At 46.9% G+C, this 123,819-nt stretch overlaps 1 protein-coding gene across 1 annotated transcript; it reads right to left on the bottom strand.

Moving 5' to 3' along the window:
* Nucleotides 1-2,229: 2,229 nt before the first annotated feature.
* WNT3A (Wnt family member 3A) lies at nucleotides 2,230-102,931 on the bottom strand. The gene is made up of 4 exons (XM_030943479.1): nucleotides 102,721-102,931; nucleotides 46,455-46,696; nucleotides 8,021-8,286; nucleotides 2,230-4,812 (listed from the first exon to the last, which is right to left on the bottom strand). Exons 1-4 carry the CDS (start codon nucleotides 102,789-102,791, stop codon nucleotides 4,333-4,335), a joined length of 1,059 nt encoding a protein of 352 aa, XP_030799339.1. The 5' UTR covers nucleotides 102,792-102,931; the 3' UTR covers nucleotides 2,230-4,332.
* Nucleotides 102,932-123,819: the final 20,888 nt, after the last annotated feature.

Here is a 123,819-nt window from a genome sequence, read left to right as displayed (position 1 = left end):
GAAAAGAGATGAGGCCAAATTCACCCCTCACAGGTAACGCCACTGTCTTTAATATCTTGCATGTGGAACTGATGGGGCCCATCTGACCCTTCTGTTCAGCTAAAGGAGAGGTTGGGTAGCAGCATGGCAGAGGATGGAGTTATGGTCCTTTTTCACTTTTATTTTTCACATCTGTTCCTTTGTTGGGTGACACCTTGTCCCTTTTCCCCCGTCCTGCCAGACACACCCCTGGTACAAACCATCTGCCTGAGGACAAACCTCACCAGGGAAGGACACCAGGGAGCACAGAGGTGAAGATGGCCAGTCCCATCTGTGGGAAATGGATGATGTTTTCCTTTTGATTATAAACTGGAGCATTACACCAAGGTGGGGGAGAAGGTCTGACAGAAAACCACGTCCAGAGAAGTGCCCAATTCAATTGCCTACACAAAGACAATCTTGGGTCATTTTGGACACCCAGTGGTCTCTTATGATCTGTGTGGGTCTTAGGCCATTGAAACAACATCTGGACCCAACAGGACACTGTAGGGCATCTGTAGAATGTCACCAGATGTTTATATTATTGAGTGAAATGCCAAGACCCTTCCATAAGTAAGGTCCTACTGTTTCCTCAGGAGAACCTGAGGCAGAAGGCAGCTCTGGGTGGTATTCAGGCCATCTCCTGTAGGGAAGGATGGCACCTCACTCATCACTGGCTAAATTTTTCTCACTGGTGCAGTGGAAACCCTGACTCGAGACACCCAGTGCAGGCAGTGGAGAGGGATCTCAGTTTTCCAGACACCTCCAAATTCACATGTAGCAGTGAGCAATGGCCCAAGCCCCCTCTCCAAAACCACGGGCCCAGCTCCCAGACCCCTGGCAGGCTCTTTTCCCCCCTTAGGGATGGGCAGAGTCACACCCAGGACTGGAACCCCCTGGGTATGCTCAGGGTGATGAACAGAATTCACTCAGGCATTTTTCATTGACTTTAGTAGCAGCTGCTCAGCCCCTTACATTGGATCATCCCAGAGATGATTAATTACATAACAAACCCAGACAAGCACCCACAGGCCTCGTTAAAATCCCCTCGAATGGGGAGGAGGAGTCCCCAGCCACTGAGCTGGTTCAAGCCTGACCCCAGCTTGGAGGGAAGGAGCACAGCCAGCCCATCTCAGATGATGATCAGGTTGTAGCTTCACCTCCTTGACTCATGGTGGATTTCACATCATCAGTCTGGACCCACGGAAGAGCTCATCATCAGCTCTGAGCTCAGCAGCTGAAGTCAGAGATACACCCAGAGGGCACTTCACCAAACATAACTTAGGTACCATCCTAAATACCATGAATCACCTTCTGGGTTTGTTTCTTGCCATTGATCCCAGCAGAAAATTAGATAAATAGCTTAGACCGGATGAAATAAATCCCACTGTTGCAGTCAAAATTTGTTCACCTCTAGAGGCAATTGCTCAGCAAATGCCCAGTTTCAATTTTTTTTTTCCCCCTGCTTCCCAAAAATCTTCACCTGCTGGTGACGCTGGGCTTGTTCTGGTGCAAAAGCAGAAATGGTGGATGTGAACATGCTGTGGATGGGCTGGGGCCAGATTCCAGCTCCCACACATGGAAGCCAAATCCTCCAACCCATTTCTTCACTGGTGTGGTACAAAAGGAGGAGTTTGAAACCACCTGGCTGAAAAATCTTAGGGTAGAACCAGTTGTGGGTGTGACCCCGCTGAAGTCAATGGATTGAAGGGACTGTGGCCTGCAGTGATTTGAATTTTCACTGTTGTGTCACCATTTATTGACAGAAGTTCCTTGTAGGACGTGTCTGACATCCCTCACTGTGGCTGCTTGCACTGCATCACATTAAGTAAATCAGATGTATCTTCCCTTATCCCATCCTCTCCAATTTATCAATGTCTTCCACCCCTTATGTGGCTTTCTGGAGCATTTGCTTTCCTGACAGATTGTGTTTGAATGCTGGTTATAGGTGCAATCTCCCCCTGCAGTGGCTTCCTTCTCTATTTCCCATGATTAAGTTTTCCTTTTCTCCACGACTGCACTATGAAAATCAGTCATGCATCCATTAATTGATCTTCATTTAAGACCTACTGCCTTCTCCACGTGGTGTGTGGCCATTGATGGGGTGCAGTGTTTACATGGACAGGTGTCACAGATTGATTTTTCTCCCCATATTTTTCTTTGCTTCTCTTGATCTCCTCTCTCCTCTCTCTTCTGCTCTCATTTCGCTGCTTTTTTTTTTTTTTTTTTTGCAAAGCACTGATAGAAGTGCCTCCATCAATAAGCAAATCTTGCTTGTGCCCTTGGGCACAGCCCTGAGACAAATGGGTGATGCATAAACTGCACCAGCCTAGGAGTAGTCCCAGGAGACGCTGTGAGTCAGAGCCAGCCCTTGGAGGCATCATTTCCTCCTGTTTTCTCTCTGATGGGATTAAGCTCTGTTTGTTCCCTTCTTCTTCTGCATACTCCCTCCTTTGGTTCCTGGGAAAAGGCTGACACACAGAGAGGAGCACTCTGATTTCTCTACAAAGATTTCCAGGAGTGAACCAGCCAAGGGCCATGATTACATTGCCATGAAATGGGAATTAACTCTTGCCCTGTTTCCCTTTCTGTGCTGAAGAGGCAGAATAAACACCCATCCATTGTCCTTTTTCCAGGATAGGAACCCAAAAGCAGGGGTGAGGCAGAGAGGACACAGGGCAAGTGCATCTGGGGCTAAAACAGGCTGTGACTGTGCTTGGTTCACCCCTCTTTTATCCCAGTATTGACCAGGAATAGCCCAAGCAGGGTTCCAGTGCTGTAAATACCAAGGTGGTGGGCTGAGCCCATGGAGGAGGTGAGACCTGTTTCTGTAAACTGTGATCCTGATCTGGAATTGGAAGCAGAGCAACACGCAAAGATGGGCAGTCAGGGGCGAGCAGCAGAGATGGGCCAGCACTGCAAAGCTGGGATTTGGCTCTGTGTCCAAACTTACCCAAACTCTGGGCTGGCTCAGACTCTGGGTTTTGTCCATTTTAATCTGTGCCACTTTTACAGGTGGGGATGGCTGTAGGAATTAGCTGTGGGACAAGGTTTGGCTTGAGTCTGAGACTGCTCCAGCTTGTGGGGTGTGGTGGTGGTGGTGGGTTTGCTCACCCTCATGTCAATTAATGGGTGACAACGAGTCCTTCAGATCCATGTTCCCAACAGACCTGTGGGCTCAGGCTGCTGCCAAGTGCCTGGGAAGCCTGCATCACGTGCAGAGAGTGGAAGAACTAAGTGCACTTTCCACTGCTGGTGACAGACCTCCCCAAGCAGGAGGGAAGGGTGAACACTTTCCCTTGCCATCCTTTCCCTGGGGTGCTGAGGAGATGGATGCCCTGTGCTCAGGAGTGAGTGTCCAGCCCCAGAGACTCACTGCACCACGTGTTTCCAAGGAAGACTCACTGGCTGAGCCATGTGCCAGGCTGGAGAGCTGGAGCAGCATTCCCAGCTGTGGGACTGTGTCCTTCTCAATGCACACAGAGTCCTCTTCACTTCACACACAAGACACTGAACTTTTCCATACTGTGCACATCACCTGTGTGCCAACAGGGAGTTTACAGGAAGTCATCAGCAGTTTTCTCTCTTTCTCTCCCTCCTCTTCTCCCTCCTTCCTTTTCTAAAGATGTCACAGGGTCCTATGTTCAATCTGGCAGAAGCTACTACGCTAAAAAGTTCACATCAAGAGCTTGCCCGCTCTCCAGCTCTGTTAAATATTTGTAGACTTCTCTGGTTCCAAGGCAAAAGCAAAGAAGTAGTCATGTTCTTTATTTCAAAAATCTGTAATTTATCTGCTTTTATTTCTTTTGCTGTTGTTGCTCATATTACACAGTCTGGCCATTCGGGTTTGCAGAGAGATCTCTCAGAAAGCTCAGTGCTGCTGTTCAGCACAGCCTCTGCCTGGCTGAGGGAAAAGGAGATGCTTAGGAAGATGCAAGTCTTTCAAAGGACACTTAATCGCACGAGTCACTTCAGGCGGGTGGGAGCAGAGCAAATCCATGCTTTTGCTAATGCTATTCCTTCCAGCTGGGTGTTGAGGGCTGGTGGAAAAAGCTGCTCTCCTTCCGGAGGCATCGGCGTCGGCGCAGAACTTGTGCGACTGCCAGATGTACCTCGGGATAGCCCAGAAGTCATTAGACCTATTCTATCCAACCAGTTTTAGCCTTTTTATTTTTTAAATTTTTTTGTCCAGTTTTTATTCTTTTTTAATATCAAAAAAAGTAGACTTCTCTCACGTCTGCAACCTCAGAGGAAGTAGGCTCAACAATCCATTTCTCCACTCGGAGCCCGGCCAAGGGGGGTTTTATGCCTGATTTATTTGCACGTGTGGACGTCGTAGACTCGTATGCACTCCTGGCAGCGGACGTAGCAGCACCAGTGGAAGATACAGTGACACTTCTCTTTCCTTTTCTCAGTCCTCGTGTTGTGCCCGCGGCCGCAGCACAGAAGGTCACAACCGTCGATCCCGTGGGAGGTGACGTTGCAGATCCTGTCGCGGGTCCCAAAGGAGCCTGTCTCGGGGTTGGGCTCGCAAAAGTTTGGCGAGTTCTCGTAGTAAACCAGGTCCTTCTCAGTGGGGGCCTTGAAGAAGTTGTATTTGGGCCGCAGGGTCTCCACCCAGCCGCGGGATTCCCGGTGTTTCTCCACCACCATTTCGGACGCACTGTCGTACTTGTCCTTGAGGTAGTCACCGATGACCCTGAAGTCTGGCTGGGACCACCAGCAGGTCTTCACTTCACAGCTGCCCGAGAGCCCGTGGCACTTGCACTTGAGGTGCATGAGCTCAATGATGGCCTGCAAAAGAGAAGAAAGGCAAAGGAGAAGGAAGACATTAACCTGTAATTAAAACTCTTTATGACATTCTGCCACTTGGCCATGATTTTCCAAGGAATTATGGATGTTTTCATAGATATATTTATACTCTTGTGAACAAAAATCCTCTTATCCTCCCCTCACTGCTGGGTCTAAGCCATAAAACTTCTGTACTTTATGGTTTTCAGTGACTGGTTCTGACTCCCAGCTCAAATTTAAGGATTTACCGAAAACTTTCACCAAGGAGATTTATTAACTTCTGTCTTATCAGTGTTCGTGTGGGAATATTACAGTGCTGTCACACAGGAAAAGAATTCAAACACATCTGGGCAGAGAAGCAAAGAACACACAAAGCTACTCAAACAATATCTTCACAAATGGAAAATGCAGCTTTTCTGTTAAAAATAAGAGGAAGATGAAATGTCCTAACTATCTAGAACAGAACTCCATCCTTTACATATGTTAAGCAAACAAGGTTCAAGCCTTGCTATGGCTACTTTCAGAAACTGAAAAGGGATTTGTTTTTATTTTAAAGCCAGGGTTATGATTTTTCTAAAATCACTTCAAAGGAAAAAAAAAAAGAGCCCTACTTTTGATTTTAAAGGCTCAGGCTTCAACACAAAACACTTTCCTGGGATAAATGGGAGGGTGATTATTGATCCCAGAAGCTTGCTACTTGTTTTTACCTCTTATATAATGAGTTTAAATAAACAGAGGTGTTGCCCTCCAGTACTCTGGGGTGGGAGACAACCTTATGCAACAGCTTGATAATCTGCATTTCCAGAGTGATCAGCAAATTTCTGGGTACGTGAACAGGCGAGTGCCAGCCTGAGTCCATGAGATTTGCCATGAATCAGCACCTTGGTGCTCACCAGGTGTTTTCCTGTGTTATTTACGGAGTATCAGCCGCCACAAAGCTGTCTGCAATTAGTGAGGAGAGAGAACCGCAGAAGGTTTGGTTGGTATAATCACACTGAGCTTAATCAAAACTCCTGGTGGAGCGGTAGGGTTGGAGTTCCTGTGGGAACTGATATGAAACGTTGCCCACGGCTCAGGTTTAGCTGGGAACGCTCAGGTATGGAGGCCTGGAAGAGCTGTCCCATAGGTACTGGAATGGTGAGGATGGAAAACATCAGTGCTTTCTAAAATACTGGGATTTCAGGTTGTGGTGTGACATCTGCTCTCGAACCTCTGACACCTGTAAAATGTCCTAGAAGAACTCAGAGTAAAGGAACAAGACTTAGGGTAAAAAGACCTCTGCAGGCCTGTGATCACAGGGATGTTTGTGTCTCAGACATGTTTTATGAAAAATCCTTCTGCCAGGATTTTTTCTCCTGAGAAGCTGAGAGGCCTCAGAAACGAAATGTAAACAATAATTATCTGCTGCTGTGGAATGCAACAGGTGCATCTTTGATTGGTCTCATGTGAATTGTTTCTACTTGACGACCAATCACAGGTCAAGCTGTGTCGGGACTCTCGTCAGTCACAAGATTTTATTATTCATTCCTTTCAAGCCTTCTGATGTCTCCTTTCTCTTCCTTTGGTGTAGTTTTAATAGATAATTTTCTTTTAATATAATATATACCATAAAATAATAAATCAGCTTCTGAAACATGGAGTCAAGATTCTCATCTCTTCCCTCATTCTGGGGACCCTCAAACACCACCACATGTTTGTTTTTTTCCAAGGATTCTCAGTTTAAAACAAATTCTCACTTTAAAGGAAATCTCTCCTTTCCAGAGCTTCTCCCCAGCCCTCTTTTCCCCACTACATACCCCAGTAACAGCCACCAGCACTGCCCCATCCCTGGGGGTACCTGGGATAATTTAGGCCAGAGATGGAGGAAACCACATTACTGCTTGTGGTCGTCTCCATTGCAGACAATTTTGGTTTCTGGTGGTATTTCCCTCTCAGAGGTTGTATTCCAACAGCTCTGCTGTGGTGTGAGGTGGGATAACACCACTGGGAATTCACAGTATCCACTTCAGGAGCTCTCAGGAAACCCCAGCCTGGCAGCTGTGGTGGCTTTGGTACAGCTCAGTGCACAAATGTCCTCCTGGATATGTGCAAGACCTTCTGCTCTGGGGACCAGACCACATTAACCTGTTCTCTCCTATCTCAGAGAAGCTGTGGCATAATCTCTGTTAGACAGGGCTTTGTGGTTCAGTTCTACAAATTATTTCCCACAAATTGCATTCTTCTGGATTTATGGGCTATTCTTGAGATGAAAAAAAAAAAAGGAATATTCCCCTTTTGGGATTACTCCACCTAGGGAAAAGATTGGGTATAAGGGAGATTTTGTGCTTTCTTTTCCCCTACACGTTTTGTTCCAGGATTGTTTGAAGTAAAAACAGCTTCAGGGCATGATCCAAGTTTAATCAGGAGGCACCAGAGTTATATTGCCTCTAATTCTGTTTAAATATTTCCTGGGAAATAGAACAGGGTTGAGAAGATGGGCTGTGGGAAAAGCTCTCCTGGCTCTTCTCCTCCCTCAAGGCTGCAGAGAAGGGGAATGAACAATTGCACTCAAACTTCAGGTGCCCCACAGTCAGTGGAAGGGAACAGGCACAATTAGGACATTATTAATAACTCTAATAGTGGAATAAGGGTTAATAACTCTAATAGTGGAATCACAGGATGATTTGGGTTGGACGGGACCTTAAAAATCGCTCTGTTCCAACCACCCTGGCATGGGCAGGGACACCTTCTGCTAGCCTTGTCCAACCTGGCCTTGGACACTTCCAGGAATGGGAACTTCTGGGGGTAGATATTCTCCTAAATTGGGTTGAAATCCCATCTTCTGGGGGTAGATATTCTCCTAAATTGGGTTGAAATCCCATCTTCTGGGGGTAGATACTCTCTTAAGATGAGTTGAAATCCCATCTTCTGGGAGCAGATATCCTCATAGGATGGGATGAAATCCCATTCTACACCTGCCTTGATCCATGCTCTATAAAAGAGGTCTGGCCAGCTGACTCCAAGGCAGGCATTTACATCTCTGTGGGTGAATTTTTGTGGAGCTCTCACGGACCAGGCACGTCCATCTAGAGCTATCATAGACAGGTACTACCATTTTGTGACACAAATTTGCCCAGATCTAGGCCTTTTGACCCCCTTTAGTCCCCTCCCACCATTTATCCTCTCAGGCAAGAAAACACCAACAGGAAAGGAGGAAATGAAACGTCCTTACTGTCCTTCCAGCCTCGTTGTTGTGCCTGTTCATGGCCGAGCGGGCGTCGGGCCGGTTCTCCCGCGCGTCCGCGAACTCCCGGGACACCATGCTCCCGAACTCCACGTCCTCACTGCAGCCTCCCCACTTCCAGCCCTCGCCAGGAGAGCCCTTGTGGCGCGTGTCACACCCGCAGATGGTGGCCGAGCCCTCGGCACAGAACCTGGTGACGGCGAAAGCCACCCCGGCGGAGGCGATGGCGTGGACGAAGGCCGACTCTCTGGTAGCTGCGAGAGAGAGGAAGCATCACTGGGATATTTTATGGAAAATCCCTCCGCCAGGATTTCTTCTCCTGGCAAGATGAGGAGCCTCAGCTTCTCCATGTTTTGCTCCTCTGGAATGTGATTTGAGAATTGTTTACCCAGCATGTGAATTGTTTTTACTTGATAACCAATCCCAATCCAGCTGTGTCAGGACTCTGATCAGTCATGGTTTTTTATTATTCATTCTTTTCTATCCTTTCTCTTTCTTTAGTATAGTTTTAGTATATAATTTTCTTTATAATATAATATAATATAATATAATATAATATAATATAATATAATATAATATAATATAATATAATATAATATAATATAATATAATATAATATAATATAATATAATATAATATAATATAATATAATATAATATAATATAATATAATATCATAATATAATAAATCAGCCTTCTGAGAACTTAATAGTCAATTCTCATCTCTCACCTCATCCTGGGGACCCTGACAACACCACAACAAGGAAGGGCCAGTGAAGGATGGGTTTGGTCAGCCCTGTGAACATCTTCTCTGGAGGCTATGGCAGAAGGCCAGGGAATCCTCCTCTTCCCTGTGGTCTGGCCTGGACCTACTCCAAAAGATGGTTTTTTTTGCTAGGAAATGAGTTCCTGCACAGACAGGACCAGGCTTGATTCAAGGCCACTGAGGTCAGCCAAAAAGTTCTGACTGGGGTCATCCTCAGGTCTTTGGAGAGGGCCATGGCACCACAGACAGCTGTGCAAACCTGAATTTCAGGGGAATATTCTATCTGGTACTGTGCAGCCAATGCACCACACAGCCAGACCCTGAGCCACGGGCTTTGCTTCAGAATTTGGGTATGTTCCCAAAAAAATTAAAAATGCAGGTTTACTTTTAAAACAGCCTCGTGATTTACCTGGTGGTGGGACCAGCACCAGGTAAAGCTCCTCTTCCTTGACAGGGAGAGGTGCTGGTGGCTGGAAGGTAGGAAAATGCCAGGATGGTCACATCCTCAATCCTCAGGATGTGAACCAAACCTTGTCCCCTCCCTCCATCTCTTTTCCCCAAGGCTGAATGTTTCACTCAATGACACACTCAAAATGCACCTGCCCCAAGTTTTCCTCCCTTGCCTGATCAAGGTCCCTTCCAAGGGGACTGGAAATGAGGGAAATGAGCTTTCCTTAGCGCCCACAGCCTCAGGCTGGAGGGTGGGATCAGCCAGAAGATGTCATGGCTAAGGACTGAGGAGTTTTAGTCTTTGTGGAGAACTTCCCTTACAGCCTTCCATCCCAGGGAGAGCTGGGCAGGGAAGGGGAGCAGGGAAGGCTTTCCCGGATGCCAGAGCTTTTTCCACACTGTGCCAAAATGAAAACCAAACTTTTCAAACTGCTTTGCAAGTGGGGAGCACCCCAAGATATCAAATTTATTTCCCTTTCTCCTCACAGTTTTGATTTCTTCACTCACAAGAAATGACCCCAGAGCTCAACACCACACCTCAGAAAACACCAGTAGGGGTAAAAATTGGACTTTTACCATGAACAGGGCTGTTCTCAAACCTTTGGGGCAATTCTAAGCAAGCACAATGATTCTGATAACTGGCCTCCCTTAACCTCCTGCATTATTCCCCACTCACCTTGTGCTTATAGACCAGTTATCCTAGAAATTGTGTTCTTCCTGACACTTTTTAGATTATTCCACTGAGACACTGAAATATTAATGGATCCATAAAGCCACAAGGTCGCATTTTCAGTTGATGCAACTTCACCAAAGCTTCTACTGAGCTTTGTATCACCTGACTTCTCAAAAACCACTCAAACCTTCCCGGCACCATATTTTGCTGATCTGAGCTTTCCCTGGGCATTTTGGCTTAATCTTTGCCTTCCAGATGCTCCCAGGCTTTGCTAATGTGAAGAGAGTTTAATGCACCAAGCCAAAGAGCTCAATATGTTTTCGGGGAGCAATCCTGGCTGGATTTTAGGCTTAAGCAAGAACCCAAGCTTTGCTTTGGGAAGGCTACCAAACACAACAATATGCAAATCCCATAACGTGCATGACCTTACAGGCTGAAGGGATGAGCAATGTCCTGGAACATGTTTGCCCGGGCACTTGGGGAGGTTATTAAGTCACTGAGGGCTACAACCAAAAAAAAGAAAAGGAAAATGCAGGAACCCTCAGGTCCCCAGTGTGATTTTGAAAAACCCTTGTTCAGCATCTGGCCAGCCTGGAGGATCCCAGCATCGTGCAAATGATGACCATGCAGTTCTTGATTGTGAAAGCTCAGCTTGGAGCATGGGCAGGAGAGTCCCGTTCACACAGGAATGGGGACTCTGCATCTTGCGCTTGCCTAAGTCCAGCTGGGATCCAGAAACCAAATTTTGGGGGTGCAGCGCTTCATATGAGGTCTCCAAGAGCATTTGTGACCAGCTTTGGAGTCTCTGAAGAATGAAAGGCTCCTCACAAAAGCCAGTGAGGTGAGGTGAGGGGTGGATGCCAGTATAATCTGCTAGGGAGGTGGAAGGGTCAGTGTCTGGCCAGGGAAAGGCTGACACACCTCCCACCTCCTCCCAGTGTGGCCCAACTGATCCTAAAACCTTTCCATAACATCACAGAATGGTTGGATTGGAAGGTCCTTAAAGGTCATGTGGTTGCAGCATTCCCAGTTTTCCCACTCAGGGCTGCTTCACCCCATTCCCCACCCAGCCTGTGTTTGAGATTGGGATTGGCCTGACCCTTGGGCAGGACTGTGAGGAATGGATTTGTGAAGGGTTCTCAAAACCTGACTGAAATCTCACACAGCCTTGCACATCTGTGTGCAAACTCTGAGACAAGGTGTGCTGGCTTGGGAAGCCCATGGAATAGAGATGCCATTGCTGAGAGAGAGACTGAACCAGAAACAAATTTCAAAAGATGGCCTTGCAAAAAGACCAGATATTTTGGAGAATTAGAACTGTGAAAGATGCATTGTAGCAGGACCACATGGGGTAAAATAATAGGTAATTACAGGTGATTAAAATAATAGGTGATTGGTGTTAGAAGTATTAGCAGCATTGCCTGGCAAAAGCTAATAGGCAGAAAAACATTTATAAGGTATTGTAACCAGGAAATAGGTTGGCTTCTGATGGAATGGCATTGAGTTTTACATCTCTTATGTCTCACCCTCCATCAAGACTGATAATAGAACAAACTCTTTTAAAACATCTCTCAGTTGCCCTGTCTCTGTAGGGCTGGGATTTTCCAACACTGGACTTGCACTTGGCCTCGAGCTTCATGAGATTTGCACAGAGCCACATCTCCATCCGTTTCCTCCAGCATCTGAACCACTCGGCCTGGTGTCACCAGCAAAGCTCCTGAGGGTGCCCTGGATCCCACTGTCCTTGTCACCAACAAGCAGTGCCAGCCCCAGCCCCCAAGCAACACCACTGCAGTGCCACCATCCAGATAGTTCCTGACCCACCACGTGGTCCATCCATCACATCCAGGTATCTCCAATTCAGACACAAGGATGATGTCCTTTCCTAAAGTTCCTTGGTCAGGCCAGCTCTCATCTCTTGGGAATCACCCTTTCCTCTGCCCAGGAGAGATCTGATCCAGGCCTGGGAAGGAGCTGAGGTACTGAACTGATGTTTGCAAACCTCGGGGAGACCCCCTGTGCCTTGCCAAGCTTGGACCAAAAAAGAAAAAATGTCTACAGCCGTGGTGTTTGTGCAGGAAAACTTCTCCTGTGTGGGGCTGAGAGGGGTGGCCTTGGCTGGGGAGTCCATGGCTTGGATTCAGCAGGAGCCACCAGCACAGTGGTGTTTCCCTGAGCATTCCCCTCACTACAAGAAAGACCTGGAGGGGCTGGAGTGTGTCCAGGCAAGGGTCTGGAGCCCCAGGAGAGGCTGAGGGAGCTGGGAAGGGGCTCAGCCTGGAGCAAAGGAGGCTCAGGGGGGACCTTGTGGCTCTGCAGAGCTCCTGACAGGAGGGGACAGCCAGGGGGATTTGGGCTCTGCTCCCAGGGAACAGGGACAGGAGCAGAGGGAACGGCCTCAGGCTGTGTCAAGAAGGAAAATTTGGGAAATTTTAGGGAAAAGTGGATAATTGGGTTGGATATAAGGGAAAATTTCTTCGCTGAAAGGCTTGTCAGGCCCAGGGCAGTGGTGGAGTCACCTGGAGGGATTTAAAGGATATGGCACTTGGGAACGTGGGATTCTGCGGCAGTGCTGGGTTCATGTCTGGGCTCAGTGACCTTGCTGGTCTTTTCCCAACCTTAAGGATTCTACAATCCAATGATTCTGTCCAGGTGCAGAGCCCAAACCTCAGGGAACTTCAGGCAGCACAGCCTGGAGAATTCCCACGTTTTCCAGGACTTGGCCACAGCCGAACAAGCAGTTCCAGCAGTTCTTTAGCTTTAGACACCAAACCCTAAATCTCAGGTCCATCGCCTAAACTCTCCACAGTTTTTAGCCCCCATTGAAAGCCAGGAGGGTATTGATGGGATTTACCTTAAGCTGCAGCAATTACATCGAGCTCTGCTCTTCCCAGAAAGCGCCCGGTGCCTTTTACAGCCTGGGATAGGACTCAATCACTCCCCTGCTTTTGAAATGCAGCCACCACTTAAGAGCACACAACAGGAAGCAAATCGCCTTGTATCTGATCGTAACTACCTGGGGAATGCAGGCAGGCAGGGCCAAGGAGCTCAGCTCTGGCCCCGGGGCACCGAGGTGAGGAGTTTGTCTCTTGAGAAAGTCGCAGCCGGGTCTCTTAATGACTCCACGAAATTAGGGCACTGGCTTTAACATCTCCTACCCCCCTAAGTTAAGGCAGCGGGTTCAGTATTGACGCAGATGGAGCCGTGCCACGGTGTGAGTCACGTCCTGCCACCTCCCCAAAAGCCATGGGACATGTCCTGCCTTCCTCCGAGCATCCCCGAGCATCCCAAAAACATCCCCGGGTTGTAGCTGGGGGCGGTGCGGCTGCAGGAATGGAGCAGGAGCAGCACGGAGATGGAGATAAGGAGAAGGAAAGCATGCACTTGTGATGGAAATGAGGGGTTATTAAGGTGCCATATAAAAATGCAAGAGATTTGGCCAAGATAGCAGGAAAGTGCCGTGTGTTTGTCAGGTCGCCTTGTCCCTCTCTGGGTGGTTCCGGTGGCAGGAGGTGGTTGGGGCTTGCAGAGAGCTTCTGGAAAGTCACCTGGCAGGAGGAGGGTAGCAGGGACCAATTCCTCACGGGGATGTTGACTTGAGAGCATTTTAAGTGCTTTATTTTGGTCACCAAAGCTCTGCCTTCAGCTCGTTTGATTCCCTGAGTTTCCCTGCAGGGCGCAGAGACTTGGGTATCTGCTGCTTCTCCAAAATTCCCTCTCCATTCTGGGAGGACTGAATAGCAGTGGAAAAGTGACTTACAGAGGGCCTTAGGGGTGTCCCCTAAAGCAGAGGTCTCCAAGACACTGGGAAGGGTTTCTAAGCCCAGACTGAAATCTGAGAAATTGAACGTCCCCTGAATATCCTGTGCAGAACCTCTCTGATCACTTGTCCCAGCACCAAACCCACCTCAGATGCAAAAACACTTGGCTGAGTAGTTTAGTTTGACAATCCAGAGGCCTGAGGATGATGTGACCCAAGATTTGCTTTCCTGCTGTGACAGGGCTGTTTTATGTGACTTTGGGCAAAACCTTCAGTCGCTCTGTGCTTCTCCTCCTTCCTTATCTGTACACCCGAGGACAATCCTGCTTATCTCCCCAGGAGCCTGCAATGCTAAATTCAAGTGATGTCTTCAGAATTGTAGGGAGAAGGGTTCTCAGATTGTGGGATGAGGAAGGCAAATGAATAACTGCATAAATATCTCAGCTGTCTGATATGTGGAAAATGCTCTCGTGTGTTCTTCTGCCCAGACAGTGACTTATTTTCCCTGAGTCTTTCCCTGAATGATGAAATTATTAACCCCAGGTCAGGTAGGTGTCCCAGGTATGTGGCAACATGGACTGTGGTGATGCAGCAGGATGAATAGAATGGTTTATTTTGCTCTGAAAATCCCTTTTTACCACATCTATATAGCAACACTGAGCCAGTCCCCATTCCTGAAACCCTAAATTCTTTCCTTTTTGAAACAGAGTCCTCGGAGTGAAGCACTGACTTAGTGCCTTTTGGGGCTGGATGATGTATAAACAACGTGGAAAAGAACAGAAATGTCCCAGACAATGGAGGAAAGACTTCCCAGCCATGTCTGCTCTTGAGGAGAGGCTCCTGCTCCTGTTCCATGATTGGAAAGACATTGGAAACGTGTGGCTGTGAGCCCTAAATTTCTGACACCACAGACCTCTGGAGTGCCCTTGGGAGAGGCTTTTGCTAAAAATGGAGTGGAATAAAGGAAATGGTTTATCTGTTTAGCAGGACTGTGGGGAGGAGCCATGCTGGCTCCTCTGAGCTTTGTTTCCCAAAGCTAAAAGTCTGCAGAGAGGTACCTCTAGCTCCAGCTTCTTGAGACACCCATCTTTGAGGGGTGGAAGGTGCCAAGGCTTCCCAACATCCTTCTGGTAGGGCAGACTCCCTAGGTACACCAGGGAGTGTGAGAAAGGGTTTCAATTCCCTCCTTGGCTCCAGGGGATATAAACCCACAGCTGTCAGTTAAGATCTGCACAACAGTTGACACTACACTGACTCTGGATTAAAAGGGGAAAAAACCAATCAAATAAATGAAATAAACCCTAAGAATTCAGAAACTGGAAATAAAACTGGGAACAACCTGGTGTTTGTGGTATTTGGAGCAGCACAACCCAGCCTTTTACACTGGGGGCCCATCCCAGCTCAGTTTTCCCTGGTTCCTGTGGTCCCCCGGCACCTTTGGCATCCCAGGCATTGGAAGGTGCTGCCCAATGGAAAAAGGTGGTGAGGAATTTGTGAGGAGCTTTGAAAGCCCAGCCTTAGACTGAGGTGGGGTGAAGCACAAACCCTGTGAGGAACCCCTGAGGGAGCTGGGGGGCTCAGCCTGGAGAAAAGGAGACTCAGGGCTGCCCCCATCACTCTGTGCAGCTCCTGAAAGGCGCCTGTGCTCAGCTGGGGCTGGGCTCTTTCTCCAGCAGCACTGACACAGCCAGAGCACACAGCCTCAAGCTGCACCAAAGGAAATACAGGTTGGATAGCAGGAAAAAGTTTTTCACAGAAAGAGTGATAAAGTTCTGGAATGGCTGCCCGGGGAGGTGGTGCAGTCCCCATCCCTGGGTGTGTTTAACAAAGCCTGGATGTGGCACTGGGTGCCAGGGTTGAGTTGAGCTGTTGGGGCTGGGCTGGACTCAATGATCTTGAAGGTCTCTCCCAACCTGGTCATTCTGGGAATTCTGGGAATTCTGGGAATTCTGTGCATTTGGGTTTTGACTGCAGTACAAAGATCACCACCCAGCTGCTCTCAGCACGCTGTGCTCTCTTTGAATCCACCCAGAAACATCTCCATGAAGATAAACCAGAAGGCTTTGAATGAAAGCTCACACTGCATGACTTTGGATGAAAAAGAAGAATCCCAGAAAAGATTAATGCAGAACGAGCCTGCTGGGTTGTTGAAGAGCTGGTGGCCCCTGGGAGAAGGAATTTCTTTAGGCTCTGAGAGCCCTGCAGGCACTGCTGCTTTCTGAACAGCAGGAGTGAAATCCAGAGGGACTGGTGAGTCAGAGCTCCCAGGATTTGCAAAAGCACATGGAGGCATCACTGCTGGCTTATACCAACACAAATGGCATCGCCCGCTGGCCCTGAGATCCACGTGCAGGAGGAGCAGTGCAGCCCAGCCTGTCCCAGATTCCAGCAGAGGATACCCCAGTCCCTCCGCACAGCTGGGCTCTGCTGAACTTGCAGCAGATCAGGGGATCCATGAAATCCAAAAACTGAGAGTTCAGGATATGGGGATGGTGTCCCCCACCTCATGATGCTCTTTGGGAGCTTGGAAGAAAGCTGGGGAGAAACTTCTCAGTAGGGACTGCTGAACTAAAACAGGGGCAATGGTTTTAAACTAAAAAGATGTGGATCCAGACATAAGGGAGTCACTTTTTATGAGGACTGGAGCAGGCTGTCCAAAGAGGTGGTGGATGTGCCATCCCTGGAAGCAGCCAGGGTGAAATTAGGTGGGGCTTGGAGCAAGCTGATCTGTTGGAAAGGTGTCCCTGCTCACTGCAGGGAGTTGGGCTAGATGAGCTTTAAAGGTCTCTTCCAACCTAAACCATACTAAGAAATGAAAGTTCACATTTTCACAGGACATATTTCTCCTCAGGGAAAGGAGGGAAGGTGGGGAAAAAGGAAAATAAATGCTAAAAGCTTTTTTTTTTTTTTTTTTGAATGATCACCAAGCAGGAAATCATTTGCCAATCAGAACTATTAAATATTGGCCCAGCACCAGGGGAAGGCAGAGAACAGGGAACTCCTTGGCACAGGCTGGCTGACAGATCCATCCACAGGCTGTGCCCAACTGCTGGAGGGCAACAAGCTCTGTTCCCATCACAGGGGAGGAGGAGGAGGAGGAGGATCACAGGGGTGTCACCGCTGCTGGGACCCTGACAGTGCTCAAGGGGAAAACACTGGGAACGTTGGAAACCAAATATTGGCTCAGCTCGGAGGCAGCTGAGCTTCAGCTTCCCCACATTCCTCTGGATTGGAGCAAGAGAGGATCCCATCTCAGATAAAGCAACCAAAAGGTTTCACACAAGTCTGGCTCAGCCTCCAGCTCCCCTCAGCTTCCCTCTGGAGAGGCCCCTGTTTCCAGAGTTCCCATTTCCCTTGACCCATCCTCACCATCTGCAGCACCTCAGACCTCCTCCATGACCCCTTTACTCCTTAAGAAGGGGCTCCTTGTCCCACATGTGCTGTTTGCTTTCCACCCATTAGGATGGAAGGTTTCCACCCTTGGATGTGCTCAGCACGAGGACTCTAAAAGGAGTCAGGATTCCTGGTGGGAGGGAGACTCATTCCACAGAGCACATCCCCAAATTCTGCAGCCTGAGCAGTGTTCATTTCATCCTGGTTGTGTTGGAAAACACTTCCCTAAGTGAGAGCTTAAGGAAAAGATCCTGAGATTCTGAGATCTTTAAAGTTTTTGTTTCTTTCCTTGGTGTCACTCCCAGCCTAAGCCACCAAGTGCCCTGATCCTGATTTTCTGTTTGACCACAGCAGCACCCACCAGGGAGCCCTTGTGGAGCCCTGAGGAGCCTCCAGAGGCTTTGGGAAGATCAGAGCCTGCTGACTGCACCAAGGGCCTCTCTGGAGGTGGGTGACTCCAAAATTCTGCCTCAGTTTCCCCATCTGAAAAGCAATGGGCAGGAAGCTCATCTTACCCTCTCCAGCCTGAGCTTTGGGCACGATTTCAGCCTGCAGCATTCCACGGGGAGGGGAAAAGGGCAGGAAGGTTCTCCTCAGCCAGTGCTGCATGATGCCTTAGCACCCCATGAGTGATGCTGGGATCGCTGTTTATCCATGGAGCCTTCCAGAAGAACCTCAGCACCTGGAGCTGCCTCTGGGCTGAGTTGTGGTCACCTCATTGCAAAGGGGTGGGACTAGGGGACCTTTAAATGTCCCTTCCAGCCCAAACTATTCCGTTATTCTTTGACATGGAGACTTTCTAACCAGCACCCCATCTGGTTACAGGTCTTGGCAGCAGCTCAGGATGCTCCAGAGCAGCTCTGCATTGCACTAAGGTGTGCCCAGGGTTATTTAACCCCATCAATCTTGTCCTGAGAACCTTGGGAACCTTTGAACAGGAGCAGAGCCTAAATGGCTGCCTGGGATCCCTTGGATGCAGAAGGATCACTAATTGCATTCCTCAAAGACCTCTTTGTGAGACTGCAATCAGAGAATTATAGAATCAGAATGGTTTGGATGGGAAGGGACCTCAAGATTGTCTCGTTCCAACCCCCTAGTGGACACCTTCCACTAGCCCAGGTTACTCAGAGCCCCATCCAGCCCAGCCCTGACCATTTCCAGGGATGGGAATCCACAGCTCCAGTCTCCCTGCAGCTCCACAGACTAGCCTGAAAGATCTGGAGTCATTCCCCAAGCTCCTGCTGCCATTGCCTTGTGTCACATCCCCTCCTCTTCAGCAGCATTCCCACATGGGATTATCTCCAAACCAAGGGAAGCCCACTCCACCAGAACAGCAGTCCTTGGGGGCTGCAGGTAACCGAGGCCTTTCCCTGGAATGGGATGGGGTGGCTCCAAGAGCACCCACAGCACAGCAGGTGATGCCAACCAGGAGCTGTCCCACAGCCCTGTGTGACACCACGGCCTGTCCCCTTCCTCGCAGAGAGCCCTGCCAGCTCCGTGCCCAGCTGGCTCTGCACAGTTTCTCATCAAAATCCAGCTCCAGGCTTTGCCTGGCTTTTTTAACCACTTAAAAATCAGGCCCCTAAATGCAAAGGCTTATGCAAATGCGTAATAACAAGAAGTTAACCGCACTTTTGCATATCTGAAAGGAAAGGTTAGGTTTGGGTCCCACATGTGTTTTGAATGGAGTTCTGATTGAGTTCTTGTTTCCTCTGAACCAGCTGTGCTAGTGTCAACACATCCCTGGGAAGATGAAAGGCCCTAAAAAGACATTTGATCAGATTAGCTGTGATTCAGCTCATTGGAGGGAAATTATTAAATGGGCAATTCCTGCCAGGGAACATGAAGGCGATCCAGATAAGAGGCAATGCTGGATTGAAGGAGGCTGGATTAGCGCAGCTTGTAAAGTCCTGAAGGCCAAGTTTCCCCAAAACATCTGAGTGATGGGGGTCTTCTCTCATTCTTTTTCTTTTCACTTTCTCATTCTTTTTCTTTTCACCTTCTCCCTGTTGGTTGCTCATGGTTCTTGTTGCACAACAAGAACTGCAACCTCTAGCGCGGTGCTCAAGCCTCCAAACTTTTCTTGCACGTCCAAACTTTTCTTGCCCGTCCAAACTTTTCTCGCACGTCCAAACCTTTCTTGCACTTCCTAACATTTTTTGCACCTCCAAATTTTTCAGGCTGTACCTGGAATGGGCAGAACCAGCTTGCCTAACACCAGGGCAGCCTGTAAGCCTTGTGTTCTGGAAGCAGGGCCAGCGCTCCCTGCTGCCCTTGGTGTGAGCCCAGGGTGGCCCAGAGGCTGGAATGCTCTCCTTAATTAGCCACTGTCAAAACAACCCCAGGTGATCTCGCAGGTAACCAGACCCCCGAGATAGGCAAATCAGCAGGACGGTCTGGTATCAGTAACCCGAGTCTGATACCTGCAAAGCAAACACTCCCTTATCTCTCTCCCTATCGCCCTATCTCTCTGCTGATCTAATCATTGCCGTGTATGTCTCCCTGCCTACCCCGCTTAGTGCTTTATCTGTCTTTCTGTTGGCTTGGTCATGTGTGAAACGCTCTGATCCCCCCCTCCCTCCATCCCTGAATGCCTTCTCCTGAATATTCCATCGTCCTGGAGCAGCACGGTCCTCTCGATCCGCCCCGAATTGCCCCTGGTCTCCCCAACATCCCTGGGAGGCTGCGGACAAAAGGAAGCTGTGCGTGCCAATCGGGGGTGATTAGCAGAGATACAGGGCGCTCACTGTGCCAGGACAGGGTCTTTAATGGAAGGGGAAGAAGGAAAAGGAGCAGGGAAGGACTGGGGTGAAATTCTCCAGGTTAAAGAATCACTGGGGTCCCTCCTGGCTTTGGCTTTGGAAAAAAAATAAATAAGGCAAGAAAAAGAAGGCAAGCCCCAAAAACCACTATGAAAAACGGCCCCAACGGTCAGTAGGATACAGGGGAAGCAAAAAAAAAAAAAAGAAAAATATAATTGTATTCTGTTATCAGAAGCAACATGGTCGAACAAAAGGATCTCCTTCGCCCACCTGAGAATGGAATGCGAGGCTCCATTTCGCTGCTCTGATCGCATTTGACAGCCCCCCTCGAGACTGCCTGGTTGGTATGGCAAATCGTCCTTATTACCTGCTGGGGGGAATGAATCCCCCTTTGTGCTGCCACTGTCACGCCGCATTAGGTTGACAATGGGCCGAGATATTTTATATGAAATTTGCCCTCACTTGTGATTAGCCAGCACCAACTAAGTCATAGCAACCTAGAACTATGCATTGGCCGGGCCCCGTTGTCGGCCGAAAGGGAAATCCCTATTCAAATGGTTTAATAAAACAATCTAAAGGGCGTGTGAATCGTGAAAAGCATTTTCACTTTTCTCTTTAGCTTAATCTCATGGTCGCTGGGATATTGTGCTCCGAGCAGACCCCAGCAGGGTGTGGGCTAAGGTCCCCCATCAACTTCTTTTACAGCCTCCTTTTCTGCAAGTTAATGATATACCGGTGTGATTGCCTCCCGCAGCAAGAAGAAACACGCATTTGATGAAAAGGATGGACCTCCTAACACATCCTAAATGGCAACAATTTCTCATCCAAAGGTCACAGGTCATAACCTGGATTTTGAATCACCACCCAGATCTTTTTCAAAGCCCTGCTAAAGCCGGGGGGTTCGGCGAGGCCGTTTTGCACACACACACACACACACACAGACACGGCGTTATCTCCAGAGGTTCCTGCTCTGCTTGAGACCTGAGCTTAGAGCTTGGAAACAATTGGATTTTCCCCTGGTTTGGGGGCTACAGTTTGCTGCTTTTCACATCCTCTCAGCCCTGGGGAGAGGTGGGCAACGCAGAGATGTGCAGCCCCTGAGGGTCGCCCAGAGCTCAGCAGCACATGAGGTACAAGCAACGCCCTTGCTTGAACCAGCAGCTTCTCAGCATGGCCTGCTGAACTAAAACAGGGACGATGGTTTTAAACTAAAAAGATGTGGATCCAGACCTAAGGAAGTAATTTTTTATGATGAGGGTGGTGAAGGACTGGAGCACGTTGTACAGAGAGGTGGTGGATGCCCCATCCCTGGAAGCAGACAAGATGAAATTAGGTGGGGCCCATTCACCCCAAACCTGTCCCACTCCCAGCCCCAAACATCACCTCCAGCAAGGCTCTGAGGTCTCAAAACACTCCCCAGCTGCTTGAAGGTGTGGAAAAGCTCCCCCAGTGCTGATCCCTTGATAGATGTGATCTCCCACGATGGGTGAGGTGCAGCCACAGAGGTTTGGAGTGGGGTGGTGTCACAGACATATTTTATGAAAAATCCTTTCTTTAGGATTTTTCCTCCTGAGAAGCTGAGAGGCCTCAGGAACAAAATGTAAACAATGGTTATCTGCTGCTGTGGAATGCAACAGGTGCATCTGTGATTGGTCTCATAGAGTTGTTTCCAATTAATGGCCAATCACAGTCAGCTGGCTCAGACTCTGTCCGAGACAGAAGCCTTTGTTATCATTCTTTGCTATTCTATTCTTAGCGAGCCTTCTGATGAAACCTTTTCTTCTATTCTTTTAGTATAGTTTTAATGTAATATATATCATAAAATAATAAATCAAACCTTCTGAAACCTGGAGTCAGATCCTCGTCTCTTCCCTCATCCTGGGACCCCTGTGAACACCACCACAGGGTGGGGTGGGAGGAAGGAGAAGGAGACACACAGGGCTCCCCTTCTGCATTTCTCCTCCACTTCCTCACTGGGGCTGGGAGGAAGCAGGGTCCCTGCAAGGCTGGATCTCAGCATTTACCTACAGCAAAGCTCTGCCTCTGCAAGACAGGGCTGGAAATCCCCAGGACAACAAGCTCCCTCATGAACCTCCTGCAGCCCAGTCCCCGAGCACAAAGCAAAGGTGAAGGGGAAAGCAGCACAGGAACCTGTTCCGTTTTCCCCACTTTTCTCCCCTCTTGATTCCCCTCACAAAGCCTTAAGCCAGGTGGGGAGTTCATCTCCTGCTTGAACATCAAGATTCTCCTTTGAGGTTTTCCCACTGGAGCCCAGCAGGAAGAATGGGGCTGTACAGGTTCTCCTGAGGGACCCTCTTGGCTTCCAAAATCCACATTAACCTCTCCTAAAAGGTGCTCACATGAGCTGTGGTGCGTTTCCACTGCAGCTCCCCACATAATTGCAGGCTATCTGGGGCAAGGAATGGCTCTGTTATTAAGTGCTTGTACACTATTTAGCACAATGGGGCCCTGATCTCTGCTTGGGGCCTCAGAGTCTACTGTAATACAAATAATTAACCATAATGGAGCTGGGAAAATATCTTAATAAAACCATGGAATCAATTTGAGGCAATTAAGCAATTTTTCGGCTTGCAGAAATTTTTGCTTTACAGGCTCCATTTGGAGAAGGGAGGGGGTCTGGGTGCTGGAGGAACTGCTCACCTCCCTGCAGCAGGCCTGGGCAATCTGGTTTTTTGGGGCTTTTTGGGGTGTTTTTTTGTTGGTTTTTATTTCTGCGGGTTTCAGTTTCACCAAATTGGGGAAGCAGAAAAATTTGATGTAGCTCCCACAGCATAGAAGCCACTTTTTATAAATAGCTCGTGAGAGGAAGCATGGTTTGGAGGCTGGATCTGTGGTCCCTAAGGGAGAAGGGGCTCAGTCCTACAAAACACAACTTTCAAACAGCTCCTCTGCCCCAGCTGCCCACCTGTGAGATGGAGAGCCACCATTATCTTCCCACTTTCTAATCCCAAACACTCAAGGACAATGCTGGGGAATTTCAGAGCTATTTAGACACCGAGGAATAAGGAAATTGCAAAGCCCCAGACAAAGGCTGGATGATTTACAAGCAATTTTAAGCCAGCAGATAAGCTGGGGATGACAGATATTCTGATTATAGTTGGAGCCCTTGTATAAACCTCAAGCAGAAAAGGGAGCTAAATATATATTGAACACTTGTCTGAAATGTCTCCATCGCTGGGGGAGTGCATGTGAGGACACTGCTGAAGGAGCTCAGCTCCTAAAGATGGGAAAACCAAAAAATCCCCTGCCTCACCCAACCAAAGCAGGAACCCCAAAAACTGAGCTGCAGCTCCCTTTCCAGCAGCCCCACCTGCCACGAACACATCTGCTGGCCAGGCGGATAAAGACTCAGAACTTTGCTGTGCAGAGATTTTTATGGCCCTTGGCAGGAACCTTTATCACAGAACCACGGAACCACAGAGGGGTTTGGGTTGGAAGGGACCTCAAAGTCAGGTTTCAACTCTTCTGCCATGGCAGGGACACCTTCCACTGTCCCAGGTTGCTCCAAATCCCATCCAACCCAACCTCGGGCACTTCCAGGGATCCAGGGGCAGCCACAACTTCTCTGGGAAACCTGTGCCAGGGCCTCTCCATCCTCCTAGCCAAGAATTCCTTCCCAAAATCCCACCTAACCATTCCCTCTCCACCTTAAAACCATCTCCCCTGTCCTATCATAATTTGCTCTTTCACCCTGACCAACAGCTGTGTGCTGAGACATTCCCTTAAATCTTGCAATACTAATTAGACACAATCAAAATAATCAGAACAGAAAAAGTGGGAAAAACCAAATTTCCTCCTTATGTTGTGCATTTCCAGCATGGCTGAGAAAAGTCTACGAGCTGGTGATCAGCCTCATCAGCCTGATATGCAGAAATGAGTCCTAGAGGTTAAAAATGGAAGAAAATTATCCTGACCACAATCACAAAGTAGACTTCACCCTCTATTGCATCATGTCCTAATAATGTTTAATTTCAGCCACCCAGAGGAGCCAGCTGCCATCGTGTTGGGCTGAAAATGTCACTGGTTGGGTTTGGGAAGCTGAGCAAAGCACAGAAAGTGAATACATGGCATGGGGACCTCCCAGGAATTTGTCACACCCTGAATAAGATACATTCATAAAGACCTTGTGCTCTTGGTGAGTATAAGACCACAGAAATGTGATTTGTGGATGTTCTCCATTGGCTTCACTGTCAAATCAGAGACAGAGGTTAAATAATAATGATAATTATAATGATAAAAATGATAATAATGATAATAATGATGATAATGATGATGATAATAATAATAATATCAACAGCACTAAAACAGTCAGAACTTGTATCTGCTTGTGATTTAAAACAGCGAAGCTCTCACCTTGCCCTCACCAATATAAATGGGCTATTTGACCTCAAGAAAACCCCAAAAAATCAAATAACCTGCTGTGGAAGCAGAGGATCCCAAACACCTCTGAATCTGTCACACCCTGAATAAGACATACTCATAAGACCTTGTGCTCTTGGTGAATATAAGACCACAGAAATGTGATTTGTGGTTGCTCTTCATTGGCTTCACTGTCAAATCACAGACAGATGTTAAATAATAATATTAATAATAATAACAGCACTAAAATAGCCAGAGCTTGTATCTGCTTGTGATTTGAACCAGTGAAGCTCTCACCTTGCCCTCACCAATATAAATGGGCTATCTGACCTCAAAAAAAACCCCAGGAAATCAAATAACCTCTTGTAGGAGCAGAGGATACCAAACACATCCAGGTAATTTTCCTAATCAGTCATCATTTGCATTCACAAGACAAACCAGTTTCATTCACCTGATGCTTCCCTTGTTTTACCCAGGTTTCTTAAGCTCAAATAATGACCACCTCTAATTAGAGAGATGCCTTGTGCCATGCACTGGTCAGCCCTCAAGTCCAGGAATCCTCTCTCCTCTGGAGATGATCTCTTCCAGCCTGACCTGTACATGGATTTTGCCCTCCCAGGCAAGGAAAGCACTGGGGACCAGACTGGGAATAATCTCTGGGCTGGGATTGGGGTCTCTCTGAAGGGACCAGGGCTGTGGGAGGATGGGAAGAGCAGGGAGATGCTCTGGGGTTTGATTCACGTTCAATCCCTGTCTCTGGGCTCACCCATTTTAAGCCAAATGATAACAGATCCCTTGATGAACCCTTCCCTTGCTCAGGCTATGTGTCATTTCAGTAGATTTTCTTCTTTTCTTTCACATTCTGAGGGTTTTCCAGAGCTTTGCCAAGCTGACTGCAAGAAAAATCACAATTCCAGCTTTGGCTTCTCATTCTTGCTGCTGTCAATTCACCAAATGCCTGCTTGCTCTTACATCAACCCTGCCTTCATATCTGAGGACTGGGCATGATTTTATTCCTGATTTGACTGGGTTTATTCCTATTTGAGGACCGGACATGATTTTACTCCTGATTTGACTGATTTTATTCCTATCTGAGGACTGGACATGATTTTATTCCTGATTTGACTGATTTTATTCCTGTTTGAGGAACGGACATGATTTTATTCCTGATTTGACTGGGTTTATCCCTATTTGAGGACTGAACATGATTTTATTCCTGATTTGACTGATTTTATTCCTGATCTGACTGATTTTATTCCCGATTTGACATCTGATGTTCTGTTTCAGGTTCTTGAGGAGCATCCACACCCCCCAGCTCTGGGTGTGTGCTCTCCAGAGTTGGTGGGAACAACTCATGGCTCCTTATCCATGATATTAACTTGGAGGTGAGGTGATGACCTGTTCTGATTTTGGTGGCTTTCGCGGGAGGGAAAGGCACTTATCAAGCTGCTGGAGGAACCCAGCACCTTGAGGATTTCCTGCCAGTGCACATTGCTTTCATCCCTGCCTATCTTGGAGCAACAAAATCAAAGCTCCGCATCCTGCGGTCCCTTGGGATGGGAATTGCTGAAGATTCCTCTCTTGCTGTTAAATGTGAGCTCCCTTGGTGGCAACACTGATGCTGCCCTGTGAAATGAGTGGGGGGGAGATGAGATGTGAAGTGCAAAAAAACTGGGAAAAAAAAAAAAGAAAAAAAAAAAGAACCGAACAGCCTTTGGAAATGTCTATGCAAATCAGTTAGTGAATAAATCGAGTCAAGTAAAAATATATATTTTGGCCATCAGCAGAAAAACACGCGGCCTGATTCTCCTCTTGGCCCGGTGTAATGCAGATCTAATTCAGTGGAAGTGGCAGAAAAGTTAAGCCAGTGTAATTAGGATGCATCTTGGTATTAAAATACTCTTTTTTTTTCCCTAGAAAAACTTACTTTGTTTATGATACACTTTTGACTTTGCACTGGACAGACTGGCAGGCTCAGCCCATGCTTGTAGGAACCCAGGACATTGCTCTGGCTGCCCTGGAGGACTCGAGACCCTGCCAGGGGGCTCAGAGACCTTGGCATGAAGACAAAGACCCCTGTGCCTTGATTCTAACCCATGGAGAAAATTACCAACTTTATGTGAAGATTTATAGGCCACAAGAGTTTAAGCAAAATGATAGTTAGTTTCTCACAAAGTAGAAAAATAGAATTTTGGGGTTTTTAGAATGGGGGTTCAGGAGCCAAGATGGAGGGATTTGGGTGTGTCCTGTCCTTCTTCTTTCTTCTTCTTGCCCTCCATCTTCTGCTGTGATGGTGGCACTTCTGGATTGGTTTAGAGACAGACTGTCTAACACAGGTGATAGGTATTGGAAAATTATTGTAAATAATGCACACGTAGTTTTTAGTATAAAAAGCCAACACCACCCCAAGGGCGGTCAGTGTGCCATGAGCCAACCTGCCAGACAGACCTCAGCAGGTCAGAGAAAGAATGTCATAGATAACAGAGAATAAAAACCCTGAAAACCACAGCCTAAGAATCCTGACTCCTTCTTCCATCTTGGGGCTGGAAAAAAGTGACTTTCCAACACCTCGGGGTCATCCTGACCACAGAGACCCTGAGATGTGCTCCAGAAGCACCTAAAATCCCAGATCCCAGACTTGGACCTCTCACCCTGCTGCCCAAAGGCAGTGTGCCTGAGCCGTGATGACAGATGCTGGTCTGACCTGTTCTCCAAAACCTCCCAGGCTGGGGCTCCCACCCTGTCGGAACTCAGCACATCCCTCTGGGTGTCCAGAGTTGCCAAGGACCCCGTTGGGGGTCTCAGAGACCCTGGCACGCTGCCCAGAACACCTGGGGATTTGATTTTGACCCTTGGAACAAGTTACCAACTTTGTATGAGGACATGAAAGTCACAGAGGTTTGAACAGTGTAATAACAAAATGATCACAGGGTGAAAATGTAGATTTTAGGATTTTTGGTACGGGGGTTATGGGGACAAGATAGAAGAATCTGGGCGTGTTTAGCCTTCCTTCTTCCTTCTTCTTGTTCTCCATTTTCTGCAGTGATGTTGGCACTTTAAGATTAGTTTAGAGTTGAAGTGCACTGTCTAACACAGGTGATAGGTTTTGGGAATTATGTAAATATGATATATGTAGTTTGTAGTATAAAAAGGACAACAGAGTGCTTGTGGCTGCCCTGCTGAGCAGACCTCGGCTGGGCAGAAAGAAAATTTTATAGATAAGAATTAATAAACAACCTCAAAACCGAAAAGTGAAGAGTCCTGACTCGTTCTTCAGTTGTGCGGGCTGAAGCAGAGACATTCCTGCACATCTCAGGGCAGCAATTATCAACAGCAACCCGAGACCACCCCATCTCTGCTCACGCCTCGCTGCCCTCTCCGTTACTCTGCCCTTCCCAAACTCTGCTCCACCACAGGCTGGATGTGGAGGAGAACTTGTCCAATTCACCTGGAGGGGGTGGGAGTGCAGGGAAGGGGAGGATGGAGCTGTGGGGTTGTGTAACAGAGCTCAGCTCCCTGGGCTCTGCGAGTTATTCCTGCGTAAGCAAGGGAGCCCTTAATTTGTAACTCCACTGGGAACCTCGCCTTTCTCCTGGCCTTTTTTTGAATTTGTTCCCGCTCCACGCTCCTGATGCTAATTTCCCTTCCCTCTCAGCATCTCTCACATGTGCCCTGGGAGGGAGAGGCTGCTGTAACACGAGCAGTCCCTGCCTGAATCATCCCTTTGCTGCTGCATGACTAACACCCCTGCTATTTGTCTAACTATTTCCACTGATGTACGTTTAATATGTAAAAAGTTAATTAAAGCCTTATTCATAAAAAAATATCTGGGCCAATTTAATATTTTTTTATAAATACCTCAAGGTAATATTTCAATTAGGGACTAAATACCAGAAAACACTGTCAGATTCACCCTCCCCCCCATCACCACCACCAGCACCTCCCCATCTCTAATCAAAGCATCAGGTTTTGATATTATAAAGGAGAAGCCACCAAAACCACAACAATATTTAGAGGAATTCACTCTGCAGGTGCAGAGATCAATCCTGAGAGAAGCTGAGAATATCCAGCTCTCATGGAAGTCACTCTAAGGAAAACCCAGTTCCATGCCCAGAGCTCCTTCCCAAGTGGATCTGTGCTCACATTGGGCTTGGAGAACCTTTCTGATCAGTTTGGTCCAGCAACCTTTAATCACGGAAACGGTTCAAGTCTTCTCTGCAGCTCCAGACTTGCCAGCTAAAGTTTTGTAGGACTGAAACTGGGATTTGTCCTGGCACAACAAAGCTGCTGATGGTTCCCGACTGGAAAATGCATCCCAACAAGCAGATGCTTCTCCCTGCTCAGCTGGGAGGAGTGGAAATTCTGGAGACTGTTGGAATCACATGTTCCAAACAGGTCAGTGGGCAATATCATCCTGGAGCTCAGTGGATGTCTTGCTGCTTGGTGGAATCCCAGAATGATGGAATGGTTTGGGCTGGAGAGGAACTGGAAGATCATCCAGTCCCACCCCTGCCATGGCAGGGACACCTTCCACAATCCAAGACTGTTCCAAGCCCCATCCACCCTGGCCTTGGACACTTCCAGGGATCCAGGGGCAGCCACAGCTTCTCTGGGCACCCTATGCCAGGGCACAGGGAACAATTTTTTCCCCAAAATCCCACCTAACCCTCATCCCCTTCAGCTTAAAGCCATTGTTGTTCAACCTGTGAGTGTCTCACCCCCTATAGGTGACCCTAGAACAGATGGCAAAGCCATGTACAGGATGTGAATTCTGCCAGTGTGAGGAAAAAGTTCTTTACCCAGAGGGTGGTAAGGCCCTGGCACAAATTGCCCAGGAGAATTTGGGGAGGCCCCATCCCTGGAAGTGCCCAAGGCCAGGTTGGACAGGGCTTGGAGCACCCTGGGATAGTGGAAAGTGTCCCTGCCCATGGCAGGAAGTTGGAATTGGACGATCTTTGAGGTCCCTTCCAACCCAAACCACTCCAGGAGTTTGATTCTGGGAAATCTCAAAATCTGCCACACCAAAACCAAGCCCAATGAAAATGCCATGAGCCATGTGGAAGGAGCAGTCCCCAAACCCTCCAGCAAAGGCTGAGCTACGAGATTCATTCTCAAGAAGATCTCCAGGCCCTTTTAACCCAAGTCTCCATTTCAGGAATTTTTATGGTGTCATCCCAAAAGCTCCTCCATCTGTGCCTTCAGTGGGGTTCCTGGAGGAGTTGCTGGTAGGTGATTTCCCTCCATGGAGCCTCGCAGGGCACACCCAGGAGCTGTCAGAAATGCTAATATGGGAGCACAGGCCTCAACTGGAAACCTTAAAGAGGGGATTAGAACAGATGAGTCCTTACTGAGCTCTCCAGAACAACAGCAGAGATAAATCTGGCTGCTCCTTTGGAGGGTGTTAAAGGAGGATTTCCTGGGAGGTGGATCCCCTCAGTGGGGTGTTATTGTGCGGGCTGTGGGCAGGGAAGGAATGGATTAAACCACTGGCAATGGGATGTGGGGCCTTTTCCTGTGCTGACAATGGATCTGAGCTGGGCAGGGTGGAAGGAAAGCTGTCTGTGGGTGGAAGAAATCAGGGGTGGCTCCTGGCGTTTTCCTGGAGGCCACACTGCTGCTCTGGAGCTCAGAATTACTGCTCAGATGTTCAGCCATGGCTCTGCTGGGCTTCCTGGTGTGGAGAGGCAGAAGTTGGGTCACCCACACACTGCCCAGTCCTGTCCTGCAGTAGAACAATGCCAATGCTGATAAGAAATGTTATAAATGTATATCCTGCCCATAAATCACTCCTAGGTCCCACCATCCTCTTGACTTTCTTGAAGATGCACAAAAGAAATGTTATAAATGTTATATCCTGCCCATAAATCACTCCTAGGTCCCACCATCCTCTTGACTTTCTTCAATATGGACAATTTTTTGTGCTGTTTCTTGGCTACAGTGGGAATTCTGGGATGTTTTCCTTCCAATCTCCATGTTTGTTCTGTTGTGGATAATAGTGATTTGGGCACCACCACCAGCCTTGGTGCTAATTTTGGGGATTGGTGGAAACCCACACAGAGTTCAGGAACTGAGAGGTCAGCTGAGTAAAGCAGAGAGAGATTTTGGTGAGGAACTGCAGGGATTCTTTGAATTTCAGTAATTCACTATTTGATTATTTTTATTGATTTTAATTAATTAATTAATTTTAATTTCAGTGTTTGCTCTTATTTTAATGCTGAGCGCAACACGCAGCCTGTGAGGCTCAGAACCCTCTTGAATAAATACATTTTTTTAACCCAAGACATAAAATTGTCACCATCTGCAGATCCCCACAGTCTCACAGAGCTGCTTAGGGGTCAAGCACTGAGATGAAGAGCTCCCATGTGGTGAGTTTTACACAAGGAAGACAAATCCTTCACCCAAGCTGGTTAACCTCAGTTGGGTTCAATCAGTTTTTACAGCAGGGCAGTTTGTGCACTTGCCTGGGTGAGGTTCAAGGCAGGTTTGGGTTTTATCTTGGGCGAGGAGCTGAATTCATCTGTGAGGGCTGGAATGACTCCCTAGCAGCAGCTCCTGGATCACTTGTGGCTCTGCAATGTTTTGTGGATGGTTTCTGGCCTGGCTGTGGCCTGTGGGCAGCAGGGCAGTGCCCAGCAGGCTGAGTCCCTCTGGGATGTGGTTTTCCTGCTCAGATCAGCTCCAGAGGAGCCACCACCACCCTCTGAGGGAGCCCTGGTACACCACCAGCCTGATGTGCATCACCTGTGGTGACAGCAGGACAAGGAGCTACCATCCCACTCTGAGGCTCATGCCAAGCTGCCTGATCCCAATCAGGACCAAGCTTATCTCCTCTGCCATTTTAAGCCAGGCTAACTTCCCCCAGCCTGAGCTACGAGCACCCTCCTTATTCTGGCGGCGTCGATGGAACCAAATAAAAGCCTGAAGCACCACGAGTCAGTCACAAACCTCACAAAAGAAGGTGCAGCCCTGCATTTAAAAAACCAACTCCAAGCCTCTTAAATATCAGAAGACCCATCCCTACCAAGAAAAGCCCAATATACTTCCAGCTTTTAGCCAACCACAGTAGTGGTCAACCCCATAAAATGGGTAGATGCATGTGGTGAATTGTGCTTGATGCAGTGACCTCACTGAGTTGCAGCACCAGTGATTACAGGCTCTTTTCCAGCTGGAATGCTGATCCATATGGTTTGAAATTGCATCTACCCCACTCTCCAGACTTGGAATAACTAATATTTTGTAGTCAGCACCAGTGTAGGAGGCTTGTCCAACAACTGGTGGGTGTTGGAGCAAAGTGTACGTGAAAATTCAGGTTAAAAATGGAAATATTTTTGGAATCCTTAAAAAAAAATCAACTCATGAAACAAACACTTTTTGCACCTCACTGTTTTGTTTGTTTTTTTTTAAAAGACTTCATGGCTTTATGTCATGTTGGTGTGAGGATTTCAGGGATGTCAAAGTGGCTTTAACATGTGCTGGAAACATCCAAGGTGAGGTTGGATGGGGATCTGAGCAATCTGACCCAGTCCAGGATGTCCTTACTCATGGCAGGGCTTGGACTAGGTGACCTTTAAAGATCCCTTCCAAAAATCACCTCCATCTTCCTCATTTTTTCCCCAATCTTTTCCTTCAGATCTTGACCCTTTTCCTGCTGAAGTGGGAAGAGGGAAAAGCAGGAAAAGGGAAGAGCAGGAAAAAAAGAAAGGGCAGGAAAGAGGGAAGATCAGGAAATTGCTCCCACTAAAAACCACTGTCATCACCCCCATTTTCCTCCCTTTTCCCCAAACTTTTTATTTTTCACCCCAATCCTTCCTGACCCTTTTCCAGCTGGCCCAGCTGGCTCAGAAGCAGGAAGAGGGAAAAGCTGGGAAAAAGAGAAAAGCAGGAAAAAGAAAGAGCAGAAAAAGGGAAGGGCAGGAAAGAGCAAAGATCAGGAAATCATTCCCACTAAAAAACTGCTGACATCATCCCCATTTTCCTCCTTTTTTCTCCAACTTTTTATTTTTCATCCCAATCCTTCCTGACCCTTTTCCAGCTGGCCCAGGTGGCTCTGGAGTGGGAAGAGGGAAAGCAGGAAAAGGAAAAGCAGGAAAAAAGAAGGGCAGGAAAGAGGAAAGATCAGGAAATTGCTCCCATTAAAAAAAAACTGTCATCACCCCCATTTTCCTCCTTTTTTCCCAAACGTTTTATTATTACTCTTGATAATTCCTGACCCTTTTCCAGCCAGAAGCAGGAAGAGGCAAAAGTTGGGAAAAGAGAAAAGCAGGAAAAAGAAACATCAGGAAAAAAGAAGGGCAGGAAAGAGGAAAGATCAGGAAATTGCTCCCACTAAAATACCAATGTCATCACCTCCATTTTCCTCCTTTTTTTCCTATCCTATCCTATGGTTTTCCCAAACTATCCTATAAATGAACAAAAGTATTAATGACTGATGGGGCAGGAGTGTTCTGGAGGTCAGTGGTTGGCATTGCTTGAAGTGAGGAGATTTTAGGGAGAGTTTTTAACTTTAAATTTGTTGTATTGCAGTTGGAAATAGATCATCTTTAAGGCCCCTTCCAACCTAACCCATTCTATGGTTCTCTGACTTGATTCTTCTCACATATTGGTTATTGATTATTTGATCATATTATTTTAAATTATTTTTAAATGATATTTATTTTAAATTATAGTTTTAAATTTTATTTTAAAATTATATTTATTTTAAAAATTATTTATTTGTTTTAAATTATATAAAATTCAAAATTTAATTTTAAAATTATTTTATATTATTTTAGTTACTGAAAACACTGGAAACACAGACCTGAGAGCTGAGGTAGTGATTTTCTGCTGGTTGGGAAGTTCAGGAGTTCTGTCCTCTTGAGAACCACCACCAGCAGACAAAATCCATTGTCTGGAATGGAATTCCATTCCCAATGGAAAAGCAACGAGATAGAGAATTTGATGAGAAAACATTTGTATCCTCCTCAATCTTTACTGATCCATGGAGACCAATGGTATCACGGTGTGTTTGGGCCAGAGTTAGAATTAATAAAGCCATAAACAGAACTCCACAGAAGTTAATATTTGCCTTCAGAGTCACCAAATCATGCCTGAAGTGTCCAGGTGCAAGTGATGGATCTTGAAGGAAAAGACCCCTTGCTCAAAGGAGCAAAATGCAAAGAATATTCTTAATTTTAGGCACTGGGCAAGGATTATAACTCAAATATAAATCTCACCAGAGCACCACAGAATGCTTTCCATAAAAACTGGGCTCCTCAGAGCTCAAATCTACCCCTCTCAGGATTCATTTACATCTTCAAATTCACCTCTCAAGGAATCTCTATCTGAAATCCTATCAGAAAAGCAGACTGGAAATCTTGCATGAACAGAAACAAATTTCTCCACCAAACCCAGCTGCATTGAAATGAATTTTCAGCCTTTATTTTTCTCTAAGAAAGATCTGTGCAATTTCCTGGGGGAGAATCTTCATGTCAGGACTCAGCAGCGGCAACCTGAGATTAAACCACAGATTTGGGTCTTATCTCCTACAGCTATCATTCTATAGAGCTGTGAGGCTCTATAAATGAATTTACAGGGGTGTTTAGGTGACCACTGCTCAATTTTAATTCTGGATTTAGGCAGAATGAAGGAGTTTGGAGTTCAGACCACGACTTAGGTTAGTAACAAGGGTAAAAAAAAAAAACTTAGTATATTCTAGAAAATTGTCTTCCTTTATTTTTAAGAGTTGAAAATCGGATGGACCGACCATGTAAGAGTCTGAATTTTTGGGCTGATTAAGTGTTTTATCTTGCTAATGTCAGATTTTTTTTTGAGAAGATAAAATCATTCTTTGAGAAGATAAAATCATTCGGCCTCGATAATACAAAAACCACTTCTATATCCTATAAAATACTAAAGCTGTGAGTCTACAATGGTTTAATGATTTTCTATTTTAGAATAAGATCGAATTTCAATCAAAAAGAAATAAAATGCCTCATTTTCAAGAATTCAAATGAAACTAGCTGAAATGTGAAAAAAAAAAAGGTCAGGAAAAAAACCAAAATTGTGAATTTTTTGTTTTCCTCGAAATTAAGGAAAACATGCAAAACATCTCTAGTTTGATACAGCTTCTTATTCTGCTGGAAAACTGGCTCAGAAGAATAAATAAACACATTTTTGACAAGATGCAAGATCTCCTAGGCTGAATCTGGCGTGCTTAGCCTAAGGGGTCTCCAACTTTTTCATGGCCTGGGGTGAGCAGAAACATCTCCTGGTGCCCTCCCCACCCATTCGCACTCCCACAACATCCCTGTGGCAACAGCTTCCCTGGGAAAGCAGCGTGATTAGGAAAGGATAAACCATAATTATTAGCTATCATTGGATGTGATTTAGCACCTGGAAATAACGGGGAGGAAATGGTGCCAGGTGCTGAGTCAGCAAACTGCAGCCTTACCAGGGAAGTGTTGCTGCCCTGACCATGAAACTGCAAGGGAAACGCTCGTGGAGGCCAATAAAAGTTCCTAAGTTGTGTTTCAGGAGCTGCAGGGCCCTGGTTGTGACCTGCTTTGGAATATCCAGCTGGTTCTGAGGTGGCTCCATGGGAAATGGAGAGGCAGGGGAAGGAGGATCTGCTCTGCTGGATCCAGAACCAGAACCAGAACCAGAACCAGAACCTCTCCTCTCTGCCTTGCTCCCCACCACTGCTCCTGGCTGGGTCGTGAGTGCTTTGTAAGCTGCTTTTCTTCTCTGGGAAGGGTGAGATGAGTCAAATTGAAACAAAAAGTGAAAGACACTTTCTGTTTCTCCAGCCAGGACCTGCTCCCAGGGCTTGAGGACAGCTCTGCATTTCCCAGGGTCTGGTGGCTTCCTGCATTTCTCTTTTGTGTTTTCACAGCAGCATACAAATATTTGGGTTGGAAAGGACCTCAAAGATCATCCAGTGCTAACCCTGCCATGGCAGGGACACCTTTCACTGTCCCAGGCTGCTCCAAGCCCCATCCAACCTGGCTTTGGGCACTTCCAGGGATCCAGGGGCAGCCACAGCTTCCATGGAAAATCTGTGCCAAGGCCTCAGCACCCTCGGAGTAAAGAGCCTCCAAACATCTCTAGAATTCACATTCTGTAGATGGCTTTGCCATCAGATTTTAGGGTCACCTCCAGCCAAAGCTCCAGAACTTCCCTGAGGTTCACCACCCCACCTTCCACCTCCTTAAAAAGCCTGCCCAAACCAAAACCGGCCCACAAGAGCTTCCTTCAAGCCCTTCCCTGGAGCATTTCCAGACTGTGACTTATCCACATCCCTCTCTTGTGGGCCCTCCTGGCAGCGGCCTCTCCAGGAGCATCTCTGTGAGCCCTGGCAGCACAGGAGGTGGGCAGGAGACAGCACCACACCCTGCAGGGCTTCATGGCTTGGGGTCAGCTTCACACACAGCCCTCAGCTGCTTCACCCATCTCATGCTGCTTTCCAAAAAATGCCACTTCTGTGCACCTCCTTTGCACAGGGAAACTCCCCACCTGCATCAGGTGGAGCTCCCCAACCCCTCTGCATCCTCCAAGATTTTGGAGCCCCCCAAAACCTGCTTTCCTCCTTTGTCCTCACTGCTCAGCCTCGAGTCAGCTGTGCCCTCATCACTCCCAGGAGCACATCATTCACCTGCACAGCAGAAATCCAGAGCCACGCCAACCCTCCTGAGCCATTCCTGGTGACTGATCCCTGCCTCTCTCTAAACCCTGTGAATCTTCTCAGATGGGCAAGTCCTCACTTTGAAGGAGATGCTCCCAGAAAGATGAGGCTGAGGAAACAAGGAGTGGGAAAGGCTGAACCATCCAGGCACAGGCTTCTCCCTGCACCAGAGCTCAGCAGGGAATGTGTTAAACAAAATCCTGCTGGGAAACTCCATGGTGCTCTTCAGCATTCCCCTGCCAAGCAAGTCCATCACAGGAAAAACCAGGCAGGGCATCTTTATCCACCCTGGCTTTCCTTTATCTCCTCGAGGATGGAGAGGAGAAAATCATTCCTGAAAATCATTCCTGTCAGGGGTTATTTGGGCAAGTCAAAAGTTTAGTGTGGTTAGGAGGATGCTTAGGGTCAGTGATAGGGCTAGTATGAACAGGATTATGTTTATTACTCTTCTCTGGATTTAATACAGATTCTAAGGATTGGAAGTCGATTGTAATTACTATACTAGAAGAGTAAGATCCTCATCAGTAGATAGAAATATAGAGGAATAATCATACGACGTCTACGAAGTCCAGCTGATGCCTCAGGTTTGAGCTTTTATATTTTCAGATTCTGTGCTGCTTTAGTGTGTGGGTCTGAGCTTCACATCAGGGCATGGTGAGCTCTGTGCACAGAGCAGGGAGACAAAACAATTCCTGCTCCAGCTGGGCACCAAGGACAAATGATCCAAATCTCAGCCCCAGAGCACAAACCCCGTGGGCTGGAGAGAGAAAAACAAGCAGGGTGGGACTGCAGGGGCTAAAGCTGGAATGGGACAATGAACTGCAAGGTGCAAATGGAGCAGAACTGATCCCAGGGAGAGACCCCGGGAGCGCTCGTGCATTTTGGGGCCATTTTGGTTCATCTTGGGTGCAGCCCTGGCTGGGCTCTGGTGCTGCCCAAGGTGCATCCATTGATTAGGATTAATAAATCCCTGCTTTATTCTTTAGCTCTGTCTATTCTCTGTTCTAGATCAGCCTTCTCAAGGCATCACACCCAGATGATCCCACAGCCCCTTCTGCCCTCAGATTCCCCTCCTCCATTCAGCACCGCCAGCTCCCAACGCATCTCCCGGGGAAGAAAAGCCACATTCACAAGCTTGGATCCCTCTTTGTCAGGAGGAAATAGAAGACACATTTTCCACTCCTTTTGGCTCTTTGGGACGTAGCAGACACATTTATGTCCTCAACCAGCCAAACCCACCCAGGGCTGGTTGGTTCTGGAGCCATCCCAAGGCAGCCCCCAGCTCATCCCCCTTCCCCCCAGCATCCGGGTGAAGGCGACCAAGGCTTTGCTGTGGCTGTTTCCCTGCTTGGCTCCCATCCATGAGTGTGTGTGTGTGTGTGTTTGTGCCTCCCGTGGCGCGCCAAGGGCCCGTTTGGGGCCGGGATTCTCCCGGGACAAAGGGATGCTAATTCAGCTCCCTCTGCTGTTCCCTTTTGTCTAGGGCCAGCTCCCACGCCTGGACTTGGCACTCTGGGGATGCGGCAGAGGGAGCTCCTTGTTGCGACCAACCTGAGCCCTCTTTGGGGAATGTACCCAGCAGGGAAAGGGGGAAGGAGGGCAAGGCGGGGGGGATGGAGATAAATCCGTAATTCCGCGCATTGTGAGCGCAGCCCCAGGCTGGAGGTTCCAGCGACTCCCGCCGCCGGGAGAGACGGCACTGGTTTTGTAGCCGCGGGCTGTCCTGGTGCTTTTCCCCTCTCCCGATCCCCTGTCTAATGGTTAAGGAGCCAGGAACAAAAAAAACCAAAATAACAAAAAAAAACAAAAAACCAAAAAAAACCCAAAAAACCCCCAACAACCAAAAAACAACAACAAAAAAAAAACCACCAAAAAAACCTCCCAACAGAAAACAAAACAAGAAAAAAAAACAAAAAACACCCAAAACAACAAAAAAAGCCAAAAAAGCAAAAAACCACAAAAACCAAACCAAACAAACAAAAAAACCCAAAATCCCCCAAACAAAAAACAAACAAAAAAAAACCCAAACAAGAAAAAACAAAAAACCAAAAAAACCCCCCCCAAAAAAACAAAAAAATAAACCACCCCTCAAAAAAAAAAAACCCCAAAACAACAAAAAAAAAAAAAAAAAAAAAAAACAGAAAAAAAAGCCAAAGAAACACCACCAAAAACCAATACAAAACAACAAAAAAGAAAAAAACCAACCAACCCCCCCAAAAACACCAAAAAAACCCCAAAACCCCTAAAATAATCCACAAAAAAAACCCCACAAAAAAATCAAAAAAACACCAAAAAACAAACAAACAAACAAAAAACAAAAACGAAAACCCAAGCCAAACCAAGAAGCCCCTGCGTGTCAGGGTTGACAGATGAGTGGGAGGTGGAGGGAGCACAGAGAGCAAACGGGATCAGCTCCTGGAATTGCTGCCATTTCCTTTTCCCCATCTCTCCTCTCAGGGTTTGCAGCCTGCGCAGGCTGTTGGCTCTTTACAGCTGTTTCCAGCTGTTTCCATGGGCTGTCTCCTCTCCAGATGCACGGGAGCCAGATCTTTATCCCAGGCTCACTTTATCACAGGGAGCTGATGAGGTCAGAGCCTCTCAGAAACCCAAAAACCCGAGGGCACTGGGGATGGAGAGGCAGACACAGCCAGGTGTGATGTTATCCACAGTCTCCTGGTGCCATCCCTGCCCAGGGCTTGTCCTTGGACACCTCAGAAGTCACCAGAGGATGAAGTGACCCCTCTGATGGTCCCACCTGGCTCCAGCAGCTAGAGGAGGAGCTCCTCCCCACCTCAGCACACTCCTGCTCCCAAAAGCTGAGGGATAACACCTTGGCACCTTCCCTCAGCGTCTCTGTTTGCTGCCCTTGCAACCTGCCACGGCTCGGGGGAAGCTGCAGATCCCCCAGGACTCTGTGGGATGCAGCCACAGCTGCTCCAGACCTCGCCAAAACTGCTTGTCCAGCGTGCTGCAGCTCCAACACGCTGCCTTGCACCGAGTTAGCCACCCAAACCCCAGGTCAGGAATGCTGAATTTGGGAATTTGGGCTGGAATGGGCTCAGCAGTGCAGTATTCCCTCATCCCATGCAGCAATCCCCACTCCAAGCTCAATTTCCACGGGCTGGAATGGGCTCAGCAGTGCAGCATCCCCTCATCCCATGCAGTATTCCCCACTCCAAGCACAATTTCCACTAAATCCAACTGGAGCTCCTGTCTGGAGTAGCCCCAGTTGGATTTAGTGGAAGCTCAATTTCCACGGGCTGGAATCTCCAAGCTCAATTTTCACGGGCTGGAATGGGCTCAGCAGTGCAGCAATCCCCACTCCAAGCTCAATTTCCACAGACTGGAATGGGCTCAGCAGTGCAGCAATTCCCACTCCAAACTCAATTTCCACGGACTGGAATGGGCTCAGCAGTGCAGCAATTCCCACTCCAAACTCAATTTCCATGGGCTGGAATGGGCTCAGCAGTGCAGCATCCCCTCACCCCATGCAATATTCCCCACTCCAAGCTCCCGTTGGGTTTAGATGTCCTGCCTCTGGATTTCTGCAGGCAAACCTCTGGATTTCTGCATCCTGCTGGCTGAGAGGAGCTTGCACAGTCACATTTTCAAGCCTGATCCTTCCAGTTTCCTTCCCCATAGTTACAGGGCAGAGTTTGTAGATCTCCGTTGTTGATACCAGGGCAGCTGCCCAAATTGCCATCAGCGGGGAGGGAGACGGGGTGGGGCTGGAAATCAGATCCTCTTGGGAAGAGTTTCATGAGAGAGAGAGGAGAGAGAGTACCTCCTACATGTAACAAACCTCCTGGATGGATCAGTATCTTGTGGCTTTCTGCTCATGCCTTACTTTATTGCAGAAGTGGAGAAGGCTGATCCAGAGCAGGGAAAAGGAGGCGGGGGGGAAGTCTCCAAACTCTGTTTGGCTCGGAGACAACTGAGATGCCAGAATGCCATCAGGAAAATAGGATGAGATCTGCTAAATGTATTAATTTTTAAATGGTTATGAGATGTTGTTATGCCTTGAATAGCAAGGGGCTGGCTGCATTCAGTGGTCCAGGAGATCCTTCCCACGTGCCATGTGGTTCCATTATTAAAATAATGGAACCCCCTCTCCAGCTGTGGCTGGATGTCAGGATTGCTTTCCAACAGGAGAAACATGAGGGGTGGGAACAATCTGCCCCCAAAATGGGCCTCCAAGAAGCACCCATGGAAGTCTGAGGCTGTAGCCCTAGGCTCCCTCTATAGTCAATGGAGAGAAATAAACATCTTGCTATGATTCATGTTATCCTGAGATAGGTGTCTGAGATAGGTCAGATGAATTGCTCCCCGGAGATGCCGACTGCTCTCCACAGACTGCAAAGGGAGCCTGGGGTGACTGCTCAGACTCTGACAGCTAACTCTGGGAGATGAGATCAGGCCCATCAGGGAGCCCAGGCAGCGATGCTGTTATGACACAGCAAGAAAAAAAAATATGGAGGAGACTTGTGACTCCAAGGGATGATAACTGAAATTTAAAAGTCTGGTTCCATTCTCGCCTGATCTGGGGAAAAACTCGCATGGATTTCACCAGGCATGAGATGAGCTTCCTCATCCACAATGGTGAAGAGTCAACCCTTGAACACAGCTTTGTTTGGGCTTTCTTGAGAGAAAGAACGCATGGGGCTTATCCCCAGAAGGACTCTAGACCAAAATAAACCAAACTTCACAAATGAGCCGAGCCCAAAGTCAGCCTGGCAGCAAAGGTGACAGTGCCCAGCATTCCACAGGAAACTGGACGTGATTTGAATCCCACCTCTCTCAGGAGCTAGACAGATGCCTTCTCTGCCCTTCATGCAGTCCCTGGGAGCACGAGTCTTCTCATCCAGAGCCGGTCTCCCTGGATTCCCTCAGTGATTGATGGAGAGACGTAGAAACGTCAGGGTGTGAATAATTTAATCCAAACTGTCTGGAATACCTCAGATGAATCATGCCCTGGAGGACCCCAGCAACAACTGGAACTACCTCGACCTGTCTCGCTGTCTGGCGTCAAGGACCCAAAGTTTTGCTGACCTGCAGGCCCCAGTTTTAACTTTTTAGGAAGTCTAAGTAGCAAAGAAAATAGTCAGTGCTAGAAGAGAATACAAAGGGGCTGGTTGTCAACACCAGAGCAGTGGAGGAGATTTGTAAAGAGGAGGCTGTCTATCTCTTGGTGATATGTCAAGGCAAAATGTCCTTTGGGAAGAGATGTTGCAGTCAAATTCAGATTTTGGTTTCGTTCCAGAAGTCTCGAGGGGAAATTCTCCAGTCTGGATCACGCAAGAAGCCTGCCTGGATAATGACAGTCACGTCAGGCCACGAGCAGGCATTGTGTGCTCTGCTGTGGGAAGGAATGAGGCCCTGGAGATCCAGGGATTCCAGATCCTGTTAGGATGCTGCCCCTCTCCACTGCCAGGGGACCTTCAAAGGGGTTATTTGGTGTCACTTCCTGAAGGACACTGTAGGACAGTGTCATCTGCAGGAACGTGGTGAGGGAAGACAATAGGGAACGTCCGGGCTTTGTGGTCATTCTGGGTAGGTAACAGGGAGATCCCATCCCATCCCACCTTGATTTGAGATGGAAGTTCTGGAAGGCAAGACGACCCCCAGTTTAATAGCAAAGCAATGCAGTGGTCTGAAATACTTCATATTTCATCCCATGCTCAGCCTGGTGGATGCGCAAACAGAAACTGCACCAGAAAGGAGACTCATGAGAAAAGGAGACTCAGGGCTGCCCCCATCACTCTGTGCAGCTCCTGAAAGGTGCCTGTGCCCAGCTGGGGCTGGGCTCTTTCTCCAGCAGCACTGACACAGCCAGAGCACACAGCCTCAAGCTGCACCAAGGGAAATACAGGTTGGATAGCAGGAAAAAGTTTTTCACAGAAAGAGTGATAAAGTTCTGGAATGGCTGCCCGGGGAGGTGGTGCAGTCCCCATCCCTGGGTGTGTTTAACAAAGCCTGGATGTGGCACTGGGTGCCAGGGTTGAGTTGAGCTGTTGGGGCTGGGTTGGACTGGATGACCTTGAAGGTCTCTTCCAACCTGGTGATTCTGGGAATTCTGTGAATTCCATGAGTTCCATGAACTCCGTGAATTCCGTGCATTCCGTGAATTCAGTGAAAGGACAGGGCTTTGCTGGCCACAGACAGGATTAACCCCGGGGGACACGAGCAGAGGGTCACTCCACCGCTGCTGTGACTCTCGACATTTGCCTCGGAGCAGGCTCAGCAGCCAACCATCATTTCCGGAATGAATTTACGCCCCTGGGCCTTGGTCACCCATCGGGTTCTCGTTTGTCCGCTGGGGAATTTGCTGCACATCCTCCCAGGGCTCATCCCATGGGTGCAGAGCCACGGGACACCCCTGCCCTGGCTCCTTCCCACCTCCCTGTGCACACAGAAAGGGCAGGAGTGGCTTCCCAAGGCTGCACACGAGTGTTAAAGTCTAATAAACAAGCCCTGCCGGCCGGGGCTGAAAGAACCCGAGCCCTCTCCAACAAAGCATTTAATCCAGTTTGGCGTAACCTTTGACATTATTAGGGATCTCAGTGACCCTAATCCAATCAGATTGATTAACTAAAGAGGAGACCCCATCAGCAGACCCCCCTGTGGCCTCTGCTATTTAGCCCTGACCAAACAGTGGGAGAGACGTGCCGTATTTACACCACAATGGGTCGGCGCTGAGAACCTGTTTCATTACAGAGAGACTTAAACTCCCATTACTCCATCAATGTATCATTCTTCAATAGTTCATTAAAAGCTGCTCCTCCACAATAACTATTAACCATTTCTCAGCCCAGCTGGCAGGTTTAAAGCCCTGGCCAGTCTTTAGCAGAAGGAGGTGGGAGTGAGTGAAAGAAATAAGATAGACAAGGGCTCCCTTTTTAAATTTAAACGAACAGTGGGCTTAAATAGTTGGAGGTAATTTACTTTTATTGAATGGCGGGGGGAGGAGAGAGAGGAAACTTTTATTTTGACTTAATTATGTGCCAAAGTCCTTTAAAGAGACAGGGCCATGATAAGCTTTAATTGTATTACTTCTCTTGAGATTGGTTCATATTTCTACCCAGAGGAGTTTCAAAGAGAGCTCACGCGGCACCGAGAGACTCTAAACTCACAGCTTAAGCATGAACAGCCTCTTCAGGCCACAAAAGCTAAAATAAAGGCAAAAGGCACAATTCCCAATGCAAGGCACTTTGGCTGGAGATGGAAAATGCCTGCCAGGCTGCACTGCTCACTTTCTGCTGTCAGTGATGGGGTGTGCTTCTCCTACATCCCCCAGAGTTTTATCCTGCCTCTTTTTAGAGGCAACTCAAAAATCTCCCCTTCTCCTTGGTGAACTGAAAGATGCAATAACTGCATTAAAAACTGCCAGGCCTCTCAGGCAAGGGGCTGAGCATGAGCTGTGGCTCAGGTGGTCACTTCAGGTCATGTGGCCATTGCCATGTTCTTCTTCACTTCATAAAATACAGGTGGAGAAAAAAATAACAGTATTTTTCCTTTCAATATTAAAGTATTTTTCCTTTCGATTATTTTGTTGCAAAAAGTCAAGTGGGAGGTTCTTTCTACTGTCCAGCAGTTGAGATTTGAGCTTCTGGCAGACCAGAAATGAGTTGTAACGTCTTTATATTAGAAATTATAAGCAGATTAAGTTCAGGTAGAGAGAAGGAGATCAGACTCAATTATTTCCCCATACAGGAAAACAGGAATCCTGTTTTTTGCATTCCAAGTAGTCCAAACTGACCAAAACTCCCATTTCCTGGGGATCTGCAAGGAATACCCAACAGTGGCACCTGTCTGAATGCTTCTCCATGAAGCTGCACTCCTGCCCATACACTCCCAAGGCCACAGAGGAGGAGAAAAACCCCATCCCACAGCCCTGACCCTAAAGCTCATCTCATTACACCCCTGCCATGGGCAGGGACACATCCCACAGGCAGGGACACCTTCCACCTTCCCAGGCTGCTCCAAGCCCATCCAACCTGGCCTTGGACACTGCCAGGGATAGAAAGTCCACATCTCTCTGGATAATTGAATAAATAGGGTGGGATGGGGGAATTCTGCTCTTCCTCTGCCCTGGGTGACATACAAAGAGCAAGAGAGATTTAGGGTCAAGTGTGTCCTTCAACAGCAGCAGGTCAGGATCCCCTGCACAGCACCATTCCCTGGTAGCTGAGCTCATCAGTGCCATTCCTGTTTAATGTGTGATTCACCCCAAAATCCCAGAATTGTTAGGGTTCCAGGGACCTCTGGCGATTAGGCCTGGCTAAAAGAAAATTGTACATAAATATAGACTTAGCTAAAACATGTGGGATCTTTCTCCATAAAAAGGCAGATGGGGGAAAAGAGTCTGGTTTTAGAGGAGATATCAGAACATGGCTCTTAACGGGACCAGAGTCTGGTGACAGTTTGGCACTGCTGAATCACAGCTCAAGCCCAGTCCTGAATGAGCAATGAGCTCCCACAGCAGCAAGGGCAGCCCAGACAGTGAGACTTGGGCCTGGAAAGGATTTCCTGGAGGCATTAAAGTTGATCCTTTTTAGTGAAAGGAGTGCAGATAGTGTGTGAGGCAAAGGGGAGATGCTGTAGGAGCTGCTGAGGGAGGATGGGGTTCCCCACTGACTCCCAGGAGAGCTGCACTCAGATCCTGGGCGCCTTAAAATCCAAGCTGCAAAACAGATTTTTGCTTCCTTGCTTTCTCTCTCTCCTTTTCCCCTTCTCTCTTTCAGGGTAGGAGCTCAAGTATGTTCCTACCCTGGGGGATCTGCCGCACAAGAATGCGACTGAGATGGTTTTTTCCCCCTTCCCCTCCTGCTGTAGGTGAAGCAAAACTGAAGGGTGGTTTGATTCTCCCTCAAGGAACAACATTCTTCAGTTATGAAATCGTCCCAGTCTCCTCTCCCTCCCTGAGCCCGGCTACCGAGAGCCGCCAGCGTGGGGCAGGGACGGACCCTCGGTGCCGGCCCCGCTGGGAGATAGTTGGGAATTTGGGAGATGGTGGGATTGGGGTTCCTCTGGTCAGCAGGGAGGTGAGGAGCAGTTTATCCACGGGGATAATGTGGGGTGTAAAATCCCAGAGTGTCTGGGAGAACATTGGCCAGGGCGGTCGTGGACTCCCCATCCCTGGAAGTCCTCAAGGCTGAGCTGGAGCAACACGGTCTAGGGGAAGGAAATGCCCAAATCTGTTCTGATTTGGGGGGAAAAACTAAAAAAAAAAAAAAACACATGGGAAGCACTGAACACACCCCAAGGTGGGTAAAGATCAATTACATACACCAGATTCCCTGAAAATATTCGAGATGTTCCCTTCTCTTTTATATGAGAGAAGGAGGGAGGGAAGGAAAGGAAGGAAAGGAAGGAAAGGAAGGAAAGGAAGGAAGGAAAGGAAGGAAAGGAAGGAAGGAAGGGCCCTTTTCTGTCAAAGGGAAAGGCAAAACTTAGCCCAGACTTAGTGAGACCAGCAGGACCAGGCTGGGTTTTAAAAGACACCCAACAAGTTCAAAGAGGGATAAAGGAGTTCTCACAGGCTCCTACCAACCTAAAAGGGAAAAGACCAGATACTTAAGCTTAGCTTAGGGCTTATATCTCACAAAATTCAACAACCTAGGGCAAAAAAATTCTGAGAGTTCCCACTTCTATCAAGGGGTGCAGAAACAGTTGCCTGAATTTGCACGCTGTCCTAATTTACTGTGTTCACAACCAAGGAAAGCAGAAGTATTAATTGATGGTGATTTCCCCAGGCCTTTGATCTTCATTGCATTTCATAATAGTATAAAAACTGATGTTATCTGCTAAGTCCAGTCCCTAGGAACCATCCCCAACAGCCCATCATTTCCCCTCTGCCATCATCTAAAGAGCTGAAATCACAGCACAGGGTCAGGAAAGGAGCCAGGTCCTGCTTGAGCACCGCAAACACAGTAACGCTCTGTGCTCATTCCCAGGGTGCAGGATCATGGGATAACTCATGCTGAAAGGGTCTCAGGGAGGTCTCCAGTCCAACCTCCCGCTCCCAGCTGGAACTGAGATAACCCCACTCCTTTATCCAGCTCAGGTTCTATGTCCATACAGGACATTTTACAGGATTTTTTCAGAAGGGAACGAGCTCACAGGAGGTTTCTCAAGACCTCTGCTGCCAATTCCACCACAGATGTCCCCAAACCCGTAGCTCCATGTCACAGACAACTTTTATGAAAAAACCTTTCCTTAGGATTTTTTCTTCTGAGAAGCTGAGAGACCTCAGGAACAAAATGTAAACATTGATTATCTGCTGCTGTGGAATGCAACAGGTGGATCTGTGATTGGCCCATGTTGGTTGTTTCTAATTAATGGCCAATCACAGTCAGCTGGCTCGGACTCTCTGTCCGAGACAGAAGCTTTTGTTATCGTTCCATTCTCTTCTATTCTTAGCTAGCCTTCTGATGAAACCTTTTCTTCTATTCTTTTGGTATAGTTTTAATGTAATATATATCATAAAATAATAAATCAAGCCTTCTAAAACATGGAGTCAGATCCTCGTCTCTTCCCTCATCCAAGAACCCCTGTGAACACCGCCACAGCTCCTCACTCACCTTTATCCAGCACGGGCCCAAAGATGGCCAAGCTGTCGTTGACAGTGGTGCAGTTCCACCTTCTCCCTCGGAACTGGTGCTGGCATTCCTGGATGCCAATCTTCACCCCTTCTGCCACGCTGGGCATGATCTCCACGTAGTTGCGGCAGAAGCGCAGCTGCTTGGGCACCAGCCCCGGGATGCTCCCACACAGGATGGGCTGAGTCCCCAGGGAGGAGTACTGGTGACCAATGGCCAGGGACCTGGGCAAGAAAAACAGGGAAAAGAGATCTGTGAGGCTGGGGTTCACCCTTGTGCTTGGCTCAGAAGAATGGGAACAGGAAATCAACGTCTTTAGTTCCTCTGGGTTCCTCCTCACCAGAAAACACCATTTTCATTGTTATCCGTCACCAAAACATCTCCTGAAGTTCCCTACAGGCCCAGCAAGGCAAAAAAATCTACTTTAAAATATCTTCCTTTCATTTATCCTCCCAAACATCCTCCCTTCATTTATCCTCCCAAACATCCTCCCAAAGCCTTAATTCATCGTTCTGCTGTGAAATATTTCTTCCCTTCCCTTCCCCTTTCCCCTGCTTACCCTTCCCTTTTCCCTTTTCCCCTTTTCCCTTCCTTTCCCTTTTCCCTTTCCTCTTTTCCCTTTTTCCTCTTTTTTCCCCCTTTTCCCTTCCTTTCCCTTTTCCCTTTCCTCCTTTCCCTTTTCCCCTTTTCCCTTCCTTTCCCTTTTCCCTTTCCTCTTTTCCCTTTTCCCCTTTTCCCTTCTTTCCCTTTTCCCTTTCCTCCTTTCCCTTTTTCCCCCTTTTCCCTTCCTTTCCCTTTTCCCTTTCCTCTCTTTTCCCCTTTTCCCCTTTTCCCTTCCTTTCCCTTTTCCCTTTCCTCTTTTCCCTTTTCCCCTTTTCCCTTCCTTTCCCTTTTCCCTTATTTTCCATTTTCCATTTACCCTTTTCCCTTTTCCCCTTTTCTCTTTTCCCCTTTCCCCTTTTCCCTTCCTTTCCCTTTCCCCTTTTCCCTTATTTTCCATTTTCCATTTTCCCTTTCCCCTTTTCCCTTATTTTCCATTTTCCATTTTCCCTTTTCCCTTTCCCACCAGGGGGTCAAACATGCATTTCTTTCTCTGATACACAAGCACACCTCCACAAGACGTTTCATAGGAAATTTTGGCAGCTGAGTCAAAAGCACTTTCGGAGCTACCCAAAGGAATAACTCCAGCAGCTGAAACCACCGAGCTCTGAGTCTTTGGAAAGGCAGCACCAAGAATTTGGGAAGGGGAACAGCATCATTCTGTGGGGCTTTAGTTAAAGTGAGGGGAGTGAAATTAAAGCCAAACCAAACCAACAACCCAAAACCAATCCCAATTAAACTTGAGTGCAAACTCTGTGCTCAGCCCAGTGGAAGTCTTGAAAGGAGTGTCCATGAACCTTTATGTTGGTGAAGCCTTGGAGACAAACAAGTCAGCTCTGCAGGGAGATCAGCAGATATGCAGCTAATTACATAGATTTTTAAAGTGTTTTTTACTGGTGCTTCTAATAATAACCTTGATTACTAAAACTGAAGGGATTTTTAGAGCATAATTTCCTTTTCTTCTAATTAAATCTCTTGATTGTCTTTTCTGCCCTGAATTAATGACAAAGAGGAACCTGCCTGGGCAGTGTGTATTTCTGTTTACATTCATTTTTTTGCTGTGTGGTTTTCATTTGGGAACAGCATGGTGTGTTTAAATTATCAACAGGGCTGCCAGGGAATTAAAGCCTTCACTCTCTTTTGCTCTGACTTAAAAAATAACACAAGAATTTTATTGTTGCCAAAGTCCAGAAGAAAATTAGCTTGACTTTAGCAGTTCTCTAGGCTAGGATAAAAATTATTTTAAAATTGCTTTGTTTTAAAGAGAAGGGTCCTTGCAGCCAATTAACTCCTCTCCTGGAGGGGACCTGGTCAAGAGGGGACAGAAGGGAGAAGAAGGTGACATTCACATGGTCAGGAGCCACATCTCAAGGGCTTTGCCAACCCCAGATTAATCCTTACAAATCCATCCTTTCCAGACAAATAAGGACATCCATTTCTGGATCCCAAATGACTCCAGCTAGGAGTCTAGAACCTGGATAATCAGCTCAGCCAAGAATGTGCCCTCCACTAAATGAACTTCAGATGGACAAGGTGTGTGGAAAACCAAAGGATTTCCAGCTGGTTTCCTGAACTTAGATGCCTCTTTCCACCTCTGCTGGACTTCTGGGAGATGATTAATCTCAATATTAGAGGAAAATTCATCCTACCCTAGGGAGGGAGGCTGAGACACACAGCATGAACTGCCCTCCAGAAGTGCCCCTTCTTTCCATCGCATTAAAAGGGAGAAGGAGCTCAAAATTGTGTCCGTGTCACCCACCCTCCAATGCTCGCTGGGGTGTCTCCAGCTGACCCCAGGCTGCTTTTGCAATCAGGGAGCAGCAGACATTTCCATGCCCCTGCCCAGCTGAGGGGTGTGCTTGGGGCTGGGGTGAATCATGGCCTTGCCCCCAGTGGCTGTGCTGGCCAGACTCAAACCCCCCCGGGTGGCTGGGGCATGTCTGCACCCTGGGAGCCTCCAGGTGAATCACACCATGATCCCCGACAACCAGCATGGGATAAGTTCCTTGAAACTGTCCCACCCTGGAAAGTTCAGCCCTGGGTTGAAGGACAAGCAGAGACCTCAGCTGGAGGAAGGAGATGAGTTCCCGCAGGCACCTGCAGGAACCCACAGGAGAAAGCTGAGCAAAGGACCCATTAAACTCATTTTCCTTATCTCACTGGCTAGATACGGGGTTTTCTGAGCTTTAGATTAATTCAGGGTACACAGCTGGCAGAAAACCATCTGTGAAATGGAGCCCATGCCAAGTGTACGTTTTGTTTCGCTGTTAAACATTCTACAAAGCACAGGACCAAAATTTCTGGACTAAAGACACCTTCTAAAACATTTTTCAGGCTTCAGAGGACTTGTTGAGTTGCCTCTGTCTCCTTGTTGAGTTTTAATTTTAATCCTTTGAACTCCCACGAAACTAGGATTTAGGAGGGATTCCCAGCTTTAGGATTGGGAGCTAAGTGGTCCTGTCTCTGTGAACCATCTGAAGCGATGCCTTCATTGAAATCTCCAGGGAAAAACATTAGTTTACTTGTTCCTACTCATCCTCCAGCCATCGACTACAGAGAATCCAAAATGTGGCTGTTTTCTGGTGTCTGAAGTTAACTTTGTGGGAACGTCTGTAGAGTTTGTTTCCACATCACCTGCAGCCACCAACATCCTTCCCAAAGCTTTCCAAAGTCCCTTACCCAGCTCCCAACAAAGAGAAAGCATCCATGAGTTACCATCAACCTGTTGCAGGTTGTGAAGCCCGAAGTATTTTTTTGAGCTGTATCAGTAGGACCCTGGTGAAGTTTAGGATTCCAACCTCATAAACTTTAATCATATGAACAGCCAAACTCAAGACTGTCTCTGGGTTGGTTTTTCTTGGTGGTTACTACAGTGGTAAAATGAAAATACCAGCCATAGGAAGACGAGTTTGTAGGCTGGTGCCCTCAACTATTCGTTTCCGTTGCTGGAAAGATTATCTAAGATTAAAAAAAAAACCCAAAAACATATAGAAATACCACTAATTGCTTTTCCACACTGCTCCATGCTCAGTACAGCAGGGAAACAGTCACACCTGACTTTGATCTGAGTTACAGTCTGGAAAGTTTAATCTGCAAAAGACAATCTCCAGCGAGAGCCTTGTTCTCAAGGCGTCATCAGGCCCCGAGACGGGGCAACACAAATTTGGTGTTTCATGGGGCACTGTGGAGTCACTTGACTCTCAGCTGGAGAAGCAGGGTGGAATCTCAGAACATCTCCCCATCAGCAGTGGTTCTGCTGTTGAGCAGAGCTGAGCACCTTCCTCCTCCTCCTCCTCTCCTCCTCCTCCACCTCCTGCTCGTCCTGCTCCTGCTCCTGGCTCACTTGCAGCTCCTGGAGCGTGATAACATCTCTCTGAGCACCCTCTTTTGGTTTCTACTTCACTTCCAGCTGTAAACACTTTCTCTCTCTCTAAAGTCAATTTATCTTTAGGAGAACCCAGTTCTTTCAGCTCCCTGTCATTATTATTGATCATCAGGTGGGAACCTCATGAACCTTCCAACCTTCTCCTCCACCCAGAAAAAACCCAACAACAACCCAACAACCAAACCTTTAGAAAACATTGGGAAAGTCTGTAAAGATCAGAATCTCATTTCAGTGTTGCTCAACTCTCTCGTGGCTCCCATCATTCATTTTTTTTCTCTCACTGTTTCCAATGATCAGACCTGGCGTTTGCATTTTTCCACGCTCCTAAACAATCTCCTTCATGTGGGCAATTTTGAGAATGTGGTGTCGAGAAATGGGCTGAGCGTCATCTACTGTGGTCTAACCTTCAAATTCCCCGAGCACCAGCACTTCCTGGACGCACTGACCCCAACCTCTCCCTATCCATGCAGAATTCCTGGAGCTCTCAATTTTACAAACACACTCATGAACAGAACAGGGTCTGCTCAAGTCTGAACCACGGGAAAGGGTCAAAAAGTTGTTCCTTTCAAACCAACCAGGCTTTCCTTCCCACTAGCACAGGAGGAGCCATGAAAACACTGCTCTGTATGTCCACAGCCAAAGTTCTTCGCTTATCTCTAAGCCTTGCATGCCCTGAAGTGTTTAATTCAACCTCCAGTGAGCATTTTTCTTTGCCAACACACCTCGAGAGCTCTTCATTTCCCTTATCTCAATCTATCTGCTCCTTCAGCAGAACCGTTGTAAATAAGTACCTGGCCACCTTCTTAATAAATTACATGGGCCCTCCCTCTTGGAATGGACACCCCAGCCAGGTTACGAGGGAAAAATATGCAGGAAATACCTGCAACAGAGGTTTTTTTTTTTTTCCAGAAAAATAGAGGGTTTCAGCTCTGCATGACCTCACTGTACAGCACCACTCTGCTGACTTTTCAAGGTCACCACCTTCTCAGCGTGTCAAAAGTCCTTGACACATCAGGAGCAGTGTGTGGAGACTCCTACAGCTGCTTGCTTCTCCCTGAATTCTCTCATTCCTGAGCTTTGTTTTGCTATTTATCCTGGAGAGGCTTTTTGAGAGCTTCCTCCAGGGATGTCCTTCCAGGTGCCCTGACACTGGGAAAATAACTTCATCTATTAATGCTGAACAGCAAGGGCGCAACTTGCCAAATTACCCCAGAGAAGACCCTGAGGGCACTTAAATCCCACCAAATATTACAAACTGAGCACCAGGAGTGGCTTTGCTCCTCTTGTCCAGCTAGTCCTGGTGAAGAAGTCAAATCAAAGGATGTCCATCTGCTCATAGCAGAGGGGATTTATGTTCTCTTGTAGATGCCTTCAGTGCTTCTCCCTTTTCAGGGAGCCCCCTAACAGCAAGATGCCTCCTCCAAATCTTTCCTATAATCCATCCAGGTTTCCAGCGGTTCAGCTCAGCCCCCGTTCCTTTCTAACTCATTTTGGCTGCCTCTCCGTTGTGCCACACATCCCTTAGAAGAATCTCAGCCACGTGATGAAAGAGGGGACAAATTGCGAAAAGTGGTTTCTCTAGAAAGATGCATTTTCACAACACATCTGTGGTATAATGATCCTAAAATATTGAAATTGAGCAGATGGCTGGAGAAGTGTCCATAGGTTGTGAAAAGCTGTGAGGAAAACTCCTCAAGGGCTGTCTCACATCTCCTGGCACCAGAGGGGCTCACAGGGAAGCATCCTACAACACCCCAAATAGACACTCTCTCATCTCTCACCATAACCCTTCAAGTTGACCAGCATGAAATCCATGCATCTGAGGCTGCCTAAAACCACTTTTTGGTTTTTTAGAGAAATAAGCAGCTGGAAGGCTGTGAAGGTTCCAAAAATGGGGGCTGCCATGCATGGCTAATGGCACTGAATGTCAAGAGGCTCCTGGGGAAGGATTTGGAGGCAATTCCCAAAATCCTTCAGCACACAGGGCTGCCACAAGACAGATGGAGTGTGGTGTCCATCCAACATGGACAACTGGAAGATGGGAAGGATATCCCAGAGGTTGAAACCAGGAACAGGAGATGGAATTTTTTCTGTGTGTTTTCCACTATGGACACAAATATTCATGAGACTCTTGGGTAGACACATGGGGAGGACATGGACCTGCTGGGGTGATCCCAAAGAGTATCTGCAAAGTTGATTTGAGGGATGGAGCATGGTTCCTACAAGGAAAGGCTGGGAGAATTGTATTTGTTCAGCTTGGTTTGAGAAGGCTTTCAGGGTGTCTTCACTGTGGCCTTCCTGGACCTGAAGGGACCCACAAGAAAGATGAAGAGAGAAAATGTATGAGCCTGGAGTGGCAGGACAAGGGAGAATGGCTTCAAATTGCCAGAGGGCAGGGATAGATGGGATATTGGAAGGAATTGTTCCCTATGAGGGTGCTGAGGCCCTGGCACAGGTGCCCAGAGCAGCTGTGGCTGCCCCTGGATCCCTGGAAATGTCCCAGGCCAGGCTGGACAGAGCTTGGAGCAGCCTGGGGCAGTGAAAGGTGTCCCTGCCCATTGCAGGAGCAGAATGGGATAATCTTTAAGGTCCCTCCAACTCAGGCCATGCTATGGTTTTATGGTTCTATGGTTTGAACCACCAGCCCAGAGGCCAGGCCAGTGGACAGGCAGAAAAACTTCTACATTCACTGAATGGCCTTATTTTTCACAGAAAATACCAATATTCCAGCATATGCTGTGATTTTTTCTCTGTTTTACTATGAAAACAAAACCTAGAGAAATTTTAGAATGAAAAGAAGAGAAACTTGTCACACCCCATTATTTTAAATAGAAGAGGAAATTGTTCTGCTCACTATTGTCCCTCCTGTATCAAAGTAGTTTTCTTCTGTGACATTAAAACTATCCCAAACCCAAGCAACTACAAAATGTGGACAATAGCAACAATTTTAATTGTTGTTTTAGTTGAAAACTTGGAAACCACCTTAACACAGATCAGCAAAATGATAGGTCTGGCTCTAGAAGACATGAATCAAGTAACTGATTCTGATGAAAGATATTTTTTTCGGTTTGGGGGTTGTTTTTTGTTTTGCATGGACCAGTAGCAATCAAGCTTAGGCCTAAGCAGTCTAATTACCGAAGTGTCAGACTTTAATTCAGGAATTATGACTCTCTGCAATGTTGATTGGGGGGGGGTCTTCAACATTTGGCTCTGGGCATCTCGCTATCAAGACTATTTCCAAGAGGTTCACAGAAGGAAATCTAAGCCTGTTAGACAGCACAAATTCTGTCCTTCCAGATTTTTTTTTCCTCCAGCCTGGAAAAGAAAAAGGCTGCAACCTACTGGGTTAACTGTTCTTGCTGGATAATTCTTCATCCATCTCCAAGAACAGCACAAGGGCTATATTTAAATCCTCTTTCTTTCTCCTCTAACCCCGAAAGTATGCCCATAATTGTGTGGCCGAGCCCAACCCTGCACACACATAGAGGTTCGGAGGTGCCTTTTTCTCCCATAATGATTCCCTCACCCTTGCCCTGTATGAATAACAGCGGCGGAGATGGTGATGATGCAGCAGCACTGGGCTTCTGCTGCGCCTTTCATCAGAGCATCCCTGAGCGTGGGACTCACCTCACCCCACTGTGACCATCTCAAAGTTTGGAATCTCGGCCAAGCTCGCCGTCTACCTGAGCCCATGGAGCAAGATCAGCATCTCCAGAGGGCAACTCAGCCCATCCTCAGAGAGATGCCTCAGATAGGGGGCTGAATCACTGGAGATGCCCAGGAGGCAGCACTGGCTGTGCAAAAATGAGGAGCACAAACTGGACACCTTTTTTTTTTCCAAGCTGAAAGCAGGAATTGGGAATTTCACCTTTTTTTTTTTTTTTTTTTGGCAGAATCTCAGAAATCCTTGGAGGGCTGGAAGAGGAGGCCAAGGAAAGTCTTTGCTATCTCTAACAGATTGTTCAGAGTGGTTTGAGGCTGGATTTGAAAAATAATAAGCTCAGTGGCAGCTTCAAGTGGGTGCTAAGAAAGCAAAATTCCCTGAGCTGAGGTTTGGCCAGGACAGTGAATTCCCACAGGAACTAAGGCACACCACAACACTCAGCACCTTCCACTCGGAGTGCAAGAGATGTTGCTTTGACTTTGTCTTCCCTTAGGATCTACAGAACAGAGGAGGAGACAGAATACAAGTATTAACAACCCAGTTCCTTGGAAAAAGTCTTTGGAACTCTTTAATTACCCAAGGCAATTAACTCCTTTGCTACACATGTCATCTGAGAAACAGCCCAGGCAGCAGAATAATGGCCCCTCAAACCACGTTTTCAAGCCTGGGTCCAGGTCCCAGTGACCCTGGTGCTGCTTCCATTCCCCATCCTACATCTGGGGCTGCTCCCTGGAGGTCTCCCCGCTTCAGATCTTCCTCCATTTACCTCCTAAAATGTGCCAGGATGGCAGTGCAGGGTTTTAGAGATGTATAAGCCTTAACATTTTAATCTGCCACCTACACTGCAGTTTATGAGCGCTGTAAATCTCGTGCTTAATAATGAACTCATCTAATGATATTGCTGATGGATAAATTCACCTGGGACAAGGAACAACAGTTACTTGCAAATGAAAGGGGAGTAATTTAAAAAGTTTCATGTAAACACCTTTGCTGCCTTACTTCTGACTTCTCCCAGCCTAACCCCTCTCAGGGTTTCATGACAAATGGAAAGAATGTGTGTTTGTGAGGCAACCACTGGCTGGCTTGGAAAAGAACCTGCCTCCTTCTCCCCAGCACAATGCTTATATAACTTGGGCACTGGAATGAAGTTTTAGGTGAAAATAGCTCTAATTTTCTGGGTCAGGTGCGCTAAATTAGGGGAATGGAGGGAAGGGATAAAGCAACATATTAGGCAATGAAAAATGCCTACACAATGCAAAGATATTTGGACTCCTACTCTGAATTTCAATAATAATTAGGACTGTGGCTAGTCCTAATGCTCCCAGTTCTCCCCCCTCCCCACCCCTAAAGCATCCCAACTTGAACCTTTTTTAAATGCTCAGCAATATAAAGTACATATTGTGGTTTCAAACCTCTCATTAAGGCTCATCCCCCTGCACTGAGGTCTGGCCTGGGCTATGTCAGTGCTAAATACCTTGGAGGACTGGGCTCAAAGACCTCAGATCCCTGCAAAGATTGGATTTGGACTTCTAAATTGCTTAAGTGCTTAAGCGCTTGGGGGAATTTTATCCTGAAACTCCTCCGCCAGCGAAGCCAATTTTGAAATAAGAACCACGGATGGAGAGCGCCGTCATTTTGAGGTTTTGGGCAAGAACAGCAGGATTTGCACTGTCCACTGCTTTGGCAAAGCAAATTGCTCACATTTCTCACCCTTTCCTTGGCGACTGTCATTTCTCACCCTTTCCTTGGAGAAAGTGCTGTGAATATGCATCGGGTGAGCGCACACAGACCCTCACACACACACACACAGGGCTGCGAGTTCCTCCTCTGGCTTCCACTGACTCATCAGGCTCACCAAATGTGTGAACTCACGCTATAATGTTCTCCCAGAAAAATAACAAATTGATTTCATTTTTACAGGCTACAGCATGCTATATAATTGGAGACACTGCCTTGTCAACTCAGACCGGTCTGACCCGACCAGAGACATTGCTTACAGCTGTTTACGGAGCCATAAAGTTTCCTCCTCTTTGTTTTTCCTTCCTTTTGCACTCTCTCTCTCTTTTTTTTTTCTTCTTCTTCTTTTCCCTCTAATGATTCCTACAACTACTTTTTGTTCTGGTCATAAAATACTCCTAAGGAAAATGCAGGAAGCCTTGATTTAGAGAAGCACTTCAGCCAGTGCCTCGTGTTAACAGAGGGGCTTGAGCACATATTTAAAACTGAGCATGTGTTCAAGGACTTTTATTGCACCCAGACAGTCAATAAGGAACTTGTCACACTGTTATGTGCTTTTTTTTTTTAATGTAATTATCGATACCAAATTAGAAGTTTGGATTGGGCAACCTCAGGGATTGTTTCCTTTGCAGACCCACAGCACAGCTCCAGTTTCATCGGGAATTTTGCCATTTCTCATTGTCACTGGGTCCAAATCTGAAACATCTGAGGAAGGGCAAGCTCCCACATTGCTTTATCAACTCTACTGAAACTGCCACCTAGGACTGGGCACAATTTTTTTACATGACAGAAAAACCCACCCTGAAATCTTCTGAGTTTGGCATATTTGCCAAGCACTCACAATAAGCTTAATTTTTCTGACCAGTGTAAAAATAACAGTTTTATAGAGGGTGGATTTGCAAGCAATTGTATTTTGTGTAAAAATCTTTTGTGTTTATCTTAAAATACTCAGAACCTCAAAGCTAAGTGAAATGTTTTGATTTTTTGGAAAAAAAGGATTTCTGATCACATGCCTGATTTTGCTACCATGAAAAAGTTGCTTCAATTTGAACTAATGAACTGGAAAAAAAAAAATCCCAAACCCAAAAGGGCTTTTCATCTACTTGCACTATCCATCAAAATACCTTCTAAGTAGCTGGCAATAAATTATGGTTGTGCTTCCTTTCATATCACTCATTCATCATGGAATCTGCTCCTCCTTTGGCCTGAAATGTCACAATTCTCCTCTCATTCAGAGCCTCTGAACGACTCAAGGACTGATCAAGAGGGAATCAGCAGTTCCAGAGTCACAAACAGACAGAAACACATCTTACACCTTCTCTGAGGAACCATTTCTGTCCCAGAGGAAATAATGGGAATATTTGTCTGGATCCTGGTCCTGCCATATGGGAAAGGAACATGAGAGGAGGACAGGAAAGACAAACTTCCCTCCAGAAAGAGGTTTCAGGTCTTTATTCCGGCTTTTAGAAAAATGTGGAAAGCAGCAGAAGGCAGAGAGCTCCTTATCCTCTCCTTCCCTCTCTTTGGGAAGAGCTGCAGCAAAAGATGACCTGGTATTAGACAACAAAAAATCCACACGGAGGAAGGACATGAACAACTCCAGAGCCCAAAGAGAAAACAACTCTTATTTAGCACCAAAACAGCAACAAGACTGCCATGAGGCCAAAGCTCAAACTTTTTTTACTGCTTATAAAATGATTTTTTTCCTCAAATGAAAGTGCAATTTCTGCTGCAACAGAACAACTGGATTTTTTTTTTTGCAAAGAAACTGCTTTGCATGGGAAAAAATCCTCATGGCTCCTTGACATGTTTCAGCTAGATCTCAGTAAAATTAAAGAGGTACAGACTGATGAGTCGCTCAGAGGTACAGGAAAAATGCCAGTGGATGTCCTGGCACTTGTATACACCTTGAGAGAGAGAAAAATTCTCTCTCAGAGATCATCTCTCACAACAGAAAGAATAACAATCACAATAAAACCTGGTGTAGAGAAGGAAGGGAAAGGTTTAATTTGCTTTACAGCACTGACTTTTACCATTGTCTGCAGATAGCTCCTGTTTACTGAAATGGATGCGCTGGATCTCCTTTAGCCCAAAGTTCATTCTGCTGTGAAGGGAGCGGGCAGGGAGGTTTCAGCCATGAGGCAGCTTCATTTTCTTGGGTTGCTAAGCAAAATCCCTCCATTTGGCAACCCCTCAACAGTGACAACGACCCAAAGTCACGGTTTTATAATCTGTTTTGGACATATATATTTATATAGATTTAAACTAGGTGCTCAAAGCAATTCTTCCCTGTGAGGGTGGGGAAGGGCTGGGATGGAATTCCCAGAGCAGCTGGGGCTGCCCCTGGATCCCTGGAGGTGCCCAAGGCCAGGCTGGACAGGGCTTGGAGCAGCCTGGGATGGTGGGAGGTGTCCCTGCCCATGGAATGGGATGAGCTTTAAGGTCCTTCCCAACCCAAACCATTCCATGATTTGATGACTCTCAAGCAAGAGGCCACCCACCCTCCAGATCTCTTGGGTGAAAAAAAGGTGATTTGTATGAAAGGTTCTTCCAGACCTGGTCTAAATTCCAAAAACACATCTAGAGAATTATGGCACCAGAGAAAGGACCAAGCTTTCCTCTCCAGGCTCCTCTCCCTAAACCTGCTGGCGTCTGCTGCTCTCACACCAGGAGCTGGGGCTCAAGGAGTTTCTTCTCCAAGTGGTTTGGCAGATGTGGTGCCCTGATGTTCCTCAGAGGAACAGAACTGCTCTCCAGGGTGGAAACGCCTTGGCTGGTGAGGCAGGGCCTGCATGGAAAACATCTGGGAAGGGCCAGGCTGGTGAATGCCAAAGAAACTGGGGAAGGAGGAGGAATCATGAAAGAGAAACACAGAACGGCCTGGGTTGGAAGGGACCTTAAAGGGACCTTAAATCTGCTTCCAGCCCCCTGCCATGGCAGGGATGCCTTCCACCATCACAGGGTGCTCTATCCAGCCTGGCCTTGGGCACTCCCAGGGATCCAAGGGCAGCCACAGCTGCTCTGGGCACCTGTGCCAGGGCATCACCACCCTCACAGGGAAGAAATCCTTCCTAGTATCTAATCCAGCCCTAATCTCTTTCAGTGTGCAGCCATTCCCCCTTCTCCTGCCCTTGTAAATAGCTTATCTCCATCTTTCTTGTAGCTCCCTTCAGGTCCAGGCCACAATTAGATCACCCTGAACCCTTCTCCTGTCCAGGCTGAACCATCCCCATTGCAGGCAGGAGGGGAAAGATTTTGAACAAAGAAAGTGGGTCAGGAATTGTCCTTGCAGCAGCATAAACTACCCCAAATCTCTGACCTGAGGGATGGAATAAGATTTTGGGTGAAGAGCCAAGGACCCCTCAGTGCTGGGGGCACGGAGCCTCCGTGGAAGGATTTGGGAATCTCTCCAGGGGCAGCAGCAGCACCTGCACGCCTGAGCAGCATCCCAGCCTTAATGATTTCTGTCTGAGAGTGGCTGGGGAGCTCAGACAGGCTGCCAGACCGTGATCAGCTCGTGGAGGGGTGATCACTGCTAGGCACAGATACCAGCTTTGACATGCAGCAAGGGAAGCAGCCAAGAATTTGGGAAAGCAATCCCAGCTTTCTGCTGCAAGCTCCTCTGCCAAGATCCCTCCTGTGTTTACTTTAGAAACCAGAGACAAGCACTCCTCAGCATAATAATAATAATAATAAAGCTTCAGGGTCACTCAGCTTAGCAGATGGATTCCTTCCAGCATGGATTTCTGCGCAGAACTGATGCACTTGGTGGATCTGGGGGATTATGCAATGCTCATAATTGGGTTTCACAGGCGATATGAACGGTGACAAAACCATTCTGTGGGGAGGGAGCTCCACGGGAGACAGAGCAAAGCCATCCATGGATCTCATGTGGGGTCTGAGGGGCCACAGGGACACTGCAGAGGCAGCTGTGTCTCACCAAAGAGCTGCAGGAGCAACCAAAGAGCTGCTCACTCCCTGGGTTTCAGCTCTCCCATGCTCCTAGACCCTAAATACACAGTCAGAGAATCATGGAATGGCTTCTGTGTGAATGGTTTGTCTGGGGACTTCAAAGCTCACCCACTCCAAGCCCCTGGTCATGATCAGGAATGTCCCCAACCAGATCAGGCTGCTCAGAGCCCCATCCAGCCGGACCATGGATGTTTGCAGGGATGGGACCCACCAGCTCTCCGGGCAACCTGTGCCAGTGAAAATGCACCAGAATGTGGGAAAGTAGGGATCTAAAGGAGGTATTTTGACTGGACAGAAATATTTAACTGAACAAACCACTCAAGATTTTAGCAACTCTTTTTTTTTCCTTTAAATTAAACAATACAGGAATTTTCAACTGCCCGTGCTGCCTGGGCAAGAGAAAATTCAATTTTAAAGGAATTTTACAGCAGTAACATCCTAAATGGTGTAGAGGCTCTATAACTACTGTCTTAGAGCACAACTCTAGGGTTTATTACAATGCTGAACTAATTAATTAATGGAACTCAGTCCCACAGATTACCACCAAGGTTCAGAGGAGCAGAAGGGAATTTAGCAGCAGCAGGAAGGGCTCAGTTGTTTTACACAAAGCAGGAACACCTGGAGGTTTGACAGCACAAACACACCAGGGATTTAGAGGTCTCTGAGCTCTTCACCTACAGGACATCACCCCATCTATCACCAACCAGGAGGGCAGAGAGGCTGCTTTCTTTGGAAGGGATTGCTCAGCTGCAGGGCTGAAAATGGCAGTGGAAGCAAAGCCATGAGCATGAGGACGTGTTTACCCCTGGTGCCACCATCAGATGTTCTCTGTTCCCTTCCCTTCCCGCGTGTACCCACGCACGGACACACCTATTGACACATCCCTGGGTCTGGAGGCTTGGTTGAACATTTCTCTGCTCTGGTGCACCCAAACATCCACCAGAAACATCGAGGGTGCCCTCAAGGAACTCTTTCTTACACCTCCTTTTCCTACTAACAGTGACTAATAACTTTTGGGAATCAGAAGCTCGGGACAAGGCGGGTGAAGTCTCCAAAGGCTGGTGAGATATCTCAGGACATGCCAGGGTCAGGCTGAGTGCACAGGGACATCTCTTGGGGGTCAAACCCAGCTCCCAAGTGCCACAGGTTTTCTGTAGGACCCGTGCAGTGGCTTCCAAACCTTCCTGGGTGTCTCAGGTACCCCTGGGAAGCTACACGAGGACTCGGAGCCTTGATAGGGCCCCCTCAGCTGCTGTGGGTGGCCACAACACAGAGCTGAGCCAGCCATCCCACAGGTCCCAGGTGTCCAGTGGGAAGAACTGGACACAATTAGGAGAAAAGCAACTTGGCCTAGTCAAGACAGTTTCAATTAGAAGTTAAGTCATGGAGTTAATTCCAGTTTAGTGCTGGGCTCCACTGGCCATGAAAGTGTAATGCTACCTGTGCATCCCCGGAAGTGTCCAAAGCCAGGTTGGACAGGGCTTGGAGCACCCTGGGACAGTGGGAGGTGTCCCTGCCCATGGCAGGGGTGGAATGGGATCATCTTTAAGGACCCTCCCAACCCAAACCACTCCATGATTCTGTGATTCCTCAGCTGTGAGTTACTGGCAGTGCAGGCGTCCAACAGGGATGAATCCCACCTCGACCTCAGGATTATTTAGTCAGGTGATGAACAAGAGGTTTGTGTTCACCTGTACCAAACCCTCTGGCCAAAGGTGTCCAATGGGGTGAATCCCACCTTGACCTCAGGATTTTTTCGGTGATGAACAAGAGGTTTGTGCTCACCTGTACCAAACCCTTTGGCCAAAGGTCTGGCTCTGAGCTCCACAGAGACTCGCTGAGAGCAGAAGGGGGGCTGCAGTGGGGTAGAAACCCCCTCCATGGGAATTATAGCAAATGCAGGAGCAAAGACCCAAACTCAGCAGTTCCCACTGCAGACCAAGCCAGGGGCATCCTCACCAGCACACAAAATTCTGAAGATTCAGCACCGTTCCCCTCTTTGCCTCCCTGTGAGATGGTTTTCCTCAGCTGGGGCAGGGGAACTGCTGAGAGGCAGTCACAAAAGCTCAGGAATTCTGCCGAGCTCCCTTCCAACAACACTGTAATCTCATGGATTCATCAACAGTTGTAATTACCAAGTCAGACCACCCATTAACTCATCTCCTCTACAGCACTGGCCTGAATCACCTCCGCCAGAAAGGTGCCCACTCTTGATCCAGAGATATCCAGAGACAGGGAATCCAGCAGTTCCCCCAGGGATGTGCTGACCCATCCTCCCTGCAAGAGCTGCTGGAGCCACTCTCATGGCACTGGTGGCAAAGAGGTTTATGCAGAAGGGCTGTGGCTTTCCACACATGGCACTTGCAGGTGCTAATTGTGACTCTGCTGAAATCACTGAGACCTGAATCCTGTCTAGAACAGGAAACAAGAAGAGGAAGACAAGCCAGCCCCCCATAATTTTTAACCTGGGTTTGGTTTACGCCCTTAAAAATAATAATTAGAGGCTTCCCCCTCTCCCTGCAAGAGATCATTTATTGTTTCTGCTGTAAAAACGAGTTTGTAGGTGAACACATTGGCTCTCTGCTGGAAGTGCCTGTGCTGGGTATTCACTGTGCTCAGGCTGATCTCACCAAGTGGGTGGTGGGGAGGAGGAGAAGCTTTGGGGCTTTTAAGGAGGCTGCTGGGGGAGGATGGGGACCTACCTGCCCTCCTGCTTTCCCCTCTCTCCCCACCACGGCTCACCTCCTTTTCCTTTCTGAGCAGCAAACTGCTGCTGCTGTTATTGACACATATTTCAAACAAGCCCGTGCAAGGGACTCGAGACACATTACATTGCACATGGTGCCCCGGGCCACACATTCGCCTCCTTACACCGACAGCACGTTTTGCTTCATAAAGAATGTGCAGGCCTTCACCTGGAGCTATTTATCTGCTGTGCTCCAAAGAAAGGAGAGGGGGAGAAAGCCCCACATGCCCACGTTGGCTGTTAACCCCCAGCTCCAAACTCCACAAGCGGCCAAACATTGACCTCTGTGGCTGTGAGGTCTGAGCCACTGTCTGCTGATGGTCCTGGACAGACGCCTGCAGTCCATTCCCCAACTTTCTGGGCACCTGAATTTAGGAAAACCCCTTTTTGCACCCTGACTGACCCACTCCCACAGCTCCCAGCACATGCTCCACCAGGGAACACAAGCAGAGCTCCCAGACTCCTGCATCACCCCACCCTGCAAGAGGAAGCCTATCTGGTGATTAAAAGTTGCTGATACACACCTCTTTCCAGGATCAGGGTAATCTTCCCTTGCTGTTAGCCACATTTTTTTTTCCCCCTGCTTTCTCTAAATCTTTCCATCATTGTTATTACAACGATAACAACAATAATTATTACTATTATGCCTTGAACCTGAGTCTGAGATTAGGGCTCCCATTGTGTTAAAAGCTCAGCGGAGAAGTGTCAGGGAGATGATTCCTGCTGTAAAAAGCTCATTTTCTGCACTCAGGCAGGACATGAAGGGGTGAAAGAAAGAGAGAAGGGGCCAGGAATGAGGTAGGATGGGAGGCAGCAGTGAGGAGAAAGCGAAGAGCAGTGAGCAGAATAGCAGGAGTCAGCACTGGTGCATTGCCTAAGCAAACCCCACTCCTTGTCTGTGTCCACACATGTCAAATCTCGACAGGGAGAAGGGGAATGCTCCCTTCAGTTTCCCAGCTGCAGAAACGTGGATTCTATTATTTTTCTTTTTTTTTTTTTTTTTTTTTTTGACACAGCAGCAGGAGAGCCTTCAGCAGCTGCTCACAGCCATTGCCTCTTCTCTGCTAGACTCCTGCTTCAAACCTGCCAAATTCCCTGAATAAAAACCCCTTCCTCTGTGGCAAAATCAGGGTGGAGAACTTTCCTCCACAAAAAAACCCAAAAAAACCCAAAAAAACTGCTCTGCTCTTACCCTGAAAAGAAATACCTGCACTCCTGTCCTTTTGGGGGCTGGAAAGCTGCCAGGGATCCGGGGTAAGGAGTTGCTAACATCGTGCCATACTAATAATTCTTCATTTCACCCACCTTTTTTTCTGTCTCTTTAGATTAGATTTGAAGTGCTGCAGGGCAGGGACTGTCTCTTGCTATGTGCACACACGGTGCTCAGGACAAGGAACCTTTCCACTTCCTTGGAACTGGCAACTGCTAAGGCATAATCATAAATAACAGGGAAGGTCTTGAAAGGCAAAGTGACAACAGGGGGCTGGGAGGGTTCTGAAAAAGTTTTGAAAGCTTTTTTTTTTTTGTTTGGTAAATGATTAAAGACAAAAGGACATGTTTGCTGCTTCTAAGAAATCAATGATTCTGCTGGGACTGTGATACAGGAGCACTGAACTACAGGGGGAGGGTAAAAGAAAAATCTGTCCAGGTAGAGCATGGGAAGTTTAAGAAAAGTGAATGCAATTCCCTAATCCACCTTTGCTCTTACTGAAAGAAAATAAATGTAGGTGAAACCCCATGGGGTGGTTTAAAACTCATCCATCAGCTCCCAGCACTGCTCATGAATCTCACTCACCCCAATCCTCTGTGCACTCAAAGACCAGGTGAGAGGAGTGGGAAATTGTGAATATAAATTAGCACACAAAAAGGCAGATAAGCGATAAGGAAAGCCCATAGTGGATAATCCATGGTCAGCAGCGCTAAGAACATGAGGATGACCAATAAATAATTGTTTGATGTGCTGTTAGAGAACATACAGAGATATTCAAACACACATTTGTAGTCCCTAATAATGTATTAACCTCCTGTAGATAAACAAGGAGATAAAGAAGGAAGGGAATCTTGGATATTTCTGGATAACTACTGTTAACATTTGTAATAAATCTCCAAGTGATGATGGAAAACAAGAGAATGCCAAATAGGTTAGGAATCCACAGTGTTGTTAAAGAGCAAATGGATAACTGTAAATCTGTTATCTGGCCCAAAAGGGAATTGGATGATACAAGACTGAACCCACAGAGGATGGAAAAATCGTAATATAATTAGTGGTAGTAACCACAGTTCTATGGAAAACTAATTTTGTGCAATTTTTAAATGAGATTGTTAAGCAGAGGTCATAGAAGTGATGTTGGTACAGCATTTTTAGTCAGAATGTAAATAAAAAGAGGGAATAAAGAATTCAAAGTGGTCATATTTAGGATCAGCATAGTACAAAAGAAATACATGGGGAGTTGACAACTCTCCAGTATCACTCTGCTGAGCAATTGCCATCAAACAAAGCTGGTTTGAACTGGAACTCCCTGGGACCACCTCAGTGCTACTGAACTTTCTTACCAACAGCCCCAAAAACTCCACCACATCATCACTGAGAGAGCCTGAAGGATGTGGAAACATCAGAGGGGTGAGAGTGAAGGACAGCACAAAGAGAGGGGTCAGGATGTCACCACCCAAAGCCACCTCCATGGCCCAGGTGCCAAGCCAGGCTTGTGGGGGTGACAGGAACCATGGAAAATCCCCAGGGGGATGTGGGGATTTGGGAACTGAGCCCCAGGATGGGAATGCTGGGCACAGCAGGGCTGGAGAGTGAGCCCAAAGGAGGAGGGAATAACCCAGAACTCAGCACAGGGGAGAACTGATGCCTCAGGTTTGAGCTTTTATATTTTCAGATTCTGTGCTGCTTTAGTGTGTGGGTCTGAGCTTCACATCAGGGCATGGTGAGCTCTGTGCACAGAGCAGGGAGACAAAACAATTCCTGCTCCAGCTGGGCACCAAGGACAAATGATCCAAATCTCAGCCCAAGAGCACAAACACCGTGGGCTGGAGAGAGAAAAACAAGCAGGGTGGGACTGCAGGGGCTAAAGCTGGAATGGGACAATGAACTGCAAGGTGCAAATGGAGCAGAACTGATCCCAGGGAGAGACCCGGGGGCGCGTGCATTTTGGGGCCATTTTGGTTCATCTTGGGTGCAGCCCTGGCTGGGCTCTGGTGCTGCCCAAGGTGCATCCATGGAGGAGATCCTTTGAATAAATCCCTGCTTTATTCTTTAGCTCTGTCCAGCCTCTGTTCTAGGCCAGCCTGCACACGGCATCAGGACAGGACCCAAACTGCCACATCCAGATGTTACCGAACATCCAGATGTACTGAAAAGCTGCAGAAGTCCTGGAAAAGCAGAGGGACATCCAAATCTGAGAGGAATGACTGATCCATACCATCTGCTACATCAGCCTTCCCTTCACAGGGGAGGATATTGGACATGGGACTGAAGTCACACATAGAGATTCTTTGAATATCACCAAACCTCTCTCTGGTGCTCAGAACCAGAGTTTTAACCTGAATTATTCATCCCTTTCTCGATCTTTGGCATTACAGTAGGTTCCAATAAATTCCTCTGAGGTTTAAAAGGTCTGAGTGTAAGCTACAGGAATTTTAGGAAATGCCACCCAGGTCATCTCTTTGAATGCTCTAACTCAAACAGGGGTTGTTAGACCTGACAAAGGAGCCACCAGGTGTAGCCCTCATCGTCCTAATGGTCCTGAAGATACAGAGTCATCCCGAGATTTCCTTGGAGCTTTCCCACCCAAGTAGTGACTCCAGCCCCTCATTGTTTTCGGGAAGGAATCTGACACGATCAGGCTGAGACGTTCCACGGCTCCAGGCCACAAAGTCCCCTATCACCGAGTGCTGTAAACTCCCCTGATCAGAGGAGCATTCCCCACGAGCCCTCAAAGGGCAGAGCACCACGTTCTGCCTCAGACAATGGGATGCAATATATCTACAACCGTATAAATAGCCGAGCTGGATGAGACTTGGATAAGATCATGGCTTTACAATGCTGCCCCTCCTGCTTTTAACCCATCCCAGTGTCGGCTGAAACCGGGGATGTGGCAAGCCTCAAAGGGATTTATGCCTTGGAATTAGCAGCCTTCTCCAGCCTTACAGGAATAAGGATGTTGATTCTCACCAGCAAATTGCTCCCACTCAGCACCGACTTTCCTCCTTGATCCTTTTAGCACCACCTTTTGTTGAGAGCATCTAATCACTTATCAGCAAGGGTCTTCAACTAAGAACCATTTGGGAACACCTCATCTGCGGCCCTTTCATTCATTGTGCAGCAGCATCCTGCTCAACAAAGGCTTTTGCACCCAGGGCTTTCCTGTAAGTGAGACTGGACCCTGGGTCCCCAGCGTTGTGAAAGACACCCCGTGCCAGCACAGGGGAAGGGATTGCCTTGCTGCAATTCCCATGCTGCTTGCTGTGACAGGACAGAAATGTCTCTTGGGTACCCAGAATTTGGTTGGCGCCAGAGCTCTGGGAACAGACTGCAAGGCGTGGGTTGTTTTTGGATGAATCATGTTTTTAATCATCAAACACTGCCAATCAGAACTGCAGCAGATTTTCCCCAGATTTTTTTTTTTTGGTGTGTATGTGTGTGAGTTTTACCTTAAGAGCGACAATTTCAATTTCAGGCTCCCAGTTCTGGATTAAGCACACATAGGAACCTCCTGAGCACTGAGTAACAAAAATTCTCAGGCCCCTTGCTGGAGATGGAGAACCTTCAGCACTGACAGATTGGGTGGGTTATGAAACTGTCCCAACACTAGACTGAAGATACTAATCACCCCAGTGTGCACATGGATCAATTCTATCAGTAAATTACCTTAATTAGAAGAGAAGGTGATGTAGTTATTAAGGTGTGAGCATGGGACTGTGGACTGGGGGCATTTTGGTTTGCCTCAATTTCCTCCCTGTGAAGTGGGAATAATATCACCATCCCCATCCATGGAAACAGCCATTCCATTGGGGAATTAAGGACAAAGCTGTTGACACGTAGATGATGGATTATTAGTGAATGAGCTGTATTTCAGTGGTGAACTGCTGATGGATCACTGGGTGGGTGTTCTTTAGAAGAGCTCCAGAGGTGCACATCCTGTCTCTGCCTATAACCAGGTATTTGTCAGTGGTTATGAAAACCTCACTTCCACTGTGGTAAGCCTATAAACACAATTTTGGGCGAGGGAGGCTTCACTTCTACTTCTCTTTCGGAATCTCCCCACTTCATCAATAAATTTTATCCTTTTAATCTCTGGAACAACACCAAACACTGTTGCTTTCTGCATTTCCACTCAAGTCTTGTCTGATCTGAGGTTTTTTTAAAGTTTTCAACCTTTCAACTCACACTACTAAGTAGGGCAGGTGGTGAGGGGCTGGAAATTTCCTTTTCCCCCTCCTGGGTCAATTCCATTTGTTCCTGATTTACCCTGAGAGACGGATCAATGAGACACAAGCAAGAATGTTAAGGACAGGATGTCCCACGCGCTTAAACATGTGGTTAAGTGTTTGGCTCAAGGAAAGTTTTCATAAGGCTTAGATTTAATGCAAGGAAAATGAGTAATCCCACGCATGACCCAGGTTTCCCTGTGTTAGGTGCTTCACATTGGACCCTGCTCTGAAGAAATGCCTGCTCCAAGTGTTTTAAGACTTCCATAATTTAAAACCATTACAATCTCCAATAATTGTAATAAATAAATAAGTAAACCTGAATCAAAAATAACAAAACCCCTTTTAGGTCAAACTTCCAATAAATCCGTGTCCAGCTCTGCTTTACCAACCAAAATTATCCACTAAGAGATTTAATTAAAAACTTGTTTTTAATGAAAACTACTGTTTTCACATCAGTTTCTAAATTGACAAAGATCTATAGGGATGCTTTAGCAGGAGTAGAAATAAAATTGGACATGCAGGAGGAAGGCTTGATCCACAGCCTGATCCAAACTCTATTCCAGAGTAAGAGATTTCCAATAAAAAGACCTCCAGGAAGCCTCTGCCTCTCCAGCTGGATGGAGCTGACTCCAAGGGGACCAAAAAACAATAAACTGATATAAGAAATGAGAGCAGGGAGGTGACACAGTTGTGTCTTTGCACAATGTGTATATTTAACATATTTTCACCCATTCTTTCTATTTCTGCAACTTCTTAAATGATGGCCAACAGGAAAAACCCAGGAGAAAGCACAGGTAGGAACCCAGAGAAGACTCAGACAAGAGTTGTCTCAGATTTGGTGCTCACAAAAGTCTTGAGCAGATTTGCCTTAAGAGAATCACACAAACCTGACCCAGACCAGATCCCTGAGCATCATACTCAATTTAAACTTCTGAATTCATCCACTGTTGCATGTGGCTTGTACATTATTATTAATGTACAAAGGAATTATTACTTTTATCAGCTCCCCTTTAAAACCACTTGGGACCTTCTGTTTGTGGGGTTTTTTTTAGGATAGGTGGAAAAAAACCACTGGGGCAGCCAAGTCAAACCTCTAATTTTGGATAATATCATTCTTCAGGTTGGTTTTTTTTTCTGCTATTTCTCCTCTTTTTCACAGAGACAGGTAAGGAATTGTGGTCAGGCTGTCCCCACCGGGAGCTCAGCTCCTGAACATTGGAAATCAAAAGGCATTTTGCCAGTTTCCCTCATTGGAAGTGCATCACTTCAATGAGCTTGGAGTGAAATCAGTATTTCCCGGAAAGAGCTGGCTGCAGAGGGCTTTGGATAAAGCAAATCGGGATTCTGGTCATGGTTTTACAGCCTGAGCCCTTTTGCAGAGCTGCTGGCAGAGCAAAGGGCTGAGCAGATGAGAGTAACTTAGTGGGCAACCAAGATTGGGGATTTGATCCAAGTGAGGAGATAAGAATCCCAAAGGCCAGCTTTATGGCTTTGTTACTGATAAGGTGGCAGAGCAGGGACTAATCTAGATACCAGCATAATTGATAATAACCTTGGAGCTTCTCAGAGCTGTTTAATGACCCAGGAATCTGGGGAATGCTGGGGCATGGCAGAGCTCCTGCCATGAGCCTGAAACAGCTCCCACCTGGGGCTGTGAGAGCAGGTATCGGGTCAATACTGAGCAAAAGGATTTCTCCAGCCCCAAATGTTGCATGCCTGAGATCTTAACTCCTCACACACCCCCCAACCCTGGGATACCACACCACGAAGGTGAAGAAAAACGTGCTTCTCCCTTGGATAATTCAGCACCTGGGAGACAATCCAAATCCACGGGGCCAGCTCCCATCCAGGAGCTGCGTGTCACACCTCAGCCTGGAATCAAACAGATTCCAGTAGCTATGGGAAAACATGCAAACAGTGGCTTCCAGCTGAGACAAGTTCAGCACAGCTCGGCCAGCGGGGTGGAGGCTCCAATTTTTGACTCACGTCATGGAGCTCCTGCCCCAGGACCACGAGGGTCCCTGTGCAGTGAGCCACGAGGTCCAGCCGGGGCTGGGAGAAGGAGTGGAGAGATCTCTGGCTGCCAGCTGGATGGGTGTGGGAACTCAGCACATCCCTTTGGATGCCCAGAGTTGCCGAGAACCCCGTCAGGGGGCTCGGAGACCCTGGCATGCTGCCCAGAGCACCTGGAGACTTGATTTTGACCCTTGCAGTGAGTTGCCAGTTTTGTATGAAGATGTGAAAGTCACACAGGTTTGAGTGGTGTAATAGTAAGATATTCACAGGGTGAAAATGTAGATTTTAGGATTTTTGGTATGGGGGTTATGGGGACAAGATGGAGGAATCAGGGCGTGTCTAGTCCTTCTTTCTTCTTCTTGTTCTCCATTTTCTGCTGTGATGTTGGCACTTTGGAATTGGTTTAGAATAGAAGTGCACTAACATAGGTGATAGGTATTGGGAATTAAAAGTAAATATGATGTACGTAGTTTGTAGTATAAAGGACAACACCACTTTGGGGGTGGTCACAGTGCCTGTGGCTGCCCTGCTGAGCAGATCTCCGCTGGGCAGAAAGAAAATTTTATAGATAAGAATTAATAAACAACCTCAAGACCGAAAAGTGAAGAGTCCAGACTCGTTCTTCAGTGGTGCGGGCCGAAGCAGAGACATCCTGCACATCTCAGGGCAGAGAACATCAACAGCAACCCGAGAGATGGGAAGGGTGAGATCCTGCTGCCGAGCTTGTCTCAGCCGGAAGGAGCTCAGCACAGACATCATTCATCCCTGCTCTGTCCTTTCTGTGCAAGTCTCATCCCAAGGCGTTTTGGAGCAGCACAGGGTGTCCCATGGCCAGGCTGCTGGAACCCAGGGATCTCTGTCAGCTCCCTGGGATGGCGGGTGGGGACAAACAGCACTCCTGGACTTTCAGAAAGCCCAGCACTCAGGTCCTTAACAGCATTTAGTGTGTCCCTAAGGATACCAGCCCCACCCCGGCTCTGATGGCACAACCCTTCCTCCTTCCTTCCAGCTGCATTCACACAGGGATCTGATGTAACTCCACAGCCAAGAGCACACTGGGATTCCATCACACTCGTGGAGACCCCCAAAAATTAATCTGCAAGTTCCATATGCCCTTCTCCTACCAGTACCTTGTCAGTCAATCAATAAACCCTGACTGTTTGCTACACTTCTGTGGATTTTTGGCCATTTTCTGTGAGGAGCCTCTTCTTAAACCTCAGATCTTTGATTAAGGAACATGCTGGTTCCTTATCAGCAGGGTGCTAAAGAGAGAAGTAGCACAGTCCTTAAACAATGCTGATCCTGAGAGTCTTTGTACCTCTGCTGTGGGTACAGCCCTCTCACACCCTTTAATAATGGGGAGTTGGGAAATGACCACCTCACACACTGAGGGTGTGCCCAAAGGAGGGGAATTTCTGTGTCCTACTCCTCTGAGTGGCCCAAGATCAATTCTTCACCTCATCCCCACTCAGGAAAATCTCTAAGACAGCACTGGACAGAGCCGAGGGGCTCTGACAAAGAATTCCCTGTTCTCATGCACTCAGGAGCTTCTCAAAAGCTCATTTGCAGCTCAGGCAGGACCCGTCTCACTGTACATAAACCACCTAAAAACGTAATTACCTAAACGTAGCCTGACTATTCACCCACAGACCTGATGAAAGGAAAGGTTCTTAGAGGCAGCAACTCAATCACAACCCAGTTATGGCAACCTAAGTGAGAGGATTCTCATTTGTGGAATCACAGAATGGTTTGGGTTGGAAGGGACAAGTTCCTGTGTCCAACCCCCCTGCCATGACCAGGGACATCTTCAAGCAGGCGGGATTGTTCAGAGCCTGTCCAACCTGGCCTTGAATGCTCCCAGGGATGGGTTATCCACATCTCTGGGCAACCTGTGCCACTGCCTCGCCACTTCCATCACAAAAAATGTATTCCTTATATCTAATCCTTCCCTACTTAAAAAACACTGAGCCTTGTCCTGCTAAAATGTTTGTGCCCCTCTTTCTTGCAAACCCCTTCAGGCACTGGAAGGGGCTCTAAGGTCTCCTTAGACCTTCTCTTCTCCAGGCTGAGCAATCCCAGCCCTTTCAGCATCTCTGTGGCCTCCTCTGGCCCTGCTCCTGTGCTGAGGATTCCAGAGCCGGATGCAGAATTCCAGCTGGGGGCTCCTGGGAGCAGAGAGGAAGCATCCCCTGCCTCAGCTGTGGGAGGATTTCTGGTCCCAGTGCACATGGCCAGGGAATGCCCAGCCTCTCACCCACCAGCACCCCCAAACTCAGTTCCTCAGGGCTGCTCTCAGTCCCTTCAGCCCCAGCCTGGATTGATCCCAGGGTTTTCCCAGGTTTAGGAACTTGTCCTGGCCTTGTTGAACCTCTGGAGCTTGTACAGGTCCCTGTGGTGCCACCTGCACCACTCAGCTTGGTGTTATCTGCAAAGGGTTCCCTCAATCCCACTGATTCACGTCCTTGATAAAGGAATTACACAGCACTGACACCACACAGACCCCTGAGGGACCCTGGGGGTCACTGATCCATGTGGACATTGAGCCACCACCCTCTGGATGTGACCATCCAACCAATTCCTGACACTGAGCAATCCTCCCATCAAACCCACACCTCTCCAGTGTAGAGGGAAGGATGCGTGGGCACAGTGACTGATCAGGTTAGAAGATAAATTTCGTTATTAACTTGAAGGCACTCAAACCTGGTCACAGTGAATTACTGCAGTCAGTGGGAAGTTATAATTGTGCAGTTTGTTATCCCTTTGGTACACAAAGTCACAAATTGGCAATTTCACCATTTTGTATCCAAATAAGTGAATGTTCAAGTCCTGAGGCTGAGGCACAGATAAATACCTGCAGAGTCCATCCAGTCATATCCTGAATTCCAGCCCTTCCACCGCCTCACCCATTTCTTTGGATCCTGCAACAGCTTCACTGAAGTCAGGGCACCTCTGGATTTCTCACCAGCTGAAGATAAACCCTGACTGAATTCCAGTAAAACATCACTCATTTGGTACCACCCAGCCATAAAATAGAAACCTCCACCACACATTCCCATGGTCTTGCCTGGGATCATGTTGAATAAATCAAATTGTGATGTTAAAATTCCATCATTTTAACATCACTCCTCTACACTGTCATTCTAGAGTCTAGGTTGCAGATTCTAGATTCTAGAGCATGCAAGCAAGTTGTTTTCTCTGATATTTCACTGGTATCTCCCCCTTTCTTTCCTTCTCCAAGTTGTGCTCCTGGTACCCTGCAGAACGATCCCTGCTTGCTTTCCTGTACTGCATACATGTAAACCTTCCATCAAGAATTCAGGAATTTAAGAATTTTCTATAAATCCATTTCCCACACATACACCTGATAAATGTTTGAGAGCCATTATCCTCTCATTCTTTTGCCTAGATCAGCACCTAGAGCCAACCTTGCCCATCAGCATCAGTCCTTCCATCCCTCTGGCTCTTCAACTCCAGTCTGTCAACACCTTCCTGGCACAGGCAGGGGATGGAACCCTGCAGTCCAGGTGTGCTGTATCACCCCATCAGCTCCATGCTGGGCTGGGATGTGTCTCCTGGGGGTTCTGCTGGCCTGTCACCCCTCATTTCAGACCCAGCTGAGGGCTGTGTGCCCGTGCAGAGCCCGTTCCCTGCCATGGGTCCGTGCACGGTGCGCGCGTCGGCACGGCAACGCTTTCCATAAACGCGGAGGCCGCGGCTCTGCCTGCCTCTGTTTGCTCACCAAGGTGATGAGAAGCAAGGTACTGGCACACAATGAATGAGATCAAGTAATTCACAAGTTGCTGCCTGCCAGCAGAGCTGCTGCAACTGTCCATGCGTGCGCTCCGAGCCTCCACCAAGACGGCGAGGCTTAAATCTCTTCCTTTGCCCTTGACTCTGGATTAAGTTGAGGTCATGCTCAGGTGTTGCAGGGCTGCTGAGGGTTGTGAACGTGTCAAGCCACAGCAGCTCTGCTGCAATCAGTCATCTGAGGATGATGCATTTTTTTCTGTTGCAAAGGAAGCTCACTGCTTTGATAACCTGCCCGCCTTTAGTGCGGCTGCTTCTGGTGGTAAACTGAAGATTATCCCGTGTAACGCCATGACTTATCCTTCTAGGTAAGACAAACACCTTCATTTTCCTCTCCAACAATAATCAGACCCAGATCTAAATCAGTGCTACTCGATTACTCTTGAAAGTGAGAACTACTTAAAGTCAATTCAGGGTCAGTGGCAGGTAGTAGGCTACCAGTGTCAGGAAACTGTGGGATTCCTTCACCTCCACACATCAAATGAACTTCCACTTCCCTGAACACTGGCTCAACCTGATCCAAATCAGCTGAACCAAAACACAGGGCTCATTCTTTTCTTTCATATTTCGGTCATTCTTTTCTTTCCTATTTTCAGGTTGATTGAGCAAGTTCCTGATGTCCCAGCCCTGGAAGTTCTCAAGACTGGGTTGGAAAGGCCTGGAGCAGCCTGGCCTGGTGGGAGGCGTCCCTGCCTGTGGTGGGGAGTATTGGGACTGCAGGATAATCCTCCACACCCATCCCAAACCCTTAACATTGCAGAATTCCCTAATTCTGTATTTCATCCCCCTGTATCCATGATCAACAGCTCCCTGTGATGTCCAAGAGCTCCACGGCCAGGCTAGCAGAGCTCCCAGCCATCATTCCCATTATTCCCAGGATAAACCTTCACTGCTGCACAGAAGTTAGCTGGCTTTACTTTACATAACACCATTTCCAGCCAGGCAGCATGACATTCCAAAGCAAACCTCCCAAGAGCTGCCTTTTGGGAGAAACTGTACTCGCCTGCTTGAAATTCTCTGGATATTTTATTTTTTTTCCCCCCCATAGTTTATCACATGTTGAATTCTCAGGCTGGAATTCAACTGCTTGAGCACAGGTGTGTTGAGTACCATTTGAGCTGCTTTCCAGCACCCACCTGGCTCCAGCCTGCCTCCCTAAATCATGTGGATTCCCGGGGTGACACAAAGCACCCCTTTGGATGGCACTGCACACTCCTGCCTACACAACACAACTACAGGGAGCCTTAAACCTCCACTGATTTGGATCACTCACTTGGATCACTCTGGTAGAAAGCCAAATAAAAATATCTGGATCTGAAGCTCAGGAATCAATTCAATTAGCTAAAAATTTCCTAAGTATTTCCATGTGAAAACCCCTCTATGAGATACTTACACAAGACAAGATCATGAGGGTCCTGTGGGAAAGCTGCACATGGAATCCAGGGAAATCTCAAATGGTTTTAATCACCTGCATTCAGCCAAATGCATCAAACTCTCTGGAAATTCACTATTTCCACAGGACTAAAGTATTTTAGTCCTTTTCCCTGCTTAGGATTGTATAAAACTGAGATTATGGAAAGGACCATCTGTATCAGGGAAGGAAACCTGGAAAACGTGTTAGGAAAATGTGTTCTCTATGTTAGGGAAAGGAAACTTGCAGCATTGTACAGGCCATTGAAAGATACTGATTTGAAAGAGTAAATAAGTGCTTGGGACATTATTTCTAAGCTCAAAGCCTCTTCATTCATCTCCTGCGCACCCAGTGCCTTGGAACTTGACCAGTTCTATGATTCTGGCTCACACGGAGTCAGGAATTGCACCCTGCAGAGGATTCCCAGCTCTCTGAGTCATCATGAACACCTATAAAATGTATAGAAATCACTAATGATTTACCTACATGGGACACCACAGCAGAGGAACCAGGAGGGGAAGTACATTCCTACCTGCTCCTCAAAATCCCTGAAACACAAACAGGCAGCAGCAATTGAATAATCTGCATCAGAATGCCTCAAAGTCAGTAATTCTCCTTTGAAAGGTGCTCCAGATGTAGGCTACAGATTCTGAGACATCAGCAGGTCTGACAAGGGATCTCTGGGAGACCTGAGGCCTTTTGAGAGGCAGGTGGAGGCTCCTTGGATGGCACAAGATTCTCATCATCTGTGACAAAACTGATGGATAAAATTGTAATGGGACGTCCATTTGTCATCCATTTGTCATTTGTGATCCATTTGTCATCCAGCTGCTGACCTCCAGGAGGCATGGAGCGGTCTCCATCTGAGACAGCCATCCAGCTTTCCCTCTCAGCAATTAAGAGAATTAAGAAACACCATTTGAGGGCACAGCTCAAGGTGTTTTCACTCTATTTTTTTTTAAAGATCTTTAGGGTAAGAATCATGTCTCACTACAATCACCCATTTCTCCTCCTTATCGACCACAGAGGAGACAGGAAGAGATGTCTCTGCTGCAGAACTCTGAGTGTGGATGTCCTGGAGCACATCCTGAAGGAATCACTGCTCAGACACCACAACAAATCCCACTTAGGGCTCAATCTCATGGTCAAGCAAGAGAGCAGCTCAAATTACTCCCGGGTGCTAGCTGACCCACAGCAATCCTACAAATGTGAATCCCTAGCCTACAGCAAATGCTGGCAAATGTGATCTAAATTAACCCTTTTTCATTGTGGGTAAGCAAAGTCTAATTACCTCACTAGCTGCAGGCTAGTGAGCACACAGACAGGTACCAGGGGTCAGCTGATGCGCGGTAACTTGCTGCACCGCAGAAACTCGATCAGGACTTTAATTTGCTGGGACTTCCACACGCAGGCAAACCCTTAGACCTGGATTCTAATTTCTCCCAAGGCCTCGGGCAGTACAAAACTGACTAAAAGTTGTACTGAGGAGAGGGAGAGGTCACAGAGGTGCCCCTCCGTGCTGGGAGGTGCCATGACAAGGTGGACTTCAGTATTGCTCCAAAGCCCTCCACTCTGTACAAATCTAACAGTGGGAACAATAAAAAAAAAGCCCCTTAAATTCCTTAATTTTTTCCAGCTTAAAGCATTAAAGCTGCTTGTATCAAAGAGCAGCAGATCTTTTTCACCAGAGCAGCCAGCATCCCTTACAACAGAGCCGAGTAGAAAACAAATTTCTCACAAATAAATTTCTCACAAATAAATAGTTTTTATCTAGGTTAATACCTAAATAGGACTTTTGCTTCTGAGGCAGGAAGCAACTAATTAATGTCATCAAAGATCTTTAATCATGGGTGCCATGATAGTCCAGTCAGGTCTAAGTCAGGTCCAAGTCAAACTCAACCTCTTTACTGTTGGAAGAGACAACTTTCAAAGCAGACACCAAAAGTTTTACTCTCCCATCCCACCTCTGCTCTCTGCTCCCAAGACAGATGTGATCAGCAGCACTGTGACCATGAGCAGGTCCTGCTCACCTCACCAGCCTGGGACAGAGCACAGGAATGCTTCATTCCAGACCTTCAGTGATCCAGAGGGTCCATAGGACACTCCTGGAATTATCTGCTCCAAGTACTCTTGAAATGACAAACTCCCAGCCAGATACCTGGATTACACAAAGCATTTTTTCCAGTTTGGAAGGGAAATGGGAACCAGTTCAGTGAAACCAGACTCAGCTCAGAAGCAGACCTGAAGTGTGGTGAAGCTGATGAACCCCCAACTGGCCAAATCCCGCCATAAAAAGGATGGATTGTCCCGACCTGTTGACATCATCAAGACCTCAGCTCAAAGCTGTTCCCAAAAAATGCATTTCAGCCCAACTATTTCCCCAATAGGGTAAAAATGTGGTGGAATCCTCACTGCAATCCTAAAAAATGAGCCCAGAGACTTTTACATCTCAGATCCACTTTCAGATGGGTCAAACTATCAATCACTAATGCTGGAATTTCCTGGGATGGGATTCAGTCCACAGACTGAGACAAACACAGGGATGGATGGATGGATGGATGGATGGATGGATGGATGGATGGATGGATGATGGATGGATGGATGGATGGATGATGGATGGATGGATGATTAATGGATACAAAAACGTCCAGCAGGGCTAATTCTGCCTTTACTAAATTCACTGTACACAGAATATTTGGCAATTAAACCTTCTCCATCCAGGACTGCAGGGCACCCCTGTCACCTGTGGGATCAAGCTGTCAGTATTTTTAAGAAAGCCGTGGAAATATGGACCTGTTTTATGCTAAAAAGCTGAGCTTGCTGCTCCCACCTTTTGCTCTGACTTCCTAAACAAGGCATGGATTGCACTGCACCAACAAATGAAAGAGTTTCTTAAATCCTAGGGGAAACATGATGCAAAGAACAGGAAAGCAAAGGGAAAGGTGTTCAGTCATGAAGGAGTTACAGGAAAGCTGATGGATGCTTCAACTGGAGAAAAATGAGGTCAATTCTGTTCAAATTTTGCAGACCCGAAACTTCGCACTACCTTAAAAACACAATTGTAATCACTTTTGGCATAAAGGTAAGAATGGGGAAATCATAATGAAAACCAAGTTGCCATGGAAATCTGGAGATCACTGGAGACCAGATGTGATGATATCCCTCAGCTGCTTAGGGTCTGCTTCAGTTGCTTAGGGTTTTCTGGGGAAACCTCCCTATTTCCAGGTCACCTCCTCCAAGCACACATCCACAAAAGCCCGATGAAACACCCAGGCTTGCTCTTATGAAATCAGTCTGGAGACAGAGGCTTTCTCACTGGGGAGGTTTGGAGCAGAGCAGAGCAAGAAGGAAGCTTCCAGAGCGTGGTTAGAAAGTTCCCTGGAGTCAGGGTTGCTGGAGGATTAGCTCAATTAAAGATTTTGGGAGGACGTGTAGGTACTAGCAGACTTCTCAAACCCTGACTCCGTGCAAGCAGCAGCTTCTGCAGCTTCCTGAGCCACAAACGAGCTGAGGGTTCACCTCTGAGCTGTAACATCGTTGATGTGACATTTGTCACCTGCTGTCCCCCTCCTCCAGGCTATGGAGCTGTGCCAGTTCACACCATTCCAGCTTTAAACAGGTTCTCAAGGCTGCAGGACTTCAATAGATATGAACAAAAAAACCTCCTCTGGATTCACCAGGACTGGAATTTCACACATGCTCATGGCAGAAACCAATGCTCAATGGAGTTCATCTAATCTCTCTGGAACACCTTGAAGTTAGGAATTCAGTTAATGGTATCACCCAAAACCTCTCTGACCTTGTAACAGAATCATCAGGGCCACAGAAGATCAGCCTGCTCTGTCCTAAGATAGATGGCTGGGATAGATGAGGTGGAATTGCCCTCTGGGGGAGTTAGTCCCTAAAAAATGGTTCTGCATGGAAGTTATGGACCAGAGGTTTCATTTTGGGTGACAAAAGCTTCCCATGATGAACCTCACCCTCCTGAGCCACAGACACACACACACAAAATACTCAGCAGCAAGTTCAGGGGGAGAGGTTTTTAAACCAACTCTCAGCTTGGTTTTAAACTAAAAGAGAAGAGATTTAGATGAGATATTGGAAAGAAATTCTCAGCTGTGAGGGTGGTGAGGCCCTGGCACAGGGTGCCCAAAGAAGCTGTGGCTGCCCCATCCATGGAAGTGTCCAAGGCCAGCTTGGACATGTCTGGAGCAATCTGGGATCATGGAAGGTCCCTGCCCATGGCAGGGGGTTGGAATGAGATGATTTTCAAGGTCCCTTCCAGTTAAACCCTTTCTTCCAATTAAACCCCTTCTATGTTTCTATTATTCCTGTGATTCTGCATTAACAAACACTGTCAGCAACTCCATATTTCTCCAAAGCACTGTCCAAAGCTCTACCAAGCCATTGGCCAGCCACAAACCATGAGCTGCCCCCTGAAGGGTGCAGCGATGAAAAATTGTTGCTGTTTTCTCAACAAGGTCTTGGCTGCACACATCACAGCCACAAAGGGCTATACCAGGCTGTTAACAATGCTCAAGTCCTAAAGAAAAATGTGAATTTGCAGACCCTTCCCTAGAGTGGCCAGAAGCAAAGAAAAAATATAAGTGCCCTGCACAGGATTTTCTTGGAACATCATTTCCTTGCAAAAATCTTATTCTGGTCTTCATTAGCCAGATGTCACTTGAAGCCCAGAAATGGAAGTCCCAACATACTCTTTGTTATTAACTATGACAGTCCAGAATTTTTTGCAATAATTGCAAATATTGCCTGGAAAAAATGTTTTAAACCACTGTGTTTAAACCAGAAGAGTTTTAAGAAGATTTTGGTCTTTTACCTCTTTTCTCCAGGCAAAATCAACAAGGAAGGTCAAGGACCCGACAAACACCTCAGGTTTCTCATCAGCCTCTCTTAAAATAGGGATAAAAACCTCCCAGACACCAACTGGCATCACATCAATCATATTTGTGGGGTGCTCAGGCACCCAGTCATCCCTCCCCACTTTACCTGTCTAAAAGGGAGGTGCTCAGGCTGTTTCTGGGGTGGATGGAGAGAGATAGGCACCTCCAGACAGTGATTCATCACATCCACTAGAGAGATCCCAATCTCAGGAAGGATGAATCGCCCTCAGAGGGTGCCCAACTTTCTAAGATGGTTGGCTCAGATAGTTGAGCATTACATGGCTAAAATTAAGTGAATTTGGTCCAGAGGTCTCTTAGGGAAGGTTCTGTCACCCACCAGAGCAGAGATACCACTCCTGGTGTGCTTGGAGACCCAAGGTGTGCTTGGACATTGTGAGGAAACCCCGATTTCAAAGCAGAGCTGTCCCCAGTTGGTGGAAGGCTTCCTGGAGGATGAATTCAATCTTCCCCATCTCACCTGAAAGGAGATGCCTCAGATAACTTGAGTCAGCCCTTGGGATCATCATGAGACAAAGTCCCAGCCCATAAGCAAGTGGGTTGTGGGTTTGGTGGGTATTTTTATTTGACTGGAACATTCAGCCCAGTTCTTGGAATCTTTTAAAGACATTTTCCCTTGCTCTGTCCTCGGGCTCATGCACAGTTATGCTGTGCCTCCTCCTAGGCAAGGTTTTTTATCTGTGCAGCACTGGAAGACTCACAGACCACTGCTCCAAGGCCTTTCCTTCATAAAATCCAGGTCTTTCCCTCAGAACACTTTGTGGCCATTTCCCAGATCTATGGAAAGCACTTGGAAAACACCTGGTGACCTCAAGGCAGCCTGGGAGCAACGCTCATCCCACAACCACACCACCCTTCTCCACTGGCTAAAGAGCTTTTTATATGCCTGAATTCATATCTCCACATGTTTAAATCTCTTCAGGGCTCGGGAGCTGGCTGTGAGAAACAGGAATTATTAATACTCTGTCAGTGCCCAGAAGGTCTCTGACTATGAGGCAAGAAAAGCTGGTGTGGTGTCTGTAGATTATCTGCCCTTGTTGGCTGGTCCTGGCCACCAGGACCTCAAGGACCTCAAGTTCCCTGCCAAAACAGGAGCAGTGGAGTCAATCTCAGCAAATCCTTTCTGGCAAACCAAAGATGAACCGAAATAATTGCAATTTGAAACGAAGAAATGGCAAAACTTGTGGTTTATGTAAAGCAGAGGAGTTTGATTTTTCTTTTTTTTGGGATGGCTTTCCAAGGGTACTGAGGTTAGAGGCACAGGCCCAAGTTACTGGGAGTCAAACCAGGGTGTGAGCCATGTGAACAGCCATGTGAACGTTCTTCCCCCCGGTAAATATGAACCATCTTGTGTTTATTGCAGGGAAAGAGCATTCACACGGGCAGTTACCACAGAAAAACTGGCATCTGATGAGTTCACACCCTACCTTACCTCGTGGTAATTTGTTCAGGTGCCCATCCCCGAAGGTGCCATTCCCAAAGTGAAGGTGGAGGACGCAATGTCTCCTTTATGCTCAGAGTCAGCAACTCCGTGGTTATGGCACCAATCCCTGGGATGGGAAAATGAGCTTCACCAGCTTCCTCTGCTCCATCCCAAGCAGGGTTTGAGCCCAAGCTTCCCAAATCTCAGCAGCAGACCCTTGCCAATGGATTATGCCATTCCCCAGAACAACCAAATCCATTATTCACATGGGTTGAGGCTTGGCCAAGGCTGGGGATTCAGCCAGGAGCCAGTGGAGCTCCAAGCACCCATCCCAGCTGAGAGCTGGCGGCACAGATGGATTTTGTGAGCTCTGGAGGATACCAGAGTTCTGCAATTCTGCCTTTGCATGCCCCAAAACCCCATCCAGCTCCAAGCCAAGTTTTGCTGCACGTTGTCAGATACGTACAAGCCTTAACTGGGCTCCCTCTCTGCCCTGCACTGGGATAGGGGAGATGGGACCGAGATATGCCCGTAATTTCCATATATTATTACTCTGTGTCCCTGATAGCAGGGATAATAACGTGCTGTGCATCAGCCCAGCACAGGAAAACTCTCCCTGCTCCCAGGCTTCACCTCAACCCCTGCAACCCAGCCCAGTGCCCAAGCACAGAAAATGAGCAGAACTGCCCCGGTATTTAAGGATAAACACAAAGCAAACGTGGCGCTTTCCTGGCCCAGAATCAAAGGTTGAAGCAACTGGAAGGATCAAGACCTAAAGGAGCTCAAAGTCTTAAGACACGAGACAAAGGAGTTGCTCCAAAGCAGAACTTTCCTGGCCCAAAATCAAGGTATGAAGCAACTTGTAGGATCCTGAAGGATCTCAGAGTCCAAGACACAAGACAAATAGGTTGTCCCAGAGTTTGTTACAGTCAAAGGAATATTTTCTATGACTTCCAACTGTCTTTGGAGCAGAAGCCAAAGCTAAGAAGGGGGATATGTGACCTACCTATCTATGCACATACATATCATCATATTTATATATTTAACTACCTTCCTTCACAATAAATGCTTTTTCTCCCCACAGAACTCTCACAGAAGGGGTTCAACCTTCTGGACTTTTCTAGGACACATCACTGGGAGCTGCCAGCACCAAAACACCAGGGAAGAAGGGAGCGGCACACAGCTGTGACTGGGAACCATGGACCTCCAAAGCACGGGAGTCCTTCACTCTCCTTAAACGTGATGAGGAGGTTCCTCCTCTTCATCCCTTCCTCCCTTCCTCCGCCACACAGAGCAGTGAGGAGATTCCTGGCATGGCCCATTCCTCTCATGAATCACATCTCAGACGGGAAGGAAAAGGAAGGAAAAGGAAGGAAAAGGAAGGAAAAGGAAGGAAGGAAGGAAGGAAGGAAGGAAGGAAGGAAGGAAGGAAGGAAGGAAGGAAGGAAGGAAGGAAGGAAGGAAGGAAGGAAGGAAGGAAGGAAGGAAGGAAGGAAGGAAGGAAGGAAGGAAGGAAGGAAGGAAGGAAGGAAGGAAGGAAGGAAGGAAGGAAGGAAGGAAGGAATCCTCTGATGATCAGAGGGCTGGAGCAGCCATCCTACAAAGACAAGCTGAGAGAGCTGGGATTGTTCAGCCTGGAGAACTGGGAAGAACTGGGAAGACCTCATTGTGGCCTTACAATAATTAAAGGGGGCTTATAGAAAAGAGGGGAAGGGATTTTTTACGTGGGCAGACAGGGATTGGACAACAAAACCAGTTTTAACTAAATGAAAAAATATTTAAATGAGATATCAAGAGGAAGTTCTTTACTCAGAGGGTGGTGAAGCACTGCATCAGCTTGTGGATGCCCCATCCCTGGAAGTGTCCAAGGCCAGGCTGGATGGGGCCCTGAGACACCTGAAGCAGTGAATGACATCCCTGCCCATCACAGGGGGCTGGAACTGGGTGACTTCAAAGGTCCCTTCCAACCCAAACCATTCTGTGCTCTGTAATTCTGTGAAATTTTTTTTCACAAGGTGAATTGGAAAAAAAACAAAGAAACAGAACAAGGATTTATTCTGTGGGCACTGAAACTGGTGAGCACTGACTGCTCCGTCTGGATTTAGGATGTCCAGGGAGCATGGATGCACACCCACACATCCTCACACCCTCCAGCCCCTGGCAGGACACTGCTCACGTTTCTACCCCATTACAGCTTTTACTGCATAAAAATAAATTGCAAAGACCTGAATTTCACAAAAAAAAGGGTCAACGTGGCTGAAAATTACACAAATTACACCTGAGATGTCTGTCTATTCTTTCCTAAGAAAGAATTATTATTTTCCTAATAATAAAATCTAACTCAGCACAGTAACGCCCAAGGCTAAGTTCATGCCTAATTTAGCACCCAGACAGATTTAAAACCTGTGTAGAGACCTGGAGTTTAGTCAGTTCAGAGTTCACATCACTTCCCTCACTCCTCCATTACACTGATGCCACTGTGTTCTTCTGGCATCAAAGAAAATCCCAGGCACCTTTCCTGACATCTCTAAGATCACGGAAACTGGAGATAAACCCAACTCTTCCTCATTCACAGTAACAGAAACAGTCTGGGAATTCGAGGAGCAGACAGCACAAGCGTATGAATAAATCTGTGCAGATCTTATCAGCAAGGTCAGCAGAACCATGAAAATGTGAAGCTCAGAAGGCAGCAGGAGCTGGTGAGTCCAGCTGCAGGGATTTTGGGATCAGAACCACGATTGGTTTGGAGGGTGGTGTCTGTCAAGGTGCCTCTACCTTGACACAAGAATTCCCTTTAAAAAGCCCCTCTGAGAAATGGGATTTTTGCTCTTCTACACCTGTGGAACTGCAAGTGAAGATGTTTTCTTAAGGTAATTTGGTCACTAAAGATTCACACTGAGGGGTCCTCCAATGGAAAAATCTCTTTTAAGCATTCCACACGTCTATGTAGAATATAGAATGCCCAGATGCAAGTTCACAAGAATTCCCTTCAAAAACCCTTCAGAGAGATGAGGCTTTTGCTCACTGTTGGCAATAGAAAATCAGCCCAAATGACCAAATCTTGGACAAATGATGCTTTTGCAAGAGCATTTTTCTTGAATCTGCCTCTGCCCTGAAACACCACAGAACCCAAAATGGAGAGACCTTTGCAGAAATACAAATTCCTTGTCCATGGGAAGCAAGAGCAGGATGAGCTTGAGGATTTGGGCATGATGGAATGAAACCATCTGACCTACCCTTGCTCACCCAGGAGTCCAGCTGCAGAGATTTGGGGATCAGAACCATGATTGCTTTGGAGGGTGCTCTCTGTCAAGGTGCCTCCACTTGGCAGCCCACTGCTGGCTACAGAAAATCAGTCCAAATGGCCAAATCTTTGACAAATGATGCTTTGGCAAGAGCACTTTCTCCTCATAAACTTCAGTGTCTAGGCTGTGGTGGATGCAGCATCTGTACATCAGAAGTAAGGTGCCTCACAAAATACCTTTATCTTCTAAGAGTCAGTCATCTTTCTGCCTGATGTAGCTAGAAGCTAATTTGAGGACAAGCAGATTCCTTCACTATGTGATCCACGGGTGATTCTGTAGTTTCACAAAGCTTCATCTCCCCATATGTCTTCACAGGTGAAGACACGTGGGGAGACGTGCCCTGAAACACCACAGAACCCAAAAAGGAGAGACTTCTGCAGAAATACAAATTCCTTGTCCATGGGAAGCAAGGGCAGGATGAGTTTAAAGATTTGGGCACGATGGAATGAAATGATCTGACCTAACCTTGCCTCACCCAGGAGTCAGGCTCCCAGCTGGTCATCTCGGTTCTGCTGATCCCCAGCAGAGAGAGATCCTTTCCTCCTGAGATGGACATTGTTAGGGCTGCTGAGACACAGCCAGGAGGTGCCAGCCCTCCCTGGTGGGCTGCAAAGGGAGCTGGGGTGTCGCAGACATCTTTTATGAAAAATCCTTTCCTTAGGATTTTTCCTCCTGAGAAGCTGAGAGGCCTCAGGAACAAAATGTAAACAATGATTATCTGCTGCTGTGGAATGCAGCAGGTGGATCTGTGATTGGCCCATGTTGGATGTTTGTAATTAATGGCCAATCACAGCCCAGCTGGCTCGGACAGAGAGCCAGAGCCACAAACCTTTGTTATCATTCTTTGCTATTCTATTCTTAGCTAGCCTTCTGATGAAATCCTTTCTTCTATTCTTTTGGTGTAGTTTTAATGTAATATATATCATAAAATAATAAATCAAGCCTTCTGAAACATGGAGTCAGATCCTCGTCTCTTCCCTCATCCTCAGACCCCCGTGAACGTGGTCACAGTGGGGTGACTCCCTGAGATGGGACGTGCAGCCCTGAGGCAGTGCAGGGTGATGAACCCGGCTGTGTGTCAGCACTGTGTGTGCACAGCCCAAAACAGAGAGGACAACCCTCAGCTCCTCACTCCTGCCCTGAATCACCTCCCACCACCCCAGGGGCTTCAGAGCCCCATCCACCCCTCTGATATATCCTATGATTTTCTATTGATATATTCAATTATTTTCCCACAGTGAAGATTCAGGGCTGGGAAGCCCAGCCCATCCCATCCCATCCCATCCCATCCCATCCCATCCCATCCCATCCCATCCCATCCCATCCCATCCCATCCCATCCCATCCCTTTTCCCATCCCTTTTCCCAGCTGGCTGGAACAACCTGTGCTGATTTTTTAATCTCTAGAGAGAGAAAGGACCTGGCAGCCCAATCTCCAGGCCCTGAGAGCTGCTCTGCTGCAGCATTAGCAGGGCTGTGGTTGGGTCATCCCCTGGAAAGATTTGCTGCTGGAAGTGCTCAGGGAAAACAAGAGGCTGGGTGGGAAGTTTGGGGCTGCTTGGACACGTAATTTGTGCTTTATACCTCAGATTTATCAATGGCATTGCTGCAGAGTGAGCAATGAGCTGATTTTATTGAGCTGCCCCTTGTCAGTGGGGTGCAGCGACTGGGCCATGAACACCCTCAGCTCATCCTGAGCGTGAGGGAAAGTGGATGAGCTCTGTTGCTTTCTTTGAAGTGCTTATTTTCTCTCACAGAACATGCTATTGGTTGAGCTATTTTTATTGCTAATTTTTGTTTTTTTTTTTTTTTTTAATTCTGTGAAATATGGTAGGAGATTGTCCAAATCTCAAGTAGCTGCTCTGGGAGTTTTCCATAAAAAAAAAAAAATTGGCTGTCCTGGCTCTTATCCTCACCCAAAAATTGCCTTTTTTTTTTAAACAGTGAGTCAAAGGTAAGTTTGGCCCAGCTTCTCCTCCTGGCTCTGCTCAGTGAGCCCACACTGTCCCTTGGAATGGGACAGGAGCAGCTGCCCCTGCAGGAAACTCTCATTTTCCACCTTTTTGATTCTCCTCTGACCAGGACACCCAGCTATTTGTTAAGGCTTGGGAAGGGCAGAGAAGAAATACGGCCAGAGCTGCCAAGGATGTGTTTTAGCTCCTGAATTACCTCGTCCCCAGGTTAATCACAAAGATATTAGATAGTCAAGGTTTTGCAGGTTGCCCTGCCCTTTGGCATTGCCAAAATGGGCTCTTGCATGTCAGAATCCAACAAGAGCCTGGTCTGCCCCATTCTGGAGCCTGTCTGCAGGACAGAATTCCTCAATTTATCCCGAGTGCCAGTGCTGGGGCAGCAGGAGCCACCACCAAGGTACCCGTGGCTGTAAATTCAAAGCCCATAAAAATACAATACAGTATATACAATAAAGCCTATACAGTCTACACAAATCCTGAATTAGTTTCTCTGTTAGAATTTGGAGATTTTCTGGCCAATTGCAGATCTAGTGGCTCTGTTAGGAAGCTGTGCTGGGAGCTGCTGTGTTAGGCTGGGCTTGACCCTTTCATTCACCAGCAGACTGAGACTACACATGAGTCAGCAGGACAAATCCTGAATTAGCTTCTCTGTTAAAATTTGGAGATTTTCTGGCCAGTTTTAGTCGTTCTTTTAGTGACTTTTTGCAGTTTTAGTGGCTCTGTTAGGAAGCTGTGCTGGGAGCCGCTGTGCTAGGCTGGGCTTGACCCTTTCATCCACCAGGAGACTGAGACTACACGAGTCAGCAGGACAAATCCTGAATTAGTTTCTCTCTTAGAATTTGGAGATTCTGGCCACTAAAACTGCAATTCTGGCCAACTGCAGCTTTGGTAGCTCTGTTAGGAAGCTGTGCCGGGAACAGCCTGTGTTAGGCTGGGCCTGACTCTCTCATTCACTAGCAGACCAGACTACACATGAGTCAGCAGGACAAACGGACCCGATGCTCCTCGGGATCACAGACTTCCCAATTGCCCGTGGGCAACTTACACCAAGGGTTTCAGTGGCCACGGAATTAGCACTGCCCTGTCTGATCCCCGATCTTCTGCTAATGTCCCTTATCTATCCCCTTTCAACTGGGCTGTTTGCCCCATCTGTCTGGGCCGTGTTCTCTCCCGGTTCCCACTGTGCCCTCAGTCCTCTCCTGCGAGTGCCTCTGAGGTTTTGCAATCAATCCACTCATATCCATGAGCCATCCTGCTAGGAAAAAGCAGTGATGCAGCAAGCTCCTTCCTTCCCCAGATACTATTCCTGTTAGCAGTGACTCAGAGTGAACCGAGTGCTCGCATCCAGGGCTTCTCCACAATTCTGTTTTAGGCAGATTTAATCCAGCCCAGAGCACGTGAGGATGGATGAGGCGATTTCTGGATTTAACGGTGGTAGATGTGGTTACACCTATTTTTGCAAACCCACAGTGGGATGGAGCTCAGTTAACCCAAGGTGTTTGAGAGTTGGACAGCTAAATCTGTGCTGCTTAAAGCCTGCTCTTTCTTCTTTCATCCCATCTGTGAGAGGTACTTAAACTTTCCCTACAGCCTCCTTGTGTGCAGAACAAATGCATTTTAGATAAAGCAGGATCATACTGACTGATCCTGCAACTCTGAGAGCTGAGAAGACACATAAAAATAATGAAGGCATGTGGCCAAAGAATGAGAGAAAAAGCTCCCCATTCTTTGCCTAAAAATCATCTGAACTGACACCAGCAAGATGTGTCAGAGGTTTTAGAGGTGTTAGCAACCTGTTAAGGCAGCCTTCCTCATATTCCACCAATATCCCATCTCCTTGAGCAGGCAGCATCATTTTCACACTGTGCAAGCTCCAAAACAACACCCCAAACAAAACCAACACAATGGCACAGCAGGCCCTTTGCCAATTTTTTTTTTTTATGGAAAACTCCCAGAGCAGCTACTTGAGGTTTGGACAATCTCGTACCACATTTCACTGTAAGAAACACTCATACTGTAAGAATAAAAAATACTCATACTGTAAGAATAAAAAATACTCATACTGTAAGAATAAAAAAAAATTAAAACAAAAATTAGAGAGCAATAAAAATAGCTCAGCCATGAGAGGAAATAAGCACTTCAAAAAAGCAACAGAGCTCATCCACTTTCCCTCACGCTCAGGATGAGCTGAGGGTGTTCATGGCCCAGTCACTGCACCCCACTGACAAGGGGCAGCTCAATAAAATCAGCTCATTGCTCACTCTGCAGCAATGCCATTGATAAATCTGAGGTATAAAGCACAAATTACGTGTCCAAGCAGCCCCAAACTTCCCACCCAGCCTCTTGTTTTCCCTGAGCACTTCCAGCAGCAAATCTTTACAGGAGATGACCCAACCACAGCCCTGCTAATGCTGCAGCAGAGCAGCTCTCAGGGCCTGGAGATTGGGCTGCCAGGTCCTTCCTCTCTCTGGAGATTAAAAATCAGCACAATTTGGGAAAGGGGATGGGCTGGGCTGGGCTTCCCAGCCCCTGAATCCTTCACTGTGGGAAAAGAATAGAATATATCAACAGAAAATCATAGAATGTACCAGAAGGGTGGATGGGGCTCTGAAGCCCCCGGGGTGGTGGGAGGTGTCCCTGCCCATGGCAAGGGGTGGGACTGGATGGGCTCCAAAGTCCCTTCCAACCCAAACCGCTCTGGGATTGTGGGATCCACAGAAGGGCCCTGTCCTCAGAGCCTTCAGGATGGCTCCTCACCACCCCAAATCCATGGGATCAGGGTGGCACCCAGCCCTCCTGGCCTGGATCACTAATGTAGCTTATTCCACATCAGATTCATCTCCATGGCTGCTCCCAGAACGTGCAAGAAAGTTCACATGAATTCCCTTCAAAAGCCCTTCGAGAAATGGGATTTTTTGCTCTTCTACACCTGTGGAGCTTCAAGTGAAGAGTTTTTTTTAAGGTAATTTGGTCACTAAAGATTCACATTGAAGGGTCCTCCAATGGAAAAATCTCTTTTAAGCATTCCACATGTCTATGTAGAACATTAAATGCCCAGATGCAAGTTCACAAACATTCCCTTCAAAAACCCTTCTGAGATAGGAATTTTTTCCTCAGTTCTTCCACACCTGTGGAAGGAAACACCAGGACTTCAGGTAAAGAGGTTTTTAAAGGTAATCTGGTCACCAAAGATTCACATTGAAGGGTTCCCCAATGGAAACATTCCCTTTCAGCACTCCACATGTCTACGCAGAATACAAAATGCCCAGATGCAAATTCACAATAATTCCCTTCAAAAACCCTTCTGAGATAGGAATTTTTTTCCTCAGTTCTTCCACACCTGTGGAAGGCAACACCAGACTTTAAGTGGAGACATTTTTAAAGGTGATTTTGTCACTAAAGAGTCACATTTCCCCAATGAAAACATCCCCTTTCAGCATTCCACATGTCTATGGAGGGCACAAAATGCCCAGCTGCAAGTTCACAAGAATTCCCTTCAAAATCCCTTCAGAGATACGGGGTTTTTGCTCAATTCCTTTAATCCTGTAGAAAGCAACTCAAAGACTTCAAGTGAAGAGGTTTTTAAAGGTAATTTGGTCACTAAAGATTCACATTGAAGGGTTCTCCAATGGAAATACTTCTTTTCACCATTCCATATATCTGTGTAGGGCAAAAAATGCCCAGATGCAAGTTCACAAGAATTCCCTTCAAAAGCCCTTCTGAGATACGGAATTTTTGCTCAATTCCTCTACACCTGTGGAAGGCAACACCAGGACTTCAGGTGAAAAGTTTTTTAAAGGTAATTTGGTCACTAAAGATTCACATTGAAGGGTTCTCCAATGGAAATATCTCTTTTCAGCATTCCATGTGTCTACGTAGGACATAAAATGCCCAGCTGCAAGTTCACAAGAATTCCCTTCAAAAACCCATCAGAGATATGGGGTTTTTGCTCAGTTCCTCTACACCTGTGGAAAGCAACTCCAAAACTTCAAGTGAAGAGGTTTTTAAAGGTGATTTTGTCACTAAAGATTCACATTGCAGGGCTCTCCAACGGAAAAAATCCCTTTCAGCACTCCACGTGTCTATAAACATAAAATGCCCAGATGCTCCTGACTTTTAGGAGTGTTTCAAAGCCACACCTGACCTGTCTAAAGGGAGACATCTTTGTCCCACTCATCCAGGATCCTCTTCCAGGTAATGGCTGGGAATCTGGGATGGGATGGGACTCACCTCACCCCAAAGCGAATGCCTGACAGGTGTCAGATGAGCTGGATCTCATCTCTCACCACTAACTCTGAAGGAAACTTCACTGTAAAACATTCAGGAAGATTCTCCCTCCAGGAGGGATAGAAACCAGTCATAGATCTCCCCAAAAACCAGCATTAATCAGATTTTTGTGTCTCTGGAGAGGCTGTGGGTCTGCCAGTAAATTCTGCACATCTTATCTGATAGCCAGTGGTATTTCCCTGACATTCAGTGGGTTTTGGATGGACTCTTCCCTGTCCACACTCTCCCATTCCTTCCCAGCTACAGCAGGCTCAGGGAAAAAAGGGAATTTCCCTTGTGTCCCTCAGCCTGCTGAGGATTTGGATTGGTTTTCTGTCACAGCCCTGTCTAGCAACAGGCCCCATTGTTGTTCTCCTGGGGGCAGAGGGACAGACTGAATGGAAGGCTTGGCACGTGTTCAAGGAGCTCCATTCCTGCTTCCCACCCCTCTATTAGACATTGGAAATATCTCTATTAGAAATATCTCCATTAGACATTAGAAATATCTTTATAAACATTGGAAATATCTCTGTTAGATATTGGAAATATCTCTATTAGATATTAGAAATATCTCTATTAGACATTGGAAATATCTCTATAAACATTGGAAATATCTCTATTAGATATTAGAAATATTTCTATTAGACATTGGAAATATCTCTATTAGACATCAGAAATATCTCTATTAGACACTGGGAATATCTCTATTAGACATTGGAAATAATCTCTGTTAGACATTGGAAGTATCTCTATAAACATTGGAAATATTTCTATTAGACATTGGAAATATCTCTATTAGACACTGGAAATATCTCTATTAGATATTGGAAATATTTCTATTAGAAATATCTCTATTAGATATTGGAAACATCTCTATTAGACATCGGAAATATCTCTATTAGATACTGGAAATATCTCTATTAGATACTGGAAATATCTCTATTAGACATTAGAAATATCTCTATTAGATATTAGAAATATTTCTATTAGACATTGGAAATATCTCTATTAGACAAGGTGAACCCCTCTGGAAGCACAAGGAGCTCCTGCTCTGCCCAGAGAAATTTGGATTTGTCCCCCAGGCTCAGCTGCAGCAGAGATGGGCTCTGCCTTTTCTGCCTGCTGGGAATTCTGTTGGATAAAGCTGGCTGCCCTGGCAAGAGGGGTGTGCATAATTTTTGCTATAAAACTGCATCTTCGAGCAGAAATGCAGAGGGAATACAAACCTGGAAAGTGAAATTAAGAGGCATGGACTGGGAAAAGGGGGAAAGGATTTGATTCCAGAGAACTGAGAGCAAAGCACAGTCAGAGGAATTCTTGAAATGCACAAACATCTGTGGCTGTGTCCCTCTGCCAAGACAACTGTCAGGACAGGGCCACAGGGAAACCAAATCTCTCCTTAAGAAGTTCTGAGATAAAGTTCTATCACAATCTCGAGGTAATGACTTGTGGGTGTGACTGGGGGACTCTGGATGTGTCCGAGAGCACGAGGAGGATGCATTTGTTCTCTGGAGTGTCCTGGATGAAAAGCAGGATTAAATCTTTTACAGAGGAAGCTGCAAAACCCTCAAAAACCCCCAAAATGCTGAGACAGGACAAAAGATGAATTTCCAGAGGAGAGGGGTGGTCTGGAGGTTTTCAGGACCAGCCTGGATGTCATGAATGCTCCTGCACCCATTCCAATACACCAATGAGCACTGAAGAGATTATAAAATACAGAGGAATGATGGATAAAAAGTGAATTACTTGATTTCACCCATGTGAATTTATTCCTGGCAATGGGAATGATGGATTTGAATAACTAGGAATTACGCAAAGGCTTTTGTTTTTGGCTATATTCTGACCAAATCTGGATGATGTTGGTGGAGGTAGCTCTGAGCTGGTCTTCTCAATCCAACTGGCACAGAGGATTTCACCAGCCAAGCTCCATCAAACACCTGAGACAGGAACTGCACCAGGAGAAAGTGCCCAGTTCTCCCCAAAGAAAGGAGCCCCTGGCTTGGATGGAGATGTAGGAATTGCAGCCATGCGGTGGGTGAAGTGAATTCCACCCGAGGCTTTGCCTGCAGATGGACACAGAGTGATGCTGAGGTGCTCTGGGGTTTCCCCAGCTGCTGCCAAGGAAGGAGCAGGTCACCAGTGGGTTGTGTGTAACCCCTGCCAGGCCTCTGGGGATGCCCAGGATGTCACCCAGCCCCTCAAACTGGCATGGGCTCCTGGTGGGAACCTGGCCATGCCCATCTGTGGGCTGGATGCCATTCCAGGGAGGCCTGTTGAAACTGGGAGCACTGGGAATGGTGCCTGGACACCAGGAAATCTCCCAAACCTGTGATGAACGCCAGGGCAGGCTGGAAATGTGAGGGTCTGCCATGCCCTGAGCTCGAGGAAGAGCTGAGGCACTCCCTGAGCCTTCTCCAACACACTTTGAGCCTACAGAACCCCATGGGAGAGGAGAAATGACCCTCCCACACACCTGGAACCCCTTGCAGGGCAGGTGATGGAGAAGGGAACCAGCCATGTGCTCTGATGTGATTTTGTTGGCAAAGCCTGAGAGTGCAAAGGTGCAAAAGGAGAAAATAATTTCACAGCATGAAGGAATATCCACCTTGGGAAAGGGCAAGAGCGTCCCTGCTAATAATTACCACTGCTACCAATAATTTACCAATTTAGCAGTAATTTCCCTGCTAATAATTATCACTGAATCCGTGGAAAAATAACTGAGTGGTTTGACACCAGGACAGAAACTGTGCTGAGGAGGAGACCAAAGGCACCTGGGACTCCTTTGATGGGCCAGTCTCTACAAATGCAAAGCTCCCTCTGGGCAGCAGCAGCACCCAGATGGGAAGGGGGCTGTGAATATGCAGGTGACAAACCAGGAAGAGGGACAAACAGCACCTTTGTGATGCAGAACAGCCTGCCCTGGCTCCCAGGCTGCCTTTAAAGCCATGCCCTATGTTAGGAGTTGAGAACAAGGGAGTTAATGCATCAGCTCTCCTTCCTGCCCTTGGCTTTTGGGAATTCCTGGAGAATTTGGAGTGAACTGATGGATTTTTAGAGGTTGTGCTAAGACAACAGGACTTAAATCCTGTCCCTTTTAAAGGGACAAAAGGGAAAAGAGCATCATGAATGGCACAGGATGGATGGAAACAGCTGGCATGGACATTTTCATGAGTGGCTTTTCTGCAAGACCAGCACCAGATCTGATCCAGCAAAGCTCTGATGGATACCCCATGGGAAGGCTCCTGCCTGAGTGCTCCTCCAGCTCCAGCGTTAAACCCCACTGAACCAGCCAGGCTGTGTCTCTGGGTGGTGACAGCAAAGCAGAGATGCGTTCAGCGAGACTTTTGGGCTGGGGACACTCCTGCTGCAGCCTTGGCTGGGCACTCAGAGGAGACCTGTGTGCTCTGGCCAGGGCTTCTGCCCTGCCATTAAAGCCCCTTCCTTTCATACAGAATCCCAGAATCCACAGAATGACCAGGTTGGTAGAGACCTTCAAGATCATCCAGTCCAGCCCAGCCCCAACAGCTCAACTCAACCCTGGCACCCAGTGCCACATCCAGGCTTTGTTAAACACACCCAGGGATGGGGACTGCACCACCTCCCCGGGCAGCCATTCCAGAACTTTATCACTCTTTCCGTAAAAAACTTTTTCCTGATATCCAACCTCAACTTCCCTCGAGGCTGTGTTTCCCCCATATTCCAGTGGATTTAACCCCAGTTTAACCTGTCTGGGCAGAAACCACAGAGCTCCACACCACCAGAACTCTTCAGAGCCTTCTCCTTCCCAGCCACGACCTCCAGACCTCCCTCATCCTCCTCCCCTCTTCCCAGCCACACTGTTCATCCCCACAGGGACCTCTTTGGGCAGCAGCATGACTCCAGTGCTGCTCTGGGAAGGGAATGGGGTGGGACCTGTCCATCCCTGCCGGCAGGACACCCCAGGTGTGCTGCCCATGCCGGGAACAGCTCCCAGGGGCTCATCCTGGCTCAGAGCCTGCAGGATTCCCCTGGTGCTGGGCGCTGTCATTATCCCAACAAAGCCCTTTGAAATGCAGCCGGGCCCTTTGAATCAGCACTCGAGGAATCCTGAGCAAGGGCACAGCCCAGGGACAGCCCCTGCTTGTCCCGGTGGGATTTTCCTGCCCTCCAGCGTGGCATTCACATTGTCTGAAAAATCCCTTTGCACCCAGGATTTTTCTCCTGGGAAGCTGAGAAGCCTCAGAGAAAAAGGAAAACAATTCTTATGTCATTTGCTTCTCCTGTGTTGTGCTCATGTGGAATGTGTTTGGAGATTGTTTACCCACAGGTGATTGTTCCATTGGATTCTGCTGTGAGTTGTTTTCACTCTTTGGCCAATCAGGGCCAAGCTGTGTCAGGACTCTGGAGAGAGTCAGGAATTTTCATTATTATCTTTTTAGCATTGAATAAATATCCTTTCTGTATTCTTTAGTATAGTTGATTATAGTATAGTATTATAGTGTTATAGCATATTATAGTATTAAATATATAGCATATTATAGTATTAAATATATAGCATATTATAGTATTTTATATATATTATATAATATATCAAAATATATCATATATATCCTATATATTTATAATATATCATATATTATATATTTTATATGTATTATATTTACATATATAATAGTATTATAGTATAGTATTCTTTAATATAGCTATATACTATAGTCTAGTATATATAGCATTATATATATAGCATATTATAGTATATACTATATATATTATATAGTATATAAAATATATCATATATATTCTATATATTTATTATATATATCACATATATACTATATATTATATAGTATATAAAATATATCATATATTCTATATATTTATTATATATAATATATAATATATTATATATTATATATTTTATATATATTATATATATAAAAATATAGTATTATAGTATAGTATTCTTTAATATATATAGCATCATAAAATAATAAATTAGCCCTCTGAGAACATGGAGTCAGAGTCATCATTCCTCCCTGCCACAGGGAACCCCACAAATACAACACTGCACATGCAAAGGAAGAACATCTGCTCCTCCTGAGGTCTAAGGTGGAACAATCCCCTCCTCCTGTGTCCATGCTGAGCACCAGTGGTGCAGGGATTGGTGCAGGGGCTGCAGGAGCAGGATGGAAGCAGGAAAGGGATCCTGCAGGGTTGGGATAGAGGCACCAGCGAGCCAGCCTGACCTCCCCTGCTGCAATCCGCAAGCCTTGGTTTCCAGAATCAATCAGAAATCCTTGACTTCCTTCTCTAGGAGACACCACAGTAAATATCAACACTCCTCCAGCCTTAATCTTCTAGAAGGAACGGTTAAAAAGTCTTTTTTTGGCCAACAGAAATTAGTATGATTCCCATCCCCTAGTTCCAGCTACCCTGCTCACTGCAGGACCAAATGACCTTTAAACGGTTCCTTCCAACCCAAACTATTCCAAGCACTCAAAACCTTTCCAGTGAGAATTCTCAGAGGTGTCCAAATATCTGCAAAGTTCTACCTCCAGGGTTACCTGGAAACACAGCTGGGGAGCAAAAGGATTCACTTTTCTTTATCTGAGTTAGGAAAGGCTTTTTATTGGATGCAATTCCTTCAGCCAATGCTTTGAATATTGAGTTGCTGGTTTTCAGGTTAATTTCTCTAATAAAGTCCTCTTAAAACGGAAAGGAAAAATCAATTAATACGTAACAGAACAACACAATGTGATAAAATGAGTCTGAAAGCTGAGCAGATGAGGGATTTGGGATTTTCTTTAGCACACACCAGGCTCTCTGGGGAAGTCCCAGCCCTCCCCACGTTTCAAACAGGGACTTCTTGCCAAAACCTTGCAAAACTTTCAGCTCCTGCTGAGAAAAAAACCCTCCTGGTGTGATCCTGGTTCAGTTATTAATCTCACCACAAATGGACTATGCCAGGAAGAACACAAACACCACCAGAGTTTGTTTCTTCAGTCCCACCAGAAAGATGGAGATGGGAAATGATTTCCCTTCCCCTTTGCACACAGCATGGACAAGAACTGGTTTTTACCACAGAGATCTGCACAGAAAGATCCCCTGGACCCTTTTTCCTGTACCCCACTGCTGCTTGGGTGGATTTGGATCCCAAATCCCAACTGGGGGGAGAGCTGGTGTCTGAGAGGGGCCTAAACCATAATTCTGTGATTAATCTCTGCCTGGAAAAGCAGGGCTGGCTCAGACCCTGCTGTCATGGAGATAATACAGGTACAAAATGGCAATTCCAAGGTTTGGGACACCAATTGCACTGCTCCACTTGTTGGAATCCAAAATGCAGGGAACTCTCAGAACTTTGGGCCTGGAAGCCAAAGCTGAGAATTAAACCCAGGGTTTGATCTGGGACCTTGGACAAGGCTTCCCAACTGAGGCGCTAGAAACGAGAACGTGGATTTGTAGTTTAAAGCAGAGACAGGTTAAGCTGAGAAGAGGAAAGCTTAGAGTTTTAGAGTTTAAGATACAGAAAAAATAAATACAGTTACGGAGGCAACGAGAAGTTTTTGCAGGTTTGTGTGCCATAACATGATTGGCTAAGAAAGCTCACACGGTAACATGGGTCCATAGGACAAAATATTTAAAGATTGGGTTAAAAGCATAAATATCCTTGTTGGCAGTGGTTTATTGGCTAATAAATCCTTGAAAGTTCTTGTAACTGAGGGTCTTGTGAACTCTCTGAGCCATGCAGTGAAGGTGTGAGCTGAGCTCACCCTTCCTGCCTGTGTAGAAGAAAAATAAATAAAAATAAATCTCACCACCAAAACCAACTCAGAGGCCCTGTCCCTAACTCATCCAAAATTCCCACGTGCCCTGATGGATTTTAACATCTCACCACAACCTGCTGCAGGAGGGGAGGAGACCCAGGTGAATTCCAGCACCTCACCCCAGCCAATGGAGCAGAGGAGTGGGGAGATGCAGTTCACACCTGGGAGCGGCAGAGATGGCTCCAGAGGATTCCTGGGCTGGCCCTCAGGTGACCTCCCAGGGCTCTGCCTGCCTCCTGGCCAGCCAGGGATGATCACCCCAGGGCAAGCAGGGCTGGGGCTGGTTCTGCACACCAGGATTGGGTTTGTCTCACTTTGGAACAGGGGTTGTTCCAGCCTCGCTGAGGGGGTCAGATCCCAGGAAGGAACAGAGAGCACCAGGCAGGAGCTCATCCCTGCACTGCTGCTGCTGTGGGGGTGCCACAGTGTGGTGGTTCCCGTTGTGGGTTTCTCTGGGTCTGGATTGAAGGCACTGGAGATGTTGTTTCATGTTCACATTCAGGTGTTTATTATTTCTTATCAGTAAAACAGTCTCACTGCTGGGAGTTCAGCAGCTTTTCATCAGAAGGCACAAAATGGCCAACAATCTCTTGTTCCAAGGGCTTTTCAGACTAAACTATCCAATGAAGAACTGACACCTGGATTATTTTCCCTTTTAACCCAATAACTGATCCCACAGAGCCGCAATGGGGACTTTTCTGCCCAATTACAAAATGCCACCCAAACCCATGGAGAAGGAGGAAGAAGAAGCATGAAGAAGAAACCCAGGATGACACCCTGTGCCCTCCATCTTGCTTCCATCCACAACACACTAAAAATCCCCAAACCTCAATTTCTCACCCAGTGACACACCTACACTGCTCTCTATAATCTATTTCACATTTTTGTGGATTCCAGTCTATCTTGAAGTCTGGGAAACTTTCTCCATGAATGAGGGTCAAAGTCAGTGCTGCCCTGGGGGTCAGGGCACCCCAGAGCAGACAGAGAAATATTCCCACTGCCCTGAGTTTGCACACCACAGAGCAGGGACAGGCTCAGGTGCTGCACTGAGCATTGCTGCAGTGCTGTCCCTGCTGTAGGCAGGGCCCCCTCGAGCTCACAAATCCTGAATTGCAAAAACCACACCTTGAAAGATCCCAGGGAAAGATCCCACCAGGGATCCCTGCTGGATCCCCCTGCCCAGCCCTCACAGAAAGGGGATCCTGCAGGGATCAGGAAATCCATGGAGCTGCTGGGGAACGAGAGCAAAGCCAGGGCACAGCAGGGAAATATCCACACACACATCCCCATCCTCTTGTTCCACTAGAACTCCTCTTCCCATCCCTCTCCAGGCACCGAATTTAACCCCACGCATCCCCAGGCTGCCTCACACGCAGGAGAAATGATGCCAGCTCGTTTTTCCTACAGCAAAGGGGTCTCCCTGTACTTCCAGTCCAGCCCAGAGAGCCTCTCCTGGGACCATCTCCCCCAGGAGCAGCATCCTGGGCTGCAGGAGGACAAAATTCCCACCATGCAAGCTCTGTGTTAATTTTTATTGAATTTTCCCCCCATTCTGAATCATTTCTGCCCCACTGGCTGCGTTCAGACCGAGTCAGGCCACTTAGCACGGATTGAAAAATAAAATAAATAAAATTAAAGGGTTTTTTTTCCCCCCCAATTCCACATGGAGTCGGTCAAGGCGGTGCAAGCCAGCAGGAAAAAGTTTAAATTCTGTTCATGCTGCTCCTGTGACTCCCCAGAGACCCCAGGTTCCCCAGGACAGGGAACAGGTTACATTTAATCCTCCCTTAGCCAGGAATTTTGCTTCAGAATTCCCTCAGCCTTCCATCACTCATTCCAATCTCTTTTTTTATTCTTCTTTTTTTTTTTTTTTTAACAAACCAAAAAATGAACAGCACTAACATTAAAAAAAAAAAAAGCAGCAAAACCCGAAAACTCTCTGATTTTTGCAGCTAATCTGGCCCCCTGGGTGTGGGAGAGCCTGTTGCTGCTCTAGGTTGAGCAGCTCAGTGCTGCACTGCTCTGGGGAAGGTCCTGTGAGGTTCCTGAGGCACAAAAAACCCCAAAACATCAATCCCAACAGCAACCAGCCCCTCTCCTTGGAATATTTTTAAACCATTATTTCCAAAGCTTCTTTTCTCCCAGTTTATAAATGAATTATTTGCTGATTAATTTTTTTTAAATTTTTGATTTTTTAAGGAACTCACAGAGCCTCCCCTCCCACCCCCAGCATCATCAGGGAGGGATCTTTTCCTTTTTTCCTCCACTGAACTTTTCCCAAAGCTCTCAGGAATGTGGGAATCTGCTCGCTCTGGCTCAAACAGGTGCCCTGTGCCGTGCTGGGAGCAGCAATTTGAACACTCAGCCTAAAAAGGAGCTGGGAGAGGGCAGGCAGAGCTTACAACACCTGATCCCCATGAGACATTTACGTTTTGGGACAACAATTAAGCAAAACTCCCAGGAAAATATCATTTCTCTGCTTTTTGCAGGGATTTTCTCCAAGTGTAAATATCCACAGGATGAGTTGATGCTTTAATGGGAAACAAATAGTGGGGAGGGAGGCACAGTTTGGGGCTCGTCAATGACAGATTTTCTGCTCTAAACACCCCAAATCACCATGAGCTGATAGAGGGGAGATGCTTGGGGTGGGATGTGACCAGACCAAAAAAAATTCCCAGTTCTCTCTTCCAGAAAACCAAAAAATAATATAGAGAAACAACACCAAAACAACAGCAAAACAAAAGGAACAAAATGAAATGAAAATCAAACCAAGCAGCAGGGCGGATTTTGCTGAATTTGGGACCAGCCGGGCTGACCGTGGGAGAGAAGGAATTTGGGATGTGCATCCTGGGGACCCCAGGGCCACCTCGCAGACCCCAAATCCCACATCCCCAGGGCTTCTCCAGCCACGGGGTGGGCTCGTACCTCGCTCGGGGATGAGTAAAGAGGGAAATTTTGAGAATAAATAAAGAGGGAAAGGTCGGGGATGAATCAAGAGGGAAAGGGCTGGGAGGGCGAGGGGGAATTCGGGCAGCCAATGCAGCAGCTCCGGGCCTCTGCCGCGACTCCCCCAGCCCAATCCAGCCCCGCTTTGCATTTCCATGGCCTAAGGGGGGTTCGTCCTTGCGAAAGATCCGTCTGGGAGCGCTGCTGGCACCGGGGAGGGACGGGAGGCGAAAAGCCACCCCGGAGCCCGCGGTGTCACCGCTGCTGTCACACCTGAGGATGCCCCGGCTCGGGTGGCACCTCCTGTCCCCCTTCCCAGAGCCTTTTCCCCATCTTCTCCCAATTTCCCGCAGCTCCAGGAACACGGGGGACACGAGGGACAAGGAGGACAAGGGGGACACGGGGGACAGGGGGGCCGGGACCGCCGGTGACAAGCGAATATTTATGCCGGCATTAGAGGAATGCGTTTCCTTCTCCAATCAGGAATGCGAGCAGAGTTTCTAATTATAAGTTAGATGGTGGCTGGGAATAAAAGATTGCTTTTTAATGACTCCCGTCCAGGTGCTCTCTCTCGCTCTGCCTGTCTTCCCAAGCACACATTTGCATTTTATTGCTGCTTTTTTTTTTCTTTTCTCTCTCCCTTTTTTTTTCCTTTTTTTTTTCCCTCCCATCCCAACGAATTCCCTGCTTTCAGACATACCTGAAATAGTTGGAGAGGCTGCTGCTGCCTTCACCACCCTCTCTCACCTCTGCACCGCCGGACAGGGGGGACCGCGCATCCCGCACCCGCGGAGGGGCAGCGAGGATTCATTTAAAAAATTCATTAAAAAATTAATGAACGGCACGGGGGTGATGATTTTTTTGTTTGTTTTGTTTTGTTTTGGAAGGGGGGCGTTTGGGAGCCCCCCTGGCTGAGCCCGCGGAGCCTCCCTGCGTTAGGGCTTCCCCGAGCGAGCGCAATTAGCTGCGCGGGTAATTAGAGCCGATCGTGCGCGTACATGCCTTGCCCAGCACCATTTGCTTTTCGTGGGGGAGCGAGAGAGAAAAGGCTCTTAAAGGCGTAGGGTGCAGAGCGAGGGGAAAAAAAGGAGGAAAAGCGGCGAACCCCCCAAAAAAAACCAAAACCAAGGTGCGCATCCCCGCGCTAAGGGCGCGCGGATTTTGCGCGGATTCTGCGCGGATTTTGTCTCCCCCAGCCGCGACCTTGCTGTGCCTTCCCCCAGCCCGGCTTGTGCAGCTTCACCTCCTTTTTCTTCCCGTTTCCCACCCCTGGTTTTCTTTTTTTTTTTTTTTTAATTTACCCCTCAATATTTCTTAAAGCGAAAGGGGGGGAATAAAAGCCAATAAAAGCCAATAAAAGCGAATAAAAGCCAATAAAAGGCACCCAAAAGTTTTGCTGCTTTCCCCCCCTTCCTTCCACCTGACTAGCTCAAAATCACCTTGAAATGCTCATGTCAACTTCTATCATTATCTCTTTAATTCAGGCAGCGCCTTTTGTTCTTCACAGGAGAGGATCAAAGCGCTCAGAGAGAGAGAGGAAAAAAAAAATAACTTTCCGATCGCTCCCTCTCGCTCTCTCTCTTTTACAGTAGGAGAAGGAGAGATCAGGTATAACCCAGTCAAAATAAACAAAGTGAATGCATAAATAAAAGAGGTGAAATGCAGGTTCTAAGAACTTGCTGGCGCTGGAACAATCCCACCTCTTTAGCTGAGTGGCAACGAAAGGAGAATTTCAAGTCATTCTTAAGCGCAGGGGTTGCAGAGAAAACAGAGGAGGGGAAAAAAATAAATGAAAATGAGCGAAAAAAAAAAAAAAAAGAAGAAGAATAAAACTTACCACCAGATTGGGTAACTTGACAGAGCCTGACTCAACCCACAAAGAAACAGGAAATATCCAAAAGAGGCCATTGATGAAAAGTTGTCTTTCTTCTTTTTTTTCTTTTTAACCAGAGTTGCCAAAAACCTTCCTTTCTTCTGAGGCTGGATGATTATTTTAATAATAATAATAATACACAATAATTTAAACCAAAAAAAAAAAGCCCAAGTCAAATGAAGTGAACTCAACCCGACCAGGTAAATCCTCTCTTGCTTCCTCTACTACTCTCAAGGAAAAAAAAAAAATCTCAGAGAGGTAAAAAACTCTTCTCTCAGCCAAGACACTGAAGGCAAATATTAAAAAAAAAAAAAAAAAAAAAAAAAAAAAAAAAAAAAAGTTTGAAGTAGCTCTCTTAAAAAGGACCCAATCAGCACTTATTGCCAAAGGGAGAATTCTGATGCTTTGGCTTGTTCTGTCAATCAGGAGCGTGAAGTCAGGAATGAGCTAATTGCGAGGAGATAGTGTTTTAATACTCATTAGGGGGCACGTTGGCCCACAAGCCAAGGGATAAAATGTAGTTTTAAAAAGGGGAAGGAAGATTTAGGGGGTTTAAATAGACAGGGGGGACCCCTGTGGATTTGGGTAGCTATAACAACCTGCCCGGATTTCACTCCCTGGGTCGAAGCTACTAAAATGAAAAAAAAAAAAAAAAAAAGTGTGAAAGGTTTTTTTTTTTTTTCTTCTTCTTTAAAAATTAGTATTTTCTCAATTTTCTCCTTCTTGCCATTCTGTCTTCTTCTTCTCAAAGCTCCATTTCCTCACGGGGACCGTTGGGATGCATTTGAAGCAAAACTTTCTAGAAACTTTCTCTTGGTGTCTTTTTTGGGGGCTTTTTTTTTTTTTCCTCCTTTTTTCATGGAAAAAAAAAAAAAAGAGGATTTCCACCCAGGCACGCAGCCCCCTTCCCCACCAGTCCAAGCAGCCGCAGATCCAAGAGCTCCACTGAAGACATCTGCTAAAAAATCGACTTTTCCCGTGCAAATCTCCAAAGGGCTCCTTCAGCTCATCCCAATTTCCAGGAATCCCAGCCCCGGACATTGGGAAAGCGCCGCTGCAACGACTTCATCCACCAGATCCACCCCACAGGGCACCAGTAATTGAGCTCTTTTTTAATTTCTCTCTCGACACATTGTTCCAATTTCTCTCTTTTCAGCGCCGGTGGTGGGGGGTGATTTCTGCCGTCCCAAAAATTCGGATTTTTTTTGCCTTTTTTTTTTTTTTTCCATGGGGCAAAAAGGACAAAAAAAAAAAAACCAGCAAGGAAGAGAGGGGGGGATCATTATTAATATTATTATGAAGATGTAGCTCCTCGATTCCCGGTCCGTGGTGGGATTTGCTGCTGCTCTGGAACATATTGGTTAAAGCTGGCTGGGGCTGGGAGCAAGTGTCACCCGCAGCTGACAGGCGTCCCCTTCCCCTGACTCATTTGAAAGGGGCTGGAGAGGCGAAAAGAAGGGATGGAGGCATTGCCTGAGCGAGGAGATATTTCTCCCGATCCTCTTTTCCATGGTTTTATATAAATATATATATATATATTTTTGTGGTTGTAGCTGCTTGCCGCCTGTTTTTTTTTTCTAGGTTTTATCACTTTTTTTTCTGTTTGTTATTGTTTTTTAAAAAGGATTCAGCGGGCTGGAGGGAGATTTTAATCATTTATTTATTTTCTTTCTTTCTTTCTTTCTTATTATTCTTTATTTATTTATTTATTAAAAAAAGAAATATTTTTATTTCTTTCTTTTATCTGCGAATCGGAACATTTCCGTGGCTCGCAGGGAACAAAGAGAGGTACAATTTTTAATGACTTTGTTGGGGGAAGCCTTGCAAACCCCCGCATTAACTCAAATCAAAATGCGCTTTCCTCCTCATTAAGAGCCGCATTTCTGTTTTCCCTGAGTAGGGAATATTTCTATTTACACACACAGGGCTTTACATGCATATATATAAAGATATGTTTGTGTGGAGCTAGATGGGAGAGATAGATTCATTCTAGTGAAATTACACTAGAAATGCAGTTCATTCGGGGATATTTAAATCATCGGGAATTTGGCAGGGGTCGGGCCCTGATTATTTTCTTTTCGGCTTGGATGACAAGCGATTGCAAATGCGAGCTCTGGCAAAGAGCTCCGAGATTTTAATCGCAGCGCGGAGCCGATCCCAGCGCCTTCCAGAGGGGGGAACGGATGCTCTGCGAGGCTCTCCCAGCAAATCCCCGCCGTGTTGATGCTGCAATTATAGCCAGGGTATTAAATTTAAATCCATCCTCCTCCTTGGGCAGCTCCCGCAACCCCCCCGGAGCAGCCCAAGGGGTTGGAGGAGGGAATTTTATTGCATAAGGTGGGATGAGGGAAAAGGAGGAGGGATGGTGGTGGCGGTGGTGTGTGTGTGTGAAAAATCATCTTAAGGACTTTCCCTGTGTATTAGAGAAAATCCCATCCAATTATAGCATTACTGGAAAGAACCAAACACTGCGACTTTCAAAGGAGGGGATTTCTCCGTCTTTTCAAGTGGAATTGCTCACGCTGCAGACTGGAACACACACACACACACACACACACACACACACACACACACACACACACACACACACACACTCACAGCCAAAGGGCAGGACGGACGGACAGACGGACGGACGGGGCACGGCACACATCCCTCCCAGCTAATCTGCCCCTCCTTTTGTTCCTGCAAACATCTCCCCAAGGCTCTGCCCCTCCCTGCAGAAGGGAGCAGCTTTACCTGCAGGTACAAATTCAGCCACTCTCCCTTTTCTTTTCTTTTCCCCCCGCTCTTTGCAGCTGCCGCTGGCTCGGGGAGGAGGAGGAGGAGGAGGAGGAGGAGGATGGAGATAATCCACTTTGTCAGGGGCGGACAGACACACAGACACAGCCCGGGATGGGCTGCCTTGCCTCTCTCTCTGACGCCAGCAGCTTTTCATGACGCTGATCCCAAGGTTTGGGCTGGCTGAGGGTTATTCCCAGCCCCAGGAACTGGATATCCATCAGCAGAGTTACTTCTGGACCTCCAAGGGCCGGGTTTTGCATCTCTAAAAAGAATCCCAGGGGCTTAGGGATGCAGGGCAGCCTCAGGGAGGCTGCAAAGCTGCAGAGGTTTATCCCAAGGGATGATTTAGGGCCAGGCTGGTCCATTTTTTTCCCAAATATTTGGGAATATATCAGACACACGTTGGGATGGGCAGGATCTTTGGCTTCTTCTCTCCTGGACCTGCTCATCAATATCTGGGGAGTTTGGAGGGGAGAAATTGCCCAGAGAAGCTGGGAAATTGTGAGCACCGTGGCTGGCTCTGATTCCAGCAGCTTTTAATGCCACTGATCCCAAGGTTTGGGCTGGCTGAGGGTCATTCCCAGCCCCAGGAATGCTCCTGGGCATTGGGTATCTATCAGCAGAGTTACTTCTGGACCTCCAAGGGCCAGGTTTTGCATTAAAATCTCTAAAAAAAATGCTACCAAGCCTTAGGGAGGCAGGGAAGGTGGCACTGCTGAGTTTGGCTGCCCAAAGCTGCAGGGTTTTCTCCCAAAAGCTGATTTAAGGCCAGGATGGTCCCTTTTCCCCAAATATTTGTGCATCATTCAGACACACGTTGGGATGGGCAGGACCTTTGGCTTCTTCTCTCCTGGACCTGCTCATCAATATCTGGGGAGTTTTGGAGAGGAGAAATTGCGCAGAGAAGCTGTGGCTGCCCCTGAAGTGTCCAAGGCCAGGTTGGACAGGGCTTGGAGCAGCCTAGGATGGTGGGATGGGATGGGGTTGGAGGTCCCTTCCAACCCAACCCATTCCAGGGTTCTATAACCCCACAAGAACCTGCTGCAGGAGCAGGAGCTGAACAACTCCAATGACCCAGCCGGGACAGGGAAAAGGGGATGGGGGGACGCGTGGGGCTGGAATGTGGAGGCAGTGCTGCTTCTGTCCTGCTGACTCAGGGGCCACCTGAGCCTGTCAGGAGAGCTGGATTTGGGAACATGAGCGATGCCCAGAGCAGGCAGCACCACAGGGAGCAGCTGCTCCCAGCACAGGCACATCCAGGCTGCTCCCATCCCACAGGGAGAGATGAGGGAGCTCTGGAGGGATCCAGACTGGTCACACTCCTCAAACAGCCCCCGAGTCACTTGTCCTGCTCTCCTTGTCCCCGTGCCCTCCGTGGCAGAGGCTGCAGGATGGGAGGATCACGCTCATGGAGACCCTGCCAGAACAAACTCCTCGTGGGGATGAAGGTTTTGTTTCATCTTAGTGGAGGACACCAGTGATTCACCCCTCCCCATCTGAATTCCCGCTGGTGAATTGTGATTTTGCTGCTTCTACAAATTTCAGCTGGGCTGAAATTTCAAAATTTTCAATTTTTCTGGCTGGTGGTTCATCTTCCCAGAGCACGTGGGAGACACAGATATATATATTAAAAAATTATATATATATAAAATATATAAAATGTATAAAATGTATAAAATATATAAAACATACTATATATTTTATATATGTAATATAAAAAGGTATTATATTTATTTATATACTTATATATTCTAGGTAACATATATTTATAATATATTATATATATTTTATATAATATATTTATTTATTATATATATTTATAATATATAATATGTATTATAAATTATATATAAAACATTATATATAAAATATACAATAGAATATTATATATAAAATATACAATAGAATATATATTATATATTTATATATAAAATACATAATATATATTAAGAATTATATATAAAACATATTTTATATATAAAATGTATAAAATATATAAAACATACTATATATTTTATAAATATATGATATATAAAAATATATTATATTTATTTATATATTTATATATTATAGATAACATATTTATAATATATATTTTATATAATATATATTTATTTGTATATTATATATTTATAATATATAATATATATCATAAATTATATATTAAATATACATTATATAGAAAATATACAATATAATATATATTACACATTTATATATAAAATACATATATATTTTCATATATTAGAGAAAAAATCTTTCTTTCTTTCTTTCTTTCTTTCTTTCTTTCTTTCTTTCTTTCTTTCTTTCTTTCTTTCTTTCTTTCTTTCTTTCTTTCTTTCTTTCTTTCTTTCTTTCTTTCTTTCTTTCTTTCTTTCTTTCTTTCTTTCTTTCTTTTTTCTTTCTTTCTTTCTTTCTTTTCTTTCTTTCTTTCTTTTCTTTCTTTCTTTCTTTTCTTTCTTCCTTTCTTTCTTTCTTTCTTTCTTTCTTCCTTCCTTCCTTCCTTCCTTCCTTCCTTCCTTCCTTCCTTCCTTCCTTCCTTCCTTCCTTTCCTTCCTTTCCTTCCTTTCCTTCCTTTCCTTCCTTTCCTTCCTTTCCTTCCTTTCCTTCCTTTCCTTCCTTTCCTTCCTTTCCTTCCTTCCTTCCTTCCTTCCTTCCTTCCTTCCTTCCTTCCTTCCTTCCTTCCTTCCTTCCTTCCTTCCTTCCTTCCTTCCTTCCGCCACTTCCTTCCTTCCGCCACTTCCTTCCTTCCTGCCACTTCCTTCCTTCCCGCCACTTCCTTCCTTCCGCCCCTTCCTTCCTTCCTTCCTTCCTTCCTTCCTTCCTTCCTTCCTTCCTTCCTTCCTTCCTTCCTTCCTTCCTTCCTTCCTTCCTTCCTTCCTTCCTTCCGCCACTTCCTTCCCTTACTCCCTCCCTCCCTTATTTATTTATCTATTTATTTATTAAAAATATATCCCAAAACTCTATTTTCTCATTTATATGAGGTTACCCAAACGCTGGGGTCCTGGATTCCTGGCTGCTGGGGCGAAGGAGGCCGGGCTTTGTCGTGGCCCTGTTGGTTTGTGCCGTTTTTAATCTCTCACTTTTAACACCCCTGAAGATCGAGCTCCATCTCAGCCGTGCCACTGCCTCAGCAGCACAAGAAGGGACAATCTGGTCTCCGTGCAGGTGACCAGAGTGGGGCAGGAGATGGCACACAGGGCTGGGGAGGTGGCTCTGGGCAGCCCTGGTGACAGTGAAGGTTTGGAGCTCAGTCCCTGTCCCTGCACCAAGGCAGGCCCAGCTGCTCTGGCTGTGCCTCTCCATGCTGGAGAGGAGATTTTTCCCAAAATAATTCCACCTTTCCTTCCTCCTCGGTTCCCCCTGGGCTCAGGGTGAGCTGAGCAGCTCATGCAGCCCATGGAGATGGGGTGGGCTCCTCCTGGAGCTCATTCCTGCCCTTGGGATCTGCTCTGCTCCCATCTCCTGGGAGCTGGAGCTGCCTGAGGTGCCCACAGGCCCTGAGGAGGAGGCACTGATAGCGCTGAGCACATCAGGGCAAATTGGGCTCTGCTTCTCAGCTCTTCAGGCTTCAAAGAGATGTCCTCAGCACACATGAAAGGCAACAGCAAACATTTGACATTGCCCCAAACCCCCCTGGGATGTGTCCAGGTTATTCCGTGTGCAGTTGGAGTTTTGGCCGCTCCTGGAGTCCCATTTTAAAGATTTCTGTGGAATTGTGTTATCTTCTGATCTCAGGGCTTCAAAGGGAAATGGGGGGATGGCTGGGAGTGTAAAACCCAGGGCTGGAATGAGCCCAGGAGGGGTTGGAGCTATCACTGGATGGAGGCAGAGCTGCCAAAGATCTGCTCTGCTCTGTCCCAGACCTGTGGCACAGCAGATCTGCCAGGGGTGCTGATCCTTTGCAATTCGGAGATTCAGACTTTTCCATTTCTGCTACCCAACCCAAAAGAACCCAAAATGTTCTTTTGAGGAGGGCTGTCTCACATTCTTTGTGCCTCCAGCTTCCCCACAGGCACCAGTGCTGACCCTTCCTTCCATCCAGGCTCTGCCAAACGTCCTGGAGTGCCCTAAAGCACCACGAGAGGAATGGTGGGTGCTGCTCTTCTCTGTGCACGGCCACTGCTCAGGGCTGCTGCCACCAGAGCAGATCTGCCATGGGTGCTGATCCTTTGCAATTCGAGATTCAGACTTTCCTATTTCTGCCACCCAACCTCGGGTGACAAAAACGTTCTTTTGAGGAGGGCTCTCTCACGTTTTGTGTGCCTCCAGTTCCCCCACAGGCACCAGTGCTGACCCTTCCTTCCATTCCAGGCTCTGCCAAACGTCCTGGAGTGTCCTGAAGCACCCAGGAGCTGCTTTAGGGGGGCAGTAGGTGACAAAGACAGGGTTGAATGGGTGGTGGTGGCTCTGCAGAGCCTTTGCCACCACTGTGATGTGGCTTTGTCCCTCTCCTGGGATGGACACCTCTCCTGATGGGCACAGCAAGACTCAAGGAGGAATTTGGGGCTGTCTGCCGCCTCTTTTTGCCCCTTCCCTCCACCCCCTGTCCCAGGATGAGGCAGGGCCACCTGCCCCGTGTGTCCTGCGGCAGAGGTGGCACTGTCACCCGTGTGGCTTTGGCCCGCCTAGTGGTGCAGAGGGAGAACAAACCTGCCCAGGGAAAGGAGGGTGGAGAACAAACCCAGGGAAAAGGGAGGATGGAGAACAGACCCAGGGAAAAGGGAGGATGGAGAACAGACCCAGGGAAAAGGGAGGGTGGAGAACAAACCCCAGGGAAAAGGGAGGATGGATGGATGGATGGATGGATGGATGGATGGATGGATGGATGGATGGATGGATGGATGGATGGATGGATGGATGGATGGATGGATGGAGAACAAACCTGCCCAGGGAAAGGAGGATGGAGAACAAACTGTCCAGGGAAAAGGGAGGATGGAGGACACACCACATATGGGCTCTGCTCTCCTTCCCCAGGGAGAACAAACCTGCCCAGGGAAAAAGGAGGTGTCCCATGGTGTCCCAGGCGTCCCATGGCGCCTCATGGTGTCCCAGGTGTCCCAGGCACCCCATGGTGTTCCAGGAGTCCCAGGAGTCCCAGGAGTCCCAGGTGTCCCATGGTGTCCCAGGAGGTGTCCAGTGGTGTCCCAGGTGTCCCAGGTGGTGTCCCAGGTGTCCCAGGTGTCCCATGGTGTCCCGGGTGTCCCTAGTGTCCCATGGTGTCCCAGAAGGTGTCCCATGGTGTCCCTGGCTGGGAGGTGTCCCAGGTGTCCCAGATGTCCCAGGTGGTGTCCCATGGTATCTGTTCCAGGTGTCCCTGGCAGGGAGGTGTCCCATGGTGTCCCAGGAGGTGTCCCATGGTGTCCCAGGTGTCCCATGGTGTCCCAGGGGTCCCATGATGTCCCATGATGTCCCAGCTGTCCCTGGGTGGGTGGTGTCCCATGGCAGGGCATGGGACAAAGTGATTTTTAAGCTTCCTTCCACTCTTTCTGTGATTCTGTGGCTCTGTGATCTTCTCCAGAACTTTCCACAGCCTCCTGGGGCCGTGGCAAAGGGGAATCAGAGCTTGGCTGGTGGTGAGGGACATCTGTCCAGCTGGTCTCCACCAGCAAAGTCACTTTGTGGAGATCATCCTCTGAAAAATGAGTGCTGTGAGGATAATTTGGGATCTTCCTTAGAGGATGAGGTTTTGGAAAACCGATTTATTTTAAAGCAAACTGATCATTTGAAGGCACATCTGAGTCCATGAGGAGCAGCCCTGCTTTTCTGGCACGCTGAGAACTCCAGAATCCTGGAGAAAATAACCCAAAATTGGGGCTGAGGACCCTGATCAGTGGCAGTTGGTCCCTAAGGAAATCCAGTAAATGTAGACACGACCTGAGCCCTGTGTTTGTGATGTGTGTCTGCTCACAGGGAACTTCTCCGGGCCAAATTCAGATTAAAAACCCATTAACCAGCAGTGGAAGCTGATCATCTGCAGGGCCCCAAACCTGCTGTGAACTGTGGCAACAACCATTCACAGGAAGCTGGGCGCCATGACTGAGAAAAGTAAATTTTTCCAAGAGAATAATAATAATAAAAAAATAAATAAAATAAAAAATAGCCTGCTTGCTTTGAGAGAAGCATTTTGGGATCAGGTATTTTGGCTCTTGGGGGCAAATCCTGCACCCCTTTCTGGACACATGCCTACTGCCAGTCTCAGGCTCTGAAGGGATGGAAGTTTGGTGAAGATCCACCTCCAAAGGGGTTCAGTTCCTTTGGTGAGTGGAATAAAACATCCTTTGGGGGTCCTTCTTTTCTGCCCCTCTTTCATTAACCACTTCATTAACTACCTTCACCTAAATGCCCAAAATCAGGAAAGCTGAAGTCCAGCATTAATCGGAATTAGATGATTTTTGATGTCCTTTCCAACCAAAAATATCCTGTGATTTTATTAAGAGTTCTTCCAAATTCACACTTAGAATTTTAATGTCCCTTCCAACCAAAAATTCCAGCCAAATTCTATGATTTTATTAAGAGCTTCTCCAAATTCACACTTAGATTTTTCATGTCCCTTCCAACCAAAATTATTCTGTGATTTTACAAAGATTTCCTCCAAATTCACACTTAGATTTTTAATGTCCCTTCAAACCAAAAATATCCTGCGATTTTATTAAGAGTTTCTTCAAATTCACACTTAGATTTTTTACTGTCCCTTCAAACCAAAAATTCCAAACAAATTCTATGATTTTTCAAAGAGTTTCTCCAAATTCACACTTAGATTTTTCATGTCCCTTCCAACCAAAAATTCCAGCCAAACTCTATGATTTTGTTAAGAGTTTCTCCAAATTCACACTTAGATTTTTCATGTCCCTTCCAACCAAAATTATTCTGTGATTTTACAAAGATTTCCTCCAAATTCACACTTAGATTTTTAATGTCCCTTCAAACCAAAAATATCCTGCGATTTTATTAAGAGTTTCTTCAAATTCACACTTAGATTTTTTACTGTCCCTTCAAACCAAAAATTCCAAACAAATTCTATGATTTTTCAAAGAGTTTCTCCAAATTCACACTTAGATTTTTCATGTCCCTTCCAACCAAAAATTCCAGCCAAACTCTATGATTTTGTTAAGAGTTTCTCCAAATTCACACTTAGATTTTTCATGTCCCTTCCAACCAAAATTATTCTGTGATTTTACAAAGATTTCCTCCAAATTGACACTTGGAGTAAGGGCTGGCTTTAAAATTGTATTTTCCTTACTTTGCTCTATCTGATTTCTCTTTATTTGTTTTGAGGGTGGAGATACACGTTGGATTAAGGGAAGGAAAAGGAGAGGAAAGCCAAGTGTTTGTGAGGCAGAAAGAACAATAAGAGGAACAGTTATTTATTAAATCATGGATGCACTGATGTTGAAATTTTCTAATCCCTTTCTAACACCCAATTCAAATCACTCCTTTTCAAAGGGCTGGCCACACTCCTGCTGCAGGTGCAAACAAAGGAAAAAACAAATTTAAAATTTAAACCAGAATTTGATCCCTTTGTGAACTCGCTCCTAACCCCCCTCTTTGAAACTCAAGTGATAGCATCGCTGAGATGAATGTTGGGATTCAGCCTCGTGTTTGCAAACCAATATGCATTTTAAACAGGGATTACTCTGGGCTGCTGACAAGCACTGGACTGAAAAACTGCCCAGACTGGAGTGTCTTCTCTTCAGCCACAGAGCAAGTTAATTAAGATACATTAAAATCACTAATAGGAACGCAGGGTACAATTTGAGAGCGCGGGAGCATCTGCAGTTACTGCCTGATGTTGCACTAGTGCCTTGGTCGAGGTCTTCAAACCTTTAAATGTAGTTTAAAAATGCAGAAATTAATTTTTTTTAAAATTTTTTTCTTTTTTTTTTTTGGCATTAGGTTTGTTTTAAAACAGCTTCATTGGAAATATCGCAGCGGCAAAGTTGTGGTGCAGCCACAGGATGGGAAAGAGGAGCTTGGAGGGGGCCAGAAGTGGGGAAAGGGTGAGATAAGAAATAATGAATAATGAGATAAATTAGGAATAATGGAATATCTCCCCTGCACCCCAAAATCCACTGTCAAGGGCTGGCCGGGGAATGCCTGGTGCTTTTCTGCAGGAGAATCTCCTGCCAAGGGGAGAAGAGCTCTCGCAAAATTCGTGGAAGAAAAGATCTGCCTGCACCCAGGGGAGGACAACACCCGAAGGATTTGGCTGAGGCAGTTATAAAAAAAAACCCACAAAACCCCACCAAGGTGCTAAAACCTCAGTCAAGTGAGGTGTTGACAAGGGATCCCAGTTGATAAATAAACAGAAAGGAGCTCTCCCTTGCAAAGCCTGAATGACAAAGAGCCAGAACCAGGAGCTGGAGAGTGTCCCTCACTATTTTCATCACAAAAGCTGATGGTGGGGGGCAGGTTTTAACACGGCAACAAGTCTGACTTTCTCTCCCTTTCTCCCTCCTTTTTCTTTTCTTTCTTTTTTTTTTTTCCTTTTCCCCCCCTCTTCCCCTCCCTCTTATAAACAGAGAGGACAAGAGGTCATATCCCCAGGGTTTAAAGAGCCACTTCTCCCCCTTCCAGGGAGGGTGGATGTTCTTTCAGCCTGTTTACAAATTAGTCCAAGTTATGATGTCTTCATGCCCTTGCCGGGTGGCCACCTGTCCCCAGCTCCCTCCTGCTGCCTCCACTCCGTGTGCTGGGGTGACACCTGCAGATGGTTTCTGGCCCAGCAGCCAAACCCGTGGATTAAAATGGGGCAAAAAGCCACGAATCGGGTTCTTTGCTCGGGTGCCTGGAGCTGTGATGTCCGTGGGATGATTTGGGCAAGGGCTGAGTGCCCAGGCGGGGATGTTGATGGATTTGATGCTGTTCATTCCTATGGGGGAATGAATTCAAGCTGAAAGAAGGTTTAGATTTGAAATTAAGGAGATTTTTTTTGGCTTGTGAGGGTGGTGAAGCCCTGGCACAGGGTGCCCAGAGAAGCTGTGGCTGCCCCTGGATCCATGGAGATGCCCAGGCAGGGATGTTGATGGATTTGATGCTGTTCATTCCTATGGGGGAATGAATTCAAGCTGAAAGAAGGTTTAGATTGGATATTAGGGAGAAATTTTTTGGCTTGTGAGGGTGCTGAGGCCCTGGCACAGGGTGCCCAGAGAAGCTGTGGCTGCCCCTGGATCCATGGAAGTGCCCAAGGCCAGGTTGGACAGGGCCTGGAGCAGCCTGGGACAGTGGAAGGTGTCCCTGCCCGTGGTAGGAAGGTTGAAACCACATCATCTTTAAGGTATTTTCCAACCCAAACCATCCTCTGATGCCACTGAGGGAATTTTTGCCACGGAATTTGCAGCATTTTGGAAGCAAAAGCCGAGGCTGCACCTCTCCGGTTCGCTCTCAGCCTCGTGTTTACAGGACCAAACTCAAGCCCACATCCTCCCATTCTTCCCACTCTTTTACAAAGCTGTTTCCAAGCCCTGGGCATGAAGCAACGTGGCTTTAGCAGCAAGAAATTCAGTGGGAAATGCAGCTAATGATGCTGGGTGCACCTTCCCCCTTCCTCTGCGGGCTCCGATAAGGGCTGAGCTCCCTTTTCTCCCGGGGGAAAGGAGGCAAATGCAGTAATAAGGGTTTTTTTTGGTTTTTTTTTTTTCTCCTCCCCTACCTGTGCCCTTATTTTCATACAACTTAATCTCCCTGAAACTTTTATCTTCCTGCCAGCGTGGGCTGGGATTGGCCGAGGGGGGCAGAAGTTGGAGGGGAGGAAACGAGCGGATGGAGACGCTCGACATAATCAGCTCGCCCAAGTTTCCCAAGGAAACCAGACTTCAAATGCTTCACAAGGCTTGCAGGAGCTGCTTACAAATCCCAGTCATGAGCCAGAACCCCCAGTGCCAGGCACTGCACCAACATATTCCTGCACACAATCCTTTCCCCAGGCCAGGGCTCAGGAGTTGAAAACGAGGAGTTGAAGGTTGGCAAGCGCCCCCTTTTCAATATGAATGTGGAGCAACTCCCTTAATGTGGGTTGGATTTGGCTGCAGCCTGCAAAGGAGCAGAGCTGGGCTCTGCTGGGGTTGGTTTTTTTGTTCATGGGAATGGCAAGGAAATCACAGGGCTTGATGAACTTTGCCTCTTAACAGCCCTACTTGGCTTTGATCCCGCCCAGAAATCCTCTTGGCTCCGTGGAGTAAAATCTGCAGGGCTTGGCCCCATTGGAAGCTGTGAATTTTTTTTAAATTTATTTTCTTAAGAAAAAATAAAAAAGGATTATACTCTTTCTCTGCAGGTAGAAAAACTGTTTGGGTCTTCACAGGGCACTAGGTCACCCATGTGCCATTGCCCTGCTGGTGTGACACCAGGGATGAGCCTGGAAAATGCCTTTATTTACCAAGGCAAGGCTTAAATCCTGGAGCTGCTATAGGACCCACTAAAAAAGTTATTTCTCCTTTTAGGCATTGGTTAAGCTCCTGCAGAACTCCCCAGGAATCAGTGGACAGGAGGAGAAAGGAACTTTGTGGCAGGAAGGGACTGCAGGGTTGGGGATATTTGGGTGAGCTCAGAAATCCTGGCTCTCCTGGGAGGACTTGACCCATCTTTTCCCAACCTTGCTTTTCCCAAAAAAGAGATTGCTGTGCTCCCATCCCTGAGGATGGTGGCATCACTGCCTGACCTGGGGCTGGATCTCCATCCAGCGGGTAGGGAAGCCCAGCAGGTGATTCATGGATGGAGTTCATCTCTGCGAGATGTTTGATCCCCTCCTCATCCTGTCCTCACCTTCCTTCCTTCTCAGTGGGCTCCTGGCAGCTGGAGCTGCACAGATTTGCACACCCTGCAAATTTGGAAGACACCCAGAAATTTGCACCCAGAAATTTCTCCTCTGCCTCCTTCTCCCAGAACTCCTAAAATCTGAAGGAATCAAATATATCTGGAGTCATGAGTTACTTTCCAGTTTGTAAATTTTTAAAAATAGGGGGGAAGGTGGTTTCTGAAATATTCTGCCCACCACAGAGCTTGATGTACATTTGCACAAAACAGCACAACCCAGAAGCTGTTGTGCTGTGAATAAACCCCAAAGTAGCATCAAATATTGAGGTATTTGCTAACTTAATTGGGAGATACAGATGTTTGATAAATATAAGTGGTAAATTTCTAACAACTTATGTGGTGAGTGTTTGAATCAATATTGACACAGTAGAACTTTATTAGGTATGGTGAAATCTTTTTTTTAAATATTTAAAGTTTGATCATGGTTTTTTTTTTTTTAGCCATTTTTTTTCTTTTTTTTGTTAACCTGGCACGAGACTGGCAAGGTGGGGTTGGCAAGCTTGGTCATAAATCATGCAAATTTTCTGAAATATTTTTATTTTTTGGAAGAAATCAGCAATTTTATAGACTCCTTGAAGCTCTTCTGAATGAGGCCATTGGGACAAGTCCAGCCCAGTTAAGGGAAGGTGTGACGGAGCTGCTGATGAGGACAAGAAGCCACCTGGTCCCACTGCCCTTTTGTCACACCCAGGGGCTGCCTGGCACCTCCCAGAATCACAGGAGCTGGGGAAAATCTCTGAAATCACAAATTCCAAACCTCAACCCAGCACTGCTGTGCTCACTATGAACCCCCAGGTGCCACTTCCTGCAGCTTTGGACATGGCAAACCCTGCAACTCTGGGAATTTTTAGGATGGGTGGAATTGTGACTGTGTTCAAGGGGTCTTAGGATGAGGGAAGAGATGAGGATCTCACTCCATGTTTCAGAAGGATTGATTTATTATTTTATGATATATATTATATTAAAACTATACTAAAAGACTAGAAGAAAGCATTTCATCAGAAGGCTAGCTAAGAATAGAATAGGAAGGAATGATAACAAAGGTTTGTGGCTCGGGCTCTCTGTCCGAGCTAGCTGGGCTGTGATTGGCCATTAATTAGAAACAACCACATGAGACCAATCAGAGAGGCACCTGTTGCATTCCACAGCAGCAGATAATCAATGTTTACATTTTGTTCCTGAGGCCTCTCAGCTTCTCAGGAGGAAAAACCCTAAGGAAAGGATTTTCCATAAAAGATGGAAGTCTGCGACACGGAAGAAATGAACTTAGAGGAGCTTTGCACCCTCAACCACCACGGCAGAACTTTGGAGCTGGCCTTGACCTCGGGTTTTTAGGGTTTCCTTCTCAGGGCTCTTGTCCATCCTGGGGCACCTTGGGACAACTTCCACCATCCCAGGCTGCTCCAAGCCCCATCCAACCCGGCCTTGGGCACTTCCAGGGATCCAGGGGCAGCCACAGCTTCTCTGGCTGTGCCAGGGCCTCAGCACCCACAGAGTAAAGAATTTCTCCCTAATATCCCACCTAATGTCCCATCTAAATCTACTCTCTTCCATTTTGAAGCCATTCCCCTTGTCCTGTCACTCCAGACCCTTGGAAATATCCCCTCTCCATCCTTCCTGTCCCCTCCCTTTAGGTCCTGGAAGGCCACAGTGAGGTCACCCCAAAGCTTTTCCTCCCCAGGTGCAATTGTTACATTTCTTGAAAAATTTTCTGTGCTTAGGATTTTTCTTCTGGGAAGCTGAGAAGCTTCAGAGAAAAAGAAAAGAATAATATTTCATTTGCTTTTTCTCGTTTTGTTACTTTAGAACCTGGTTTAGAAATTGTTTATTTAACTTGTGAATTGTTTTTACTTAATGATTAATTACTGTCTGGCTGTGTTGAGACTCTAGAAGAGGTTATGAGTTTTTAAGTAGTATTTTAAGTTTTCTGTAAGCATCTTTTTTCTATTCTTTAGTATAGTATTTTTTATATAATATAATACCATAAAATATTAAATTAACCTTCTAAAAACACAAAGTCAAATTCATCAATCCCTCCTTCATCCCGGAAACCCAGCAAATACCACATCCAGGCTGAACAATCCCAATTTTCTCAGCCTTAACACCGATGACATCCCTAAAAAGACACAAACCACATCTCCATGGGAGCATTAAAACATCCAACAAAGTGGGGAAAAAAAGGTTTTTCAAGCATTTCCAAGGCTTCTGTGTCAGCTTGGGTGTACAAGTGGCTTCTCACCTCGTTCAGACTCAAGTGTTACCATGGACTGTGAATATGGGATGGATTTATGGATTTCCCAGGCTTCAGGGTGATCGTGGCTCATGGAGAAACCAGCAGCTATCCAGAATTATTAAAAAAAAAGCAAAAACCAGCAAGAAACCCCCAAATTCTGCAGAGAAAATGGAAAGATGTGATGGGAAGAGAAGGAAAAAGGTGGACAAGAGGGAAAATTCCAGTTTGTGTTAAAGTGGAGGAAGAAGGAATCATCCAGGTCAAATTTGGTTAAAAAACCAGATGATGGACGTGGGAGCAAAGTGGTAAAAATGGTTCAGGCTAATTGGGGTTTAATTACCACATTAATGACACAATGCAAATGAGACTGGCTGATGTCACCAAGCGCAGGGAGCAGCTGATGCTGCCTTGGAAGAACCCAGGTTGGTGGGCACCAGGCAGGGCTTCTGCTCCAAAAAAAAGCTGTGTCCTTGATGGGCAGCTCCCTGTGCAGGGCTGATCCCCAAAAATAGAGAAATGGAGTCAGAATCCATCTGGGAGGAAAATGGGAACAACGCTGGGGGTGCCTCGTGGGGTTGAAACCGTTCAGCTCCACTCAGCCTCTGTCAAAATAGGAAAGGAAGAGAAATGGAGACAGAAAATAGGAGCAGGTTAAAAATATCAGGGGTTCATTGCTGAGAGGTGGTGAGTAAGAGCTGCAGACAAAATGATCAGCAGAGAAATCAGTCAGGGAGCTGTAATTTGTTCTGACTCATGATCCAGCCCAATGGGATTGAAAGCACTGAAATTAAAATTGGTCAAAGCAGCCACTTCTCTACAGATGGCTGATGATTAAGCCCAGCAACTCACTGCCACAAGACAGCACGGGGTTCTAATAATAACAGAGCAAACCCCAGGAGCAGGGAAACAGCACTTTTATGCTTTGATAAATCAAATAGTTCCAGATTGTGTTTTGGAGAAGTTTAACAACAGCTCCAGCATGGCTTGGAGTCTCTCTCTGGGTTGGGCTTCTCACCCTCGAGGATGTCCAAGCTCAGATCTGGTCTCTGCCACCTCTGAGGCTGCTCTGGGACCCCGGAGTGATGGCACTTGGTCACAGAATCACAGATTAAATAGAGGCGAGCTTGCAAATAAAGAGATTTTTCTTCCCCCCACACTCAATACATGAACATTCATTGACCACTAAGGGTAATGTAGATTATTATTGGCTATTACAGTCAAAATTAAAAATCCAGATGAGCACCTGCTGTCCTGTGCTCAGCTTCAGAGAGGTCCAGTCTCAGCTTCTGTTAAAATTTTGTGGATCAGACCATCCCAAAAAAGTGCTATAAAATTCCTCCAGCCACCACAAAAATCAACAATTAGAAAACCAACAAAACCAAAGCAGCCAATCCTTTATATATATATATATATATATATATTTTTTTTTTAAGAATTCTTCTACTTGGTGAGATTTAGGCAGGAAAATGCAACAATTGAAAACCACATGAATATAATAATTCCCATATAATTTTGGGGGAAAAAAAATAAATTACTCATTGTTATTGGAGTAGGCCCTCACAGTCCCAACCACCAGGACAGCCTTGCTGTGTTGGAGGCTCTTTCCAACTACTCTTTGGAGTCTGACGAATTTTTAAAACTTTATCTCAGGCTTTTCAAGAAAAAAATGGAGAATGGGAGAGATGGTCCATAACTGTGGAAAAAGCCCATTTTAAAGATGTTTTTTGTTTTCCCAGGGCTGTCTGCAGGGCAGTGACCACCATTGTGGGCTTGCAGAGGAGATGGGGAGTGGATCCCTTCTCCTCCTCTGGATGCTGCAGCCAACACAGTGGATGGACAACATCCTCTCTGCTCCCCAGGGATGTCCACTGGAGATCCCAGAGAAATCCCACTTGTAGAGCTGGGAAAACCAGTGCCAGGCATGGAGGACAAACCCAGGAGAGGACCTGCCTGGGCTCCACCCACGCTGGGTGTCAATGTGCCTTCAGCACCTCCAAAGGTGTCCAGGTGTGGACATCCAGGGAATGACAGGTTCCTGCATGTCCTGAGGCCCAGATTCTCACAGGTGTCCCTACAGGTGTCCCAGATTGTCACAGGTGTTTCAGATTCCCACAGGTGTCCCTACAGTTGTCCCAGATTCTCACAGGTGTCCCCATAGCACCTGGGGCTTTTCTCCCTCCAGTACACGTGATGAGATGCAAACATTGGGTCACCAAAATTGATTGAAGTAGTTGATTACCTCCCTTAATTGCTGTCACAAATTAAGCCCAATTAAGGCTTCTCCTTGGGAGGGATCTCCTTGGGAACCACTCACACACAGCAGCGACGGGTCCCTTTCTGTCCTGGAATGAGAATTTTTCTCACTTTTGTCACAATGTGAATTTTTTATTTTGCTGGCGGTCGTTATCATAGAATCCCAGAGTGGTTTGGGTTGGAAGGGGTTGGGTTGGGCTGGAATGGGTTGGGTTGGAATGGGTTGGGCTGGAATGGGTTGGGTTGGAATGGGTTGGGCGGGAATGGGTTTGGTTGGGATGGATTGGAACGGGTTGGAATGGGTTGGGTTGGGCTGGAATGGGTTGGGTTGGAATGGGCTGGGTTGGAATGGGTTGGAATGGGTTGGGTTGGGCTGGAATGGGTTGGGTTGGAATGGGTTGAGCCTTAAAGCCCATCCAGTGCCACCCCTGCCATGGCAGGGACACCTCCCACTGTCCCAGGGTGCTCCAAATCCCACCCAGCCTGGCCTTGGACACTGCCAGGGATCCAGGGGCAGCCAGAGCTGCTCTGGGAAATCCATCCCAGCTCCTCACCACCCTCAGAGGAAAGAATTCCTTCCCAATATCCCATCCAAATCTCATCATTTTCAGCTCAAAGCCATTCCCCTTGTCCCATCACTGCATTATCTCTCCTATGCTTTTGCCAGGAGGATAAATGTGTAAATCAATTTATTTATTGAAATAAATTATTGTCTGGGGGGTTTTTCCCCTCTTGCAGCAGTAAGTTCCACTGACGGACAATGTGTGGGGCACCGAAGGGTAGGAACATCTCACGTGTGGGGTCGGGAACAGCACTGGAACCTTTGAGTGGTTCCCAAACTGCCAACCACGAACTCGTCGCTCTCACCTGGGCTGCTCCTCACCTGCCAGGAGCTGCCAAATGTGAACAGCCGCTGCCATCTAGTGACCATGGAGCAGCTCCCGGCTCCCGAAAATTCCTCTTCTGGCTTCTTCGGGGGACGTGAGAAAGGAGATTGTTGGAATCCAAAATGCTGGGAGCTCTCAGAACTTTGGGCCTGGAAGCCGAGGCTTAGAATTAAACCCAGGGTTTGATCTGAGACCTTGGAAAAGGCTCCCAAACTGAGGTGTTAGAAACCAGAATGTGGATTTGTAGTTTAAAGCAGAGACGTGTAAAGTAGAAGAAAGTTTAGAGTTTTTTGAGCTTAAAATATAGAAAAAATAAAAGTAGTTACGGAGGTAAAAAAGGAGTTTATAATACAATACTGTAAGTTTGTGTGTTATAATATGATTGGCTAAGAAAGCTTACACTGTATCATGGGTCCACAAGACAAAATATTTAAGGATTGAGTCAAAAATATAAATATCCTTGTTAGAAGTATTTTATTAGTCAATAAATCATTAAAAGGTCTTGTAACTGAGGGTCTTGTAACCTTCTGAGCCATGCAGTGAAGATGTGAGCCAAACTCACCCTTCCTGCCTGTGTAGAAAATAAGAAAATAAACCCCACCATCTAAAAACTCAGAGGTCCTGTCTCTAACTCATTCAAAATTCCTTCCAAAATCCCCATAAGAGATGAGCACCTGGCCCCAGGTGAAGAACTTCAGGTTATATGGAGTCATTTCATTGTCCATTGGTTTGACATTTCTTGAGCAGGTAGGAAAGGAATTTGAACTTCACCGAGAAGTGAAGTCTCTAGAAGAGTCTCTAGAACTTTTAGGGTTGGAGAAGCTTTCCAAGATCATTGTCTTAGTTTTGTATGAGAGGCATTTACAGAAGTAATATAAAGCTTCTAGCTCTTAGAAAGTTGTATGTACTTTTGTGAAAAACACATGTTAAAGATGACAGAAACTTAGAAACTTCATCTTTTTTTCTGGACTGGAAGAAGGTAACAAGAAGCCCCTGTTTTGGCTAGGCCAAACCTTGTCCATGAGCACATTCTAGTAAAAGCAAAATGCACTGCCAATTGACCAACACTAAACCCACCACACTCATTAATATATTAGCCTAAAAATCTCTAATTAACAAACTAATACCAGTACAATCATAAAATCCAGGCACCACTGGGTTCACCACTAACCCCTGTCCCCACATGGCTTGGAACACCTCCTGGGATGGTGACTCCACCAGCTCCTTGGGAAGATTGTTCTGGTGGTTGACAACACTTTTGGTGAGGAGATTTTCCCTGATCTCCAATCTAAACCTGCCCTGGCCCACCCTGAGGCCGTTTCCTCTCCTCCTGTCCCTGTTCCCTGGGATAAGATCCCAAATCCCCCGGCTGTCCCCTCCTGGCAGGAGCTCTGCAGAGCCACAAGGTCCCCCCTGAGCCCCCTTTTCTCCAGGGTGAGCCCCTTTCCAGCTCCTTCAGGAGTTTTTCAGCCCCTTTCCATCTTCATTCCCTTTCCTGGACACACTCCAGGATGCTCCCTTCTCCCTCATCTTGGTCTCCCCACCCTGATCCTCCCTTGTGCCTCAGGAGATTTCAGTGTCCTCACTCCTCTCTCCTTTCCTGGCCTCACCTAACCCAGCACTAGGAATTACAATCCTGAATTAACAACAGGAAGAAAGATCCCTTCTGGATCCTCTCACTGTCCAAAGGGGAGGAAGAGGAGGAGGACTCAGAAGAGAAGTTTTGCAGACATGGGAAGAGAAGGATGGACACAACTGGAGCGGAATAGGGACAGAGAAAGGAGAGGTGGATTAATCCCAAGAATAAGCAATGAAAAAACCAGGAAGAGCAAAACCAGAGTGGGAGATCAAAGAACAGATGGGCAGATCCCAAAGAGGAAGAGGGACACCCATCAGGGACAAGGATGAGCTGGAAGAACCTCAGCCCACCTCTGGTCAGGGAAATCCAGACCCCACAGGCCCTTTTCCCTTCAGGAGGGAGTAAAAGGGTGGGAACAGGCTGTGGGAAGAGGGAATCCCCATCTCTGTCCCCTTCCCTGGACACACTCCAGCCCCTCAATGTCCTTCTGCTCATGATGGGCCCAAACTGACCCT

This window comes from Camarhynchus parvulus, chromosome 2 (genome assembly GCF_901933205.1).
Source record: "Camarhynchus parvulus chromosome 2, STF_HiC, whole genome shotgun sequence".
Lineage (NCBI taxonomy): Eukaryota > Metazoa > Chordata > Aves > Passeriformes > Thraupidae > Camarhynchus > Camarhynchus parvulus.
This window is presented reverse-complemented; position numbering and strand designations above follow the sequence as displayed.

Excerpts from the sequence above, each read along its gene's own strand:
- WNT3A (XM_030943479.1), bottom strand. The coding sequence starts at position 102,791 with ATGGCCTCTTTTGGATATTTCCTGTTTCTTTGTGGGTTGAGTCAGGCT. Across the intron at positions 8,287-46,454 it reads TGGGCCCGTGCTGGATAAAG|CTACCAGAGAGTCGGCCTTC; the intron begins GTGAGTGAGGAG and ends TCTCTCTCGCAG. Across the intron at positions 4,813-8,020 it reads ACAACGAGGCTGGAAGGACA|GCCATCATTGAGCTCATGCA; the intron begins GTAAGGACGTTT and ends TCTCTTTTGCAG.